The sequence below is a fragment of the Trematomus bernacchii genome, unplaced genomic scaffold, assembly GCF_902827165.1.
Source record: "Trematomus bernacchii unplaced genomic scaffold, fTreBer1.1, whole genome shotgun sequence".
NCBI classification, from domain to species: Eukaryota; Metazoa; Chordata; class Actinopteri; order Perciformes; family Nototheniidae; genus Trematomus; species Trematomus bernacchii.
In genome coordinates, this window is record NW_022987564.1 from 10,863,248 (window position 1) to 10,999,108 (window position 135,861).

General features: G+C 40.1%; 7 protein-coding genes and 1 pseudogene across 9 annotated transcripts; 5 read left to right on the forward strand and 3 right to left on the reverse strand.

Annotated features, from left to right (window-relative positions):
* Window positions 1-9,663: 9,663 nt before the first annotated feature.
* dennd3a (DENN/MADD domain containing 3a) lies at window positions 9,664-30,658 on the forward strand. 2 transcript variants are annotated; one of them, XM_034124870.1, is made up of 30 exons: window positions 9,664-9,829; window positions 12,736-12,824; window positions 13,254-13,409; window positions 13,554-13,689; window positions 14,014-14,129; window positions 14,224-14,354; window positions 14,444-14,555; window positions 14,702-14,821; window positions 15,285-15,383; window positions 15,518-15,637; window positions 16,242-16,357; window positions 16,735-16,890; window positions 17,033-17,129; window positions 17,230-17,333; window positions 17,870-18,075; window positions 18,163-18,322; window positions 18,815-18,971; window positions 19,335-19,557; window positions 21,483-21,562; window positions 21,787-21,966; window positions 22,119-22,289; window positions 23,279-23,408; window positions 23,749-23,856; window positions 25,936-26,033; window positions 27,096-27,250; window positions 27,431-27,497; window positions 27,780-27,852; window positions 28,516-28,634; window positions 28,755-28,892; window positions 29,006-30,658. In XM_034124870.1, exons 2-30 carry the CDS (start codon window positions 12,744-12,746, stop codon window positions 29,198-29,200), a joined length of 3,804 nt encoding a protein of 1,267 aa, XP_033980761.1. In that variant the 5' UTR covers window positions 9,664-9,829; window positions 12,736-12,743; the 3' UTR covers window positions 29,201-30,658. The 2 variants fall into 2 exon arrangements, with proteins under 2 accessions (XP_033980761.1, XP_033980762.1); XM_034124871.1 differs by lacking the exons at window positions 27,096-27,250; window positions 27,431-27,497; window positions 27,780-27,852; ... (1 more) ...; window positions 28,755-28,892; window positions 29,006-30,658 and adding an exon at window positions 26,235-26,341.
* Window positions 30,659-34,158: 3,500 nt separating this feature from the next.
* On the forward strand, window positions 34,159-77,735 carry LOC117477733 (solute carrier family 45 member 4). Its single transcript, XM_034124470.1, has 16 exons — window positions 34,159-34,281; window positions 35,540-35,618; window positions 47,110-48,362; window positions 64,235-64,423; window positions 68,697-68,876; window positions 69,153-69,343; window positions 69,439-69,625; window positions 70,068-70,523; window positions 71,162-71,427; window positions 71,518-71,679; window positions 71,931-72,030; window positions 72,140-72,220; window positions 72,305-72,435; window positions 72,610-72,678; window positions 72,778-72,932; window positions 73,270-77,735. The coding sequence occupies exons 3-16, from the start codon at window positions 48,068-48,070 to the stop codon at window positions 73,445-73,447; spliced, it is 2,640 nt and encodes an 879-aa protein (XP_033980361.1). The 5' UTR covers window positions 34,159-34,281; window positions 35,540-35,618; window positions 47,110-48,067; the 3' UTR covers window positions 73,448-77,735.
* Window positions 77,736-80,950: 3,215 nt separating this feature from the next.
* On the reverse strand, window positions 80,951-85,911 carry LOC117477757 (G-protein coupled receptor 20). Its single transcript, XM_034124500.1, has 5 exons — window positions 85,837-85,911; window positions 83,138-83,349; window positions 82,285-82,541; window positions 82,056-82,188; window positions 80,951-81,544 (listed from the first exon to the last, which is right to left on the reverse strand). The coding sequence occupies exons 2-5, from the start codon at window positions 83,321-83,323 to the stop codon at window positions 80,951-80,953; spliced, it is 1,170 nt and encodes a 389-aa protein (XP_033980391.1). The 5' UTR covers window positions 83,324-83,349; window positions 85,837-85,911.
* A 10,588-nt stretch (window positions 85,912-96,499) lies between these two features.
* LOC117477758 lies at window positions 96,500-103,874 on the forward strand (annotated as a pseudogene).
* Window positions 103,875-104,091: 217 nt separating this feature from the next.
* Window positions 104,092-105,051, reverse strand: LOC117477759 (G-protein coupled receptor 183-like). The gene has a single exon (XM_034124501.1). It carries the CDS (start codon window positions 105,049-105,051, stop codon window positions 104,092-104,094), a length of 960 nt encoding a protein of 319 aa, XP_033980392.1.
* A 16,504-nt stretch (window positions 105,052-121,555) lies between these two features.
* On the forward strand, window positions 121,556-123,765 carry LOC117478171. The gene is made up of 4 exons (XM_034125104.1): window positions 121,556-121,814; window positions 122,959-123,052; window positions 123,140-123,227; window positions 123,320-123,765. Exons 1-4 carry the CDS (start codon window positions 121,556-121,558, stop codon window positions 123,722-123,724), a joined length of 846 nt encoding a protein of 281 aa, XP_033980995.1. The 3' UTR covers window positions 123,725-123,765.
* A 697-nt stretch (window positions 123,766-124,462) lies between these two features.
* Window positions 124,463-128,401, reverse strand: LOC117477591 (putative nuclease HARBI1). 2 transcript variants are annotated; one of them, XM_034124296.1, is made up of 4 exons: window positions 128,177-128,401; window positions 125,368-126,195; window positions 124,986-125,198; window positions 124,463-124,855 (listed from the first exon to the last, which is right to left on the reverse strand). In XM_034124296.1, exons 1-4 carry the CDS (start codon window positions 128,315-128,317, stop codon window positions 124,850-124,852), a joined length of 1,188 nt encoding a protein of 395 aa, XP_033980187.1. In that variant the 5' UTR covers window positions 128,318-128,401; the 3' UTR covers window positions 124,463-124,849. The 2 variants fall into 2 exon arrangements, with proteins under 2 accessions (XP_033980187.1, XP_033980186.1); XM_034124295.1 differs by having other exon boundaries at window positions 124,672-124,783.
* Window positions 128,402-129,085: 684 nt separating this feature from the next.
* Window positions 129,086-133,441, forward strand: cfap20 (cilia and flagella associated protein 20). The gene is made up of 6 exons (XM_034125286.1): window positions 129,086-129,583; window positions 130,452-130,531; window positions 130,644-130,755; window positions 130,851-131,039; window positions 133,029-133,142; window positions 133,266-133,441. The coding sequence occupies exons 1-6, from the start codon at window positions 129,500-129,502 to the stop codon at window positions 133,269-133,271; spliced, it is 585 nt and encodes a 194-aa protein (XP_033981177.1). The 5' UTR covers window positions 129,086-129,499; the 3' UTR covers window positions 133,272-133,441.
* The last annotated feature ends 2,420 nt before the right edge of the window (window positions 133,442-135,861 follow it).

A 135,861-nucleotide genomic window follows, 5' to 3' on the forward strand; every position in this document is an offset into this window, starting at 1 on the left:
CTTTAAGTGCTGGTAGGCAGCTTTTGTTACCTCTGGTTTGCCCATTTCCAAATGTAACGCTAAGCTCAGCAAACAAGCTGCTGGCAGAAGCTTCATATGTAGGGTACAAAGATGACATTTTTAAAATTACTATAGAAATAAGGTGCATTTGGTGAATCATAAGATATCATAACTGGTGGACAACTGAACAAATGGACCGGCCCAATGGGGAGTTAAAGAAACACCCCACCAGGGTTACAGAAGACTGATTGATGTCGAGTAGGAAATGACAGATTTTCTATATGAACGGACACAGAGATTATGTTTTCATGTCCTTAAAAATCTAGGGATAGTACATCTTGGGACCCTTTCTTTATGCCTCATTTCTCTATTTCTGTTTTTCTCTCGCTTTTTCTCCACCCAGCTTTCTCCTCCTCCCACCTCTTTTCTCTCTGTGTCTATATGACAAAGCCCAACAATTACTTCTTTCTGTGTCTCCCTCTGTGACTCACTGCAATGCAATTACACTGCCTGTCCCCTCAAACACCACACACAAACACAAACACACACACACACACACAGAGGGGGAAAATGTATTTACAATATCTGTGGTTGTGATTGTGCTTTTCTAGTCTGCAGTTCAGTCACTTCTTCACTTTGAGAAAACCCAGGGAGCAAGAGAGTGGTCATTAGTCTGGTGAGTCATTTTGGTTAAGTCAAGGATTAAGTCTTCACACACACACACACACACACACAAACACACACACACACATGCAAGCACTCACACATACATCCACACCAAAGGGAATCTCTGTGCTCCAGTTCCATTCATCACTAGTGGACATGCTGCACCAATGACCTGCATGACTGAAGGGAACGCGCTTCGTGTGTGTGTGTGTGGGTATGTGTGTCCTTGTGTGTGCATGCGCCAAGGAGGGACAAGTCATTAACTACGATGTCATTTCCTGCCATTGTAGCACATTTCAGGGTCCACAGTAAGAATCCTGCACTGCAGATTGGTCCATTTACACACACTAAAACAACTGTACTGTATTTGGAGAAGATCCGAAAATCTGCTAATATATATTGTGTTTCGTTGGACTCATGAATGGGTTAACCATGACTGAAGAATAAAGAAAGTAATTTTATATTACACACTAGCCAACTGCTTTAAAAGACTTCCAACAACACACACACACTCCTTCTCAATCATTAACTTACAGGGTACAGTTTCAGGCTTTCACGATGCACTGATCTAGTTTGTTGGTACCAATATAAATCCCAATAGAATGGAATATTTGATAGGAATTTCATCGCTGAAATGGCTTTTTACTCATGTTTGCACAAGCAATAAAGTGAGTTCCTCCAAATGTTTGGAGAAATCCCACCGTAGGGAGTGTGACAGCTGACATGTAGACTAACCAAGGGTGTATCCGATTTGTCATTTTGTACTAAATACTACCAGAACATTTTATTTTGGCCTTTTATAGTTAATCTTTCCTTAAAAAAAAAAATGCATGTATCTGCCCTTATTTTTGTCCATTTAATAGTGTATTTAAATAGGGACAATGCACATTAATGAACACTTAAGACAAATAATGCTTCAAGTGTAAATATGCCGGATTTTAGCTTTGGGCTTATTCCAATCATTGGTATACATTTTTTTATACTGAAGTCCGCTCACAATTCACACAGCAGCCACAACCCGAAACTGCAGGTGGGAGGTGTCCATCAAGGAGTTTTAAATCTGTCTCATTGCTAAATTCCACGTCAATTAGCAAACACAAGATACAACCACAAGAATGCACACAAATATCGCAACACCAAGTTATAATGACCACAGAGATATTTTCAACTGAGAAAACCAAGACACTGTTTATTCATGTTATCTTGGATAAACAGAGTCATTATCACAGTGACACACAAACAAGCATGCACAAACATGCACACACACAGGTACACACAAACACACACATAAACACCCAGAGAGGTCTGAGCAGTGTTGCTGCTGCAGAGAGGAAGAAGGCGTTTTCCGTTCAGCTCCTGAGGGACACAGCATGCTTTAGGATGTACAGTAAGTGCTCTGTGAGTGTGTATGGAGGGGTGTGGGGGCTGCTTCCTGAATGCAACCAATCCAGAAGCTAAGGGAATGGACTTTTGTCTCCAAAAACACACATACTCCTTTTCCTTCACAGCTGAAACCACATACGGGAGGATGCAGGGGAATAAGTTCCAAGGATGACCGAAGCTACATTTAATTTATAAGACTCAGACAATCACATGCCAACACGTGCACCAATTGAAGTTACTGATGCAAAACAAAGAACACCATTTGCTTAATTAATCTGTTCGTTCAGGGTATTTCCTTCCCGAGGTCAGTTTGCAAATATCATTCATTCATTTGTGCAAAATGTGAGAAAACAGCTTAGACCTCCACACAGCTGAAAGTATTACTCAGTAGGTATGAAGTAGCAAATTACTAGGAGAAAAAATGCCAAAAATGTTTGCTAGGAAAACTACTTATTTGAAACAAAAAAAATGCAGACTGAAACTAAAAACTCAAGTAGAGATTTGTTTGTTCCTTCCAGACAAATTATTTCATTTGGTATCATGAATTCCACATGATACACATATTAAGGACACACATACTCTTATTCAGGACATTTACATACCTCTACACACACAGCTTGTGTCTGCAGTGATTGCTATCACTAGTTAGAGTCATTATGACACACCACTGCAACCTACTGACTAGACTGTCGGCTTTGTTACCCCCAGTGTTTCTGTTTCGGTCTGACTAACAAACTTGAGTAGGATATAGAGTAGATGCCTTGAAAGAATAGAACGGACCAAAACATGAACCATGCAGGCAAAAAGGAGGAACCAGACTACAAACAGTTGAGTTCTCATGTCATGAACTGCTCCTGTAAGATCTGGAGTGTAGTCAAGTGTTTCTATAAATACAGGCCTCACGCACTGCTCTGCAATTTACACACAGCCTCTCACACACTCACACACACACACACACACACAGACACAGACCACTGCCACGCCTGTATTGGCCCGCTCTAGACCAACCACAGAAGGAGTCCGGTCAAAAAAAGTGTAGCTAGTTTCACTCACTATTATTACTTTTCAGAAAATAATATTACAAAAGCCTAAATTATTATTTAACGCCAATGGAAAAATATCAAAAATACACAAAAAACGTAAGTAAAGGGTCCATGTGGAGGAATTTCCCAGAGCCACAAATAGAAGCTACCAACATTGTTTTCTGCTTGTTTCTCACACTGAAGGTAATGACATGTTTCTACTCCAGATAAAGGATTACACTGCATTCATTTTGGTCTTATGATGTCAAATTAGTACTGAGGCAAAGTTCATTACATGGTTCAAACGCATGTGAATGGGATGAATTTCAATGTAATCAAATCAGAAAAACTTCAAATCTAACTAACTTAAAAGCTGTGTGCCAACATTTGGTAAAAAGCCACAGTAAGGTGTAACTGTGCATACAAATTCACTCTCACAGATTACTGAAAGAAGTAGTTCTGCGTGTGGTGAACGCACTTTGTCACAGAAACGGAGCTGAAAAAGTGCAGCCGCAGTGGAACTAAATACTCATTAAGTGGATAAGCTGATTAGCAGTGTGAGTCGTGTTTGCTAATTCAGAATGAACATCTCAATCCTGTAGAAAGCTCTTTGAATGGGATTCCAATCCATTATATTTAAATCCATAGCTGAATGAAAATATCTAGTTTTAAAGCTGACAGCGTTACGTGCCATGTGCTTTAAACAAGCTTCATTTGAGACAAACCATTTAATCTGACCTTTTAGGAAGTAGCGTCTGCAGGATGTCACTCAGGACAGACATTTTCCTCATCACAATAGCTGTTATTCAGATGAAAAGAATGTCCCATAGTTTATTGTCACACCATTACAAACAGCAATTATATATTTTTTAAAGAAATGTAAAGATTATAGGCCTTATCAAACAGTAAATAACTGCAACATGACAATGAACATATAGTGTTTGTAGTGTACCTACAACTGTGACTGTAATACACAGGTAAACCAAACCATGACCTTAAATAAACTTTGCATTCCCTTCACCAACAGTCTTGACTTATCACATCAGTAAACAAAACACTGCTTTAGGTGTAGCTTGTCCACAGAATTGCAAATATAAGAGAGCAGAGTGGCACCCCATTAGTATACTGTAGATCTGAAGCCTCAGTGCCCTCAGGATACTGCAATTCATTAGCATGTTCTTGCATCTTGAATATGAATTAGAGGCTCCAGCAGTCTGTCACAGCTGGGGAAATGCAGCAGAAGGTTTTTGAGCTGTTTTACTTGGACATAGTGACATTGAACTTTAAGTGTCTCATAACCATATATCTACTCTACATATATCAATTTCACTATTTTGTCATGTGGGAGAAAATATGTTTTTGAATCAGTGCTTTTGATTAGGGAACCTCAAGGTTTAACAGCATGCAAAATAGCATGCATGAACTGGACCAACAATATAATATAGGTTATGTTAGAATAGGACAATATACATTATCTCCATAGATTGTATTAGTCGAATACTTGTTTGGTCTTTGTGCAAATGTGCAAATGCACAAGTTCTGAGAACCCCTAGAATCTAGGGGTTCAGACCTTTAATTCATCTAGGGCAGGGGTCTCCAACCTTTCTTCATCTGAGAGCTACTTTCAAAAAATGAAAGTGGCCAAGAGCTACTTGCATCACATCGCTTACATTTATTCACATAGCCCTCATCAGTTGAATTAAGCTATACCTTTGTACACGTGTGAAATTGCAATACCTAAAGCTTATCAAAAATAAGGTCCAAGAAAACGAAGATTTCTCACATATTATTATGGCCCACATAATAAGTACATCACTGAACATTCACATAAGTGTCCTTAATCACCACCTTACAAGCATTTCACTCTTTTTTTAGTGAGATGAATGGCACTGCATGCAGTCCACCATAGAGGTGTATGCTGGACCCACTTAGGTTCACTAATAGAGTCATTTAAATGTTCATCAGTCGGTCTTGTTCTGTATTTAGATTTCATTCATGTCAGAAAAAGCTGCTTCACAAAGGTATGTAGAACAGAACCAAATAAAGCAGACATTTTCAGTGCTGCTTGGTGAATGTTCTTATAGTTTTCTGGGTCTACAAGGCTCCAGAAATGTTGTGAGTTTTGCTGAGACTTAAGCTGAACATTATTTTGGAGATCTCCACAGGATTGACACTGAACAGTTGTTCAGCCATCTTTTTCTTCTTCTTCTTCGTCTTGACATTAAATTATAAACCATAATAAATCAATTGTATAGGTCTAGCCTCCGTATATCTGTGTGTGAAAATGGTTCCATTCTCAAAAACAAAAAACTAATACTTCTGCTCTGCAGTCTAGCTGCAGCTTCTAGCTACGGTCTTCTGTTAAAAAAAAGACACTGAATGTCTTGAATGTGGCATCACACACATGACTTGAGTCTGAAAACAGCAGGAGTATTTACAATAGCATTATAAAAACAAAAATAGTGCATGTGGGTGCACACTTACATTATCTGTCTTACTGTTACATAAATCCCATGAATGTATGAGATTAAGTTAGCTTCATCATATCTCAATCAGTGATTAAGTGAATAATAAAGTTTCTATCGGGTCACTATCAGCCTGTCACTCATTATTTTCAGGGAGGGGGCGGGGTTTGGAGGAACGGAGAGGAGACGGTGATCGCGGAAGCTTTCCTCCTGCCTTCACAAACTTTACACAAGTATTTATCAACTGAAAATAGCAAGAGGACATTCATACTCTGCAATCCAAGACTTGATTAAATCCACCAAAAACCTGACATGACGATAACGAGTGTTTTTCAAAAAACACAAATCCCTCCCTGTGTGTCTCTGAGGCGCAGCGACAGGGCCTGATTCAGAGCGGGTCATTCTGCTGTTGGTTCTGGACTGGTGTTGGTGGAGAAAGCAGACTGCTCCGTGTGTGATGTCGCTGTGCTGCTGTCACGTCTGTTCCTTGATCTCTGCGTCACCGACCATTTGATATTCATGTGACAGAAACAATTCTAAAATAAAAAAACGTTATGGTCCAGCCGCGGCCGAAAAATCAATAAGCAACCTTACTACGCTATAATCGATAATCGAGCGGCGAGCTACTGAAAAGCTGCCCGCGAGCTACCGGTAGCTCGCGATCGACGTGTTGGAGAGCCCTGATCTAGGGCCTAGATGAATTAAAGGTCTGTTTTTTGCTAACTTAAAGCACAAAATAACAAAATATATTCAATTAAAACAATGTAAAACTGAGAAAAGCATAAAATCGTACTATATTACTATACGTTATAGTATATTATGTCTAAATAACTGATATGCACCAAATTGGACAATTAATAACAGCCAAATGAAAGGGAGGTTCGGCCGGCAAACCATATTATACACCTAACTAATGAGCACAGGTCTGTAACCATAAACCTAAAAAAAGTCTAAAGAAACAACAAAGTCAAAAAAATGAAACTTTACTGGTCCATTCAAGGTAGAGTACAGTAACGTTAGCCTAGGTTCAGTTGTTTGGCAAGCAAGACAAGGTAGTCTTAATAAAAGCCTTATATGTATGCCACTGGGAACGAAAAAAGTAGTTCAAAGATAGATTAAGAAGCTAAATGTAGCTTAATCCTGTGCCTTTATTTATCGTGCGTTAGATTGGAGTTACTCCACATTCGCTCCATGTGACTGTGGCAAAGAGTTTGGTGGCACTAGGTCACTCTTCCTTCAATTGCTCCAAGTTAGGAAAAGGAAAACTACGACCCAGTTCTGCTGCTGAAAAGATTCACTAACTTTTCAGTTCTTGCTTTTTAACGCCAGCCAGGACGAACGGTAAACCAACCGCATCCCATACTTTCTTTTAGCTCCTGAAATAATCCCCAAAACACAATATCACTCACGTTGACTTGTTCCAGGGGACGTCCCGGGGGTGAGGGTTGACTTTACCGGCGGGAGAAGCTGTGTACAGTCGGGGAATAATCCGTTATTTTAGTTGTTGAGCTTTGGGTAGTTACAGTTAGTGGGTTTTTTCGCTCCTGCCTATCTCCCCCTTCTCCCTCTCCCGTCGCCTGTTCCTGCTTCCTCTCCACATCCAGCATTCCAATATGGCCGCCGCAGAGAGAGAGGGAGAGAGAGCAAACTACTCCCTCTGAGGAAAGCCTTGCCTCAGGCACACAAAACTGCAACCTAAGAATGAATGAATGTGTTCATACTACACATGTAATAATTAATACTATGAATAAATATTTAAACGAAATGTTAATAAGATCCTTTATACTTAAAAGAAAAAAAGTTCAATGGAAAATTAGATACTTTTAGCTTCTTTGATATTAAGTCAATGTTGTTATGAAACCATATAGTAGGCCTACATTTTGGATGGATAACAACAATGAATATACATTATTTTTTACACTACACTACAGTATATTTATATGTATACTGTTGACTGGACTGAAGACTGAATTCAAATAAATAAAGGAACCTGTCAGACCAAATACTGAAATATACCATGACAGGTATATTTTGTTGAGTGTGTTATTTTATCACACTCTTCACTGAATCAGTTGTATCCCCTATTTGATGTTTTGTTGTGCCTCGTTCTTTTGAAGCAATGTTTTTTTTCCAATAAGAAATTGGCTTTGCAATATATTTTTGGTTTGAAGGAAACTGACATTCAGATTATTTCATAATGAAAATATATATATCTTTTAAATTATTATTATCTTGGGACAATATTCATCAAGAAACCCAACAGCTTTGAGTTTTTAAGAATTTAGAATACTTAGTTAGGTAGCCCTATTTTTTTATGCATTTTTAGACAATTTAATATGTGTAGAATTAGTAGCATTATACTATCCACTATTAAAGTTAAACATCAGTAATTAGTAAAAGTTGCTTGAAAGTAAACATTACAAAACGTCATATATTCAAACTTAAAAGTATATATATATAAATTAGAATCAATATAAACTCACAGTACCAAAATAACTCATTATGTGGATGGCCCATTACATAATAATGTTTTTTTAACGTTGGATTATAAGTATTGATGTACTTGTGTGTATAACAATGTGTGACTGTAGCTGGTAAGGCTTGAATGCATTTTAATGACTTGTGAATTCCCCCCAGGGATTAATGAATTATGTATCAGATCTTGGCCCTAGGCCCTAGGTTGATTAGATCTGCTACTATGCTTCTCCCCTTCATGCACAGGTTCAAAGATGCCATCTGGTGGTCACTACTTGTTATTGCAGTATATTTTGGGTTTACATATTGCCCCGAGGGTATGGGTTCAACTTCTACTACACTTTACAATAGCAATATTTCCATTTTTTCCCATGGTGCATAGACTCTGGGTTATATCAGTGCATATTTTCATTCTGTGAACATTTCCAAACGATGCATATAACATTACATTACATGTAACTTACTTTTATCCAAAGCGACTTACATACTCAATACTGTGGGCAATCCCCACAGGAGCAATTTGGGGTGAAGTGTCTTGCCCAGGGACACAACGACATGCTGACTGCAGTGGGGTTTGAACCATAGACTGTATAAGGTTTGAACCTGTGCTCCCCTAATACGAACACCAACGCACTAGTCCACTGCGCCATAGCCTCCTATAAATTATTACTCCTGTCCTGAGGTCACTCAGTGATGGGGAATATCTGACAACACACATGCCCATACAAGCTGTATGCTCGTGTGAACACCACAGAGTATCCTAACTTGGAAAGCAGAACTAATGGAGAATTATCATAACGGTCAAACGGGTCCCCTTGTTTGAATGTCATCTTCATGTTGTTCCTCAGATATTTTCCCATCCTTTTTAGAGCACCATACTCTCAAAACTGAGTGCCGTGACCCGGTTTCGAACCGGGGTTGCTGCGGCCAAAACGCAGAGTAATAAACGGCTGTCCGACTCGTCTGGTGAAAACACACCCGACCCAACATAGAAGTTTGGGGTTCAGTTCAACAACATGTTCTGAGTTACTTGGTAAAGATAATTAATTATTATGCCACATACTTGCAATACATATCGTCATTATGGTTGATCCTATCCAGGTTCTGTTTTTGAACCGGTGCATTAGAAAGAGAGGTGTTGCTGTAATTTAATGTTAATTCAACATCACAGTCTGCATAACCAAGAATCAATGCCTCTCTAAAACTGTTTTAACAAATACTAAACAATGTCATGCAGGTGCTTTAAAAGAGGACTGTTGAATTAGACTATTTGCTTTAACTAGAAAACACATAGTGTACCCAATAAACTGGCAAATGTACAGCAGCATTGGCCTCTCAATCCTAATGGTGATAGAAAAAACAGTAGGCTATTTACACTTTTTTGAATGTTTAATCTTCCTTTGCACAATAAAAACATTTGAAACCATACATTTGTGTAACACAACACATTCAATGTATACGTTTTTTTTATTTATTAAAGCATACTGAAGCAAGAATGTGTGTATTTGTATAGGATTACACTTATACTAAAACAGTAGATGGCGCCGTGGTACTCTTTACCCAGCTCCTGGAAGTACAAGGGAAAAAAAGCTTTTATTTTGAAAGTTGCGTGGCGCTGCCTTTAGTTTGACAGAACAGAGCACACTGTGTGAGCGAGCGAGGGTTGAATCACTGCATACTGTATGAGTTAGACACAGTTTTGAACTCAGTACTGTAGCGTTTAGAAGATTTAAACAGATGAATGACAACGAGCTGGGCTAACTAACATCTCGTCAGTGTGACTTATCGGTGTGCCGGTGGAAATGGTCGTTATTTAAGGTCAGTTTTTGCTGTAAACGTTGCTGTGTTAACATATCTTGCTCGACTGGTCTAAACAAGTCCGTTTCATGTCACTTTAGAGACTTAAAAATAATTGCACCTTAATGTCAGCTGATGGGATAACATGCTAATGTCCTGAGTTTTAACATTACCGCTGAATGCAGAAGTTGTATTTATCTACAATTAACGTAAACACAACTAAATGCGGTACGAAAACAGCTACAAGTTCTCGTTAAAACTGTGTTGCGTTAAAATACCTGAACCGATATCCAATTTATTTATACTTTAAGCCCTTAAATGATTAATCCAGGTGTAGTGTCACGTCTCATCATAACCACATTTTAGTTGCCTACTTTTCCACCCGCCTGCCAAAACAAAAAAATTAGTCACTAATCAATACGAGGGAGATTACATGTTGAGTCAGCATTAATATAAAAGGCAGTTTTTTGCACAGGGACGGATACAAATGTCTGTGTAAGACTTTGCAGTACCTTGCCTGCATTTGTATTTGTATTTGTCTCTGTGTAGTGTGTGCATCAAACACCAAGGCACATTTTTGTTTGTTTTGTCATCTGTTCTGGGTCAAGGATAATAGCTCTAGTTTTCTCAAAAACCTTGTAAATGTTGGCTGGTGCCTATTAAAGGGACATGTCACCCATTTTAAGAGCTCACCCTCTTCATGGGTCCCAGAAGTGCTCAGTAAACTCTTGCAAACTGCTCTGTTTGTGATCTCCCTGGGATGTAAAGTAAGGGGCTGCTTTATTGCACTTTACATTCAGAGGACTTTGCAGCCCTGAGGTGCAACATAGAAAAGTAATAGTGTTGCTTACATTGGCATTGGCAGACCTGTCTTGGGTAACAGGAATCTAAAGTTACTTCCATATTTGTAGGTGTGTCACCTCAACCACTTCCATTTGAAAGCAGCCTTCTTCCATAGGTCTGTTCAGATCTAAAACACCTGCTTACCAGCAACTGCTTGGTGAAATAGTTGGGAGCTACCTGAAAGCATCTTACCCTCGGTATATGAATACAGACTTGTTGGTTAAAGCACCTTGAGAGCCTCTGAATGTCTGCAGGAGACTACATCCTCAAAGATACACTCCCCACCAGTCTCAAAAATATTTAGTTTGGTGTGTTGTTTATTTAGTTATTCAACTCGGTGATGTTCTTCTAATGGAGTTTTTGTAAACGATGTGGAATGAAGAAATGAATCAAGTTTTTATTTTGATTCAGAAACACAATATGAACTTCTAAATTATTGTTGTTTTCCTCTTTCAGTCTCAGTCTCAAATGACATCTGCATTTTATTAAGTGTTGCAAGAGACAGTTCATTGCGGGAGAGGTTATATAATTGCTATAATGGTGGACATCGGTAGAGTTTACGAGAAGTGTTGACGTACACACATTTTCACAAAATTAGGGGTTTTCGGGAAATAAATGACTTTAGTTTGTGTGTGTGTTTCCGTAACACAGCAGGGTAGTTAGTCAGAGGCCGTAATGGCCTGAAGACTAAGAGAAGAAAACAAACCAGTGTGTCAAAGGGTACAAAATTGTAAAACAGACAAGAAGACAAAAAAAGAGAATGAAAGTGTGTGTTTTAAGTACATTAAAGAGGAAAATAGGTGCGATCGGAGGGGGGAAGATAAAAGAGAGAATGAGAGTTTACAGACAGAGAGAGGAAGGATGAGAAAAAGTTTGATTTAAAAGAGATTACTTGGGCTTTGCCTTTAGCTGCAACTAATGCAAGTCAGATGTTTATTCTGGGATCTGCCTGACCCAGATTCATAGATAGGTAGTAGGTATAGGGACTCCAAGCCTTGCTCTGTGTTGATAATGACCAAGGGTTTACCTGGACGTAAGAATCACTAATCATATATATATTCTTCAAATCTGATTTGGTAAAAAAATGATGTGGTGTAATGTAGGTTTTCGGAGGAGAATAAACACAAAGAGCTAATGTGCTTTTTAAATCTCTGAGATCTAAAAGTAATGGATACATGGCTAATCGAACAACTTCTGTCAAGTTGTATGAATGCTAACTCGAACACATCTCTCAGTTATACAATAATATACTAATCAAGACGTGAATGTGTTTGCCAAGTAGAGCAACCTTAGTTTTTTTCCTTTTTGCTTCTTTGCGGTTCATTTCGTTTTAGGAACTTAGTTTTCACATCTGATTCTGATGACATAACTGGTTTACTACACCACTGACCACACTCAAACATCTGTGTGTGTGTCAGTGTGAGCTAGATGTTTATTGTCTATGTGTCTGAGTGTGTGTGTCAGCAATGTTTGGAGGAAGTTGCTGGGAAAGAGACTTGTCTGTGTGAGTGTGTATGTGAGAAGAGTAATGTAAGATTCTGCTGGTTTTTATTAGGCTGATGCTATATTTACTAATAAGATTGCTCAACCTCTTATTCTCTGATTTAGTAAACCTTAATTCCCAAGAGAGCGGCGTCTGGTTTGGGAATATTTTGTGAGTCATGGCTAAAAGTTGAAGTCTTTGAACCATCACTACAGCTCCTCTTGCCATTGTCGTCATTGAGGATTACACATTTTTACAAGTGGTTCTTTGTAATTATAGCGAGGACGGATGAGGAATATAAAATGTCCATTCACAGTATGTGTACTTTGATTGAAATACAGTATTTCAGGATATAGTAAATTAAGTGGAAATACATTTAACAACCACTTTACAAGTCAAACATTTCTTTTTTTATTGTCAATCAAATACCTGAATAAACAAGTAACTCAACTTTATTTCTTAGACTTGTAACATTACCTGCAACCATATAACATCTCCAGAGATTTTCACACAATATCTACCTCAGTATAAATTATATAACTCTTATGTGGTGATGCCGTCTCTCTTCTAAATGCACTTTGTGTTTGTGTGTTTCCGGTAGTGTGTGTGATGGCAGAGCTCCCGTCTGGACTGTTGGAGGCATGTGTAGTGGTTGGTGCACCCAGTGATAAGCTCCGAGACATATACCAGGTACAGTATACACGCCCATACACAAATATAGAAAAGTATGCAAACAAACAGAAGTCAGTGTCGGCAGCATTTACACTTTGTATGCTTTCTATATCAACATAAACAGTGGAGCCTTCTACTATCAGATTACTAATAAATGGACTCTTTGCATCTGGACAGTTAATATCCACAGCAGGAACACTTGTGTTAATGATAGGTGTCATGTTATCCAACACATAACAAACATACCTTGATATTTAATGTGTACAAGATATGAAGGTTTCATTTATACAACAAACACTTGGCTAATTCTATGTTAATTAAAGTATAGTATTGCCACTGTTAATTCTTCACAGCTTCATATTCAAAGAAACTTCAACATTTTATCCAATACTGAATCAAGGGTTAAAGTAGGATAATATTAATAAATATTTCCACTCCGTGTTGCAGCTTCAACAGCAGAGTAATTTGAGCGAGCTTCCCCTGCTGGAAGCTGAGGTCCTGCAGGTCCATGCCCCTCCATTTGTTTCCAAGGATACCAACCCCAGCCAGTTGATTGGACCAGCTTTCAGTCGTGTCCAGAGGAGGAGGAGCTTTATAAAGAAGGTAACATTTGTATTATATTTGAAACTTGAAAATAAAAATGTACTATAATTGTTTGTCAGGCATTTCAGATCCCTCTTAGCATGATTCTTTGTTTATCACTCCAGAAATAAAATCCACATTTGTGGTTTTTCTGTTGGTTTGCAGAAGAAGCGAGACCGTGCTCCAGAGGTGTTGCCTAATGGAGAAACGACCAATCATTCAGAAGCGTCCTCTGGAACAGAAGATATCAGTGTACCTAAAGATCTGGACCTCATCGCCTTGCCGCAGCTCTGTTTCCCTGGTATAGTTTTCTCTCTGACAAACTTAACATAACCATGCTTTAAACTGAGTATAACTGTAAATGCTGTAAATACAAAACAGTTTTTTCCCTGGTCAAGACCAACACGTTTTTACTTTTAGTATGCTTTGCTTATCATTTTGGGTTGTAATCTTGCTATGCTGCCTCAATAGCTACGGTCATGGATCCATATATTGCTAAAAATCCACAATGTAGATTATGTATCAAAACACACTCTGATGTAAACCTTGCTTACTAAGCCCTATCGACCATGACAAACATCGTTGTAGCCTCTTGGGTGTTGACGTCTTGCTTTCCATTGGACAGGTGGTCTTCAGTTAACCAATGAGCCAAGAGAAGACAGTTATCACTTCCTGGTTTTTACTGACCTGTTTGGGAACCGAACCCATGGAGTTGTCGTTCAGTATTATAGAGCTGTACAGGTAAAAACAAACACACACACACATACAAACAATCACAAACATGTTAAATGCAGTGAATTTCTCATTGTCTCTCATTGGCTGTCCACTCTCTCAGTCCTGTCAGGAAGGGTCTGTCCATAATGGCCACCGGTGGAATTCATCAAAGTCCCGCCTCTACACACCCTTTGCCGTGTGTATCATCTCCAAGTCCCCCTACTACAATGCCCTGAAAGACTGCTTGTCATGGTAATAATCTCTTTTGAATACATAGAATTGATGGATAACCTTCTCTTGTTGTGATTTTGTAAAATCCTTCTTTGTCTCCACCCTCTCAGTCTCCTGGTCCAGTTGCGGCCTGCAAGACAAGCTGACTTTGAGGAGACCATTAAGGAATTTTCCGCCAAGCTGTCTCTAGTCCCTTTACCTCCTCCTGGACAGCTCCATGTGGTCAGAAATACTTTTTTCTCTGTCTCTTATAAAAATGTATCTCTGTTTGTCTCGTACCCTCACCTTATCTGTATTTGCCTTACTGTGTGACCAATTTCAATTTCTAGATCTTTACAGTAAAATCTGTGTGCATTTCTGTGTATTAGTCCTTCAGCCTCCGTCCGCTCCATGTGTTTCTTCCATCAAAAGAGGATCAGGACAGCCCTCTTATCGACATCGACCTGCATCTTCCTTTGCTCTGTTTCACGCACACAACACTACTCCAGGTAATGCACAGAGACTGCTCTTTCATAACATATTAACCCAAGATGAAATCATATAATGAAGTATGTGTATTGATTTATATATTGTTCGACTGTTTATGCTGTTTATGATATTTTAAGCCCAGGTGCAATGCCTAATTAACATGGTGCTGTAACATAACAATGTACACATTTGGAATCAATAAGAGTATATTTAATCTATTCTAATTGATTCATACAAAGGTACATTACTTTGTTTATGTGACGTTTTTTGAGGCGGAGTTTTGGTCAATTTGCTTCAATTTGCTTCAATTTGCTTCTTGTTAAAACTAGTGTCAATTTGATTAACGAAAAAACTAAGCAAAATTGTGATGAGAAAATGAACACTATTTGGAGGTAATGTGAAGCATGTAATCCTATACATACATCCTAAATATACAAAATAAGATATTATTCAGTTAACCCTATAAGGCCTGTCTCTCTCTAGGTGCTGTCCTACCTCCTCCAGGAGCAGAGGCTGGTCTTCTTCTCTGCTGACTGGGCCAGACTCACTCTGTTCGCAGAGAGCTTGCTGCTTTACCTGCAGGTCAGTGGAGGAGGAACATTGCGTCATACAATCTGAGTCATTTGTGTTTGCTTAGATAGACATTCTAAAACTTCCTGCAGCATCCCCTTACAGTATCCTTCTTCTCCATCTGTCTTCTCTGACCTCTCTCTCAGCCTCTGTCCTGGCAGCAGCCCTATGTTCCCGTTTTGGCAGGAGGAATGCTGGACTTCCTCATGGCTCCTACAGCCTTCCTGATGGGCTGTCACATCAGTCATTTTGAAGAGGTCGCTGCAGTGAGTACAACCATTCTCTGAATACAGACCTTTCTTTTAAATCAAGGATAACAGTCTTGGCTTTTGCGGTTTAAAACAAGTCATCTCGGGAAATCTGGCAAATCAGACTTTTCTTTCCCAAGATGACACGAGCCGTGTTGGCTGTTCAGTGATTTTGGCCAACGTTAATGTCAAATTATTATTCAAACCGTTATTATTCCCTATATCAGGGAAGACATATTGGGATTTTAATTTAGGCTTGTGTTCTTTAATTAAATGTACATTTGTACATGTTATAGAACTAGGGGAACCATCCATAACAAAATAAATAATCAAGCCTGATCCTATCTTCACCATATACCAGAGATTGCAAGGCTCTTGGTAATAAATAATGATTCATATTTTAAATCAAATTACCAAAGATCTGCAATTGTTTAGTTTGAGCTCAGATACACTATTTAACAACAACCTCTCCACTGCATTCATCTTCATTCAGTGTCTTACAGAGGCTCAGTTCACATTTAACAGTAGCTTTCTGTTAGTCTGCCATAGCAAGGAACAGTTAGTCTATTGTAATGAATTGTACCCATTGTACCTATGTGTGTGTGTTTATGTTTGTGTATAGGAGACAGAAGAGCTAATTCTGGTGAATGTCGATGATGGCATCATTCAGTCGTCATGGGCTGAAAACATTGACCTACCAGCTATCCCTCTAGCTGCAGCTGAGAGCTTTATGGCAAGGTAACACACACACACACACACGCACACGCACACGCACACGCACACGCACACGCACACGCACACACACACAAACACCTTATCTAATGTACTTACCCTAACCCTATTTGTTACCTTCCTAATTGTGTCCCTGAACTTCAATCAAGTCTTTACCGTTAAATGTAATGATTCAATGTTTCTTCTTCCATTCCACTTTTGGCAATGGAACCAGCAGAGCCACGGCTAGTATCAAAGCTAGAACAGATTTAGAACAATAATCAAATCTGCCTAAATACCTGCTAAATCAAATTACAAAAGGTAACAGAGTTTAAATGACTGAATAAAACAAATGTCCGTTAATGAGCATCTAATCTTTGAATACTTGGTGTCTGTGTGTTCAGGGCAGAGTGTCTCCAGCTTCACTACGATTTGGAGCTGTGTCACCTTGGAGCGGGCACTGATGTCAACGCTCTGAGATCCCAACGCAGAGAATGGCAGACTCGCCTCAACACACAGATACAAAACATTGCTCTGGAACTAGTGGTCAACATCTTCAGGTAACGCTTGTGTGTGTGATTCCTTTAACAAATAATTGTGATTCTAGGGAATGAAGTGGCCAATAGTAAATATAGGTTTACAGTAATTTGAGTTGTTATAAACAATTTCTCCCCTTTGTATGTTTTTGTCCTACTTTGTTAGAGACGTCCAGGACTTTCTAAACCATGAGCACAGAGTTTTTAACAGTGAAGAGTTTCTGAGGACGAGGGAGCCAGCAGACCTGATTTTTTACAAGAAGGTACACCTGCACACTTATACACACATGTATACACACTAGCACACACAAACACATACTCTGACAATCTGTGCTGAGTGTGTGTCTTTATTGCTGTCCCCAGGTTTTAGAAACTCATATCTTCCACACATTCCTGCGAGACAGGCTGAACAGGAAACCAGACACCTTCAGCCGCATGGAGCAGAACACGCGTAACCGATCAGCCAGGTATGATGCTGGTGTGATGTCATTACTAAGGGACTGATAACCATGCAACACAGAGGAGCCCAATTGTTCCAGGCCTTTCCCTCAATGTTTTCCCAATTAAAATTGTTTTTTTAATCTGGGTTAAGCGAATAAAGAACATTTTGATCGTGCATTGACAGTAGCCCGAAAGGGGATATTTTCTCGGAAAAGTCAGTGGCCTGCAGTGTTTTTAACTCGTCTGGTATAGCTAGCGTGGAACTTTTACAGAGGTGGTAACAAACAAAGTGCCGGGTGCTATCCATATTTTGTGCAATAGGAAGACCAAGATACGAAACGAGATGAGTAAAGCCACGCTGTACCATGAAATCTAAGACAGTGATGTAGCGATTAATTTAAATAGATAATGTAAAAATATAAAATACATTTTATTTAGTTTATTGGACACAACCCATACATTACAATTATATACCCTCTATGTAATGATATTGAAACTGCCTTTAGCTATGTGATGTCTCGATCACAATCTCAACCCCAACATCTGTGTCCTCTTTCTTCAGGAATCGTGCGATGACAGAGTCTCCTCGGCGTCCTCTCATGTCCGATCTGTCGAGGACGGGCTACAGCAGCTACGCCAGCCCTAGTGACCGACTGAGCAAGAGGCTGGGGGCCAGCCTGCCTAACCTGCAGCAACCTGCCAACGACACGGGGACCTCCATCAGCTCCACCAGACCAGCCTCCCTCAGGAAGATGTCTCCTGATGTTGGTCAGTACTGATGGAAGAGAGGGATTCATTGAGAGTGGAAATCAATTAAGAGTCAACTTATTTCACATTTTCTTTGTCTCCTTTCAGGTTTGAAGTCTCCTCAGAAAGTGGTGAAGGTTTTCCGCCTTCCCGAGTTCCCCCCTCCGCTGGCCTATCATTACGTCCAGAACTATTATTCTGACATGGTGTCCTCCCTGGGGAAGGCTATTAACGCTACACTGCCTGAGGAGGCTGCTCTGCTGGCAAGGTACTGAGAGGAGACAAAACTCATAGAGAGTAAAGAAAGGGTTTTTGCTCATTTTATTTTGAAGCTGTACAAATATTTAATATCTGTATGATCTTTAGCCTTTAAAGTGTTTCTTTCACTGGGAAATGCTGACTTGGTCTATTAGTATGTCTGGCACCACATCTGTGTGTGACACGCAATTTTAAGTATTACTTCCTGAATAATGAATAGAAGGCATTGACTAAACACAATCTTTTACATTTTAAACAAGAAAATAAAAATGCTGTAAAATTATTTTACAGGCTCTCTTGGATAACAAATAGTATGTTAGTTATCTTCACCACAAGTTATGACACTTTTTGAAAACATTCATACCCTGAGGAGTAGTGGTTCCATTTTGTGTGAAGGACTGAGAGTTGCACAGGGCAACATTAAAATGCTTTTTTGAGTAATCAACCCAGATCAAGTAAATGACTGACTTCTAGACAAGTTAATAATTTCTCTGTCTTTTAGGTACCACTACCTGCGGGGTTTGGTAAACACGGTGTCCAACAGACGTCTGGATGCACTGGAGGACTTTCAGAGTCTGTATAAGACAGACTCAGATATCTTCCCTTCTCAGATGGTGAAGTCAGTGGTTGACTCGCTCCCAGAAGCTGAACGGCTACAGGTCAGTCTGTCATGAATGAAGACAGTGTTGTAGTCTCCTTGCTGTAAATACTGTTATCTGGATTCACGTCAGTTAACTGCATCAAGAGCACCTGATTTATATTCTGTATGGTAGTCACGTTGAATTTAAGCAATCATGAGATCTATGAGATTTTTGAATGAAGTTTTAAATGTAATTTATCGAGCTGTTAGATTGCTCTTAGACCACCCCTTTAATACAGGTGCATGCTTTCATTTGTGTGCAGCAAAAAGAGTTTGTAGACTGCAGTGAAAATGTTAGTAAGGCTAAATGCTACCACATATGGATTGAAGCGGAATATTCAACATTTTGTGGATAAAAAAAAATGGACTAATCTCTCCGCAGGCGGACAGACGACCAGAGCTGAAACGGCTCATCAGTCGGCTCAAGAGGGACCAGGAGAGGGAACGTGCGTTCAACGGCAACGGTCAAGAGCACGATTCCATAAAGCGTTTCCAGCTGCCGAAAAAATACATGCATCTGGAGGAGTTTGTTAAATGTGTCCAGGAGTCTGGTATTGTAAAAGACCAAGGAACCATACATAGACTCTTTGACGCTCTAACTGTAGGTGAGTCGTGTGCATAGGCATACATGCATCTGTCAGTTTATATAGTCAATACAGTAAAATCTATATCATATACTGTAAATGTACATATGTTAGAGCAGCTCAGGCCGTTTTCTGTTCATTTGGTCAAACAGGCCGTCTTGAAGAATTGTTTTCACAACCTCCGAGATGGTGCCTGAGCACGCACACGCACACGCACACACGCACACGCACACACACACATACTGAAGCACAAAGATATCCCACTATCTCCTTCTCCCTTTTCCAGGCAAACATTTATTCCTCAGGTTAATCATTACCTCACCCCTTCTTGAGGTTAGACAGTTTGTCTTGCAGGGCTTGTTTGGTGGTCACTTAATTTTACTTTGCTTCACAAAGCTGTGGGCTATCAGCAATTTTTACTTAGTTAGCGAGCACACCTGAACACCACAGTTTGTATATTATAAGCATTACGAGCAGCCAGTAACAACTAGTGCCAGCCAGCGTGAGAGCCGCTGTGACCTGAAAACATTCCTGTGATCTGAGATTGGTCACCATGTAAACGAAAAGGCAAGATATTTGAGTCATAAGAGCTGTGGTCTCAGTACTTAGTTTTCAATTTAAGGTAAAAGCCAGAGTAGGAATAGTGTTTGGAAATGGACACATCAAAAAAGTCGAGGTTACAGCCAAATCAAATTATTGTTAAGGAAGAAAAGTTATTGTGGGGGCTTATCTTGCCTTCCACATTATGTTATTGGAAAAATGTATGACAGGACGTTGGGTTTAATTAGCAAACATCGAGTTTTCCTTTCCTCTTCTGACCTGCACTGGAGGAAGAGATACAGAGTGTGTGTGTTGGATGCCAAGTTAGCAGCAACATCCAACTGCAGACTACTTGACTCAACACAGCACTTAATTAGAGTTACTCATTGTGGTGGAATATTTAGATAGAGATAAGAAGTAGAAGTAGTAGTTGGTCATTGTCCTGCTGTGATTATGAAACTGAATTTTGAGCTTAACATTTTGCAATTTGCTAAACTTTACTATTGCTCAGTGGGCTGCACTGTGTGGGACGTTGGTTGTGTGCTATGGAGTGCAAAGACTGTATGTAGTCATTGTTTTCATACAGTCAGCACGGCAACCCCCAACTTCTTACTGTGCAGGAATGCTGGAAGATAAGATTGCAAGGAGAAAGAGTTGTTCAACTACCAGATGTCTGTGTGGAGAGACTATAAACCAGAGCACTTCTTTTGTTAAAACTTTAATATTAATTTAATTTATGCTGGCCTACAGCCAGAATGTGGTAGATGTATTATCACTTGTTTACAATCAGAAATGTATGGTTACAAGTGTTACAAGAATGGCATATACATATCCAGGATCTTACATTTTATATATACTGTATGTTATTCTATATGTGCAGTATTTCCCACTGTTCAAAATTATCCATATATTCACTTACAGAAACAAATGTTTTGTCACTCTAAGCTGAAAAGTAATTTTTTCGGTAATTAGAATTTATCTTATAATTTCTTCAATTAATCTTGAATAGGGAATGAAATGTTGTACCAATTTCTTATTAGGGATTTCTCACCTGTGACCAATATTATCATGGTTCAATATCTATTTGTATAAGTGATAATCATTTATATTTCCAAGGTACATATTATGCATTTCTTGGGTATTGCATATCTAGGAATACCTTTTAATTGTAACATGCATACTTTCCCAAAATGAATATATGTTATTCACCAAAAATAGTTGTGGTTTGCCTCTTTATTCCTTTTATTCGTGTGCAAAGGTATACTCTTATTTTAAGGTGTTACATTTTTTCTACCCACACTTCCTCCCTGAAGCTGAGCTGTCTATAAATGCTCAGTCAACTATTTCAGGGTACATTTCTTATTATATTTTTTAATTATTGTCATCTGTGTGTTAATTTGTTCCAGGTCATCAGAAGCAGGTTGGGCCAGAGTTGTTCAGAGTCTTCTACACCATCTGGAAGGAGACGGAGGCAGAAGCACAGGAGGTCTGTATGTAGGATTTACCTGGAACATATAACAAAAAAACCCACATTTTAAATATGCTGCATGTGTGTGTCAGCTGAAACTTTGAGTTTATTTTACCATAAAACAGTAAGCTGCACATTTTTGCGAACAAAGTCCACTAATTATATCCAAAGTGGTCTCTGGTGTTCCACATTGCAATATGTTAGCTGAACTGTAAATCAGCTCTTTTTATGTGATATTTCAGGTGTGTTTGCCAGCGTCAGTTTCTGAGCACATCGAGCCCAGCGAGTGTGTTTTCAAGCTTTCCTCCTCTGTGAAGACGAGCCGCGGGGTGGGAAAGATTGCCATGACTCAGAGACGGCTTTTCCTGCTGACCGACGGACGACCAGGATACGTGGAGGTGGCACAGTACCGGGATTTAGAGGTGAGACAAAATGAAGGACAAAGGTCAATCTGAGTGAATTATTTACATATGAGATTAAAATGAGCAGGACATAGACAGTAAAAACAAGGGCTTTCCTTAATGAATGTGGGACACTTCATATTTTTACTCTGTCTTCCTCTCTTCTCCTACAGGAGGTGAAAGTGTCCTCGGCTCCCTTCCTGCTCCTGCGTATCCCCAGCCTGAAGCTGCGAGTTCAGGGCAGGAAGGAGACATTTGAGGCTAATTTGAAAACGGAGACAGAGCTGTGGAACCTGATGGTCAAAGAGATGTGGGCCGGACGCAACATGGCTGACCAACACAAGGTTAGGCTTGAAATGAAGGATGTGTGAGAGTTTAAGTGTGCCAGCCAGTATGAGGGTATACTGTTCATGGGGGAAAAGGGATCAGATGAGGGAGTCACAAATTAATGAATAATAATTTGGTGAGTTATCATGTGCCATTATTACCCATACCTTATCTCGGTGTGTGAATGTGTGTGTACTGTATGTGGTTGTGCATGCCAGTAATTGTGAGCTTCAGTGACCTGGTAGGTGTGGTTAGAATTCCCTGAGGCGTTCATGAACATAAATACTCACAGTTGAACAAATAGGGTTTCCTTCATGAAACCAGATGATGTAACTGTAACATCTTCGTCTCTCACCCCTCTCCTTTCGCTCTCAAGTTTACTCTCGTAAATCACTTTTAGATTTCCTGTTCTGCTATATATTATGAATGTGAACTGACATCCGGCTTGTCTGACAGGGCGGATTGGCAGTAGTATTGTCAAGACATCTGGCACTATTGCACCAAGCTTTATTATTCATCTTATCAAGGTGTGTTTTATTAGACCCATACCACTATTCAGGCCTTTGAGTCCATTCGTCTGGACTTGCTTGAGGTTGTAATGTTTTTTTAAATACATTTGATTATTTCATAGAGGCCACATATCTTTTTTAACTATCACTTATTCCTTCTTTTTTTTTAATCCAAGATGCTACATGTCAAGTGCAAATCTAATTTGTATCTAGTACATTGTACCTTTATAGTCAGACTTAAATTGACATCATATGATAAATGAGAGAGAATGTATTGTGGTTAATATTATTTTATCACATCAAACCGGTTGCTCTTTATCTCCTTTTTCCTTTTTCTTCTTATCAGGGAAAAGCTTATCATGTTCAATTATAAGTGATAAGCTCAATACTATGTGAATCTACTTGCAGTAATACTGATAGTAAGTAACGTAATTTATGTGAACTGAATGCTTTTCTGAAATAAAGATATGTATTTCTTAATGTATGTTTGTCTCCAGGACCCCCAGTACATGCAGCAGGCTCTGACCAACGCCCTGCTGATGGACGCCGTGGTGGGCAGCCTTCAGAGCAGTAAGGCCATCTACGCTGCTTCCAAGCTGGCTCACTTCGACCGCATCAAGACGGAAGGTGGGGGTGATTATTGATTTAATTCCTGTCCCGTTTGCCTTTCTTTAACAACCCTTTTTGTCAACATGAAAGGCATTATACATTCAGTTTGCTTTGATTTACTCTGGTTGCTTATCGGAAACCACATTTGGTCAATGTTTGCTGTGGTTCATGATTTGGTTTTGGTTGCAATTTGCATACCGAAACTGTTCAAACTGGTTTGTGATTAATTAATGTGTTGCTTGGTACGTAATGACTCATCAGTTTCATTGCTGTGTGTTTCCTTTAAAGAATGTTTGTGCCTTTACCACCTGTGAACGGTTTGTTACCTCTCTTTAACAATGGTTTGTGTTTTTTTTAGTGCCGATGATGGTTCCCAAGACAACGGCAGAGACGCTGAAACATAAGATTAACCCCTCGCTGGAGCTCGCTGCACCTCAGGCTGTAGATGTACTTCTATACACACCAGGTACAAACTGTAACAATGAGACCAATCCCGCCATTATTCTTATACGTCCTATCACAGCGATGACTGTTGTCAGGTTTCTCTCTGGGGAGCTCCATCATCCAGAGTTTTCACTTAGACAACAACAGACGTTCTGACATATACACACAGACTGCAATCACACACACATGACCTTTGCTTTGCCAATCGCCTCTCTCTCTCGCTCGCTCGCTCTCTCTCTCTCTCTCTCTCTCTCACTCTCACTCACACACTCACTCACTCACTCTGTTTCACTCCAACAAAGAAACACCGACAGTCATAAAGCTGCACACAAAGTTTCTTAACCACACTTCCTCCTCAGGACTTCTTTACAGGAAAATAAAAGAGGAAGTCAGCCAGAAATGTGTCTTTTAAAAGGAGAGAAGCTGCTTTTAGAACATGTCAACATCAGATTGTATGCTGTTCCTGTATGGGCAAAACAGTTTTTAATACATGATAACTTTTGTCCGTTAGCTCGAGACGTTCTTGACTTTGCTTAGCAAGAAGAAGCTCACCTAGACTGTATTCATGAGAGCAACAGTGGGTATATGAGATGTTGAGTTCAATTTCATTGTATTGTTTCCGTGAATGAGAACCAATGGACTGATCTTCTGATTGTCACTCACTGCCCATGTATTCACAAATTACATGACACACACACACACTTGCTGAAATCAAAGCATTCTTGACTTCCTTCGCTTCTACAGGACTCACTTTTAAGAGGAGTGTTTGTTACTCGTCTCTTTCAAGTTGTGCGGTTTGATTACCTTGTTTCTGTAATCATGTCTTAAAGAGTACTCTTTTCATGTTAGCCTTTTAGAATTGTAGTTTAATTTTAAGTAATTAAAAAAATGCATGTTTTAGACTTAGAGCAACATTTAGCCTGCATTTTGTAAGGATCTAATTAACAGTAAAATAATCCCTACGTGCAAAAGAAGTGTTCAAAAAGTGGAGTTGATTCAGGGACCTAAATGGCTTACGGTTCTTATTGTTACTGATATTAAATATATAGACCAGTGGTAAATAAAGGCAAAACCTGAATAAATCAATGTAGAAACACCCAACTAAGAGACAAATGGCCAGATTTAAATGCATTTGAACACCTATGGAAGATTTTGTAATGATTATTTGTCAGATATTGCTCTCCATGACATAGTTTGACAAAAAATGTATTTATCTCTGCAGTAAAGTTAAAAAAAAAACTAGACGCTGACAGGAAAGCATTGAAGCTGTTCTGGCAGCTTCTTCTACTGTAGCTTACAATTTCACTTTGTTTTTTTCTTTTTAAATCTGTCACCCATTAGGACATCCAAGCCATCAAGCTTCACCTTAAAGCAAAGGAATGGTTCCCTGTTGTTTACCCTTTGCATACAGTCCTTTGACTTTATTATGCTGAAGCAGACAGGATGGCGCATTACGTGGCAGGAAAACAGCTAAATAAGAACTACAAAGCCCATGCCTTCAGTGGAGCGACCATCTGGGGCCACTTATCTGCCGGCTGGTGGCAGACTGACCCCCAGCGCTACCACACTCGTGCACACTCATACTCAGCAATGTTCACATATACAGACTCTGTTCAGTTCTCCTAATGCAGTCAGCTCTCTGATTTCTGTTGGTAAAGGAGAACACATCTGGCTATTCAGATCCTCCCTCTCTGCCTCTCTCAGCCTCTCTGGTTTGAATATAGGTCACTGAATTGAATTCCTGGAATATTGCCAGTTCACTCCCACTTCTCTTCTCCCACCCTCCCTCTTTTTCACTCTCCTTCCCCTCTATGTCCCACTGTCCCTATGTGTCACTCTTTCTATGAAATGCAGGGTGTAACCTTTCTTTTCCTTCCACCAGTGGTGCTTTTTTAAATAGTGCTGAATCCGTTGGGAGAAATTGGACCGTTAGGTGAAGGAGTCAGGCAGCAGAAAAATAGTTTTGTACATGAAGTATTTCCATTCAAACTGTTGGCTGATGTTCACAGCTCCTTCTTGGCCTTCTGATTGAGTAAATACTCTGCAGCTGTAAGTCACAAGTGTGAGATAAGGTATTAAGAAATAACTGCATGTGTTTCAGGTCAGTTATGGGTGTCTGTGAGCGTGGGAAAGGTGATGGTGTTTGATGCCTCCAGCTGGTCCCTCACACATACCTGCCACGTTGGGAATGCAAGACTGGTAAAAACACAAAACACACACACACTGACATGACATTTTGCCCAGGAATTATGGCAATATTTTTTAGACTGTCTTAGATTAAGACAAGGTTTTTGTACCTGAAACAATGATCTTTGGCATTGTTCAAGTGGAAAACATTAATACAGATTTTATTTATAAGTTAAGCTAATTCTTGATGTTGTGAACTTGTCTTTTCGCTAGCTCTCCTATCACTAAGTGTCAGCACTTGGTGAAACTTTTGACTTCGAATCTCAGGACGGAATCAGCAGAACATGCGTGCCACTGGCTGTTTTGACTCCTGCATGCTTTACTTCAAACAGCTTCGGTATTATCTTCAGGCAAGCAAAGGTTCAGGGAGTGTGTTTTGAATAGTTTTCATTCCCCCCAAGCCCACAACATCTTCAGTGCAAACTGCGACTTTCAAAACAAAACGCAAACAAGTAAATGTTTGCTGGAGGTCCTTAAAGCTCTTACAGTAGGTGAATGTTCGTGGTAAATTAAGTTAAGGATGAGTGTAAAGTTTTAAGGCTCTGTCCTAATCACTGACCTCAAGCATGCAGGTCACAGTCACATGAAATACGTTAGCCTATGTTAACCAGTGTGCGTGTGTGTTTGTTTGTGTTTGTCTTTATGTTCGCTGGCAACACAAATATCTGCTCACAGTTACTTAAATTCAAAATTTGATCCATAGCTAAATTTGTAGAAACAGACAATTATGCAAGATGTACAGTAATAGTATTGGCAGTGTGCTCAGTGTTGTTTGTTAGACAATGCTACCACCTAGTGGAGGAATTAGGTATTGCACAATGCATTTCTTTGCCTAACCCAAGTCCAAAATAATGCCTATTGCAATGTATATCTTAATTTACTTACTGTTCTAGATACCTGCTACACTTACCTGTTAGGAAAAGCCAACTTTCCTTACATAAGGCAACTTTTAGTCACCTATCGTTTCCATATTTAGTCTTAAAACCTCTAATTCTGTTGACACCAAGTTATTTATATCTCTGTAGCTGTGTTACTCCAGATAACTGACATGTCTATCTGTCTCATTTTTTTCAGAACTGCATGCTGGGAGTGGATAAGGACCAGGTCTGGGTGGGTTCTGAGGACTCTGTTATCTACATCATCAGCATGGTGGCCATGGTCTGTAACAGACAGCTGACTGATCACAGGTCGGAGGTCACTGGACTGGCGCTCGACAGGGACAAACAAAGGTAACACACACAGACACCCATACTGACAGTGTTTGGAATATTGTGTCGGACTTGAAAAAAAATGGTGGTGAATGAAATTCTATTTAACTGAGATTAAGAGAGACACTGCTTCAGTCCCTGCAACACATGCATTAATCAATTTAGCTTCGAAATGACATAAAGTGTTGTAATGTTCTTCAGCCAGAAGGTGGCGTACTCCTGCAGCGCAGAGGGAAGCGTCATGGTGTGGGACGTCTCAACACTACAGGTCTGTTTTAAACCAGCACTTGGTTATGTTGTTCAATTTACAAATCCTTAATAAAACGGCATGCTTTTTACTTTAACAAAAGGTTAGAATGATATAAAAGAATCCTAAATTGACACTTTAGAAGGTATTTTAAGGATTACATTTTTCCTTTAACCCTGTCAGATGAACACAATGGTCAGAGCAACTTCTGTGGTCTTCTCCTTCCTTCTACCACTTATTTTCCTGTTTCAATCACATATTTTTCAATTCATACTAGTGATATTTGTCTCACCAACCCCTCAGGTTAAGAGGCATTTTCGCCTCTCCTGCGACCGCCTGCTGTCCGTCTACAGCTGTAATGGGACGCTGTGGTGCTGTAAGTTTCACACTCTTTAGCTTGAGCATTGTTACCGGATAACTGTTTTGTGATCATTTTGTGGATTTATTACACATTGGTTTCATAACATGTACGTTATTCTCAAACCAGCATTTACGACCCACACAGTGAGTACAAAAATGACACATTAAAACCCACACTCAAAAAGAAAGACGGAAGAATGGCATTTGTAAGCCCAGCTAATATCACTCACTCTCTGATCAGTGCCAAGGCCAGTTTTGACAGGTCATTTAAAACAAGTAACTGCAACTGAGGCACCCCAATCTCAAACATATCAAAGAAGTTTGAGGCAACCTATTCCCAGAATCTGACAACTACAGAAAATTCCCAAAACATATGAAAATAAGAGCCAGCAATCATTCAACATGTACACTTCGATGTATGAAACTTGAGAGTTTATTACATTACATTTAATTTAGCTGACGCTTTTATCCAAAGCGACTTACAGGGACATTCTCCCTGGAGTAACTAAGGACTAAGTGCCTTACTCAAGGGCACACTAGTGGTGGTGTTCCTGGCGGGATTAGAACTCACAACCTTCCGATCTTCAGCCCACCTCACTATCCATTAGACCACTACTGTCCCCTTATGATGGGAAATTGAACCATCTCGCTCTTCATTACTGTCCATCTTTCTCTTCAGGCTCCAGGGACAATATAATGGAGGTGTGGAGGAACGGCTCATTAAAACATCGTCTGAATCTACCAGAGCAGCAAAAAGGATCCACAGCTACATTTAGCTCTATACTGCTGTTACCTGAGGTACCACGCACGCACGCACGCACGCATAGTTCTCTATACACAGAGTTTTCTCTGAATTTCTTTTTTTAAATATTTTTTGAGTGAGACCTTTTTTCCTCATTTTGTGTGTGTGTATATTAGAAGGAGGAGCTGTGGAGTGTGTGTATGGACTCAGGGGAAGTGTGTATTTGGCACATTAAGGACACCACCAAACCGTATCACCGTGTGGCTCTACAGGACTGCACCGGATGTTACTGCATTATCAAAGTTAAAAACCAGGTCAATATTCAATACTGCACACACAAAAAAATGTTTGAAATCACCATGAATGCATTAAAGTCTTGGCAGTGGCATGAAATACAACCACATTATCTGCTCAATTTTCTCTCCAGGTGTGGATCGGTGGTGTTGGCCGCAGCTCAACCAAAGGGAAGATTTACATCCTGGAAACGGAACGTCACCAGGTCATGAAAGAGCTTCACGGCCACAACGACAAGGTGACAGCGCTCTGCTCTGCGGAGGATCGATACGTCCTCAGTGGAGCCGGCAAAATCGACGGAAAGATCGCCATCTGGAAGGTGGAGTAAAGCAGTCTGGAAATGGACTCATATTCTACTTGGAGCTTGAGATCGTTAAGGAAAACTTCACCCACAAAATAAGGGTTTTTATATCAATCACTCACCCTGTTTTACCTCGAATCTTTGAAGAAAAGTGAAACATTCTTCACATGTTTTCACTGCTTTCCAAACATTTTCAGTGAAACTTCCACATTAACAGCACTCCCATGGACGGATAGCATGTTTGCAAAGGTGTGATATCGTTTATTCGTTTTTTTTCTCTCCACAAATTCAAGGTAAAATGGGGTAAATATTTGATAAACAAATCATCACTTTGGGTATGAAGTATTCCTTGAATGCCATCGCTCTGATAAAACTACACTCGAACTTCCTGCGAACAAAGATTTTGAATTTGCAAGGAAAGGAATGAAGATTTGGAAAGACGATCCAATTCCCAGCCTCGCCTTGCCTTTTGCATCTCGGAGATATGAAGGAATCACATGGCATGTCATGTGAAGCAACATGTTTACATAAAGACTCACCAGCTGAGCAGCTTCTCCCGCCTGCTATGAAGTGGTGATATGCAGTTTGAAATACTAACCGTACTAACACTTAATTATTTCGGGAACATGAAGGACAAATGAAGAATGAAAAATGAAAAATGTGATATTTTTTTGAATTCAGAATGCTTCACTTTACTCAAGGCATTTATTATATTTTCATACCATGCATTATTTAATGTTGTACATTGGTTTAAGGGAGTTTAATCACACTAGTATTATGTGGGAACATTGTGTGACTGAGCCTCACCTCCCTCTGTGTTTCTGAGGTGTGCTTCTACAGTTCAAAGGAGTCAAACTACCCTGAAAACAACACTTTGAGATCTCCCTATCACGTGGGAAAGAAAATGTTTATTTTTATGGATGTTATGCTTTAACGGACAATGTACAGCAGAGAGTGATGGGAAACACGATGAAAGATGAACCAAACTTGGGAGCTGGACTCAAACTCTGACATGTGATACAGCACCGTGCGTTTAAGAGACGCACCAGAGAAACTTGTTTAGTCCTGCAACAACTGGAATCTGATAAAAACACACAGAATGAGGAACAACTCCACAGTATTTTGCCCTCGTTGTAACACTTACCTCATTGTTAGACTAGGTTTCACATTCTTCTCTATTTATTTTCCTACAAGATTAGTTTTACCTGCATCACGTTGGTCCTAATGAGTAAAGGAAATGTTTTTTTATATACAGATTGACAGAAGATACAAAGGTCAATTCAAAATTCCCGGCTTTAAAAAATATGCTATTATTAATAATAATAATAGTTTTAATCATTTTAAGTGAAAAGTCCGGGGTACAAATGTCTACTCAAATGTTAAAATGTATATTTGTAGAAATGTATTCTCTGTGCATTTTTCATGGTTTCCTAAGTAGTAATAATTACACTCGTTTTCTGTGTAGTAAAACTAAGTGAAACAGAACAGACTGAAGTTTTCTTATTTGTACTATTTCTATCCATCTAGCCTTTTTTTCTCCTTATATTTTGGGACTCTTAAACATCAGTGTAAGGAAGTTGGCACACATCTGTGTTTTTTCCTGTTCATCAACTTTTTTTTACATGTATGATAATCTTCAGTAAGTATCACCTGAAGTTCATTTAAAGGGTTTAACTTTTACATTACATTGCATTTAGCTGACGCTTTTATCCAAAGCGACTTACAATAAGTGCATTCGACCAAGAAGATACAAACTTGAAGAAAACAGAATCATATATGTACATCAGGTTTCAAGAGCCAAAACATTTCAAGTGCTACTCAACTGGCTTTAGATAAGCCAGTCCTTTATTAGTATATAAGTGCTTTGTTAGTAATTTTATTGCTCGAAGTGGAGTCGAAATTGATTAGTTTTTAGTCTGCGCCGGAAGATGTGTAAGCTTTCTGCTGTCCTGATGTCAATGGGGAGCTCATTCCACCATTTTGGAGCCAGGATAGCAAACCGACGTGTGTTTACTTCTCTTAATGTATTCATACACTACTGTATATAACTGGCAATGTCAATATAAGACTAAACAATGTGACATTGCAAACTCAACCATTGATGTATGAATATTGTCTTACCTGACTTTTTACAAGACTTCATATGAAACTGTATACAACTGTTAACAAGATGTTCTTATATTCAATCCACAGTGAACAAAGTTAAATACACATTTTATAAAATCAGTGTTCAGTTTGTCTTTATTACAACCAGAGGAAGTCTCGCTTTTGGGGTTTTACTAAGTAGGGAGTTACTTAAAGACTTTTGCTCTGGAAAAGTCTACCATGTTGAAATGTTTTTCTATAAAACTGGGGGAACAAACACTAGAAAAGGTATAATGTAACATATGGTCACGGCTTATCATGAGAACTTGGGTACCACCCAACCTATGCCGATATTTACAATCCAACAAAGTAATCTCAACATTTTCTGAAAAGCTGTTCATATTGTTCCCATCACAGTGCACAATTCTCCAGTTTAATTGTTTTGTGTTAAACTGAACCCCATCCCCATTTCCTGCACTTTCCAGAGTCAACCAGAAGATGGTGCTGTTAGATGACAAGTTAAGGTTGGAGCAAGATTTCCCTACAGGAGGTCATCGAAGTTCACTTTCAAAGACTTTAACCCAGATTATCAATATAACAGAAGTAGTTTTTTTTATTTAATTTTAATTTCTGGGGCAGTGGTGGCACATGCCATAATGACATGTCTTGGGAATTTGAGGGTTGATCGTTTAACATCACAACTTGTGGCTGGAATTGCAGATTAAAAAAACTACAGGAGAGATAAATACCTTTTTCAAATTATGCTTCCCCATTTTGTGTTTTTATGAAGTTATGGAGAGCACAATATGACATATTTTCATTTCAGAATCTCCCTTTGGTGGTTTAAATGCATTTAAATCTGAGAATTTGTGTTTTAGTTGGGTGTTTGTACATTGATGGCAGTAGCTAGTTGCAGGTCTCCCTTGTAAAAGAGATCGTTGATCTCAATGGGATTTTTTAAACCTGGATAAATAAAGGCTACAAACAAACAAACAAGCTACCCAGCTGTGTGTGACAGGTTTTTGGCAGTGTGGATCTGAGATGCCAACACGTCTCTGGGAACAGCATTGTCCCTGAGTAATAACCGCACCTGTTCTGACACACCAGTATCACCAGACTGATTGTTACTTTGTTGGGCTGTATTCCAATGTAATAAACAACATGTGTTAATCATGCACTCTTTTAAGGGGACTGTGAATGTTTAGAGAAATATGTGAAGATTGTGCCTTATTATGTAATAAAAGAGGTCAAGGAGATATTTTGTAATGTATTCACATTTCATTGACATATGACAGAGAAGAGCAGAAAATCAAACAAGATATTGATACTTTTTGTTCGAAAAATGACAAACAATTCAATTACCCGTTAAATGTTGGTTAGTGGCTTATTTCAGACTCATGCTTCCTGTTGTGCTTCACCACGGCAGAGTGATAGGAAGAGCAAACATAATGCTAGAACAGACTGCTCAGCTGTCACTGGGCAAAACACTGAATCCTTACAGGGCTGTTACTCTGTAAATGACCTCTGTTCCCCCTTTTAAGAACGGTCAAGGTGTTTTAAAATCCAAACTAAAACTTCCTTCCAGGCCCTCAAATACTATGAGTGTGCATGTGCATTTTTATTCATGTAAATCTTTATGTTGATGTGTATGCTGAACATTGTTGTGTTACATAAAGCCATAAGCAGCTGTTAATCTCTCAATATGCAGGTCCAGTCATGCCTCGGCTGCTATCGAAGATAAGTTGCAGCTACCAATCTGTTTTGGTAGCACTTTCTCTTCAGTTCATTTTCACTGTAGTGCAGGTCTCTCTACTTCTCCCCCCCGGGGCTCCCTAGAGAGGGTTAATCCGGCCAAGACTTGTTTTTATCTAATGAAGTGATTAATTCAAAGGCTTAAATAAACAAAGCTATACAAATAATCTATAATTGGGATTTACTGTATGCATGAGACTTTGTTGATTTTATCTGAAAAAATAGACATGGATATGTTGCAGTACACTGAAGTGTTTTATTTACATAAATAGCCATTATTCAGTAAAATCAAGACTTCATTAAACCTCAATATTTATGTTGGGTTCTGTTTAGCCCTGGGTCACCTTTAACAACATTTTCTCTGCAACATTACCCCTACCAAATATACTAAATAACTCAATTTGAACTTCTATTCTTCTAGATTCTAAAGCGAGGGTTGCCATTTCTATACATTTGTGTTTTCAAAAAGATCTCTGAACAGGACAAAAACTGAAGGTGTTATTATTTTTGCATATGCAGCATGTAGGGACTGTCAGACCCCACATATGTGAGGTAGTACATACCAACAAAACAAAAAGTAAAAGAAAGAAAATGGTCTGGCTTAATTCTCCATTCACCATTCTCGTTATCTTGCGCCTGTGTTGTTTGTTAGTGTCTTTGAATATCTATCCGTCTGAAATGTAATACTATCTATCTTAAAAATAAACATTAAATGACTCTAACTTTTATTTTTAATCTATTTTTTACACTTTATATGTTTTGCTATTGTACCTTTCATATTGCGTTTGTAATGTGTGAACAATCTCTGACAAAAGAATTTCCTTTAGGTAAGGTTTATTTTATCCATTTATTTATTTGATTTAACCAGTAAAATAATAATTAGGGATATAGCAGATTTGATCTAAGTAGCTCACAATGGAAATACTAAAACAATTAACGTAGGCTACTTAAAAACTGTAGATAAACGTATTTGTAGTCTTTCTGTGACTGAATATTTTTGATGGTATTGTATTCACCTTTAACATCTCAGGCTCTCCGCTCCACCGCTGCAGCCTCGCCCCTTTTATGCAAATTAGCCGTGTCGTCGACGGAAGCCATCGCTACGTCTCTCCTTCCGACAGATATTCCTTTAAAGGCGTATTTAAAGCTCTGGCGTCAGTTGCAGGAGAGTAGCGGGCAACCTATGCAACAAAAGCTGCCGCAGAGCCGAGCGACAGCCCGACGCTCAGCGGACATTAACACGGAGCCACCGGCTGACACTACCCGGAGAGGTGAGCTCGCTGTCCGGTCAGAACAGGCGCGAGGGGACGGGTAATACACATTTTGTAGCCGAGGTTGGTAAAATCAGGCAGGCGGAATACACAGCATCTCAGGTTGCTGCTGCTGCAGAGAGCAGGAGGAGGAGGAGGAGGAGGAGGCATTACAGTAGTGAGGCCTGTGTTAAAAACAAAAAGAGAGCTGGAGGTTCAGAGAGGCAGGCACAGGTCAGGTCGCATAATTAGGTTGCTTGGATTATAAAGTGTTTATAATTGGCATTTCTAAATGGTGTTTGCAGGTTGAAAAAACAGAAGGCTCAGGGGTTGCAGTTTGGACAGTAGATTAAGGTTCATTTAATTCACTGCATCTTTTGAAATTAACCAGGAAGGAGCACACCTTTGACTGTGTGTGATGAAAACAAAAGAGATACCGGTTTGTTTGGGTTCTGGGCTTGTCATTTAACAATAAAGACCATATGAAAAGTTCCTGTATTGTTAATCAACTAATCATTGGTGTTCTTATTGTCAGTGGCTGTTGGTGCATTTATATGTCAACAGCTTTGGGTGTTTTATTTATGAAGCAAATTAGGGCTGTAATGATTAGTTGAGAAAATAAGACTGAACAAATCTACTAATCATTAAAGTAGATTCTTAATCAAGAGTACTAAAACATTTTCTGATTCTAGCTTCTATATTGTCAAATTTGCTGCTTTTCTTATTTTGTTTTGTGATTGCAAATGGAATCACTTTTGTGTTGTAGGAAGTTTCAGGGAACACATGTCACCTTTTATTGTAAGCAAGAGGTTAATTGGTGTATACATAAAATAACGATAATGTAATAAACCGCTGTTGCAGTGATTTCAGTGGCAGTGTTAGATCCACAACAGAGTTCTTCTGCCTTTTTGCTCTAAGATAACATTTAAAAGCCATGTTTATTTTCCTAAGGGGAGATGCACATCCATTTGATACTATCAGATATGTTTATAGGGTTTTACCTACATTTTTGTGATCCAGAGTACAATTACATTTAAATATATCTGTCTTAGACAGCTGCAGCTCCTTCACATTTCTCGTAGGCAGAGCAATGATCGGGACAGTTTTCCTTGAGCTGTTTTGTGGGGATTCTGGTTTATTGACAGCTACTGATTTATTGTTATGCTTGTGTGCACGAGAGAGTGTATTTGCTGTATTGATCTTATGTACAGTAGAACCTGACTTACTGTGTTTTAGTGTGGATTTGCTGGGTCTTAACTCTTTGTGTTTGTGTGTTAAGGTACGACAGCAAGGATTACAATTGCAGCCTGGACCAAAACGTCTCTCACCGACATTAATGAAGCTTTTAAGGCCTTTTGGTGAGTCTTGCATGCACCCCTTTCTTTATTTCACTCCAAACACAGCACTTTAAAAGCCATGTGTCATTATTTTTGTGTTTGTTTGAGTAAATCTGCACAAACACTGGTCCCAAAGAGAGATCTAAATGGCCAGCATATGTTTTTGCTCTACTTTAGTTTTGTTTCTGTTCTGCTGAAAAACCACAGCCGGAGTGCACAATGCGGTGATGCGATTTGCATTCTTGGTTTCGATTGATCTGAGAGGATTTGCACACACAAACACATTCATACTGTTCTTCCTTAAAAATCCACCTCTCTATGTCAGCCTCTTCCTTACGACATGCTGTGATGCAATCTGAGTTCAGGTTGCACGCCTGAGACTGGCAGGTTCAGCTGAAGTGAAAGCAGCCGACTTCCTCTCGGTGAAATGTTTGCTGACTATTGAATGGCGCTGAGTCGGCATCATTTTAAAACCAACAACGCAATGTAGCCAGACACATCTGGTCACGAGCAAACAGTCACATGAACACACATGAACTTAAACATACATTTGCACAGATGTTGTGCAAACAGAGCACACATACACATATGCAGACACTCTCAGAGAAAGGCTGTTCATTATTTGCCCATCTACAAATATTTGAGACTTTGCATTCAGAACTGGATTTTATTTCCCTAAACAACATGTAAATAATGTCTGATTATGCTTACTGTTTTCATCCCAGTTATGTAATGCTCACACCTTTCTAACAGAGATACTTCCTAGTCTCTTGGTCGAGACATGCCAAACACACCCTTCCTATTATGACCTGATTGAGGTTTGCAACAAAAACGTAAACAATTTTTAGCGAGAACTGTAGTTTGAAATGTTTTTATTGTGACTCAACAAACAAAATGCATCACATATTCCAAATTGACTTTGGCATGTTGAATACTAACATAAGTTTACTCAATGTGACTCCAGATGTGTTTGTTCAATAGTTTCCACGCCACACAGTAAAGCTTGAGAGCCTCAGCTGACACAATTGGCAGATTCTGCTGTAAAGAAAGTATACGCTTATCATGCAACCTGCACGTCCCTGGTTTGAGTTTTCTCTTATTCTCTACTGGCAGGACTGTTCAGTAAAGGCTTCAAAGTGTACAACATTCTCCAAAACAAACAAAGATTGATAGTAATATACTATTTCATAAATTTGATAGGCTAATACTGCTCCTCGCTGGATTATGTCATGTTGTGCTGCAGAAAAGCTGAGCCAGGCAATTATTTTATGCCAGAATTTAAATTAAAGTAAAACAAAAACCCGAAATTGTATTTAAGTCATACTCTCCACCTCACATTGTCCCTTTTTATGGTGTCTTACAATCTTTTATTTTCTCTGTACAAACAAACACACACACAGCTGATATAGCTTTGTATCCTGACACACACACACACACACACACACACACACACACACACACACACACACACACACACACACACACACACACACACACACACACACACACACACACACACACAAAAGCACTTGTCGCAGCTTTAAATGCGGCTGTAATGAGACACATCATTCGACAGCTGAGGGTAAAAGACAACAGGTTGCTTCCACAATTTATAACTCTTAGCTTTGGAAAGTTATCTTCTCTGAACTCCCTTAATAAACAGTGGACTAACTTTGATGTCTAAGAAAAACAGAAAAGTAGGTGTTACAGTTGGATGTAGCGGTTGTCAAATAAGTGTGGTTGGGAATCCTCACTGGTTGGGTTTGTTTGTGTGGAGATCATCAGCAACACTTCATGCATGGCTGCTTGGTTTGCTAGTGGTGAAGGACGGTTATTAACGTCAATATCAGATGGCTGTACTGTATTTAGCCCTGGCTTTGAGATAGAGGACACAAACCCAGACACACACCCCGATGCTCTCGGTAGCCAAAGAGATTATCAACAACACAAAACGTCTTCTAAGAATAGAGACTTTCCACTTTGTTGGTTTGCTCTCCTGTCAGCTCTCCTCCACTCTTTTTAGTCTAACTTAACTCTTCTTTTTCCTCCGGTCTAACTTGTTTCCCCGGTTGGCTTGAGCTCCACTAATGCAAAGCAGCAGTAGTTTGTTTGTCCATGTGTTATGAAATCTCTTTTATGCTGTGTACTGTATGTACAAAGATGTGCAGGATGTCAACAATTTCAGAATGGCTTTATTTCTTTGAAATAGCAGGTGACTTTTTTCCCCCCGGAAATTCATATTAAGGAGCTCTTCAGCACAAGTTTTCAAGGTCAATAATGAGGGAGTCCCCAGAAATTGCTTTAAAAAGGTTGCTGTTTAACTTTATGATAACTGGAATAGGAATGCATTTACACGGGAAAAACCTGCATTGAACTTTAAAAAATAATGTATTAATACCTACTTTTGAAAGAGCAGGACATTTGACTGCGTTGCTCAAGGTCACCACATGCATTTTACCTGCTATTCAGAGATTGCACAAAACCTTGTCATTAGATCTAACATTTTATCAAAAGCATTGGCTAGGTCAGAAGAGCTCAGAAAGCGTGAACATCTTGTACAAATGTGCCCTTCCCACACTTTTGAACGATTAGCCTGTGGTTCATTTTAATATCCCACCAGTGCTGTTTTGAGATGTCTGCACTTTGAGACAAATGTTTCACTCATTCAAGTTTTCCAAAGTCACCTTATCCTGTGGTAGAAACGTCAGTCTAAATCAAATGATGAAACTTCCCTCTTAAGGCATCTCTTTGGGTTTTGTCCAATCACTGTTCCCATCTTCACTGACTCTCCCTGGCCCAGGACAAACTGATGTCCCGCTTTCCAAAGAAATTACCAGAAATCAGACTGGATGCCACCAATGATAAAGTGTCTTTGGTTACTTTCATTTCTAACCACACTTATCACTCACTCTTCTTTTGCTTTGTTAAAGTTAAAGTGGGCCCTTTTTGAAAATTGGTATATAGAATCAGCATTATAAAACCAACATGGCATGATGACAAGTAACATTGCGTAGACGTTATTGTCTTCTGAAAGGTGGAGTATGGAGCCTTTTACATTTTGACAATATATGAACTTCTCTTGGATATAGATAGTTGGTCTACACACACACACACACACACACACACACACACACACACACACACACACACACACACACACAACATTTGCCGATGGTTGTCAAATATTTATAGTGTACCATACACTACAGTGAATGGGTGATATTTTGATTTCAATGCCTTGGTTGTGAAATCAGTTGACATTTGTGATGATGTTGCATATTTACACATACAATGATTCTCATTTGTACAATAGTTATTTAAGTTTGATCTCATTTATGTTTGATCACACTATTGACACCATGTGAGGCTTGATAAAACATGTATAATACATTTATTTAATTGAGCTAGATTTCATGCCCTATAGAATTATGGCACTCATCCACTGACATGTTGCCAATTGTTCAAGGAGCTGTGTGCAGCTCATAGGCGATGTTTGCAGTGTGAAGCTGCATTTTTGTTGAGACTTTTGGACACAGTCAACTTTATATCATAACCGATGCCAGTCCTTATTCCTGTCCTGTTCAAACAACAAGTGAGGAGAGGAACACACTGAACCTGACTCATTGAGAAGAGCCACAGGCAAAACTTAAAAAATATATTTGTATTGTTATTGTTGGGAGGGTTTGATTTAACTTGCCTGACAACATGAAACTTGAACAAAATATGTTTATGTGGTGAAAGCCATGCCAAGCTTGAGCAATGTTGCACTAAAAAGTTAATTTAAAAGTTAACCGCAACAAAATTATGAAGATTTCTGAATCATATCATCACTGCTGCAGGGGAAATAAGTAAAAAAAAAAAAACTTGGTTTGAGAGACTGATTAAGTTAAGTGATATATAAAAGCACTAATCTCGCTTTTCTGTGACATGTGAATGTGACATGGCAGAAAGGCATACTCTTCTGGCAATGAGAAAGAAGTGACTGTTTTAAGTGGGGTTTAAAAAAAAGTTTGCAAAAGGTTTGCAGTTTAATGCTGTTGTCAGTTGGCCTTTCTTAGTATCACGTGTGTGTGTGTAAACTGTACTGTGGAATATTCCCTTTTCGGACGTGGGTTAAACTCACCACCCTGAGGTCTTGTGCAGTCTTGAACAGGTCTGTGCAGGCAGTTATACTTCTCTTGGATAGTTGTCAAAGATGCTGGTGTGAAAGAATAGTGTTTGTAACAACAAAAAAACACCATTATTTTCCCGGTACATTAGCTGCTATTGTTTTTTTTTTAAATTTGTGAGCGCAGGGGGGTTACTGTATATTTGTTGTTTTTCAATGAGTTTTGAGCTTACTTGGAGGCAGGTTTAGGGTTTTTTTTTACATTTTTTTTAATCGGAGAAAGGACATTTAAAAGTGTGACAGAGTATGCATGGTCACACTGATGGCTGAAAACAACCAACAAATCTTAACATCAAGTAGATCATATCGTCTCACACGCTTTAGTTTTTTTCCATCTCTTGTTTGGCTTGCTACCCCCTTATAGCATAAAGCGTCAGAGGCTGTAGGAGGGAGGGTTGCCACATACACACACACACACATGTAAATGAACACACACACATATACACAGTCCCTCTAAAACGGAGCAGGCCCCCTGGGTCAGAGAGACAGGATGCAGTAGGGGGGGGGTGCAGTAATGTGATGTTGGGTAGGGGGTACCATAGTCAGAGGGGGCAAAGATGAGGTTGGAGGTGGTGAGTTGCAGTCCTGTGTGTGTGTGTGTGTGTGTGTGTGTCTGTGGTTATGTGGTGAGGGGGACATACAGCCAGTAACGTGACTCCGGTGTAGAAGTAGGCCAAGGCTGCTGTCAGCAGCTTGTCAAAACCTCACTGAATCTAGCCTGAAAATACTCAGATCTGCTGGAGTTAACACAGCATTTCTACATCAGGAGTTTGTTAGCATTATCTGTTAGCATGCTAGCTGTGAAAAGAGTACACACATATTCTGGGTTAGCATATTACATAAAAAAGATGCTACATTTATGAGATATTTGATGCTACATTGACATCAACTGTCTAGACGGGCTCAGATCAGCAGCCAGTGGATTAGAATAACAGTGTGTGTGTGTGTGTGTGCCTCCACAGACCGGTTAGTCAGCTGTTGCTTACAAACTAATATGTTCTTTTTGTATAAAGGTCTGGACACCTTCAACCTGCCTTGAAAGGGGCTTTGAGTGCTAACTAGCTAACCTATCAGCCAGGGTTAAAAATAAACACTAGGATGACTGGGCTATTGCTGGATGCAAAGCTAGCTGACACGACACAACACACAGCACACACTGTCCTCATCTCACATCTTCCCTTTAACTGTTGCGAGTGTTAGGTGTTAGGCTAGTGTTAGGCCAGCATATTTTTTCAACCCTGCTTTGACCAAATTGTTACACTTTCATAAACTAAAAAAGATAGCAATCAAACTGGACAACACTTATCAATCCCAAGGTAGCCCCGTCTTAAAGAATACACTGCCTTACTGGCTATTTTTGTTCCACAGAATGAACACTGTGCTTTGTTAAAGAAGAGACCATAAATACATAACAAAAATGCAAACTAAGGATCATTTTCTCATAGACTTATATACAATATCTGTATTTACAGCCCTCAGAGTTGCCCCCTGAGACTCAAGACAATGTGCATGTTAAGGCACTTTTGTATTGGCTTCATTTTCTTAGACAAAGAGTTTGCACCTTGGTAGCACCACAAAAATAGACCCAAGCCACATTTCTGGTCCCTTGATTCTCAGAAGGCTATGAGTGACATAAGCACACCAAAGTTAATCAAGATAAACACACTAAGTAACTCCTTTCTAGGTAACTCATTACTTAAAGTTAGGTTTTGGATTGGCATTTAATTAAATAGGCCAGTGTTGGTCTCCGTTTAGCAAATTATTTTAAGATATTGTAACTGAAAAACTACCAGATATATAGGAGGTTGACATGACGGTTTTGTTTTTCCACACAGCTGTTTGTTGTTATGGTCTCAATAATAGGAAGTGAAAGTAACTTGCCTGCCAATTGACTTGATTGGGTTTAGCAGTTTAGTGTAAATTCACTAGAGCCACCTTTTTTTAGATATAAAATGACATACTGATATCGAATAATAAAAAAATAAAAAAAACATCTGTTCTTGTTTCTCGTTTTTTTACAAGATAATTCGGAATTTACTGTGCTAGTCTTACAAAGAAGGGTGCAGACCAGATTAACTGGACACATTTGCGCTGAAATTGTCTAAAGTATACTGTTTGTTTACATACTATCCTCAAAGCCCCTACAGTATTAATGGCTGATGCTGACTCATTACTCAACCTGTCTGTATAGTGACTGTTTGACCTTAACTGCCTTCAGGGATTTTTATTAAAACAAATAAACAATGAATGCAATTGTGCTTTTTTGCCATATTATTAGCCGTGGTGGCCAAAGTGAGCGAAGACATTTGACTTCTATTTCGAGCGGAGGCAGCTGAGAGGTTTAGGTGAGGTAGAGATTGGAGATTAATTTAGAGCCGTCAGTGAGTGGTACTCAGAAATGTGTTGATGTACACAGGCGTGTGTGTGTGAGAGAGTGTGCACGTATGTGAACAGCAGGTATATTGCGTCATATTCATAACAGCCAGTATAGAAAAATAAGCCCTGTGTTAATGGAGTTAGGGATTTGTCATTGACGCTAGTGCACATTGATACACATGTGCCCCCCCCCCCGTACCCTCTGCACTGCAGCAGCACTGCACCATAATGCACACATCATAGTCCCCCCCCCTCTCTCTCTGTCTCTCTCTCTCTGTACTACTTATCCTTGCCATCTGCCTCCCAAAGCTGGGAGTATTGTTATTCATCATGGGAATATCACCACCACCATGGGAATGTTGGAAGGGTTTCTGTGCTAGCATTGTTGTTAGCTTCCTGTGTGTTTACATGTTTCTTTGTGGTTGTCCAGGAACGTTTCTACTGTGCTGTGTGTGTGTGTGTATTTTCTTCTAATTTCTTCTTTCTGTGACAGAGGTGCACACACACACAATGCCAGAATCAAAGCTAATGATTGATTTTGAGAGTAAAAACTCAATCATGAGCGAATTAAAGCAGCTTCTCTAAACCGTTTTCTCATGTGAACTCGGACAATATCCAGAGCATCAGGTGTGAACCTTATCTTGGGTGTCTCTTTCACACATGTAGCACTACTACATGTAAGTGGTTGTGCGTGTCAGAAGTGCACACAAAACATCCATAGGCCGCAGCAGTGTGAACTTGATCCTAAGATCTTCAGGCTGGTAATGCATATTACTTCTATATGAGTCAGTGCTAGGAATGTTTTGCAATATGTTTGTTTAGTGTTCATGTACTACTTTTCTGGTGTGTTGACATTATCGCTCAAAACAACTATTAAAATATGATTGACTGATTTCTTAGTTGACTTATCTGCCCCCTTGAAGGCAAACAAAAAAACGTTTCTGAAATGTTAACAGATCAGTCACTCAATGTCCTCTTCCGCATATTGAGTTTAGTCAGATGCAAACATGTATTTCTAGAGTTGGGTCTGTATTATAAGACCCTCAGATGTATGGGTTGGAGAGCTCCAGGGCTTAAGAATTTATAACAACTCTCTAGTTTCCTATTATTTAACGTCTTCTGGCGTGTTATGTTATTGTGGGACTACTTTCAGGCTAAACTGATACATCAGTCAGTTGGCATCAACAAGAAAAACGCCATGTCAGCAGATAAACCTTGTTATTCTCCAGCAAGATCCACTTGCTCTGCAGGAACGGGTTTACAGGGTTACACAAGATCACGGAAAACATGCAAAGCATTTTATAATGCAAGTCACCGCCTTTTTACAGATTGACACTATGTCCTGTACATGATCAGGATTGCAGACATTTCTATTTTATCATGTTATCTGTTACATGTAAGAGAAACAGAGAGTAGGCTCAAGAAGAAGCAGGGAAATGGAGAAGCTATATGAAGTGAGAAAAGAGCAAGCTGCCCTGATTTCATTCCTGTGTTGCATGGAATCTGGTCTGTCGCACCAGAATAAACGCTCACCAAAATAGACCTGGGTTACGTGTGCTTAGCGTGTGATTCAAAAAGCTTGTTAGTTGTTTCCCGTGTTTTGCATTTATACACACAGACTCAACTTACATTTTCCCCAACGTTGTACTAAACAGGCATCTACTTTCATGCTTGTTTTTCATTTTGTCTTCTGTATGTGTCTCTTTGTTGGCCCATCTAAGGAAGAAATATGACAGATTTAACTTTATAAGACTATTTTATTGCTCTTTCTTATGTTATCATGCTTCCCCGAATCTCCCTCTCAGTTCTCTTCATCTCACCTTTTCATCCTATAACCCTCAAACTGCACATTCTTTTTATTTTGGCCCTGAAAAAAACTGATGTTCACTAGAAGCTGAGCTTATATCACGGACACACACACATGCTCAAACACACAAACACAATAGGAACACTGAGCATTAATGTTTTATGTGTGTGTTTTTGTAGGACTAAAAATGAGTTGCAGGACAGACAATACTGTCACAGAGAAATATTTATATCTGCACCTTAATTTGTTCTTTTCTGTTGTCTTGCTTGTTTGACATTTTATTTTCATTGTCACACAACAAATCACACAGGTTTGGTTGTATAACCACAGATCCACCAACATCACTTGCATAACACACCTTTACATCCAGAACAATAGCGCCAAAGTACTCAAACTTATTGGGTTGGATTTCCAAATAATTTGTCTTTTTATAGTTGGCAAGCACAAGTTTCCACACCTCAATTACATTTAATTTCACAATGATCAGCCACATCCAGTATGTTAGAAAACCACACTGTTGCTTCACATATTTTAGCCCATTGGTTCCCATAACATCAGTTGCAGAGACATGTAACTTTGTGGGGATCACAGTGAATCTCAATATCATTATCTATATAATCTCTGTTACGGCTGTTTTCACTGTGCGAAAATCAGTTGTGGGAACAGATTGTATGACTATAATATAACAAAAAGTTATTTAATCAACTATTGGAATGACAGAAATTACAGCATTTTGAGGAGATTTTCTTTGTCTAATACTGTAGATGACGGTTGACAGAATATCTTTTGTTGGTGTCAAATCTTTATCATCTGAAAGTTATAGATGATCACTTTTCGAAATTGAGACTTCCCTCTGCATATTGTTTGTCAAACACTGATGTGCATACTATTCGACGAGCTGACAAGTGGCACACGGCTCTTAAAAGTGAGGCTTACTGAGAAATGCATTAAACCTGCAAAAAAAGAAATAATTAAGGTGTTGAGTCTACTGGATTGCAAAAAGAGGCCAGATTGTATAAAAGTCTATAAGCAAATGACCATACTACTCTGCATGATTGTTTACCTAAAGTTCATGGTTTGTTTTGTAAATTATAATCCCATTTAGAGTCAATTACACAAAAAAAACATGTTATAAATGAAAACGTCCAATGCCAAAATGACAAACTTGAGGTTTCAACGTGGTAGTCCACAAACCAAACAGTGACGTTGAGGTTGTTACGTGCACTTCTTTTATAAGTCTGTGACTAACCAAGACTATAATTCTAGCATCCCAACCCTTACTGGATGTTCCCATCATTCCCAACACTCCCATCAGACTGGAATATTTTGAGACTGCTGGTTAACCAGATCTGGTTTTCAGTGTAGGAGCTTGTGCACATCTCCCTGAAAGTTAATAGAGGTTGTGGCTTTTCTTCTGTGGTCGTCCTCTAATTTGGACATAATTGAGATGTTTAATTAGTGCGTATTTGTTTGTGTTTATGTGTCTGTAAAGAGGAGAGGGGCTAGTTATGCAATCTGCTGCAGTGTGTGTGAGGTCAGGGATGTATGTGAGAATCCAATATTCATGAGCATCTTGAGTGCATCATGAATGTTAATAGGGACATGTGAGAGGACTGAAAATGGAGAGGAGAGAGGAACCAGAGAAAGTAAGAAAAGGGGCTGAGGGACAAATATTTTCTACCTCTTCTGTGTCACTGTCCGTCTGCCTCATTTCGCTCTTCATCCTTCCTTCTCTTCCTCTGCCTGAACACACTCCCTGCATCTCTTGATCCTCCCACCTTCCACCTGTTCAAACCACCCTTACTTCTTTTCCTCATCTCTTTCCCTCTTTTCTGTCTCAATCTCCTCCTATAATGAGGGCCTTAGCACTGTTATATGATGTGTGTATGAGTTGTTCACGTGGCAGGCATTAGTGTGTGTTGGGTGTGATGAAACATGCAGTCTCCCCGGGTTTAATCCAGTGCCCCGCTGGACACAAAAACACACACTTTGGAATTTAACTCTGTAGGAAACTGTATTGAACATACATGCAGTCTCTTTTTCTCTTTCTCCCTATGAGGCGTGTTATGAGCTTATGGCCTTCTCGCCTTATTCTCCTCGCTTTCTCTTTTTTCTCTGTCCAAATATCTCTCATTTCTTCTCACTGAACACACACAAGCCCTCTGTTTGAAACAGAGTAGCTCAATTTGAAAACGTTCAGCACATAAAACGCATGCTTTCATCCTCCCCGTCCAGTTTGAAAGACTGCCCGAGTGTCTGCCAGGATGAATCATGTGCTCAAACCAATTACACTCTTTTAAAAATGGACCCTTTTCATAGGAGAGTGTGTGTCTCTTGAGTTGTGATATCAGCATGTTGGTATTCTCCAAAAAAAAGGAAATTGATCCTAATTGGGTTTGTTTTGGTCAAATAACACAAACGTAAATGTTCTCTCATAGTGTTTTGTAACCAAATAGCTTTGGCTTAAACAGGTTTTAAATTACTTGTCTCCGTCGATTCTGCCTCCAGGCCAATACAATAATAATGTGTGTGCTTCTCATAGCCTTTACTTTCATCAAGCCTATCCTGTAATACAAGAAACGGTACTGTTGAGTTTTTGGTTTTAGTGTTGGTTGTAAAAAGAATGCGAGCTTTTAATGGTTAAATATGTGAATAACTACAAAATACAGCTTAATAAACAAAAAAAGGGCTTGGGCATGCTACTATTCAGGATTTCATCATGTTTTGAGATATGTTGCTCAGGCAGTATTGATAAAGAAATGAAGGGTTAAGAACATTAAATAAAAGTGTATGTTTGTCATGATTTGACGTGCTTAACTCCTAAACCAGTAGTGGCTTCTGTACCTTTACCTCTTCTTCTTTCTTATAGTTTCAGTTGACATAGTGCTCTGCTTTTGACTATTATTAGTTTGACACACCTGAGAAAATTACAGTACTTATTTTTCTTTTGATGCTGAAAAGCTCACATGCTCTTGTCAATGCATGTTGTAAAAGTTAAACTGCTGTCACTAACTGATGTTTTTTTTGTTTTTGTCTTCTTCCCCTCTCCTCTCTACTCATCACTGGCCATCTCTCCTCCTGACCAATGGGACGCCTGCGTTGTGGCTATTCTCTTCTCTTCTCCACCTGCTGGTTGTGGTCCTGATGGTGTTTTCCAATAGATTGATCGGCCAATCGATGGGGATTTTCAGAGGAGCTCCGACTGCCTTCGCTGCCTGCCCTCCTCCTCCCCCCTCCCCCCGCAGCCTCTTCCTCGCCCCCACAAACTCCGTCATCCAGACCTCCATTCAGCCCTCTATACACAAAATGACACTAGACCTGACTGAATGGTCTTCTATATGGATTTTTACATCTAGTAATAGACAATAAGAGAAAGAGGGAGAAACCTCAATGACAAAAAAGCCATAAACGCACACCACACACACACACACATACACACACACATATACACACTCACGCATACACACACAAACACACCTGACAAACAAAGAAAATAAATCAAACGCCCACTCTTGGAATGTACCGCACACTCTTCCTGTGAAAATTCAATTGCTTCCTTTTATTTTTCTGGATCTTTGAAAGCTGATTTTGTTATATCTTTCCACGATTGGACAATACAAGAAGCTGAGCGGAGGATTACCACGTGTTGAATTTGAAGCTGCAGTGTTTTGGGAGGACAACTTGTTAAGAGGACAACTGATTGCTGAAAAAGTGTTTTGTTTATTTGACATTACCTTGCCAGATCTATAGATACTAGATCGATTTTTTCCTTTATTTACATAGTATCCAAAGCCTTTTTCAGTTTTGGCTCGACCCAAGATTTACATTTTATCACCTTGCATACTGGGACACTATCTGTTACAGGTTTTTTTGTTTTTATTCCAGTGTTTAAAGCAGTGATAGATGTAACTACCAGGCCAATATAACCAGCAAGTTACGAGCACATGCTGCAGTTTGTAGCTTGTAAAGATTGTAATTAAGTCACTGCTAGCTTTAAAGTATCAAGTGACTTGAAATTCCTAGTTTGAGGAAACAGTATTGTTTTTTGGTAGCTATAGGTAATTGTTCTCAGATTTGTCAACGCGTTACAGCGGGTGCACGTCTTCCCTTGTTGCGTGCATGCCCTCCACCATGCCTCCCCAGAACACAGAGGCTGACGCTACGCAGGTCGAATCTCTGGTGGGCGGTGCAAATGCCAAAAGCTCCAAGGCATCAGGTGCGGACGAGGAGAAAGGAGGAACAGGAGGCGAGACGGATGGATCGGGAGGTCGAGGAGGGGAGGAGTCAGCGAGCGAGACATCGGTCCCACGCATACCCTTAAAGAGATGGGTGATGCACGGTGCTGTGATGTTCGGCCGGGAGTTCTGCTACGCTATGGAGACGGCACTGGTGACGCCTGTCCTGCTGCAAATAGGTGAGTCCATACGCACAGATTCACAATAAACACTCTGTATTTACATAAAAACACAGGTGCACCACATTCAAAACACAGTAAAGCAGTAAATGCCAGAAGAAAGATCTCTCTGGTCACCTGCTACTGTTCTCGCTTTTTATCCTGTTATCCACCTTACCTCTGACTACCCAAAACAAAGCAGAGCATTTCATTCTTACTTAGCAGCAGGCTTGGGCGGTATGTACACAGTCTATGGTATTTTCTCATACCTTTATTACTTCCTGACATTCCACCAGGATTAAAAAAAAAAAAAAAAAGCAATACTCTCTTCCCTTATTGCTAAAATGAGAATTGCCGAATAAGCCCGTTTATATGAGCCTGAGCTGTAGTTGTTGAAGATTTTGGTGTTAACGTTCCAAAAATAGTGACAAATGCCTGTCACAATTTCCTTATGTCCAAGGGACATCTTTACATTTCTTGTTTTGTCAGACAAACGGTCAAAAAGCTGGGTATTTTGTAAATATTATTATTTAAAAAAGGATCCTCGCAGTGGAGAAGCCGCTACCAGTAACTGCTGGAGAAGGCACAACCAAAGTACATTTCTATCATTCCATCCCTGTAAATAGTGCCTGTAGTTTTTATCATAGTTTGTGAGCGGGAACAAGGAGTCACGTTGTCCTGACGACGTTGTCCTGGCATTTAAGAGGACACCTTGGCAGCTCGATGTTACCCACCTCCTGTTCACTTTGTTCAGATGGACTTCAACTGGATCTGCCTGGAGATTAGCTAGAATGCGCACACACACACACACACACACACACACACACACACACACACACACACACACACACACACTCTCTTAGACAGTCCTCCAGTCACAGTGTGCGTACTGTCATTTGCACCTTGCCAAGTCCAATTTCGTCTGGAGTACACTGAAGGCCTTAGGGGAGACGGAGAGGGTGTGAAAAGGAGCAGAGGAGGGAGAGAAGAAGGGGAAGAACATGAGAGTGAGAAGGGAGAGAGAGAGAGAGAGAGAGAGAGAGAGAGAGAGAGAGAGAGAGAGAGCGAGCGATAAAAGGCTGAAACAGCCGTAACCTTGTTTATAATTCAAAGTCACTTCCCATGCATTCCCCCTCTCTCTTTCTTTTCCTTTCTCTCCAAATCTCTTCTCCCCCCTCAGTGGCGTATTGAGATCTCCTCGTTTACATAACCACGGCGACATGAGTGGCAGGACGCTCTGTGACCACCGTGAGTCACGACTGGCTCACCCAGGATGAGCCGTCACAGGGAGAAAGGCTTTTAAATTCAAATGTTCTGTTGCAATTTCAGTTTTAGATAAAAAAAGCGACAGTATGATCTGTGTGTTAAAGAAACATCCAAAATACTACAGCAACAAAAGTCTCAATGGGCCTAAAAGAGATACTGGTGTTATTCATAAAAACAATCCCATAAAAGAAAATCAAGGTACACTTACTTTTCATCAGGCTTGTCTCCTGTTGTGGTGTCAGACCTTTTGTTGAATGTTTTTGTTCTATTTTTAGCGCCGATTAAGCTGCCCTCATCTACTTTTTTTTAGATCATCTTGTGTCTGAGCCCGTCTTAGTAGATTTCAGAGTCACTGAGAGGTACAAATGCTACAGATTAGTCTACTAAAATAAATAAACAGAGCAGTGAATTTGGTGTCTTGATGAGATTTACGCTGATGTGGAGAGTTTATCCAATGATGCAGTCTTTTAGGGTCCGGTTAATTGACTGCTAATCAATCTGACCTTAACATTCGGAGAGAGGATTGAAGAGAGGAGAGGAGTGATGAATTAATAAGTAGATTGCACACAGTAAAGCCGAGTGCAACATCTTTGAATTTCATAGCAATTTGTTGTATATTAGCAGATGTTATGTTCAGGTAACAGCCATTGTTGAGCATTAATATCACAACACTAACAGGTCAGCATCTATTATGGGAACGGACCTATAAGCAATATTTCAACAAGACAACAATGACATTTCATCACCTATTATGTTGATTTGTCAAACTTTTTAGCAGACAGTTTCTTATTTGCACATTCAGCAGACATGTCAAAGGCGTGTTGAATGGAAACAAGGCTGTGAGAGCTGTAAATGTGAACAAAACAGTAACATTTAAGAGGTGTGAAAAATTCCACCGCTGATGGAACTGCCGAGTCAGGGGATGGACTTTGTTCCAAGTTGCATTTTGGATTTTTCTTTTTTGTATTACTTTGCGCCAATTTCCAGTTCTATTGATACATCTATTGTCATCTCAATAGGTTTCATTTTGTGACATTTCTGTCCATCAAAACGTTATATATCTTCATGCATGATCTGCAGAATGATTCATGTTTTTAGCCAGCCAGAAAACAAATCTCCCTCCAACTCTGTGGGCAGGAGTCCAAGTTTTGGGATAACACATATCGACCCCCCCCCCCTCCATGTGGTTAATGCTCCATGCACGCTGGAGACTGACTGTAGCTACTGGAATTAGCTGGAGAGCTGGTTGGCTCGACCTGACTAGAACCATTGTGTGTGTGTGTAACCCCATAACACTGAGGTCAGGGAGAGGGAGAGAGAGTGTGTGTGTGAGTGCGTGTGTGAGCAGATGACATAGTTTGGTGAAGGAGCCCATATTTACACAACCTAGAGAGAGGATAAAAAACTTCTACCTTACAAGGTCTTGTGTTGAGAGCATGCAGAGCTGCTTTCTCTTTAGTCTCTGAGCTCCTGGCAGCAGTCACTCATTCCTTAAATGTTCTTGTTGAGTTGGTTGAGTTGTTGCGTTTTGTTCTCTTGTGTACTTTCGTTCAGTGCTATGTATTTTTAAAGGCACATATCCTTTAAAAATATGTAAAGGATATAACATGCTGTGATGCTTGGCATTCGTTTTCATGTCAATCCCTATACAAATAAACATTTAATAAATAATACTAGGGCATACATTTGAAATAATTAACCAATCATATCACACATCACCTTTAACAACTTACTCTGGTGTTCTTCAAACCAGTGAAAAAGGCACATTAAAAAAAGTGTGACATTTAAATTAACTTTACCCAATCTAGCTTTGCAAGAAAGAAAATAGCATCTCCTTGTATCCCTCATAATTAGAAGCTAATTGAGAAAGAGCAACGAGTTCACATAATGTTCCTCAGTATGCAGTTTCAATTCTCTAGGTGTATTTGACTGCAGGCCCCTCACAAGTTGTCTGGACTAAGAGCATCACCTATTGACTGTGCAGCTGACAGTGAGGTAAGAGGAGAGAGATTAGGGAGATGATGATAAAGGGATTAAGAGAGGGAGTGGAACAAGGAGGAGGCAATGAGCACAGTCTGCGTGTTTTGGTTAGGAGGATGATGTGTTGCATAACCACAAGCTTTCTGAGCTTTAAGTGTACACGGAGGAAGCTGTTAAAGCATAATGACACTTGTTGAAAACATACCAGAAGGAAGGACTGTCAATAAACTAATACAAATATATTTATTTTCATCTGATGCTTTCATTTTCAGTTGCACAGGCTCCTGAAAAGCTGGTATTTTGAACAACAAGGTTACAGTTTAGGACGATAATTAGTCTCAGATTAGGGATGATATAACAGACAAAAGCCGTGTAAATTAAATACCTGATACCAAGCTCAGGAGAAAATAAATGTACACGGGTACATTTAATTTAATTTACAATAGTAGAAACAGTTGTTTGGTAATAAATACAACTCTGATATTAGTGTACATTTCTTAGTTCTAGTTAAGCAACTGATGTTATTCCGATTCTCATTCTACCGAATTCTAAGAAAGAAACTGGTTTAAATTATTTTATGGTACATGTAACGTATTTCAGGGATCAAGTTTTAGTCAGAAATGAATAGGCATTGTATGGGAAGGTCATTATAAGAGCAACCCCTGCTTGAGTGCAAATGTCTCTCAGTTTCTTTTCTCTTCTAACCACATCAGTCTCGTCGGGCCACAGGACAGCAGGGTCTGAGAGGAAAAGCGCTTTTCCATAGTCGTGTTAATCTTTATTTGTGTTTATTTACTTGTTTGACTATAGCTGTGCATGCAACACTAGCTGTGCCACCAATATGGTTTGGAAAACAGTCCAGGCTGGCAGCTCTGCAGCATTGTTATCCTTCTTTGGAGGCCTTCTTGGCTTTACTAAAGGAGATTAGTGCAATCCAACAGGAAAATGAATTCTATTCATTCAGTTTATGTAGCTGAAAGCCTCAGCTCACTGTTACAGTGACTCTCTTACTCTACTCAGTTTCCTCCAATAAACTTTCCAATGTTAGATATAACAGTTTTGTTTGTATGCTTACAATAAAAGATCATCCAGCTCCTGATGCATCTCGCTATCAATTTAGTTTTTCGATGATCATTTTCAAGCCTACCGATTAAAATACATGGCATTCGAAAACAGCAGTTTACCTATTTTCCCCTGAATGCAAAAGCTTAATTCTTAAAGTGTATTGTAAAGGTGTCCTGGGTCGTAAAATACAAAAGGAAACCCTAAAAGTTAACACAAGTTCCGAATCTACTGTGATTTGACATGTAACATGGTAACTAGATGGTAGCATGTTAGCATGCAGCACAGTCGACCAGTGGCATTTCAAAATAAAAGCTCTGTATGCTTAATTTGTTACAATGCAATCTGCTATTTGTCATCTGTCAAGTCATTCGCACAATTCTACCGTTGTTTTCTCCATGAGCAAGTAACTAGTGTTAGCTTCCTAAATCAGAGTTTTGATTTTGCAGAAATCAACCAAAATGTCAAATCAGCTTGATCGTGCGATGTCTCTGCTAGCATCCCAAGTAACCTAATCCACTGAGTGATCCTATCATGTTCGCTGGTCTAATCTAGCAGATGACCTTGCAGAAAGAGTTATACGGGGTTATATAAATGACTGGCTTGATGTTACACAGTGACTAATCACCATAATCTGACCCAGTCATTTGAGGGACAGAGTAGATGGAGGGCAGAGTAGGTGAATAGACAGATTAAATGTTGCGTGTCTGAGGTAGCTACAGGTGCAATAATTAATCTTCTGGCACATGAAATATTGCATGAAGGAAAGAGAAAAACTTCACTATAGAAATAATTAGAAAAAGTGGAAGAAAAGGTGCCCCTGGGTCAAATTGCATTCCTGCTAGCCCGCAAGGCCTTTACACCACAATCATCAGTCCTTGGTGTGTTTCTCTGCAGAGCGTGAGAGAGAGGGAGTGAGAGACAAAAACACCACACCAGTCACTTATTTTAAGTCGCCCTAATTATAGATCGTTATATCATCCCTGCTCATTTATTAATGTTATCTCTGTAGACACGCAGAGACACAAAACGGTTTCGCCATGAGTTATTTACCAACCTTGCCAACGTTTCAGGGCGGGGTTCTTGGTGTCTTACTGATGCAATGTGCAAAGCCATGTTATGTGTTTTTATATGGGTGTGAATGTTTTTCCATGCAACAGGCGACAAGTCAGGTATGTGTGAGCTGTTAATGTGAGGTGTGTGTGTGTGTGTGTGTGTGTGTGTGTGTGTGTGTGTAAGTGTATTTGTTTGTCAGCACATTGCTCCCAGCCCCCACCCTCCAGGGAGGTGAAGTCATCAAAAACAAACCACCACAGAGCTCTCAGGTGATGACGGTGGACAAAGAAACATCAGGAATAGCAATTGCTTAAAACTGGGGCTGGCAAAAAACAATTATCAGCAGAGTAGTTTTTTTAAATTAACTATTGTTTTGATTATTCAATAGTTTAAATGGGGTTTTAAGCTGGCTTGCATTACGAAGTGACTGATTGTATGCACCTAATGCAGAGGATATTTTTGTTTTAATTGAAGGTATTGGTGTTTCCCTTTTAAGTTGCTTGGTCAACTTCAGTCAATCTTTTACTTAATTGCCCAGAATCCTTTTGTTTGTGGTTTTCCTCTATGCAACACAACAAGTTATATCATATAAAGGCTTCTGGCTTCTTTTTGCTTAGCATATAAACAGGAAGTTACATAAAAAGCTACTGATTGTGGAGCCTGTTCCCCCATGAATGGCACTATTCTCTAATTAACAAAAAATTATATACTGTACATTTTAGCAATTTTAAAATAAAATTGTGATCTTATATGAGATATATGTGATCTCGTAAATTGACTTATAACGTCCTTATTTCACCTCACATCAGGTGGAGTTTCCTTGTGTTGTTGTAAAGAGTCAGACTCAGAGTCAGACAACAGAGTCAGACAACACGGCTTCTGATTTGAGCACGTCACAGATGTTCTGTTTATAAAGATTCACATGACAGAAGAACAGCAACAGTACATTAACACTTCACCTACAGCGCGTTCAGAACATCACAGCCTGTAACCTCGCAGCGCTAAAGTTATCTCAGTGCAAGACTAATGGGACATTAAGCTGCATAAAATATCTCCTCATCCAGAGTGTTTGAATCTCTCACAACCAGTCTTTCACATTATGAAACGATAACTCCGAACCACACCCTGATGTCTCAGGCTGTCAAATGAGGGCATGGACATTTCCATCAAAAATAAAAAGCTTATATAATATTATCTAATAACAAAATACATATTACATTAGAAAATATGAGTTCAATAATCTTAATTATAGGCTAAAAATTGTGCCCATATGGATTGTATGGTCTATGGAATATACACATTTCCTATAAATCGTTTCCATGTCGTTTTTCCACTTGACATCAGTTTACTTTTCATAAAATACAGTTGGACTGAAGTATAGTAGTCATACGGCCTATCAAATCTATAAAACCTAAAGACACACACACACACACACACACACACACACACACACACACACACACACACACACACACACACACACACACACACACACACACACACACACACACACACACACACACACACAACCCTAATAGCAGTGAGTGAGCGACACAGTAATGGCTGGCCTCGGGGTAATTTTAATGTGTGTGTATTTAAGAAGCGAGTAGAAAAACATCTGCTCTCTCTCACCCTACTCTTTGACAGTTTATAGCTAAAAGGATGGATGAATACTTACAGATTAATCTTGTGAAGTCATATATCTGGCTTAAATGAGCAATAAAAGCACAACATATTTATTTGCTTTGAGTAAAGCAGTGGGCTGTTGTAAGATTTTCTCACCATTGCTGCATGTTGGCTTGCTCACTGTCGGCCATATGTTTATTTTCTGTAGCAGAGTATTAAAGGCAACAGTGCTTTGCCCCAAAGCATTAATCATCACCGTCTGTATTTGCTTGTGTAATCTGAAAACATACAAACTATAAGACCATATACATTTTTCTTTTTTACATTACTTCTAACAACACAGTAACTGCCCATTAGGTACATTTGTGCGTTAAACAAATTATAACCAATGTCAGATTTGTCTTTTTGGTAAACTCTGATGTCGTGACGACATAAAACAACAATTACCTAACAATATAGTTGTTGACTGTTATGAAAGCACCATCTGGTTACTTAACTACATGTTGCCATACTTCTCTTAATAGAATAAACAAACAAATAGACATGAGTGTAAATGTTAGGATTAGCTGCACTTTGCATTTTCACTTTTTGCTGGCACCTGAACGCACCACCATAACAAGACTCGTTTCTGACCTACTTTACTTATGGTTACACAAGATTATTTACTGATTGGATTGATTGATTGATTGCTGCTTTGGTAGTGAAAGGGCAGTCAGTTTGGAGCTGCCTGTGTGTGATAGGTCAGGCTCAGTCTGAGGGCCCGCCTCCCTGCTCTCTGTCACATATGCTGGTATATTAATGTGATTGGCAGAGGCACTAAAATAGAGCTGGATAAACACCATTAGACATTTGTACGCCGGCATTCTCTAGATCAGATTTCCCGCTTTAAATTTATTTTACTCCGGTCTGCTTCTCTCGGCAGGAGGTAGCCAGTTTACTGCAGTGGTGTTACATAACTCTGCTGACTACAAGCAGCTGTGTATGTGTGTGTGTGTTGTGTGTGAGTGTATGTATATATGCAGGCTTCATGCAATTTTAATACAACCCTTTTACATAGAGAGGACGGTTGGTGTTTTTTTAAACCCTTATGCACACACACACACACACGCACGCACGCACGCACGCGCACACACACACACACACACACCTCTACTCTCCTTCCTGCATAGATTGAACTGCCGTTTGTTGTCATCAGCTGAGTCACACAGTCAAACATCGTTCAGTATTACACTCTGCTCGGCACTTTGTTAATGATGACCTTGCCTGTGTAGCTAGTGAGTGTGTGTGTGTATGGGTGTGATTGATGGATTACTGCAGTCCAATGACTCACTCCTGTCTCCCCTAGTGTCCCTCTCTCTCTTTCTCCTTCTCTCTCTCTCTCTGCCGGTCCTTTGCTCTCTACAATCCATGAGCATGAATATGAGGTGAAGTTTGCCGATAGAACGAGCGCGTACCTTTTTTATTCGCTTTTATCTCAACCGTATTTGGGTCTCTAGGATCCACAAGTATCTGCAGGATGTTCTGTGTTAAAGCTGTTAGCACAACATTTACAGTGCCTATAAAATGAAATCAAACTGATCTTTTATTGTTTTATGACTTTTAATTGGAGTCAAAGTGGAGGCACAGATCGTCCGAAATAAATGTACAAGTTGGTTTAAATGAGGCACAACAAATGAAAGAAGGTTGTTCAACACAAATGGCCTGCAGCCCTCAGCTAGTGCTGGCATAAAACTGTCAACCAGATGCTTATCAATATTAGAATATTGATGTTAATATTTAAAGTCTGCTCCCAAAGTCAATCTGTGGCATTTCCCTGCTTTCTTTCCTCCTCTCAGAATGCTACACCTGCCTCAGTTCACATGTTTTGTTTAATCCAAAACACCTGCTTCCTCCCTTCCTTTCCTTTTTTCTTTCCTTTCCTTTCCTCCTGCTCTCTGTCCTTCACACTCTCGCTCTCACCCTCTTTCCTTCCTGCCCACTTTCTCCCTTTTGTGACCTCTGTCCCACTCTCACTTTCACACCATTTTTCGGGCTCTTTTCAGGACGCTTGTCATTTTTCTTGTAGTTTTCTCACGCCAGTGCAGGATATGAAAGGATTGTTTTGTGTTTTATGGGAGAATGGGAAAGGAGGAATGGGAACAGAAAGAGAGGAGAGCTAAAGGAAAAGGAGTGGAGAAGGAGGTTGATGTTTGTTGGCTATGAGGAATAGTCAGATTGTTTGATTTCAGTTTGGGGTTTATAGGAGCTGGAAGGAGATTTGGTTTGGAGGAGTGATAGGATAGGAGAGGGGAGGTAGGAGTGAGGGAGGTAGACATGAGGATAGACAGATAGCGGCTTTTCTTTCACAACATAGGAAACAAAACAGTATTATCTTCATGAGAAGTAGTAAACCAGAAAGAAATGGAGGGGAAAAACACAACCTTACGTTTGATGATTACAGCTTTTAAAAAGGGCATTTGTACTCACTGTGTAATTAAAATGACCCAAAATAAAGACAGTGCTTTTAGATGTTTGTCGTTAAAAGAATAATATCAAGAAGAAAATGGATTAAAGCATAGGGAATGTGTAAATCATTAAATGCAGCTCACTGATCAGTCATTTTCTCCAAAAGCTTGGCATTGTAGTTTTTAGCAAACATTACACAATTAAATTAAAGTTTTTGATTAATAAGCAGTGCAAAAGTAAGTATTAGGAGCAGCAGGACTCTGCCAGAATACCTAAAAATGGTGCCTGTGTTTATAAATGAGCATGTCTACAGCGTGAGTCATAGACGTGTGTTTTTAAAAGCTTTATAGTCTCAGTATACACAGACAGTGGCTTTTCTTTGGATTTGTTCACAGTGGGGGAAAAAAATAATACTGCCAACCTTAATCTTTACAGCTTGCAGTCTTTGATATAAAATGTAAACATTAAATGCACGTTGCATTAATTAGTCAAATAAAATACATTTAAGATCACATCATAACAAGTTAACAGCAGGTCCTAATTTATTGTTTGTAAAAAGCTAAATCTGATGTAGCTGGACATACAGTTATCAATTATCTGGCGTTTAATAAGCCTTTTTATTTTATAGATTAAAGTTGGCAATTATATTAAAAGTATCATGTCAAAAAATGTGTCAAACTTTATTTTTGTTGCACCTTTCATACAGATCATTGCAGCTTCACAGAAAAATAAGTGAAACAACTGAAAAAAAATTCAACATCAACAATATGACATGACAATATGAGATTCATTTATGCAACAGAATAAAATGATAGAAATGTTGTAATTTAACTAATAAATATGATAATATTTTACAACTAGTACAAATTAGTAGATTAAATGTCTATAAATTATATATATTGATCAAAGGCCTGTCTGAATGTGTAGGTTTAAAGTTGACGTGCTCATGCAGACTTCTGTAAAGGCTCTGGGAATAAAAAGGAATAAAGCTGACTCACCAAAGGTTTTAGTCCTGCGCTCAGGAACAACTAACATATTTGTGCCGGAGCAACTGAAGGGCCATACACTGTAGTCATGTGAGACATCCATTCTGGCTAAAGACCTTGAAGTTAATGAAAAAACTGAACTTTAGTAGTAGACCTGATTGGGGAGTATTACAGAAGTCCAGCAGGCTCCATATTAAACTGTGCATTAGAGTCTCAGTGTCACTCAGAGAGACAGCTCAATGGACATCAATATTTATGTGAGATTTACAAAAAGTTATAGACACATTTTTTATTTGATGTGCTAAATAATTTGCAGATAAACAGAATACAGAGGGCACTTTCTACAACTTTTTTCTCTCTCATGCTTCAGGGAAATGATTTCAAATCAAATCGTAGTGCAAAGGGCAAAAAAACTGAAATACAGTAATCCTTGTTCCAGACTTCCTGAAAACAAGGGGGGACTGTTGTGAATATTTGCAGCTTTGTTAGAAGAACTCATAGTAGTTGTATCATCTGATGTCAGACTTATTTTCAAAGAAGGAGACTGTGGGCATCATTTGTTTGAAATATTTAAAAGATTTAGGTCTGCAGTTTATACTGTAATAAAGCTCAAGTGATGTTGGAGTTAAAGGAATCATAATTATATTTGTTTGATTTCAATGTCCAGTTCTTGGTCTTATCTGAGAGATTAATTTGTTCACACATTGCGATTTAAAAAAAGACTCCCCTGAATTCAAACAGGCAATGTGGAATCTAAAATGCTATGTTTAGAAAACAATTACAACCACTGAGTTGTATTTTGTTGGTTTATTGGTGTATGTACAGTATAGTGCAGACACTACATTGAGAAATGCACATAAAGTTGGTGCAAAAGATGTGATGAATAGGCAGTCTGTAGTTCCAACAGTCACACATTGAACTCCATATGTAGTGTGTGCGTGTGTGGGTGGGTGTGTAAGTGTGTGTATCAAGGAAGTGTGTTTAGTACAATTTGCGCTTTGATGATAGATGGAGCAGATTGTAAATGTTTCTTTCCCACGATCAATCAACCACACTCACAGCGGTGAATAGGAACTTTTTCTAGGTCTGTCTCTCCATCCTTCCGGTTTTTTCCCTTCTCTGTCCTCCCAAGTTTCCACCCTCCCTCCCTCACCTCGTCCTCTCCCTTTTTTAATTTCCTTCATCTTTATCATTTCTCACACTCCCCCTCTCTCTATTTCCTCCTGTGTCTTTACTCCATTCATTTATTTTTCTCTGAAATACTTCCTGCCTCTTGATTCTCTCAGTATTGGTGTGCGTGTGTGTGTGTGTGTGTGTGTGTGTGTGTGTGTGTGTGTGTGTGTGTGTGTGTGTGTGTGTGTGTGTGTGTGTGTGTGTGTGTGTGTGTGTGTGTGTGTGTGTGTGTGTGTGTGTGTGTGTGTGTGTTGTGTGTGTGTGTGTGTGTGTGTGTGTGTGTGTGTGTGTGTGTGTGTGTGTGGTGTGTGTGTGTGTGTGTGTGTGTGTGTGTGTGTGTGTGTGTGTGTGTGTGTGTGTGTGTGTGTGTGTGTGTGTGTGTGTGTGTGTGTGTGTGTGTGTGTGTGTGTGTGTGTGTGTGTGTGTGTGTGTGTGTGTGTGTGTGTGGTGTGTGTGTGTGTGTGTGTGTGTGTGTGTGTGTGTGTGTGTGTGTGTGTGTGTGTGTGTGTGTGGGGTGAGGAACTGTTATAATAGAAACTGTTTTGATGTTGACAAACCTACAGACAGACAGATCCCTATCTGCTACCCTGTCGCCTTCTTTATGGCTGTGCCACCGTCTGGCTTTTAAAAGGGATTGTGTGTGTGCATTTTGTATATATCGGAAGTCTGGGTGCATACTAGTGTCTTTATTTTTCCTGGGTATGTATAGCTTGTGTGTGTGTGTTTGTGTTTGTTTGTGTGTCTGTCTGTCGATGCGTCTGCGTTTGAGACAGAAAAGGGGGGGGAATAAAAATAAATGTGGGAATAAAGGGAGAGAAACAAAGCTTTCCTTAGTTTGAACAAACCTCACAACAGGAAGCCTGGTGTGAATGACACAGCGTTATTAGGAGCCAGGAAGTGAAGGTGATGGAGTCTCCGTAGTGACAGGGTTCCCAAGACCTGGTCACCACGGCGACAGGGGTCAAGCCTTGTTTATGGCCCGCTCGTGAAAAACTCAGAGGTCGACAGTTGTGCAGGACCTGAGAAGTGAGGGCAGAGACGGCGCCAACGTGACACAATGCTACTGATGTACATCATGTACCTTTATGTGTTTGCCTCCGGGTTTCTTGTCCTTTGCCTACTCTCAACCAACAATTAAAGGCGATAATCATAATTATTAAAACAGTTTTTTTTAAAGTAAAAAATTATCTGAGGCCCAAAGTTGTGTCCTTGTAATATCTATATGAAACGGTTTTCAGTTATATTTCTGATATAATGTAGACAAGCACTAAACATCCCAACACCGCAAACTCTAAACTGTATCATGGCAAAAATGTTTGGTGATAAATAGTTATGCTGTAAAACATACTATTTCAAACAGCATGTCTCTGTACATTTTTAACCATTTCCCACATGTTTTTTTAATCTATAACGCTCTTATTAATGCTGAACTTTTGCAAAATGTTCAAAAAATCCTCCAAATACCAAAAATAAATCGTAATTGTAATTTTTTCGATCAGAGGCTTGCTGAAAAAATGTAAAGGAAACAAAAAATTCTACACCAAAAAAAATCAATGCTTTGGTTTCATAGGGTGTTAAGTGCTTCTCCTCCTCAATGCTATACACGAAGGCCTTAAACTTGTCAGACAGTGTTTTGTCTAGTGTAGTTCGCATTAGTGACAATTTTTGTGTAGTGGACTTTCAAACATGATTTATAGGGACAGGAAAATACTTATCTAAATCACAACGTTACAGAGTTGTTATTTTATCATTAGAAATCATGTTGTTGACCTTCTGACTCAGGGTCACAGACTGTGAGAGGTCTACAGACCATACTCCTGGCTGTAGGGAAACATGTGATTTGTCAACAGCGGTGAAAATGACCATGATTGCAGCAGGGAGATTTTCACATGACAGCAAAACAATTTTTTTAACTCCTTCTCTCCGAAAATATCAGCTGACAACAGCTCTGAAAACATCACACCCAGAGACACTGACTGAGTTGAGTCATGTACGCTTTTCCTGAATTGACCAACCAAATGAGCTTTGTGTCTCCTCACTTAGTCAGCTGATCTCACCTCAGACTCTGTGTTAAGTAACTTTACTGATCCAAAGGTCTCCTAATGGATCTGTGCTTAAAGTGGGGACATTTCACAAATGCTCTTGATAATTAGATATTATGGCACTCAGTTATTGATGTTCGTGTCACATCAGAGGTCTGTTTGAGAAATATGAAAATGCGTTAAACAAGCCTAATGTGGTCTCAATCAAATTAGCTGCCATATACTGGCTTTCCCTTTACTTCCATCCATCTTTCCAGCTCCTTACTTTACTGAGGAATGACATATCAGTGGCATCTTCCTCGTATTGATCTGCAGTAATAAGTAGCCCTTTCTCTCCTCCATTAGCATTATAGAAGTTTTAATAAAAAGTGTGCGTATGTGTGCTTAAACATATACCTGAGGTAAATCTATTGATCATTATTATTGTATATATTGCATTGATTCTCAGATCAGTGGAGCTGGGGAACTCCATTCAATACTGTTGTGTCCTTGGGCAAGACACAACAGACTCAATTGCTCCTGTGGGTATTGTCCACAGTATTGATGTATAACATATCCAATATACGGTATGTAATATAATGCAATGTTACCGCTTTCAAATAAATGCTATGAATTATTATTGTTATTATATGAGGCAACTAAGGTTGGAGGCATTATCAAGAGTGAGACTCCAGGTTTTTTTGTAATGGTCTGTCTCTTAAAGGTAGTGATAGTGTGGCGGCCAAAAGGCATTTCATGTTATTGTCTTCTTTTTTTATTGAGCTGAATTAAGCGACAGGTTGACAGCCAGACAAATAACGTCCTGATTTAATTAACTGAGATTCAGCTGACTTCACTCAGCTTAAAGACTCTCTGCCTCCGCTTCGTTCTCTGGGCTTGTAATGGCTGATTTCATTACTTGTTTAGTTCTTTTTATTAATGTGGAAATGCACATTAGATCAGTCTCTCACGAGTAGCAATAGAAATAGCAAGAACATTATTACCAGTATGAAGAATGTTTTGGAATCATTTAAGAGACAAAAAACAAACTAGGAATTATCTTGTAAAGTTATCATACCATACAATGAGTGTACAATTTCATAACATCGGTTTTAAGATATCTTTAAGGTAAGATAAATAATGATGGACCACAAAGGTAATGGTCTTTGGGGTGTTAAAAAGTGATTGTGAACATGTGATTGTGCTTTTTTAAGTGACAGCTAAATGAATTGCGTGTGAGTGTGTGTGTGTGTGTGTGTGAGTGTCTTCAAAGGTGTGTCCTGCCCGGATGGGGAATTGTCTGAGGTTATATAAGGACTTAATTAAGAACTGGCTTTGTTGTTGAAAGATTTGCAGTTCAAGGTGTTGTCTGATGTTATTCAAACTATTGACAGCATGTGTACTGAACAGTGTTTTCCATTGTTGCATCTTGTTTGTATGCGTGTGTGTGTTTTTCTAAAGATACATGGTTATTTCCATTTATGCTTCCTAATTTGAGATCCTGTCATGCGACGTGTTTGTATTCCTCACCTGGCTTCCGGCTGTGGAAAGATGAGGCTCAAAGTAATACAATATTTGCTCAGTAAAAAAGGTCACATCAACAGTGTAGTTCAAGGTCGATGTATTCAATATAGGATGTGGATACCTTTTTTACATTATAATACTTAACAAATGCTTTGTAATAATCCAGAGCAAATGTTCACACAGACACTCATTGAACCTGCAAAGGGTTGCCATTGCTTGTCTCCTTTTTCCTTTAGGTGCATTTTCTCACATTTCTCAAACTCAAAAACAACAGTTTATTTATGTTGCTTTGTACTTAACCCTGTACTGCAACTACATCCTAATGTAATGAGGTCATGTTTGGTTCAGTTTGTTCACTTTACTTTATCACTTTATTTGACAGGGACAATGCATTATTACTGTAATAACATTTCTGAAATACACCAGAGTTTGCCAGAAAGGCGATTTCCAATCTGTTGTCCCTTGGCCAGCAATAGTTAAAAACACAGACAATGAAATCAAACGATAAAAAGATAAATACGTTGACGGATGTAAGCAATGAAAAAATATCCAAATACACACAAGACACAAGAACATAAAATAAAAAAATTATCCACCTCACTCATACATTAGGATGTTACTTGCACCCCCTAGTGGATGACAGAGCAAATCCATTGTGAAATCACTGGTCATCTTATGGCATCTTTCTAAATGAAGTTCACAGTTCTCTCTACATCTCCGTCGTTAACTCGTATCCGTGTGTGTGTCTGTGCAGGTCTTCCAGAGCAGTACTACAGTCTGACGTGGTTCCTCAGCCCGGTCCTCGGCCTCATTTTCACGCCGCTGATCGGCTCTGCCAGCGACCGCTGCACTCTGCGATGGGGCCGCCGGAGACCCTTCATCCTGGTCCTCTGCATCGGGACGCTGTTAGGAGTGGCACTCTTTCTGAATGGATCGCTGATAGGTGAGTGTGTTGACTCAGTTTTTTATTCCGTGTTTAATGGGAACTTAAATAAAAAGTGTGTGTATCAGGGACGGAGTGAAAACGATGCAAGCTTTATTCATTTGACATGACACACAACTGTCAGTGCATCCCAAAATGAATGTTTTTGAGCCTAACCGTGTTACAATCAGCAATGACCACAACTTGTAGCCTAGGTGCGCTTCAGTTTCAAGCAACTCTTTGAAAACACTCATAATTTCACTCTTACACCATAAGGCTATTAAAGCTGATCTTGGGGAATTAAACTGTTTTTGCAATGAGGGTCATTTGCATAGAAAAGTGCCAATTCTGCAGCAAGTGTATGCATAATACCTCATTCAAACACTTGTAAACAGCACAGGAGTACTTGGAGATGCAGCAGTTAGAGGTGCATGTTGCTCTTTGCTGGTCTTTCGATACACGTTTTTTTTTTCCATCTAATTTGAACAGCAGCAGGGAAATCTTGCTTTTGTGAATTTGTCTGTTATGAGTTTAATCCTCGTAAAAAGATGGCTGATACCCTCAGTCTGTCCCTCAGCTTGTAACGTCATCAAAGTAATTTCAAGGACACATTCAGCCGATCCAATCAATCAAATTGACCAGTTGTCAATCATGCCACACAGATATTGATCCCTAGGTCAGCTACATCAGCATAGTTCCCGTTGTAATGTCATTACCATATCTTTGTAAACACACGTAAACATACACACACATACACACAGCGACTACAGAAGTGTGAGGTGTGTGTCATCAGCGTGCAGTGAATTTATTGATGCTGCAACACGTTTTAGCTGATTGGTGTTGAAGCTATTTTTATACCTCATGTTTTTATTATCTCACCAAAGCTGATGTAATTCTAATTCAAGCCTATGTAGGTAGTTTGGATGCATTCTCTGCTGGTAGTATGGCAACAAATATCTTGTTACTGAACTCAAGCAAAAGAAAGTCAACCATGTGACACAATGTAGTATAAATTATAATTGATTAATTGGTGTTCAGTACTCTTTAGCTCAATTATCACAGCCCACGTGGTCTGAATTGTAGGGATGCACAATTGATTTATCTGTGGTTGATATAGTGAATAGAATTATAACAGTTAGATTTGAGGTAATAATTACGTCTTTTAATGAGGAGCCCTTACATAGCACAATACATAGCAGAATTAATGTACATGGAAAATATGATCATAGCTGCATGCTATCAAAATGTCTAAAGTCCAAAATATTGTTCAAATTGTTTATTCCAGTTGTTCAAAGTTCATGGCACTATCTTTAAATGTATTTTTTGTCAGTCCAAAAACCTAAGGGAATTCAGTTAAAAAAAGATATAAAACTGAGAAAATCTGTAAAATCTCCATAATTGAGTTACAAATCTGAATACAGTATTTTCTGCTATTTTTTAATGAGAAATTACTTTAACAATTCGTCAAGTTTACATGTTTCATATTCCAATAAGGTCTACATAGATAAAAATGTCCAGTGCAACAATAGCAGATTTTTTTTTTTCTCTAAATAGAAATGATTAAAAACAGAAACAAAAACTGAAATATCAAAGGAGAAATTAGTTTGAATGTTTTCTGTCAGAAGATTGTATACACTTCAATTCTTCTGCACAGTGTTTGGCACTCAGGTCGTTTTAGGGCACCAGTGTTTGTTTGTGCGCATTTTTGAGCACCTTGCCAGCAGGGTTAACAATACCAGTGAACTGTATTTGTGTGGGAGAAGTGAGAGAATAAGCAAAAGTCTACCTTTTCATGGTTGTATTTATATGAATGTGTGTGAACAACACATGGTTGACATGGGAAAACTGTAGTAACCTGTGTTTGTGTGTGTGTGATGACATGGGAACACAGGGGCAGGCAGTTCACAGGGAAATGCTTCCTGTTTGCTTCCCCCTTTCCACCAATCACAATTCACTTCCTGTCTGTCTGGCTAGTGAGTAGTGCCCCCCCATTGTCCCCCCCCCCCCCCCCCCCCACACACACACACACACACACACACACACACACACACACACACACACACACACACACACACACACACACACACACACACACACACACTCTTCTGTTCTTTCTAAGAACATTTGTTTCCCTGACGTTAATTGATATCAGTTTGTAAAGTCATGCTGCGTCACACCGCTCTCTTTCTTTCAATGTAACACAGACACACACGTGCACACACACACACACACACATACACACACACACACACACACACACACACACACACACACACACACACACACACACACACACACACACACACACACACACACACACACACACACACACACACACACACACACACCTTTATACATAGGGTAGTTTGCTGACAACACGACCATGATCAGCCTGATCACCGACGGCGACGAGACAGCGTACAGAGAGGAGGTCAGAACCCTGACATCTTGGTGCCAGGATAACAACCTCCATCTCAACGTCAGCAAAACCAAGGAGCTGATTGTGGATTACAGGAAGCAGCAGAGAGAGGGACACGCCCCCATCGCCATCAATGGGACTACGGTGGAGAGCATCCTGACCTTCTACAGGTGCACCATAGAGAGCATCCTGACCTTCTACAGGTGCACCATAGAGAAGATCCTGACCTACAGGTGCACCATAGAGAAGATCCTGACCTACAGGTGCACCATAGAGAGGATCCTGACCCTCTACAGGTGCACCGTAGAGAGCATCCTGACCTTCTACAGGTGCACCATAGAGAGCATCCTGACCTTCTACAGGTGCACCATAGAGAAGATCCTGACCTACAGCTGCACCATAGAGAAGATCCTGACCTACAGGTGCACCATAGAGAGTATCCTGATCTTCTACAGGTGCACTATAGAGAGGATCCTGACTGGCTGCATCACGGCCTGGTATGGCAGTTGCTCCGCCCTCAACCGTAAGACTTTACAGAGGGTGGTGAAAACTGCACAGCACATCACCAGGACGGAGCTGCCATCCATGGAGGACCCCCATCACCCCAGCAACAAACTGTTCTGTCTGCTGCCATCTGGCAGGCGGTATCGCAGCAACAGGACAAAAACTACCATTACATTACATGTCACTTGTTAGGCGCTTTTATCCAAAGCGACTTACATACATTCAGTACTGTGGGCAATCCCCACAGGAGCAATTTGGGGATAAATGTCTTGCCTAGGGACACAACGACATGCTGACTGCAGTGGGGATTGAACCAGTGCTCCACTGATCAGAAGATCAGCGCACTATTCTACTGTGCCACAGACTCCCCGGCTACAACTACCAGACTCAGGGACAGTTTCATCACACAGACCATAAGACTATTAAACACCTGAGCTTGCACTATTTTTATTTTTTTTCGTATGTCTTGTAAATTGCACTGGTGCATACATTACATAATTACACCATAGATTTCTAAATGTCTTGACAATAACGCTTTTGAATCTTGAATCTTTGTATCTAACTAACCATTCCCATGTCAAACATTCATACAATTTCACACCGAGGCCCCCGAGCAGCGTGAGGCCAGGACCGGGTCACAGATGTAATGAGACACACAAGGTCACACACATCGTGCAAAGCAGTATGGGAAATGTGCAGTGATCCATTTGTGTATGGCTTTGTGTTTTGGTTGTGTACTGCTGTGTGTCTGTTGTAACTCACTAATCAACTATTGATCACATGTGCAGCTCTGACCAGGGTCACATCGGTGTAGCAACTACACATGTTTGTGTGTGGATGAAGAGTGATGATGATTATATTTCCTTCATAAATATACATTTTTTTAATTAAAATTACATGTATTTCTTCTATGGCTTTTATTCAGATTATATTGAAGTTAATTGTCTGTTATATGTTCAAATCATGGTGTCATCAAATCACAAAGATTGTACATTAGAACATTTACAGCACAGATTCACCTCTTTAAGTATAGAATATTATTATTAAACACCATGTTTTCTCAGCTATCCCTCCTACTGGTGATGGAAATATTAAAATCTGGACAAACAAAAATTTATATTTATGTTATGTTATGTTTAGTCATAAATATGTGTTTATTTGTCAATATCTAAAAAGCATGTTGCAAGAACTATCTTTTTTAATACAGAATAAATTGGCAATTCTCCAATAAATAAACATCAAATTTATAAAATATAAATTACATTTTGTCTGTCATCAAAATGTTTCCTTGTCAGTTTGTTCATAACAAGCACACATTTTGTAATATGTTATAATAACAAATCTTTGTCCATACCTGTCTTTCTCTGTTAGGTTTGTCGATGGGTGACGAGCAGGGGAGACAACCAATAGGAATTGTTCTCACCGTGTTGGGGGTGGTGGTGTTGGACTTCAGTGCGGACGCATCAGAGGGACCAATCAGAGCGTACCTGCTAGATGTGGCGGACTCCGACGAACAAGACATGGCACTAAACATCCATGCTGCCTCAGCAGGTACTGCTAACACATAAATACATTTAGAGGATTAAAATAATGCACGTCAAAGTCTTTTGTAATATAATTTGTTGTCCTGGCAATAAACAACATTAAGATATAATATTGAAAATGTTTGAACTGATATATCATATATTTTGTTGCAGTTGTGCATTGTAATCAATGTAACGGTGCATTTAATTTGTTCTCGGGGGGAAAGAAATTGAGATTAGACGCAATCCTTGACTGCTAATGTATCTTTTGTGCTTCTATTATAACTTCTGTTCATGTGTGCAGGTCTTGGGGGTGCGGTGGGATACGCTCTCGGAGGTTGTGACTGGACGCACACTTTCCTTGGCGCAGCCTTCAAGTCTCAGGAGCAGATCCTGTTCTTCTTCGCTGCCATATTCTTCTTCATCTCTGTGATGTTACATCTGTTCAGCATCGAGGAGCAGCAGTACTCGCCCCAACAAGACAGGATGGACCAGGTACAGCGTGTGTGTGTGTTTGTCTGTGCACTTTAACAATCAAATGTATAAAGTGAATCCAACCCAAAGACTTTGGTTTTCTGTCCTCTCACCAGGAGAGTGTAGATCGCACCAAACCGCTCCCTTTGACCAATGGCAGGAATGGACTTCTCGCCCCCAAGCTGGATTTAATTGGAGAAAATGAAACGATAGACAGCTACGACCTCTATGACCCCTACGGAGACAACCTATCAGAGCATGGAGATATGGACATGGACTTCCTAGAGATGGAGCTTGTGCGAAGTAAGTTCACACACTCTTGCCTCCTTTCCCATTCATATTTCCCAGGGATGTGAATATGATTGTTCCTGTGCTTTGAGATATTTTGCACACTGAATTACACACTGAATTAACTCTCCCATTTTAAAAGAATCCCACACATACAGATAAAGTGTTGGGAAAATAACCCAAAAAGCAGTGGCAAACAAAAGAAGACGAGCCATAAAGACAACATATCTGTCAAAGAAAAACAAATATGCCATGGTCCCTGTCCACCAATGTCTGTAATAAGGTTCTCATCACTTCCACATTGCATTGTGTGACATTTAGACCCTCAACCAGACTATTTAGATTCAGTTTATGCACTGGAACTAGGATTGGGGTTTGTCCCATTCTCCCATAGATTTCCCGCACAGCCATTTTCATTACATCTAAACTAATCGACCCTCTCCTCGTCTGTCTCCAGGTAAAAGTGACAGTGTCCTGGCCATGGCAGACGCCACTCTCGACCACCTGGACTACGATGCGTTGTTCCTGTGCCACTTAGAGCCCTCCATCTTTGCCGACCGCCTCTCCCCCCACCACGGCTCGCCCCTTACCGCTGGTAACTTCTTCAACTACAATCGCAGCACTCCACCGCCCCGCCTCGGCCACATCAGACGCAGCAGCAGCGCAGGAAGTCAGGATCTTGTCCAAGCCAACAAACACCAAACACACTCCAACACCCCAAGGATTTCCCGCCTCTCGGCTTTCTTGCAGGAAATGGAAAATGACGATGGTCAGGAGGCGTTGCTCAACAACCAGCTGAACGAGCAGCGGACACTGAACGGGCGGCTGTTAGCCAGCGTCAATGATCCTGATAGAGCTAGCACCAACCAGCTGAGCTCTAAAGGACAGGCACATCGCGCTGGAATGGTCAAAGGTTGGTTTTTCACCATTATTTATTATAGATTTTTATTTATTTTTAAGAAATTATTTTATATATTATGCAATATCTCATGTATTGGTTTTTTGACTGCTATTATGGAACTGTTTAGGCTATTCACTCTGCTTTTTTGTCTTTATATTGTCGTTATCATTCTCATTGCAGAAGCAGATTTTAAATATTTAAAGGAATAGTTACACATTTAGAAAATAATCCTATTTGCATTCTTGAGGTTAATTACGTCTAGATAAGACGACTGAATGAGAACATTATATGACTCTAAAATATAATAGTGGTTTAAATCTTCTTATCTACATATTGGCTAGAAAGAAAGATAATTTATTTCTGGAAATATCCAACTTTAACTTTAAAACATTTTGTTTTGAGGGAAATACTTAGAAACTGAGAGACATTTGGAATAACTTCACTCTGGAAATAAAAATCCAAAATCCAAAATTAAAAGTGATGAGAGAAGAGGTAATTAAAAGTAAAAAATACATTTGAGTATTAACCGCCACTACAGAAGTGTGCTTCTGTTCCTATAAGGAACAGGAGAGATCTTCCCCTATCCTCAGTATTTGTACGTATGATAAACATAAACCCTCCCCTAATGTTAATAATGTTTCTTATCCCAGCTGCCAGTACTGGAGCCCCCATGCGGCAGTCCTGTAACCGTCACATCTTCTACCGCCAGCCGTCATGCACCTTCTCCTACTACGGTCGAGTGGGGAGCCAACGCTACCGCCGGGCCAACGGCGCTTATCTCATCAAGCCGTCCCGCAGCATGAACGACCTGTACGAGGTGGAGGCCAGACACAGGAGGAGGCACCGGCAGAGGAGGAAGCACCCCAGCGGAAACACCAACTCCTCCAGCGGGGACACAGAGAGCGAAGAGGGAGAGGTGAGGAGGAAATGTAATCACTTGTATCTGCCTTATTTCTTAGTGTTTTGTTTTGGGTGGATATTGTATGATCGTGTCTCCTGTGGTCAGGTTGAGACCACCGTGCGGCTGCTCTGGATGTCCATGCTGAAGATGCCTCCGGAGCTGCTGCGTCTGTGCGTCTGTCACCTGCTCACCTGGTTCTCCATCATCGCTGAGGCCGTCTTCTTCACTGACTTCATGGGTCAAGTCATCTACCATGGAGATCCTACCGTAAGTGAATTCATTGAGCAGAATACATGTTCTCTGCAGCATTATTTAATCTTTTTTATCCAAAGTTATTGACAACAGCTCCAAATTTAGTAAGCAAATGAATTAATGAAATCACATTGTGTCTGTTTTTTCCTCTCTCTCCTTTTCTCCACTTTGTCGTCATTGTGTTCAGTACGTCTGAAAAGTCTGTCTCTGCCTTAGTTAATCCACAGCTCAGTAATAAAAATGAAGCCTTTGTTTCTCTCTGTCAGGCTCCTGTTAATTCTACTCTGTTGGAGAACTATAACAAAGGAGTTCAGATGGGATGCTGGGGACTGGTTATTTATGCCATGACTGCTGCTACATGTTCAGGTAAAAAGCAAGCACATATTTGTATAGACCTTCAGATTCGGTGCTTACTCTCTGGATGTAAAATGTACTAAACTATGTATTAACCATTCAATTAATCTCCCTTTTCCAGCTATCCTTCAGAAGTACCTCGACAACTTTGACCTGAGCATTAAAGTCATCTACATCATGGGAACGCTTGCATTTTCCATAGGTATAAACGCCTATGTATCAATACATTTGGGCAAAATCAATAAGAGCGATACAAATTTAAAATGTATCTATTTTCCCTCCACAGGAACTGCTGTCATGTCAATCTTCCCTAATGTGTATGTTTCCATGGTGATGATAAGCACCATGGGTATCATCTCCATGAGTATCTCCTACTGTCCGTATGCTCTTCTAGGACAGTATCACGAAATGAAAGAGGTACAGACAAATTCCACTTGAAATTCCTTTTTTGTTTGTATAATGTTAACATGGCCAGGGACTGCATACTGAATGAATAGATGGATGTATAGAAGGTCTCATATTGAATTACTGTTTGTGAAATGTTTTCAATATGTAGCTTTCATTAACTGTTACTGTCTCTGCCTCTTGCAGTACATCAGGCACAGTCCTGGGAACTCCCGGAGAGGCTTTGGCATCGACTGTGCTATCTTATCCTGCCAGGTGAGTCTTCACTTAATGAAATCATTGTTTTATAGTTATATATAAATATGTTCATCTGAAAAGACTATGCTGTGAATGTAATCATTTGTCACATTTCAGGTGTACATCAGTCAGATCCTGGTGGCCTCAGCTCTGGGTGCTGTCGTAGAGGCGGTTGGCAGCGTCCGTGTAATTCCCATGGTGGCCTCTGGGGGCTCCCTCCTCGGTTTCTTCACCGCCCTCTTCCTGGTCATTTACCCAGCTCCAAACCATGGGTGAGAAAACCACCTGTTCTTGGCTTTTGTTGTCATCAAAGGACAGAAGTTTGACATTTCAGAAGACGATACAACTCATGTCTTTATGGTTAATATGAAGCTATCATATCATACGTTAGCTTAGCAAAAAGACTGGAAACAGAGGTAATGAGGTGTCCAAAACTAACAATTTCCAGATACCAGCACCTCTAAAGCTCAGTTATTGTGAATGTTTCCAGAATGTAAGGCTAAATTAAGCTAACCTTTGGTTGGCAAGAAAGCGAAAAAGCATATTTTTCAAACTATTCCTCTATGCTTAAAACACAGTCCTAACCATGATATACATTATGATTGACAGGAATGGGGATTCAGCCAAAGCTTTGAAACGGTCCTTGGCAAAGCCGGAAAATCCCAACAGTGACGAACTGGCTGTTGCCGTTGTGACAGAGAAACCCAGCTTCCTAAAACTCAACAAGAAGGGCAAGGCCACCACCACCACTACTTCCTGTCACACGGAGAATGAGTCTGCTCTGTGATTGGTAGGCTCAAGTCGACGATGCTGCAGAAACAACTAAATTCACTTCACAAATAATCATGGACGGCGGCTGGTGTGCATTCGGTCCACTCTTGCTTTTCAGCTTTGACTGGCTTTTTTTTCGATTCGGTGTTTCTTTCGTGAAAAAAACTCAATCTGACGTAGAGACCAACTCTCCCAACAAAAAAAACATTTGGTCCCAGCGCTGTTTCAGCCAACGCAGAAATTACTTCCACTGACATTTGAGTGATCCGTCAGGGTCATCAAGAAATGACTTGTCAATTGGTCATGCTTTTAAGGAGAGGTTGTCTCTGTTTCTCAGGGCCTCTAGGAGGTGCTACTGAGCAGCCGCCTGGACAGGAAACTTCAGGGGATTCGCACACACACACACGCACATACACCTCTTCATCTGGGGTCAACACAATCGAATGAAGGATGAACCCTGTTGATGAACATTACTCCTCGAGTCATTCAAAAATGCTGAAAATTGTTCTTCCTCGCTGTCGAATCTGCTTGATCGGATCTTTGCTAAGAAGATGCCGACGAGATCAACAAGTGTGTCTGCTGACGAATTCACCAAATTCAATTACACACTTTACAGCACTCTGCGATAGTAGCTTTAAGACTAAAGACTTTTGGAAGTGGCATTTCTGAAACTAAGAGCCGGAAAGCCTGGTTCTTGGGGAACATTTTGATCTGGATCAAGTCTAAGGCTACACTCCAGGGCAAAGTTGACAAAAGGCTCTGATCAGAAGTTGTCACTATATTGAAGGTCAAGAATACAGATGTGTATTGAGTGAAATTCCACGAAAGAAAGAGCGCAAATGCAATATGTGCAGTATACAGGGCATTACAATCCCAAATATTATTTTCCTGGTTTATTGAGGGCCCAGAATGCTGCTTCTGTTTTTTGTTTTGTTTTTTGTAATCTACACTAGCCTACATGCTGCATGTTAGAAAATAAGAGACACACTAAACACCATAGAAGAAGACAGATGTTGGGTTGTCCTCTCTCTTTCTTTCTCTACCTTCTTGCATATTATTTTAGAAAATGCAGTTGGCACAATGTTTGTCACTAACTGCACATTATGAGCCATTGTTTTGAAGAGTGTTAAACAGCACTCAGTTAGAAAAGCCTTGATTTGAAATCCTCTTGGTGTGATGGATTCAGTGGTCTGGGGACATGGTTGTTGTCAGGAATGGGACGAAAGACTATGGAATGGATCCTGGATATATTGAAAGAAAATGATATAAAATGTAGAAAAAAATTAAATAAAGCCCCTAGGGTTGAGAACTAGTAGCCTATATTAACAGGTTTAGGCTTGTTAAGTGAGCCTCGGTGGAGGACTTACAGTTCGCCTTACTCCTGATTTAGTTGTCTTGGTTCCATTGTACTGGGCTAAATAAAGGTATAATATAGTATTTTTTATGCTTAGTACATGTGTGCTGTATGCTAATTGCATATTGAGAAGACGATAGAGGAATGAAAGAAGGACTGTTTTCACTTTAACAAATATTTGAAAATATATAGTATACCAGAGTGGTATTGACCATGTCCCACAATGCCAATCTACTCTTTAAAATCTTTGAACCTAAGAGAAATTTGAATTGTTACAAATTTGGAAATACAAAATTAGTCGATGGAGGCAGATTTTTCAGAAGATACAACTTTGCCTCCTAAACAAAAATAACAAGAATATTTGACCAAATTACCAAATAAAAACGTTCCCACTGAAATCCAGAGATCCCCTAAGTAGAATATAAAATGTCTTGAACCAAATGTCTAAAAAAAATTCTTTAAAGTGTCTTAGGAGAGTGCTTCATTCTGCCTCAGATGTTGATAGTAGGTGAGGTATTAAAACAGTTGTAATGCTCTTAACATTTAGACACAGTGATGAGACTAATATGCTTAACATAAAAAATGAATACACAAGTTGTATAGGTTAAAACTAAACTTGTATTAATACTGAATGATAACGAGTGTTAACCAATACGGTTATATAATCTTGGAATGTTTTAATAGCCTGCAATAGAGGACTTTGATAAGTTTAAGTAAGAAATACTTAGTGTGAGATTTAAGATTTGATTGTTTATGTTTTCTGACAAATCTGATTTTTTGTTGCAATAACAGCCTCTGTTAATCAGCTGGGGAGAGGACTGTGTGTGAGGGGGGCCGCAGGCGGAGAGGGGTTGTTATGGTGGTCAAATCTGGGTGTTTTTACCCCTGTTAAGGTCAAAGGTTGTGGATTTGGGTCAGTTTTCCTTTCAGCTAAATCAGCGTAAACATACAAATGTAAAGAAATTGAAATGTTAATTGCAGTGAGTTCATTTTCTGATTGAAGGAAGATTATTTTTGGGTGTAATACAGCATTTAATGGAAAATCTTATTTTTCACTAAGGTTTTAGAAGAAGATTCACTCACTTATAATGTGGTTGTTATTTTTTCACTTGGATGGGTGTTGGGCGCAAAGTTTTAACAGAATAGATTCCTTCCATAATTTCAGGTACATTCAGTCAGTCCCGTAGTGGAGCAGAGAGATGACCACCTCTTTGGTGCTGGGACGAAAAACGCAGGGATAACAAAAGACAAGGAGGAGGTACAGAAGCATTTTGGCTTCTGACATAGGGCAATAACATATTCTGGTAAACTAATGGACACACTACTTCAGTTTAATGACAAACATGAATATAAAGATTTGGGTTTAGGAGGTTTGCATGTGATAACAGCAATATGCATGTGTAGGACACCAAAGTATGACTCTGTAAAAATCACTCGAGCTCTTGTCTTTATTGTCCTAATAGGCCAGGGATGTATTTACTAATGCATGGCTGGATGTTTGTGTCTTTTAGTTTGAACTTAAACGTGTAAAGACCAACATGTACTCTTAAAGCTGAAGAATTGTGCTCGGTCTGGGTCAGTACACGCTCAACAAGCATGTGACTTCCTAAAGTTTTTGCACATTTATGGGTGAAGTTTCAGGCGTCACGTGTCGTCAGGGGCAACACTCCTTGTTAAAAGTGTAAGTGAGAGACTCCAGGCCTCAAATACTTGAAGTGCAACTTGAGTGTCTCTTTTCCAATGCAGTGGGAAGTCTCTGATGTTAGTTCTTTGGTTCTTATTATCCCAAGCCTTTTATTTACCGCAGACTCTGGAATGTTCAGACAGCAGCATGGCCTGCTGGGAGATTGAGTTCTTACCTTTGATTCCATCTTGTGACTTAAATGTTAAAAAACAAAGTCAATGAATGTCAAGTGATTTCAGCTGAAATAATTTTTGTTTTGATGTTCAACAAGCCTGACATTGCACAGAACTTGCACATAATAGGTTAAAAAAAAAGTGTTGCAAAAGGAAGAAAACAAATAACTGTTGATATTTATTTTTTTGAGCTTTCTTGTCTATAAAGGACACTTTACACTTAGTTTCCAAAATACTAAATTGTTCTATATTCTGTTACAGGTGTGAGTGTGTGCGTGTGTGAGCGTGTGTGAGAGAGAGAGAGAGAGTAGTCGTCTCATAGCTGTTCACATGTAAAGCTAGAGCGTGTTAAAATGTCATCTCAGTGTTTGTTTTGGGTTCTTGTTCTCAGTACTTTGCAATCACCTGGTTTACACTTAACTCTGGAATCGATGGCTGCATCACCGAAAGGTTATTTACGAGTCTTTACTGTCTCTGTTCTGGTGTTTTAACTCAATTAGAAAATGTCATTGTTTTGTCTCTGTTAGAATTTGAAGGCAGAGCCACACATGAGAGTTTGGCCTTTGCACTTTTTTTCAGTGGCAGCCATGTTGGCTCCACCGTCCGGATCACTGAATGAATGTGGAGACGTGGTGACGCTGTCAGTGGCAGCAGCGTGGCGGCCGAACAGTTAGTCCAACCTGGCCAGACTCAGTGTGTGTGTGTGTGTGTGTGTGTGGTTCTGCCTCCGGTGAACTGTGTGTTAAGGACAGAGGAGACAGATGCCTATATACGTTGATCCTCACAGAGATTAAATCAAGAAGAATACTTAAAGAATGGGAAAGTATGCGCAGTGTACTACAGTATATATAATATGCCTTGTTATTTTAAAAAAAAGATGTAAATATACATATTTCTCTTTTAGGTTCTTCTTTTTTTGCTGCTATAAAAAAGATGATTATTTTTGTTAGTAGTTTTGTTTTCTATATAAAGACTGTATATATCTCTATGTTCTGTAAATATGCTTGAGCCTTCATAAGTAGGACTCTGGATGAACACTGTATGGAACGCACCTTTAAAATCTGTTCTGAATTAAACCAACAATGGCTCCTTTCATTATTTTACATTTCTGACCATGTGAGAATAACAAGGGATTTATTAACAAAGAACTCTTGGGCAAAATGAATGCCCCCTCCTGTTTATTTAAACATTTTCTGCTGGTGGGGGGCTGAGCAGGGTTTTTCTCTGCTTTGTCAGACTCGCCTGCCAACTCCAAGAAACAAAGTGTTATGGTATTAGAAACCCAAATCATGTGATGGCAAGCTTCAAAAACAACATTCTGCAGTAAATCTAAATCGTAATCACACAACGCCATTTTTGGTCTCTGCAAAGTTGCAGTAAATATAAAGTTAAACACAGAAGCTTCCATGTTAGATGAAATTAAGAACTCAAATAGGGAGGCACAAATTAAATGTACATGAATTGGTAATGTCCCCTTCATCAGAGACACATTTTGTTTGATTTTACCCATTGCTCTAAACAAGGTGTCAATTTCACACGAGTAGTATTGAATGTAAGCGGATCCGGAGCTGTTCCTTTAAATAACATCCTATTGGTAATTGGTGTCATAAAAGTAAACGTCCATAGGCAAATACAGTATACAATTTAAATTAAAAGCCTGGAATAAACCTCTCACGGTTCACATAAAAAATGTGTTAAACTGAAAGACTGAATATCCATGAAGATTTGGTGTGTTTTTATATGTCATTTCTCATGTGACTGCTGGTGAAGTAGACTGCCGGTCAGCAGTTTAAGGAAAGGCTTCAACATTCGGCTTGTTTTTTAGGGGAAAAAAGCATCCTAGCTCAGCATCTTCAGAGCTTACCCATAATGCAGTGTGGTGGCCAGACCGCTGAGAGAGGAGAGGAAGATCAGAAAACTTTGTTCCTGCAGAGCCAGGTTCCTCTCTCAGTCTCAGGGTCACAGGGAAACCAGAGAAGGAACCTGAAACTGCAGTGCGTGTGTGTCGGTGTGTGTGTCCATGTTCGGGTCCTATCCAAGACCAATCATGTGACTGCAGGACTGTGTGTGTGTGTGTGTGTGTGTGTGTGTGTGTGTGTGTGTGTGTGTGTGTGTGTGTGTGTGTGTGTGTGTGTGTGTGTGTGTGTGTGTGTGTGTGTGTGTGTGTGTGTGTGTGTGTGTGTGTGTGTGTGTGTGTGGTGTGTGTGTGTGTGTGTGTGTGTGTGTGTGTGTGTGTGTGTGTGTGTGTGTGTGTGTGTGTGTGTGTGTGTGTGTGTGTGTGTGTGTGTGTGTGTGTGTGTGTGTGTGTGTGTGTGTTCAGAACATTACGCTATATTACATTAAGTGAACTGTAATAACCTGCTGTCCCGCTGGAGGGTTTCAACGGAAATAACGCTCAATTTAATTGTTCAGTTTCCTGCGAGAACTGACACATTATTTGATTTATGTGAAAATGAACAGCTATTCTCTAATATGTAATCAATAAAATACAGTCAACCCTGTTTTACATCTTAGTCTAGTTGAATACAGCTGAAGTCCATGGAGCAATTTTGACGAAATTTGTTTTGACAGTCTATTTTAATTTCATGTACCGTTGCAGAATATGCAGGTGAGACACTGCAGTGAGTGGAGTGATACTGTCCTCTGGTGGAGCAAATCAGAAAAGCTCTGCCTCTGTACATCTCATTAAAGATGACTTTGACTTTATTTGCATTCAAAATTGGAATCAAATAGCGTAGATATTAAACCTGCAGTAACACTTCTACTTTAAACAGAACAAAATCAAATGTCTTTATTTAAACAGGATTCAAAACAAAAACAAAGCTAGAGTCAGGAACAAGCTATTATTTCAGTTCTTTTTAAGAAAACACAGAATGTCTACATTGAGAACATACTGTATATTCCTGCAAACCTCACCTGACCCCGTGTATTATGACTCACATCAATGATCACATCCTCCACAATGTCTCTTAAACAATTAAATAAAGCATTTGTTCACTCAATTAGGGGTTTGTTTTTCACAAGTCAGTGTTTCAGAGATGTCCGTTTTCTGTTGGACGCTGACGACACTACTCCATTTAGGCACTTAAAATGATAAACAAGGAGAGCCTCACTGTGTATTCGAGAAACTAACTGTTACAAGTGTTTATACTTTTGCAGAGGGCTTTGCTTCTAGCATATTTAATCTGTTGACTCAACACTCCTCTGGTTTGGCTCTCTAACCCTAACTCTCATTCTATTATTCTGCATTACAGTCTCCTTGATGTACATGTTTCTTACATAATCACAGAAATTCCAGAAAGCACTACCTCTTAGATATCTTACAAGTTAATTTTGGTATGTTAGCCTTTTTTGGACAGTTACCAGAATATGCAGTAGACAGGTCTCTGTTGGATTTGTGTATGGAAACAAGGTGTTGGTTTAATAATGTATATGAAAATCATAGAAAAAAAAAGTTTTACTTTACAACATCACATGAGGCTAAACCTGGTACTTTAGCATTCAACACTTCTAACAACAACTTTCCAGACAATAATTCTTTATGATTACGATACAATCAAATGCAATCACAGCACTGCCACGTGAATAGTTTTTACAAACATGACTATGGCTTGATTTTGTTCACCATATGGTTGCTAAGGTTGTTTTGTACTAGACTGCATTATATTGTATTGTGTTGCTGTTATTCGTACCCCCACATGTTTGTAATTAGCCCAAATATTACAAACACATTTCTAAAGATGTGAGTTCAGTTTCACATCACTGCTTAACTATAATAATTTACTCTTTGAAAGTATCAAAACTGAACATCATTATCTTTGTAGAGGTGGGATTTACAGCTGAGCTGCAATTGCATTGGATTTCAAAGTGTTTATAGCCAAACATCAACTGAATGTTATGAAGTTGTGTAACTCCACATGTGTTGGCAGACTGAACTGTTATCCAAGATCTTTAAATGCTTTTGAACCATGTCATCAAGACATTTGTTTCTTTTTTTCCACATAACATTCAAGACTAGTAAAGCACATGATCCCTCCAAAAGTAAAAGCTCATCAGTTTTAAATCAAAACGATCCCATGTGTGGTCCAGCAAACTAAGAGGAGAGAAAGTACAAGGACATATGGAGATAAGGAAATGGATAAAGGGAAGGCAGCCAATGCAGTGATGTTACTGTCTATGCAAGTTGTTTGATGTGTTAATCCTAAATAGCAATGTACAGCCTAGAGGTGGGCTAACCTGTGCAGGTATGGTGAGACACCTTCCTCTCTGGATTGTTCCACTCACAGGGCTCGACGGAGTCACCTGTCTTTAAGTGGACTGTTCCATGTTGGCAGCAGAGAGGGGGGAGCTGGTGAAGGTGAGTGTGACCACGCTGTGAGCTAAAGCCAGAGCCGTACCTGGACATTTACTCACTGAATTCCTCTCCCCTTCTCCCCCACTGGTGTGCCCTGCCTCCCCGTCCCTCTCCCTCTCCCTCGCTCCTCTCCTCCTCTTCCCCCACACTCTCTTGAAGCTGTCAGTCACAAAGCAGTAAACCACTGGATCCAGGCAGCTGTTCAGGCTGCTCAGGGTCACTGTGATGTGATAGGCAAGCACATGCCCCGGCCCCTGATCAAGCCCCTCCCCTCCGACCTTCACCCTGAAGTAAACCAGCACCTGGCGGACGTGGAACGGCGTGAAGCAGATAGTGAAGACCACCAGGACGGTGGCCAGAAGCCTAACAGCGCGGGCCCTCCTCGCCCTGCTCTGCTGGGGCACCAGGCCGTGGCTGCAGGAGAGGAAACAGGCGACCCGCAGAGTGAAGCCCGCCACGGCCAACAGGGGGAGCAGGAACTCCAGGATGGTGAGGTAGAAGAGGGCAGGAAGGAGCACACAGGAGGAGCTGAACTCCAATGCTGTGGTCTGTTCAGAATGAGAGAGATCCAAACTGTCTTATAGAGCTCTTTCTTCTTTAAAGTGAAGTTACTCAACATTTTCAAAAGTGATCAGGCTTTGCTGAACAACAAGCTACCAAATGTTTCACCTCACTAATAGGTCTCGGGGACACATTTATACTGGAACTGCCATTGTTGCAGTTAAGAGTCAGCCAATGATACCACACTACACTTTCCTTGAAAGAAACTCTGCATTTCTAGTGACACCAACACTGTATTGTGTTGATATTTAACAGATCAATGAGATGTTTGAGTAGAAAGAATGTGTCTTCATCAGAATGTGGTCTGCATGGCAAAATGGAAGAAGAGGGGAACATGAGGGACTTAAATGCTTCTATTTTCCTTTTTATCAACATTTGACAAAGGTGGAAATAGAGGAGGGGGATGCAGTGGAAGCAGTCCATCCATTCTTTTAGATTAATTCCTCTATTGTAGGAGACTTTTTGTTTGTATAGTGTTTGTTATGCATGTGTCTTCACCTGGAAAGAGTAGGTGACCACAACTGCAGTGAACCAAACTGTGGCGCTGACACACCTGGCAGTTCCCGGGGTCCTGCATCGATGGAGAGTGCTGGATGCATGTACGACAGCCAGGTACCGATCTACGCAGATACTTAAGGAAGGGGTGGAAGGAAAGTCTTAGATTAGAGGTTTCTGCTGATAATATGTATGCATTTTAAATGTTGTATGAATGGGTCAAACCACATACCTTGTCAGAAATAGGATACTGCAGTACATGTTGACAAAGTAGCTGAAGGTGTGAATGTAGGAGCAGGCCAAGCAGCTCCCTCCACTGTGGTACAGAGCGATGCGAGCGGGCAGCGACAGCGCCACCAGCAGGTCAGCTACAGCCAGGTTTATGGTGTAAACCACAGAGGCAGAGGAGTTGGTGGAGGCTCCACAGAAGACATAGAGAGCCAGACAGTTGAGGACCACACCGACCACCAGCATCAGGCAGTTACACACCTGCAGGGTTAGGGTTAGGTTAGGGAAGAGCGTAGGGCTCCAGGGGAGCCCTGTGTGGTGCGCTGGCTCTCGGTAGGGTTAGGGTCAGCCCTTTATACCACTGTGGATGTTTCATAATGGTTGTAAAGTCATACACAGTGAGGTGTAGTAGTAGTCGTTGCTTTGCTCCAAACTTATATTAAAAAGTCTAATAACAAATTCCTTAATTTGAGTATAATTTTTTACCAAATTCTGGTTCGATACGTGACTTTAAGTGTATTTTCACTATGTAAAAATACAGAAACAGAACATATGACAAAATAGAGTGGACTACTCAGAAAACCCACTGGGCTTATTTGAAGCATTTATCTAAAAATGTTATAAATAACATAATATTGATGTCAAAATATGTTTTTTTAAAGATTTACATATAATAACAATAACAATAGTAAAACCAATGAAACATATTAAAAAGGCTATAAATAAGATTGGGTATATTTGTGAGTGTGTGTGTGTGTGTGTGCGTGTGTGTGAGTCAGCATTTCATCTTTAACAGTGGTCCTAATCACTCAATCAAGGCTTATTTGGTGACATTTTTCAACAGTATCTGGTCTTACCATGAGAGTGACCCACACAAAGTAGAAGTCTTGGTAGAGCTGCATGTCAAGGTGGGCTAACCTGTGCAGGTATGGTGCCCCCCACCGCTGGTCCCAGGCGCTGCAGTTGGTTGGGTCGGGGTTCCAAAGGGGCAAGAGGGGCTCAGTGGTGGAGGTGGAGCTGTTGTTATTGAGAAGGCTCTCCATTGGTTGGCAGGGTGGTGTCTGATTGGCTGGAGACGTGTTGAAGTAACAAGACAAAAAAACAAAGTTGTGTGCATAACAACATGACATCAAAACAGCTACCTGTAGAATTGGAAACACAAGGTTGCATGTGGTGGCCATTATAAATGTGCCATTCTTTAAATATCCAACAACAAGTTATTAGTAGCATTCGGAGCTTTTAAGTTATTATTTAAACTAGTAGTAAGAAATAGAATGTTAGCTAGGCTTGAGTTTTTCAATCTAGTTCTGGAAAAAAGGCTTTAAAGTATTTCCAACGTTTAGGCAAAGATGCCATGAGGAATCCTAACGTAGTTTTCGAGTAATGAATTTACATGGTAACAAACCAGCACTGTTCACATAAGTATAGAGAAGCATATGTGAAAAATACTTTCTGATTTCATCTAAGAGGAAGTGGCTTTTGACAGAGAAACAATGTCGGGAGAGTTTTTCAGATTAATTAAACATAATCTGCATACAGAGAAATGTTGCAATGTCTTTCCTAAATTGAATAACTTTGATGTAGCTTTTTTTATTCACAATTATACAAGTCATTAAACAATCATATAATATTATTGCAAAGCTAGTGTTTTGTTATGGTGAAAATAAATCTGATTTTTGTTCCAGACCCATTTGTTTGTAGTGTAAAGACTAAAAGCATATCAGGATTGTTTCCAAACTTGTGCTGTTGCTGTCTACTTTTAAATCATCTTCGAGCAGGGATTTGAACTAATGGCAGGAACTCCCATAATGTTTGATGGAGACAGATGGCTTAACCGTAGATGCTTTATAACAGACTCAAACAGCTCTAGTCTAAAGTGATGCAGTGTGTTAAAACAACGCAACATATTCCAGCTAAGTGAGCAGACACACTCCTTCTAATAACTAAAAGAACGAGTAATGACCCCGAGGGATGAAAAGTGGTCAACATCAGCAGAAGTTTATCCAGAGAGAGAGACTTTAGAAATCCTCATCCTATAAACAACGTTGTCTCGTACTGTAAAGATGACTAAATCCATCTTCATATGCGCTCTAAAAGGATGTGACATTTTCAACAAAGTAAAGAGTGTGACCTCGTGTGTTACTTTAAACGCAGAGTACAGTATTCACATGAACCATGTCTGTGTGCTGCTTTTCATACACTTCTGACACATGTTATTTTGAACATGAGAATCAGTTTGTCTTGAACGCAAGTCACATCAATTTGATGAATGTGACACATCCTGTTTACGGGAGCGAAGGCTTTAAAATCATCCACAGGCCAATGCTGTTCACTTTCAAGAGGGTTAAGGTGAACTGTAACTGTACATTAAGCTAAAAATAGACCAAGAATTTTAAAGGAAGTCTGGTTGAGATGAGAGGATGTGATGACAGATAGAATTGAGGAAAATAAGGCTTACATCTGAAGTGGAAAGCCACTAATAAAGACATGTATATTACCATGTGCTGGTAAATTTGTAACCTTTCTACTTACTACTTTCAAGATTCAATGCCTAAATAAATTGCACCGTAGTATGACTAAGCTTTCACAACTCAAGAACCTTATCCCTGGGCTTACATGTTCTTCATCAGCTGTTGCAGTTTGCTCAGTTGTCATCTGTTGACATTTCTCATATAAATAGTGATTTCATTGTTTTGTAAAACTATATTTTCTAAGGCCAAGAACCAACTTTGATACTTACACAGTATTATGATTAAATGAACAAATCGCGTTGGTGTTCTATCCTTATGATAGCTGCAAAACATTTCTGACTAAAGTGTGTTCAGCTCTCAAGAAATGAAGAGAGTGATATCATTCACCAAACACGCAGTACACAGTATTATTAAATATTCACATAAAAGGCAACTGTCTCATGAAAATGCTGACATGTTTTAGATAATTTATTCAAATGAATCAATATTAGCAAACCCTTCATGTAAATGATGGAAAATGTATGTTTAAATACATCAAATGAAAACGGCTTTTTCTCAAGTATACATTGTAATATGATATTTCAACAAATTAGTTTAAATGAAGATATTTCACCATTCTGACATCTGAGTGAACGTTTTTCCATTTTCAATCCAGACTTGATTCCTTCTTTCTTAACCCAAAACAAATGGATTACCCTGTTAAAAATGTTATTTGACAGACCTCCAAAATGTCTTTCCTTTCCTTATATTAACCAGAGATGGATGAGCTTGAATCTGTTAACACGTCCTGTCGGGGAAGGTCTTTCCACTCTTCATCATCACAGAGACACTCGCATAAAACATGGCAGAGGACATGGATTGAAAGACAGAAATAAAGCTGCATTCGGCCATCTGGTTCCTGATTTGGCAATTTCTTGAACATTTCATGTCCATATGTAATACAAGTTTTGTGCAAATTATTATAATTAAGCAAATGATAAAGATTAAATATTAGAACAAATTGAACAGCTTACTTTAACCTGGATTCAGTCAATCCATTACAGTCATATTTACTAACCAAGGAAAAACTTGTTTCTGAAACCTACCTTGTTAAGGCAGATGAAGAGTAAAAATATCCTTGTGCATAAAATCCACACACAGAGTTGCTGTCTTCACGTGTCCTCTGTTGTCGGTTTGAAGACCAAAGAGAGTGAGTTGGGATGTGAACACCGCTGGGTTGGACGATTCCTCAGGCGGCCGGACCTCCTCCTCATCTCTTTCTCTAGTCGTCCCCCTATCCCTATGTGCAACGCAGGAATAGCACAAAATACAGAAGGGTCTTCCCCTCCATCTTCGTCTCTTTTTGAATTTTAGAATTTGTGATTTAAATGATATGGAAGACAAGTAAATATAAAGTAGTGAACTGGCTGAGTAAAACAAGATTTCGACCAAAAAGCAAGACTCAGAGACAAGAAAGATACATTAAAAGCAACGTTTATTTTGGTTGTTGAGACAAGGAAAGGTTGCCAAAAGGTATATCGGACAAAACAGGCAACAAGGGGACACAAGATAGTTAGAGTCCAAAAAGGGAGAATGGGAAAAACCTTACAAATCCAGGTGTGCAAAGCAGAGACTTAACGAAGAACACTTAAAGTATAGTAATTGCTGTCAATTGTATACTTTCAAAATGATCTACATCACAATAAAGGTGCAACAAATAAAGGCAACTGCTGGTTGGATCGTGAAAAGCAGCATCTGCAATAACATTTAATTATGTGACTAAACAAAAAGTAGAGAAAAAGCGCAAAAATCAAGACACAGAAACACTTTCTTTTCTTTGTGAGACAAAGCGATGAGAGACTGAAATTGACTTTTTAATTCATGTGTGTCTTCAGTAAAGTTATTTAAAGCTGACTCTGGGGTGGTCCTACACTGGAAGGTTCTGAGGAATATAAAAGTGTGTGTATATCCCTGACTACTAGAGAAGAGAGAGGGGAAATAATAGTGAAGAAGCTGTTTCTGTAGATAGTTTTAAAAGTTGCCAGCCTATGAAGTAATTTAATTAAAATTACACACACACAGAACTGTGGATAGAGATGGGAAGAGGAGGACTTTTGACATTTATTTAAAAAAAGATATACTATTTGGAGTGAACCAGCACCTCATAAACCACAGTGACATAAACAACTATAAAGAATGGCCACCACTCAAGACAGTGTGTTTGTGTGTGTTTTTATCTATGTCCAGGTGCATGTGAATCCAGCTGTGTACAGTACATTTCAAACTGTCAAACAAACTGCTGTAGCACAGACCCATGGGCACATTTTAATACAAAGGGCCCCTGCACATTGCAAAGACATGCAAAAAGCCCCACCCCATCTGCAGCAGGACACACATACTTTTTGTGGTCATTTGTGTCTCTTTGCAGCTGTTTTGCACCTTTCTATTTGTTGTTACATCTGTTTGTAGTCATTGTGTGGGTTTTTTGGGTTCATTTTGAGTTCCAGTGGCTACAACGTGTCTCTTTAAGTGACATTTTATATGAGAACTAGAACCAGGGACCCCTTGATACGCTGGGTTGCTGGGCCTGTGCCTGCTGGGAACATTAAATAATCAATCCATGCAAAGACCTGCTCTGAATACCACTGAATTAATTAATCTTCCCTTTATATAAAAATACGTTTGATTTATGTTGCATTGCTGGTGATGTCATTTTGCAAAAGTCCTGGCTTATGTTTGATTGACTGTTTCTTGGCTTGTTCAAATATTTAAAACCTTTGAAACATCTATTCCAGCCCGGCTTGTTTAAAGTGCTGGAGACTGAGAGGAAGGATGTCCCACTTGACACTTTATGGGATTATAGAGGAGCCTTCCTCGACATTGAGAAACACCCCCGGGTTGCGATCGAATAGTCCAAAAATCAGCTCCTAACGTCTAGATAGATAGATAGATAGATAGTACTTTATTGATCCCAAATTGGGAAATTGTTTTTGTTACAGCAGCATAATAGACAAGGCATTTTACAATAAAACAAAACTACAAAATAAACAAGAATAGAAAGTAAAATAAAATAGAAAATATACATGTTGAAATAGAAAATATACATGCAGATATTATACAAATATATATATATATTCAAAATATATGACATATGGAATATGGAGTATTAAATATTGAACAGATTATGTATGAGTAAAATGTACAACGTGGTTTTATTTCTAGAGAAACTATGGAGCAGAGAGTTGTCTTCCAGCCAGAGGTGATTTGTTGTACAGTATTATTGCAGTGGGCAGGAATGTTTTCCAGTATCTGTCCTGGTGACAGGGGAGCTGCAGCAGTCTGTTGGAGAAGGAGCTCCGTTGACTGTCCAGCTGCAGGTGGAGAGGATGGGTGGGGTTATCCATGATGGACAACAGCCTGTTCAGTGTCCTCCTCTCCACCACAGCTTCAAAAGGGTCCAGCTTGATGCCGATGACTGACCCAGCTTTGCTGATCAGTTTATTGATCCTGCTGGTGTCACCGTCTCTTATGCTGCCCCCCCAGCAGACCGCAGCAAAGAAGAGTGCACTAGCCACCACAGACTGATAGAAGATCTCCAGCATCTTACTGCATACGTTGAAGGATCTCAGCTTCCTCAGAAAATAGAGTCGGCTCATCCCCTTCTTGTACACAGCGTCAGTGTTGATCCTCCAGTTCAGCCCATTGTCTAGTGCACTCCCAGGTACTTGTAGTCCTCCACAACAGCTACATCCTCTCCTAGACGACTACCGCCCAGTAGCACTCACCTCCACCATAATGAAGTGCTTTGAGCGGTTAGTCAAATCATTCATCACCTCCTCCCTCCCTGAATCTCTGGACCCCCTGCATTGTGCCTACAGAGCAAACCGGTCCACAGACGACGCCATAGCCCTCACCCTCCACACTGCCCTCTCACACCTGAACCCGAAGAACAGGAACACATATGTGAGAATGCTGTTCATTGACTACAGTTCAGCATTCAATACCATTGTGCCCTCCAAGCTGGCCATCAAGCTCAGAGACCTCGGGCTCAACAGCGCCCTCTGTGACTGGATCCTGAACTTCTTGACGGGCAGACCCCAGGCAGTGCGGGTGGGGAACATCACATCCTCCACCCTGATTCTCAACACCGGTGCCCCTCAAGGCTGCGTGCTCAGCCCTCTCCTCTACTCCCTGTTCACCCACGACTGCGTGGCCACACACAGCTCCAACACCATCGTGAAGTTTGCTGATGACACGACCGTCATCGGCCAGATCACAGACGATGACGAGACGGCGTACAGAGAGGAGGTCGAAAACCTGACATCTTGGTGCCAGGATAACAACCTCCATCTCAACATCAGCAAAACAAAGGAGCTGATTGTGGATTACAGGAAGCAGCAGGGAGAGGGACACGCCCCCATCGCCATCAATGGGACTACGGTGGAGAGAGTCAAAAGCTTCAGGTTCCTTGGGGTCCACATCACTGAGGACCTGACATGGTCTCTTCACACCACCACCATCACCAAGAAAGCTCGACAGCGGCTCTTCTTCCTCCGCAGGTTGAGGAGGTTCAAAATGGATTCCAGGATACTCTGCAACTTCTACAGGTGCACGATAGAGAGTATCCTGACTGGCAGCATGACGGCCTGGTACGGCAGCTGCACCGACCTCGATCGTAAGGCTTTACAGAGGGTGGTGAAAACTGCACAGCACATCACCAGGACGGAGCTGCCATCCATGGAGGACCTTTACTCCCAGCGGCTCAGGAAGAAAACACTACGGATTATCAAAGACCCCCATCACCCCAGCCACAAACTGTTCTTTCTGTTGCCGTCTGGCAGACGTTACCGCAGCATCCTGGCAAGGACAAGAAGATTCGGAGACAGTTTCTTCCCGCGGGCAGTGAGACTGTTAAAAAATTGAACTGTTGAAACAACTTCAAAACATTCATCTGCTACTCAGTATTATGTATCTAATACCTAATATATATATATATCATTCCAATAACTTGTATATAGACTTGTACTGCACTATTCCACATCATCACTTTATTTTATACTATTTTTCTTTTTGTATTGCTCTTGCTCTTATTGTTATTATGTTATTATGTTGCATTGTTGGAGAAGCCTGTGACATAAGATTTTCAACTACATAATTACTCTGTAGCTATGTCAGATTGACAATAAAGAACCTTGAAACTTGAACCTTGAACCTGTCCTGTGCTCACAGTGAAGCGGGGGGGGGGGCTTGATGGGATGGGGGGGGGGGGTCTGAGGCAAGATGAGCAGAGGGGGGGGGGACAGCGGCAATGTGAGCAGAGGGGGGGTGCAGAAGCCAGGCTGGGTGGTGGAGGAGAGGTGTGAAGTGGAGGTGGTGAGCAGAGGGGGGATGCTGACGCCAGGCTGAGAGGAGGAGGTGAGGTGAGAAGTGGAGGTGGAGGAGACAGCAGCGGGCGGAGAGCTAAACCTATTAGCCGCGTTCACACCAAGTACTTTCCTGTACTTAGTTCCGGCACTCAGAGCCCCGGCGCTTTTTACCCCAGGGCACTTAATACAGATCGCGTTCACACCGGAGTACTTTTCCCTGAGGGAAGATTACGCAAATGAGCCGCTGACGTCACTTCTTCTTCTGCTTTGGCTTTACTGGCAGGCCACAAACCACTTCACGGCGAGTACAGTAGGTGGCGGTATGCACCTTAAAGTTGTTTGCAATCCGCTACAAAACAAGAGAAGAAGAAGAAAAACTTCCCGCGTATACTGCGACGCCCACCCACTCGCTGTACATTAGGCGTCTGTTGTTTACCTTCCGACCTCAGACATGATGGAGATGGAGTCGACTGAAGTTGTGCTGTTTGTGCTCATGTTATACAGCTTTGTAACTGAGTTAATGCAGCCTGAGCAACTTGCGTACAATAACAAAACAAGCCGAGCACGAGTGGTGGTGGAGAACGCTTTTGGCAGACTGAAGGGCAGGTGGCGGTGCTTGATGAAAAGAAACGACTGCAAGATGGACAAGATCAAAATCCAGGTGGCAGCATGTTGCATATTACATAACCTTTGTGAAAGTAATGATGAGTACAGGGACGAATGGACTGCCTTACCGGCGACCCAGCTTGATGGGCCAGCCATTGCCGAGGCTGGGGTCAAGACACGCGCACAGCCCTTATGAGGCATCTGAACAGCGTGTAAATTGTACATTGTAAACATTTTGACAATAAAGCTGATCTTTTGTACAGTGCTTTTGTTTCTCTCTTTTATTTTCCAGTCAAGACAGGCAACATTACAATAGTGTACAGTGTGGCAATATAATAACAATAAACTGTGCCAGGTGTGTTGTATGCACAGTAAATAGGCTCAGCAGCAAACCCACCTTTATTATTTATTATATATCTTCCTGAGACCCACTGCATCCGTCTGCCATAAACACTATGGAAACCTACATGTTAGTTTCGGCCCATAGTGGACTCCATTTTGTGTTGTGTAAAATGGGGGGGGGAATTAAAAGTTTGCAAATCCCCATGTCCTCCTCAGAGGATAATCATAAAAACATTTAGTTTTAGGTCAAATAATATTTAAAATTATATAAATTATCATATTTGTGTATGTGCCCCTGCCATTCCTCCACAAGGTTGCAACATTGATGATAAATAAATGACAAATAAAGCTTCGCCAGTTTATAACCGATGAAACATGATGGTATCAGAATAATCACTTACATGTGATGTATAGGATGCTACACAGGTCACTAAAGATAAAGTGTCAGGAGAAATAAGCAAGATACAGGATCTGTTTAATCGCCATGTAGGTTCTCTTTATTGCACTCTCAAGACATAACAGTAAATAGAAGTTCACATTTTTAATGTAAATAAAATAGAAGTTGTACATGTAAATTAACATTATCAATATAAAATAAAGTGTCAGTTGTATCAAGACTATATAATAACAGTAATAACAATAATGTAAAATAAACTGTCCCAGGTGTAGGGATAGGCTCAGCAGCATACACACCTTAGTGCAAAGTTGTGTGTCAGTATTAATAAAAACAATACAAAATGAACTGTCCCAGGTGTAGGGATAGGCTCAGCAGCAGACATTGTTAACAGTGGCAACTATAGGGAGGAAGACCTGTTGGCTTTCACTAGCTGGGAAAGCACTTCCAGAAACCCATTCTGAAAAGTGGTTTGTCGCTCATCCTGCACCGACACTTCATCCTGGTGCTCCATCTGGTGAGCATATTGTCCTCCGTTTCCTGGGCCTTGGTGAACAGCACCATCTGATCCCCGTGCATCGACTCTTTCACCACGGCACGCCAGTCCTCCAACGCCTGGACGGTGTCAAAGAAATTCGCATCCCGTGTCCGCTTTCCTAAGAGGGGAAAATAAGCAAGATACAAGAGCTGTTTAGTCGCCATGTAGTTTTACAACATACTAGGAATGTGTTTACTAGTCAACATTGGACAGGGTGCAGGCCGGGACAAGACAGTGTACACAATGGAGGTGTATAGTAGAAGATAATATAGGATCAAATAGCATAAAATATATATATATAGTAGAAGATAATATAGGATCAAATAGCATAAAATATATATATATATATATATATACACACACACTGAGTGTACACAATGGAGGTGTATAGTAGAAGATAATATAGGATCAAATAGCATAAAATATATATATATATATATATATATATACACACACACTGAGTGTACACAATGGAGGTGTATAGTAGAAGATAATATAGGAGCAAATACACACACTGAGTGTGTGTGTGTGTGTGTAGCTGCCGCTCAAAGTGCCCTTCTTTATTGTTTTGTATTTTTGAAGAGTGCTTCATGTATGCTTGAACTTTGTTTAATGTTGTTGAGGCAAGTTTTCTTACCGGAAGTCATGTGACCTCTAGCCCGGATGTTTACAATGTTTGTGAGAGAGTAAAAAGGTGCGAACATTTGTAAATGCCGGTCTAGGCGAATACGTTTTCACGCTGTTTCATAATTGTACCAAGAAGGAAATAAACATGATTGTGAACATCAGTTCGATGCGTAACGTTCTTTCAAGACAAAGTTACAGTGTGTGTACCTTTGCGTTTGGTTGCTGGTAAGGGGGACGACCAAGCGCTGTGATCTAGAAGGCAAAGCTCGCTTGTTTCCAATCCCGAGAGTTGTCCATCCTCGCCTGAAACACACGATTAGTGCCATGAGTTAGTGAAGCAAATTACAGAAACACTGCACAGTTATTCACAAGTCAAAACGTTTTCATAGCGGCCGAGAATGTCTAGCTAGCTAGATGTTATTAGCTAGCTCGGGGCCGGTGTTAGCCAGTTCAGCCTAGCATGGCTAGCTTGATCTACTGAGCAAATAAAAGTACATCTGAGACCATTAATGTGCAGATTAAAACCCCAGTGCATGTAGTTGATTTTACCTTCGTCGTGGTCGTCATCGTTGGCCACTGAATCCGCCGTTTGAGCGGCCTCCCACACCATTGTGCCCGAATCGAAGGTCGATGCTGTCCGGGAGAAAAGGTCTGTGGCCTAGCAGAGCATCCAAGCGCTCGTACCATTTACTGGTCTTCCGGTCGTTACCACTCTTGTTATAATAGTCTTTAATTTGTTTGTAGTCCTGCCTGAGTTTCTTTATTTTTAGCCGGTATGCCGTGGCGCTGTGCACGATTCCCAGGTCGAGTGAAAGCTACTGAACTGGCTTCAGTAGCATTCTCTGGGTCGCGTCGTCGGCGTAGATCTCCAGAAGCGCCGACATCTCCTCATCACTCCACCGCTCCGATGATTTCTTGATGCTTGCCATAACTGCTTTCAAAAACAAACTACTCTCCGTCGGTGCGCTGGGTTTTTGTAGCGAGGAAAAACAATGGCGGCTCTACACAACATTTCACAGTTGTACGGGGCGTGGTTTGCAATTCGCCCAGCCAATCAGCACTGGGGCACTTTTTTCCCACAGGAAAGTACGATCTCTCAGCGGGCACTAAAAATGTGGGTAAAAGTTCCCGAGATTAAGTACTCTTTTTGGTGTGAACGCGACATAAGGGGTACTAATGGAACTAAACGCGAAAAGTACGGTGAAAAGTACTCTGTCTGTCTCTCCCTTTGAAGCCAGTGATAGCCTTCATCCCAGCCCAGACATCCCTGCTATTGTTCTGCTGGAGCTTAGGCCCAGGCCCCACAGGAACGAAAACGGGTTGTATCCGCATATTTCTCTTGCATATAGCCCTTTTTGCCACACGACGCCGTAACGGAACGATAGAAACGGACCCTGCAAACGACAACGGGTCCAAAGGTGGATAGATCTGGGAACGGAGCGCTCTGGGGGGTCCAACAACTCCGTGTGGTAGCCTATACGGTCATCATTTTCTGATAATGACGACGCAATAGCCCCGCCTCTCCCCACCTCTGCTGCTCACCCCCGCAAAAGTACACTGCACACTGAATTCAGATTATTTATCTTTATCTCGATATGGACATAAACGCGAGTGAAGTCTAATCTGACAGGACGGAGACACGCAGCTTCTCCCGCTGTGATGCAGCGGGAGCAAAACACGCACTTCAAGTCAGATCATCACCCTTAGCTATTTTAATTACCTCTCAAACTACCTAAACTAGTTATAAATATGTTTATTTTTACTGTCGAGTCTCTCATTACTGGATCAGCTGCTGCATGAGACAGACACTGACGCTGTCAGAAGAGAGGAAAAAGAGACAGGCTCTGTGTATTTTATTATTATATATCATTATATAGAGTCGTTATTCATTTGTTTTAAAGCTCAATAAATAACAAAGAAGACCTTTGACCGGCACTTTTATAATTTTGTCCGGAAGATTTAAACTTTAACACACGTTGACCGGCGAAAAACTCTGCCCGGTTCCCTCGGCCCCCACCGCGGAGAATAAACAGAAGTGAAGCCATGACAACCATTCTTCTTCGCTGCTTTTGTGGAGGAAGTTGCTGCTTTTGTGGAGGAAGTTACAGCGCCACGTACAGGCTCGGCATATGTACTTCAGCTTTTCCAGCGGTTGGATCTAAACGGAGCTGTCTCGTGTGGCAAGACACTATCCTGTGTATATTGTGTGTGGGCGGAAGCTTTTTGGCGATTGCGTTTGCGTTAATCCTATGCGTTTTGCCGTATGCGTTCCCGTGGGGCCGGGGCCTAAGTTCACTGGTGTATAGGAAATGACTTGTTTGTTTTGACCATAGACTGTATATATAAATGGACGTAGGGTCCGTGACGTCACCCATAGGATTCTGCAGAGTTGCCGAGAAGCCCTTAGTAGGCGGAGTCGGCCACTAACGGCTCGACAGTGGCGTCAGAGTTCCACTCCCGCCTGCTCCAGCCTGCTCCAAATAAGGAGTAGCATGAAGCTGCAGCGTCGGAGACTGCACTATCAGGACCGCACTCCCAGGACCCTATTTTTTCGTGACACTGCCACCTAGCGAGCAGGAGACCTGAATAGGAATGACAACGCAGAGAGTCTGAGTAATGTGAAGTGCTTTTAAAGTTTTATTTGTTTAACATTAATAACAATTCCGGTGTCTTGAAATGAATTGTGATTAGCTAACATTAACTATGATAGTCTTAAGGCAATACAAACAAACATCTGTTAGCTTATGATAGCTTCTAACAGTATTAAAGGCACTAAAAACAATTATTCGTTAGCTATAGCTTTCGGCAAAAGCATTATTAGCAAAAGCATTAGTTTCGTTAGCATATTTGATTATTTGTTTAATGAAACTGTAGCGTGATTTTGGCAAGCCCAACTAGGTGTCCTACATTAATTGTTGATTTAATCACTAATTACAGTAAGAGTGTGAGTAATGTGAATCATGTTGTTTGTTTAAAGTTAACAACTATTCTGGTGTATTCAATTGGACAGCAATACAAGCAACACGTGCTAAATGTCATCTGTTAGCCTATGATGACTCGCTGCAAAACCAACTGTTAGCCTTTTTGTTTATTTGTTTAATGAAACCGTATGTTATGGTTATGTTATTTAGCAGAGGCTTTTATCCAAAGTGACTCACTAAAAACATAAAATAACCATAATTAACATTAGAATATCAATACAAATAGTTACATAGTCAGTTACATTACTTATTACATTTTTAACAGGGTAATTAGTCATCTGTAACCTACTACATTTAAAAAAAGTAAACTTCCCAACTCTGATCATTAATTATAGTCAGCTAATTAATTAAACTTCAAAGGATGACAAAAGCATGTCAATATGATCTGTCTGTCCGCTACATTAAATCAGCAGTAGCCTAAGTTCTGTCTTCAGTGTAAATGCTTCTTTAATAGTCATTGTATTACTATTTGAATTCATTGTAAATAATCTTAACTGTGCTGAGTCTGACTGCCTGTTTACTGTTTATCAGACAGTCTCATAATTCTGACATGTTTTGCAATATTGCATGAGGTGTTTTAGTCCGTTATTATTATTCTCATGGAGCGTTTTGAAATACAAGGGTATGAAAGCCCTTAACAATATGTGTGTTTTAATTTCAGTAACACTTTATTTTGAGGGTCACTTGTAGATTATCTACAATCTCTCAACAAACTCAGTAGCATGTCAATAGAACATCTGTTAGTTATATTAGGTTAACCATCTACAGATCAGTAGACCATCAGTAACAAGAGCTGTAAGACTCTGGATGGCAATATCTGTTGAGATTATTAATGCATATCAATTGTGCACCAATGCCTTAGCCTTTCCCTATGCAATACTTTAGATTACATCTTGTTCTTATTGTTTCAAAGGCATGGCCAAAGGTTTGCCTTCTGGAATCTGGAGGCCAGAAGCTTGCTCGAGGGAACCCTTCAGCCAGTGTTCAGAGTGCCAGAATGGATATCTCCCAGGAGAAGGTGGTCAACAACAGATTGAAGAATCCACAGTGTGGAAATTGTGCCCAATAAATGTATTCTGCACTGAAATGCCTCTCGGTCAAATTGCATGTTTATCTTTTGCAGCCTGGTGCATAAATACACTAACAGTTGTTTTTCAGTAATCTAGCACCTCTTCAAAGACATATTTGATTTGATTTATTTTGAACGTGTAATACAATAAAATAATATATATAATAAATGTATGTCTACATACAATATACATTTACAATTATAAATAGATGATATCATTATTACTACAATATATATATATATTTACGTTGTATGTCAAATTTGATAAGACAAATATAAAAGACTATCTTTTTACATCTGACATACAAAATACATTTGATATTAACAACAAATTGTTGTTGTAAAAAATAAATAAAATAAACAATAATAAATATAATAATAATAATAAAAACATATTTTCATGCATGTAAATGTCTACTTTTGCGATTTTCATGCATTTTTAGATGGTTAATAACAAGCATTACAATGTCTACTTTTGCGGTCATCCAATCCGCTAGGTGGCGATGTTGCAAAACTACAAGGGTCCTGGGAGTGCGGTCCTGAGAGTGCAGCCTCCGACGCTGCAGCTTCATATTACGTATTTTTCATAGGCCGTGTCTCAATTCAGGGGTTTCATCCTTCGAAGGGTGCATTCGTAGACCGCATACGTCACTTCCGCCGAAAGAAGGCTGTCCCAATTTAAAAAAAAGACGAGACTCCTTCGAATGCGGCCCACAAATGCAGCCTACTTTTCCCCAATTTGAAGGATACATCTGATGTACACTCCGCGGCCTACCATATCCCAGGGTGCAATGCACGCAGGGAAGAGTGAGTTTTTTTCAAATGAAATGGCTTCTGGTCTCCCCAGCAGAGTGGATTTAAAAGCAACAGCAAGCGGAGGAATCACTAATAAATGTGAGTATTGGGTTTTAACTTACTTTAAATTAACTAACGTCACACACGTCAAACCCAAGGGGCATTAAAACGTACATTTTCGTTAAATAATACGGATAAATATGTGACGCTAACTATCTAGCTGGACGTACTGCACTGTTGTTTACACTTATTTTTAATTCAATTCAGAAGTTTACTAAAGTCATACAGAGATCTTGGCTCTGTTATAGATAAGTTATACTTTATATTACATAAATAGACCAAAGTGACATTTAGACCGGTATAGCCTACAGTACGGTGGGATTTATAAAAGGCTACCCTGACGTGTAGCTGCTGTTTGCTTTATTTATTTCTCTGACATGTAGCAATGTTTTACTGTTTATTAAACTTTGGGACAACATTACAACCTTTGTGTTCAGCTCATGCTGCTTTGAGGTAGGGCTAAAAGAAAAGCCTATTTTAAATATTTCCACCAGATTTGATCATCTTTTATAAGGTTAAAGTTTATTTAATTTATCCTAATCCCATAATAATAAGACAATCAAAAATAGACAGCAGCCTTTTGCTTGATGTTAGTTTGTGCCGTGCTGTCAAAGGGATGCACGTGTGACTGTCTTCATCTCTTTAGTTTTTTAAAAACCAGAATAGTACATAATTTTAAATGATCCTTTAGGGATTGTTTGTCTGAAATGCTTAGAGTTACATTTTGCAATAATACTTCTACAACCCTGTGTTTAATATGATTAATTCACTTTTTTATTTTTCTCTTGTTTTTCTCTGTAATTAGTAAAATTCTGGAGAAATGGATCTGCTGGAGAAGGACCCCTGATCTGAAAAGTGCACAGCGGATCATCAGGACAGAGCTGCCATCCACCTGGACCCCGTGGTGCTGGAGAAGGACCCCTAACCCCAGCGGATCATCAGGACAGAGCTGCCATCCACCTGGACCCCCCGTGGTGCTGAAGAAAGCAAAACGGCGATCAGGAACATCCTCCACCCAGACCTCTGCTTACTGCCGTCCTACAGACTTGTGTCTTAGTTTCAGAATATGATTTTGCATGTGTCCTTTCTTTTAATAGATATGTAACGATTATAGCTTGAGTCTGTCTGATTCCCCAAACAACTGCTTCTATATACTTGCTGCACATATAATACAAATAAACAACTGCATAAACACACTTTTGCTGATATTTGTTTTACTGCTGATGTTAAATAACATGATTGATTTCCTCTGTCTCAATGATGAAAGTTATAATAATAGAAGACATGAAGCTGCAGAGAGAGGATGGATATATTCTTACCTCTACTTTGTGATAAGATGAAAATACAATATTAAATTGTAATTGTTAAACACATTGTTTATTTCATTTACTGAGGTTTTAACCATTATTTCCAACATGTACACATAAGCAGTGGAATAATAGGATATCTCTAGGTCATTAAACTGTCTTCAGTTTAATTTTATTAATACAAAAAAAAGGTCATAGAAAATGTTTAATTGTGTATTTCAGCAGAGCGGGGGGGGTCACGGTGCTGCTGGACCTGGAGGTGCTGACCTGGGGTCAGTGGGACATCATCTGGGCAGGTTTAGGGGAAGAAGGAGAATATAAACTGTTATGATCACAGCTATTAAGATTAGAAGACTAATATTGTTAAGAATCAATCTATACAACATGCTTTTGTTCATTTAAAAAACATATTGTTTTATTAGTACAGAAAAATTAAGACTTATTTTAAATATGAAATAATATGATTAAATTACATCAGCTATATATAATTTACTTGTTAACTTACTAATGTAACATTACTGGGGGCTAAAGGAACAGCTTCATCTTATTTACCTGGCCATGGTCCTCTTTAATTCATCGCCGACGGTGATCTCCAAAAAATGTAAAAGTAGTAAAGTTTCTGGATCCTTTTCAGCTGAGTTAGCTTGTAAGCTAATTTGCTAGCAGGCTGCTGGAGCAACGCAACCGAACAGCGCGTATCACGTGACATAAATACGAAGCGCTCCGTAGGCTAGACCGTCTCATTTCGTAGGCCGCTCGGTCCAGCCTACCCGGTCTACGTGGGCTGGGTCCTCCGTGGACCGCGTAGGCTGCGTACTCCGAAGGGTGCAGCCCCTGAATTGAGACACGGCCATAGTCTTATATTTCAACAGTTTTAGAGTGACGCCCACCTACTTCCGGGTAATGGCACCTTATTTCGGAAAAATTATGCATTGAAGTCAATGGGGAGAGAAAACTTATCTTTCGATCCCGTTTGAATTGTGCCATGAATTACACATATGATGTTTGTCAATCTTAAAAAATAATTTCCATGTCAAAAAAGTCACAGTTTGTCGTAAAACTGTTGAAATATAAGACTATGAAAAATACGTAACTAGAAAGACTACAAATCCCAGAGTCGCGTAAGTGATGTCACAATTGTTTTCCTCCACCATTCAGATACCTAAGATCAGCGCAATATAGATATACTCTATCTATATGGCGCTGGCTAAGATAAGATAACTTTAACAAGATGCCTGTGTGCTTAGTACCAGGTTGTTATTATACCAGCAATGGGTCTTGCTCGTTCTTTTGCTTCCCGTCTGATGAAAGGACCAGGAGTGGCTTGATCAAGTTAGCTACCTAGCTAGTAGCTAGCACGTTAGTTAGCATTACAGCCTTGTCATTTTTATTAGCCTTAACATGAAGTAACATTAAGTAACCCAAAATGTTAAACAGTAAGAGTAGTAGTCATATTTCGTGAACCCTTTGAATAGTACTGTCACCGGTGTGATCATTCTATAATACACCATTTAAGCCCGGGGGAGAAATGCTAACGCTAACGTTAGCATCGGCGATCTTCTCTACTTCATGCTATCTGCACAAATGGTTGACATTAAACATTAAAACGACCAGGCAGTTCAGAGAGAATCAAAGGAAGGCAGGCAGGCAGCTTTGCATGACATTCTTCAGGACGTGTTTCATTGTGGTGATAGTGAGGATAGTCAATCGTTTTGTTGACAAGACAGTAGTGACGGCCATCTTGGTGACGTGTGTTGTTGACCAGAGATGTAGTTCATTGAGCGTTTCACACAAACAAATGTGTTACTTCACAGTTTTACGACACTTTTTTTTTTTTTTTGACTTGCAAAATTATCTTTTAAATTGACAAACATCATATGTGTAATTCGTGGCACAATTCAAACGGGATCGAAAGATAATCTTTCTCTCTCCATTGACTTCAATACATCATTTTTCCGAAATAAGGTCCCATGGAGGTCCACCGGAAGGGGAGGGACCTCGCCACTCTATAGGGTTTCATTTCCTGTTTCCCAGCTTGGTGCTGCATGATTTGAGTTACTCCCACAAAAATCATGCACAGGAAAACCAAGAGCCTGTGCTACTTCATGTCAAGAACAATAGATAGGCTGTCAGTGTGCTCTGAGGCTAGAGAGACAAGTTTAACGAGGCGCACAAAATTATTATGCTACTGCCAGAGGAACCATTATAAGTACATGAGGACTTAAACCGGAGGATTTGTGCTGTTTTGAACTGTGGATTAACTGCATTGTACGTGACAAGCTACTGATCATGTCTCTCCCAGAGTGATATCACATGTCCAATCTGCTGTGACATCTTTACCGACCCCGTGTTGCTGCCATGTAGCCACAGCTTCTGCAGGAGCTGTGTGAAGCACTGTTGGGAAACAGGCGTACGTGACTGTCCAGTATGCAGGAAAAGAGCCTCTAAGGCCAGTCCTCACACCAATTTGGCTCTGAGAAACGTCTGTGAAGCCCTTTTGCAGGCCAGGAAGAATTCAATGTTGGTGGAAGAAACTTTGAATTGTATTCTGCACAGGGAGAAGTTAAAACTTTTCTGTCTGGTTGACAAACAACCCATCTGTGTGGTGTGTCAGTCTTCCAAACTGCACAAGGGTCACGACTGCTCGCCTATAGAAGAGGCAGTGCTGGACTGCAAGGTAAGGGGGGAAAAAATCAATGTGTTTCCAGACTTCATCGTAAAAGCAACCTTTTAAATGGACTCTGTTGTTTTTGTACACCTGGTGTATTCAAGGTAACACCCAAGGGTAGAATGCTGCCCAGCAAGTCTGTCCAGATTGTGAAAAAACTCCTGGGCCAAGATATTCAAAGCACTCATAATTCTGATACATCCTTATATAAAATTAATTGATCTCTGCTGACTCTCACCTGCTTGTCTTTCAGGATGAACTTGCTTTATCACTCAAGAACTTACAAGATAAAATGGACGGCCTCCAAAGGATTCAGACATGTTCAAGTTTATCAAGGTAAATGTGATGAGATGTCAGATGTGTGGTTTTGAATGAAAAATAATCTGGTCAAATAAACCAGAATTTGCCTAATCTTCCTCAGAATCAAGCACAAGAAACCCAGACATTGATCGAGAGCCAGTTCAAGCAACTCTTGAGGAAGAGTCAGCCAGAATAGCTGCAGTTAAAAAAGAAGAAGAAGAAAAGATTGCAGGATAAGATTAAAGAACTGTCAGCAGAAGTGCTATCGCTCGCAGAGACCATCTCAATCATACAGGAGCAGCTGCAAGAAGAAGATATGATCTTGTTGAAGGTCTGTACAGTCAGGTATAAATCAACCTTTTAATATTGTTCCCCAAAACCTCCCACCTTGACTGTGACTCTTTCTGTTTTCCAGAATTTCAAGGCCACTCAGGACAGGTAGGTCAGCACAGTTATGGGTTTACACTCTTTGAGTTGACAATGCCATATTCTCAGTCCAAAATATGTGTTTCTATCACAGAGAAAGAAGCATACCTCTTGGTTCAGACAACTTGTCGGGGTTACTAATTGATGTGACAAAGCATCTCTGCAACCTCAAATATAAAGTATGGGAGAAAATGCTGGACAAAATTGACTATAGTGAGTACATGTCATAGCTATAAGGCTTCAAGGCCTAGAGAGTAAAATTGTAAAACCCAGACCGTGTTTCCTCATCAATCTTTCTGCTAATATCCTGTCTTTTAGCCCCTGTTATTTTGGACCCAAACACAGCACACCCCTGCCTCATCCTGTCAGACGACCTCACTTCCCTCCACTACTCAAAGCAGCACACCGGTTGCCCTGACAACCCAGAGCGCTTCCACATGAGTGTAGAAGTGGTTGGCATGGACGCATTGGGCTCAGGAAGCCACCACTGGATCGTGGAAACAGGAAGTAATCAGGACTGGCTCCTGGGTGTGGCCTCTTTGTCTGTACCTAGAAACTCTGAGGTCTGCGCTCGGCCTGAAAACGGCTTCTGGACTTTGTGTTTACGGGACGGAGAGTTCAGGGCAATGACCTCCCCCCCGACCCCTCTGACACTTACAAGAGTGCCAAAACAGGTCAAAATTCAACTGGATTACAACAAAGGGACAATGTCTTTCTTTGACCCTGCTGATGACACACTCATTTATGCATTCACACACACGTTCACAGAAACTTTACTTCCATATTTCTATACACAAAACAGTCATCCATTGAGAATAATGCCAGAGAAAGTACTCATCACAATGTTCCGCCAATAAGCGGATGAAGGACAGGGATATTTGTATTTTGGGATTTACTGGCTGAAATGTTAATGTTCTTTGGAAACATTTTCTGTTTTATTTGTTGTAATTTTAATTAGGCTACATTCAAACAGCAACCAATATATCAAAGCTTTAACAAAAAAAAAGTAAATCATTTTTTATTAGTGGCTGTCGTCACTCATTTATATAGGCCTGAAACTTGACATCTTTCACTCTAGATTGTACAACTTTGGGAGTGGATGCTATAGCAACTGCCATTGGAAAAGTTGTCAAAATTGGCTTAGGTTATTCTCTGGTAGGTCAAGCAGCCAATATGGCTCTTCCAATCACAATTGCTGTCATACATCCTAAAATGCTGGATGAATAAAAGCTCGAACCTTTAAAATAAGCTGTTGAGTTAAGTTTGGGAACCATTCAGCTATAGTTCACTTCCCAAACAAAATGAAGAAGAATAAATATGAAGTTTGAGTTCATCCATAAGTGGGTTATGGTTTGTAGCATGCAATTTCCTTATGTTTAATCATTTTGAATGGCCTTATGTCTGATTGTATAATACTGCTGCACATGTTTTCTATGATTGTTCTATTGGTAATTATTTTAATTTTATGTTGGTTTTGAATGAAGGATAAGTGTCTAACCCTTTTAGCACAATACACTTTAAGAAAAACACACAAACTCACACAAATCACATTCTTCACACAAGGAAGGATTAGACTTTACAGTTGAGTTTATTGGTCACTTTTGTACACATGATGGCGCCAAAACCAAAGTAATAAAGGTTTTCATTACAGTGTGTAGACTGTATCACACATAAATCGTAAATAAATGTATCTTAAACATGATTAGTTTATGAAAACATTATATTAAAATGTTGATTTGCCAATTGTTGACTCATTATTTATGAGGTTCATCTTTTTTCAGGATTATATATTTTCAATCTACATAAAATAAATCTAATCAGTGAAACACATTTATCAAATAATCAAACCAAGGGTGCCAAACCAATATGTGTATTACTTCTTCTAAGCAGGTGGGATTTGTGCAGCTGGGGTTTTGTTGTTCTTTGCATTAACACAGATACAGCACTTTTTCAGGCAGGTGTCTGAGAAGAAAGGCACCTTGTCCAGACGACATAGATAGATAAGCGGCTGGATGGTGCTGCTGATGTTAAGGAAAGCGTAGCCCACAGGCTGCACGTAGCAGCGGAACACATCAGGGGAGTAGACGTCTTCAAAAGGAAACAGTGCTACAGGTGGCAGGTAGTTAAACACAATGATACAAAGGATGGACAGCACTGTCTTGAAGGCCTTCTTCTTCATGGGGTGCATCTCATCTTTCCCTCCTGCCCTGCTGGACTTCTTCAGGGCCCACAGTATGCTCACATTACACAAGACCATCCAAGTAAATGCTGCCAGCATTTCACCAGTGAACACCTTTTCAAAGTTGGGGAGGCCTCCCACAGTCTTGGCAGCAGAGTAGGCAAAGGTAAGGCAGAATACCAGCAATGAGAGGCTTAACCTATAAATGATGGGTTTAAACTGCCCAAACCTTACTGGAAAGATCACAGCTACAAAGCGATCTAGGCAGATACAGGATAGAAACAATGGCCCACTAGTGTCTTTTACACCATAAGAAAACTTGGCGGCTAACCAAACGTCTTTGCTCTGCCAGTAGTACAGGTTAAGGAAGGTGAGAGGGGTCATGGCACTAAAATAGACATCCATGAAAGCCAGGCAGCCCAAGAATATGTCTGAAGTTGTGGGTTCTTTGCGATTTCGGATGAGGATTGCAATGACAAGTAAGTTGGCTGGGATTCCCACGATAACGTTGATGCTCTGGAAGGTCAGATCAAAGAGAATACCCTCTGCCTGATGGTCGCATCCGTAAAACACACTGAAGGGTTCTGCTGTGGCATTGGTGCCAGCAGTGGTGTTAAGAGGGAGTAGAGTCTGGACAGTGGTTGAAGAAACATTTCTCTCCATGATTTTGTCACTGTAAAAGGACCCTGGTGGAAAAAGGAAAATAAATATTGGTTAGGGTTTACCATTTTCTAGACATCATTCACTCACTCACAATACAATTTCCCATTAACACCAGGTGTTTATCATGGAGACTTGTATTTCATCTTGTGTTCTTGCTCTGAAGCACATTAAGAAGCCTTGTTTCTAGTTTGCTGAGAAGTTAATTCTCAATAGAGTTCAACTCGCCGCAGAGTAAATGAGACAGTTCCCAGAGAGCAACAAAAACATGTTACAAACAGCGTCAGGGCTTCTCCTCAGGCTGTTATCTTGTTATTGTGTCTGTGTGGACCTTCCTCTGGGAAGCTTGACTCCCCGTATATAGGGACATCTAACTCACTTAAGGGACTCATACTAAAAGCCCCACCCTTTTACTGCAGAATAAAAGGGCAGCTATACCCAAATTAAAATGGCAGAGTTCATATGTTGCACGTAGACAATTGTTTAAGATTCTTAAGAGCAGTAATTTCTTGGAGCTCTTAAAAGCCTGTTTCTGACATTTAGCTATTCCTAAAGCTAATTTCTGACCAGAAAAGGATGGTAACACGAAAGATTAATGCAATAATGGCTGGATTGATGGAATAATAACAGGAGTCAGATATGAAGGATACCATTAAAAGGTGTACTGGGCCTTGAGCTCAGTGTCTCTGTCTTTGGCCCCTACAGGAACATCACATATCTGGGGAGCTTTTTTAATCCCCTAAATGTCAGGTTTTGTTCTAGGCTCCGGGACTTTGTGCAGCTGCTCTGAGTCAGGCTGATTTGCATTAGTCTTTTGCACATGCAGTACACCTGAGCTCCTTCCACTGAATGGACTATTGGAGACAGAGGCTGTCATTGTTCTTTGTACAGCCATCAAGGGGCCTATTCTGGTTTAATGTGGGCCTTTTGTGCCCTCCTTCTCTCAGTGGACAGGGCTTCTCACCTCCCCGTGCTGCCGGCTCCACCTCAGGCCACACACACTCCTGTGGGGCTAATCACTCTGACGGAGGAGGGAGTAGTTCTTTGCCAAGATAATCGTCCCTGGAGATAGCAGACTTAATCAATTGTGTTTTTCTTCAGGCATATCTAATGAAAACGAAATAAACAAAACAGAATTATTTTAATGTTTTTTGGAGGATTTAATTAGATGCTATATTATCAACTGTTTTACGTGCACTCCTTAAGGAGTTTTTTATTTGGTAAAAGTAACTTGTTTTTTATATTTGTTACAGTTTTAACTTCTAAATCCAATTTAGTGACAGTAAAATATACATATACATGTATCACTTTTGCCTATTGTAAGTACAAACTAATGCCAGACAGCAACAATAGGAAAAAACTATGAGAATACATTCAGTGTAACTATCTTTGCAGATTTCAGAAAATATTCAAATGATCGCATTTTCCAACTCAAGATTTAAAATGGCAAACATTTCAACAGTTAGAGTATCATTACAAAAACTAGGATGCTATTGAGTTTAGTATTCCATGCATATTGATCTATGATCATGAATAAGTCTCAAATATTTCCAGTCCATATATTTTGAAGTAGCAAGAGCATAATGAAAGGGGAAAACCCACTTAAACTTAATTGATCTACATTGTTTAATCCAAAATCACATGCAAAATGGAGATAACCATTTTTCTAGGTAGTAATTAACACATTCAAATATATATATATTGTATTAATTCAACAATTAGAAAGTCTTGCCTCTTTTAATGCCATGCCATATTGATTAAAGATCCTCGATTAGACTAAAACTTTGTGACCAAAAGGACCCGTGGAGGTTTTTAAAAGTTCAAATAGTTTTTTACTCACCAGTGTGGAATATTCTTCTGTTCTGTAAGTAGGATGACGTGTGTGTGTTTCAAGGGTTCATTTATAAGTTATCCGAAGTGTCATGACTTTGACGCTGACCAGGAGGGAAGGATCTCCTGGAGTTTTTTATTTCATGAGGGAATAATGACTCTCCCAGTTCTAACTGTTTATAAAGATGCCTTACATGAGGTGCCAAGTGTTGTCAGCGGCCATTTACAGTAAACCTACAGCGCTGAGGACCTGATCCAGAAGAACTGGTATTTTACTTTGAGTCACTTGTACTTGATTATTTCAATTTTTATAATTCCACTTCATTTGAGTGTAATTTGAACTCTTCCAAGGTGAAAGACTTGAGAAAACAAATCAACAAAAAAACACAATATACCATTCTTACCTTTATAATCATCAAACGACCTAAATATGTATTTCTTTGATTTTTAGAATGTTATATACTGACATGGGCTTATTGATGTTTGCCACTCTCTTATTCCCTGGTGTGGGGGGGGGACTTTACTGGCATTGATCCGGACCAGTGACCTTGTATAAAGTTCACAACTGGACCTTTAATAAAAAAGTTTGAGTACCCCTGCTCTAGTTGTTAAATGGTGGACACTTCAGCAGGAGTCTTTGATAGCTTTGATCGTTTTTAAAATTGTTGAAAAAAGGATGACGTGCTCTGTGAGGATTTAAACCCTCAGCAGCACCAGATCGGTCCCATAATGCTCCCTCAATACATGTATCAAGCCTAGTTCGAGAAGCCAGGACACCAGAGAAACGAAACTGAAATTAAGAAGCAGTTTCTTGGCGCTCTATGCATGGGGCCCCCTTGAGGGGGTTTCCCGACATGTCGTTGCAGTAAATTAAATGGTGTTTCATGTTGTCGTTGCTGTGGACCTTCTTAATCTACCTTCTTTGGGGGCCCCCTTCTGGTCCAAGCACTTGCCTGCCTTGCCTGTCGGTAAACGGCGCCCCTGTATACACACACACACATTCAATACATACATACAGTATGTCAAGGTAAACTTGCGGTTAACTTGCGGTCTGCTATGTGTGTCACGCTCGCGCACACAAGTAAATATATATGCACGTTCATTCTCACAACGCGTCAGACACAAGACGCGCGTACATGATGATGTACATTAATTTATCAGAATCAGAATTTTTTTAATTTTATTTTTTTAATTTTTTTTTTATAATGGGACACAGGGATTGATTTGCAGTTCGGTCCGGATCCGGACCTTGGTCCGGAGTTTGAGAAGCCCTGAACTAGAGGAAGGAAAGGACACAGTAAGTGTATAAAGTGTATAAAGTGTGTGAGTATGTGTCAGGGTGTATTGGGTAGTTTCCTGGGTGGTGATTGCATTTGAGTCTCTGCTTTGGTGAATGGAACCCAATGTTCTGTTCCCTTATGGGAATACAATGACAAACCCACATTGATCTATTGTCAAATCAATGTCTGAACTAACAGATAGAAAGAGAATCTCAGAGAACATGCTGTCATTGGTTGCTTTACCGCTTTTTGGACTGATTGATTGATTGATTGAAAAGTTTATTAACAGCTTGTATAGTACAGTACAGCTCAAAACATACAAGGGGGCAGTAGAGCTCCTCGATTTTTCAATGCGAAGAGCAGGATTTAACCAACATAACTTTTGAAGACATGACATGATTTTAACATAATATTACATTTTCTGAGATCTGTCATGTTTACTTCCTCTCAATTTTCAATGCTCAACTGTGGGACTCTTGCCGCCTGCAGTGTTATGTATTCTACGCTCTTTTCTAATTTAATCTAGTATAAATCTAGTATGAACTTCAATTTGATATGTTTAGAATGTATTCAAATACAATCTATTTATATCAAAATGCACGGGAACAGGATATATGCTTCAGTAGTTCATATAATTGTTGAGAAGTATTTGATTCACGTATTACATAAACACATTGGAAAGTCATGTTAGAAAACATCTTTCTCTTATTTCTGTCTTAGATGTATTAATGTTAGCAGGAGGCAGTACAATATTTGGTATCAGTCATGAGCAAGAATTTGAATATATTTCACTGCAGACTGTAAATATGCCAAAACCAAAATTAAAGCCTGTGTTTTGTGGGTCAATGTTCAAACTTTAGTCAATTTAAAAAAGGACTGCACTTTATGCATGCTAACACTACTAAAACTAAGGTGGCAAACATGTCTGCATTAGCATATTAGCATGCATATGCAGCTACATAGCACCTATCATGCATACTCTAATTTTGATTGTATTGTTTTACATGTACAATCACCATAATTGTACATGTTATTTTACATTTCTTTGGTAGAAAATCTGGGTTTAATAGTTTTCATCAGAAAAATTGTAGCAGTAAAAGCAGCTTGAAAAAATGTAAGAGAATATTGCTAATGTATGGGGCTTATCTATGGAGCGTCCAGTGTTTATTAATATCACACCTCAGAAAGTTACAATAAATCCAAGAACTAAAAGGTGAAAGATAAATGATGTTTTATGGTTAGATATAAATATGCAACCATTTTACACTCTCTAGTACTTTTTGAGCCCCTTTTCTGCCATTCTCTATAATGGTTGCAAAACATTAAATTGGCTGTAACAAAAACCTACGTGCGTCATGGCAGCCCGGAGAAAGAGAGCTGGAATTAGAAACAGGACTGAAGGTTTTCTGTGAAAGCACACACCCTGGAGAACCTGTCATTAATCAAAACCCTACTGTCACAGAACCCCAGCAGAGAGAGAGAATGCGGAAAAAAGAAGGCAAAATACTTATTTTTATATAATACATGTTAATTAAGGTCTAAAGTTGTAGTTATTATTTTTCATCATTGTATATTTACACCAGATTGTCTATAAATCAGTGCAGCTGTCATTTTACTTTCTATACTGCTATGAACATGATCATTAAAATGTGTCGAGCTCCAGAAAATGAATGAGCATTTGTTTGGGGATAGCAGCCAAACCGACTCCTTTGAATGGGATTTCACTTTCTACATACTGTGGAATTAATGGCCTGTAGCCAACATAGGAAGAATGGGCATCCACCCAGCTTTCGACCAATTATTACAATTATGGTACTCTAAATGTGTGGTTATCACCATAATTATGGCCCTTTAGTCTTGTCACAACCAATTAACAAAAAAAAAAAAAAAGATACGAACAAACAAACAAACAATAGTTTAATGCATCTCCTCTTAATAGAAGTTAAGGGATGTGAATAAGCATTTTCAAGTCTATCCAATCCATTAAAAGCTAAAATACATAATATGCTAATTTGATTCAGTGTGTTATAATAACAGGATTTTATTCAAACGTATCCCAGTCATTTAATTTATGTCAGAAGAATAAAGGCATGCATAATTTTGTATAAAAAGTAGGCCACCATTTTCAGAACTAAGAAAAGCACTTATCTAATCGATCTGTTGTTTTGTCTGTCTGACTTTTATTTTGTTATGTTTGTTTTTGCCCTATTACTTGTAAAGCGACCTTGGGTCCCTTGAAAGGCGCTATATAAATCCAAGCTATTATTATTATTATTACTTAGACAGACATATACAAGATGATTTACAGTTTAGTGAAGAATTCAGACCACAACAAGTGTTATTGATGAAACATAAAAGTATGTGGCTTCAAACAGCAGTCTGTTTTGGTATTTCTTAACATGTTAACATTGTTAACCGGTAAATTATGCAACATTTTTTATTCATTTTTAATCTGTATGTTGCTGTCATTTTGTCATATTTCCAAATTAACCAAACCAAGGTTTTGCTTGATAGTAATTCTAATAATAATTGCTTAAATGTATACAGCGCCTTTCATAAACCCACCCTTTAACAGAGGGAACACAAAACACACTCTGTTGCTAGATACTTGAATAAATCCATCATGGGAGCTTGTGATTTGTAGATGGAATTTAGAAAAAATATTTTGTTGCCGAAATAAGTACTAAGTGAACTAAGTAGCCATCATTTTTGGGGAATAAATTAAGGAAGAAAATGTGGCTTTCTTGTGTTTTATATTTATTTAGACCAATAAACCACTTAACCTCCATTCAGATATTTCACTTTTTTTGTCATTGAAACCTGCCATCAAAGCGACAGTTGGTACTTTAAGGTTAAGCATTAAGGAGGAACAAGGGGGAGTAAAAGATAGGAAAAGTGAGATAAAGCCATATGCTAAATGGCTATTTTTACACTCCGGGACATGGTCCAACTCTGTGACAGGAGCCGCTGGGCTCTATTGTACCTCCATAGTCCACAGGAACACACACCTGCTGCTGTTCTCAGAATAATTATACACACTGTTTGAGCTGCCCTCTCAGAGCTCCCTATCCAGGAGAGAAGCCACATTTCTTTAGTGACCAGGTCCCTAGATAAGATAAGAATGTCATTCTTAGAAGAGATGCTCTGCAATGCAGTCTCCAGCTTCTTCCTGTAGGAATCTCTGCCCCTCCTCAACTTGTCTCTCAGCTCATGCTGGATACTCTTCAGCAGTGATTTGTCCCCATACTTAAAAGCTTAATTTTTCTTATTTAAAAGAGTGTTCAGGTCACTAGTAATCCAGGGTTTATTGTTGGGGAAACAGTTGACAGTTTTAGCCGGTAATATTGTTTGCTCACAGAAGTTGATGCATTCTGTGATGCAGTCAGTCATGTTGTTGATGTCCTCTCCATGTGGCACACAAAGCACTATCCCTACTATAAGTCTATCCCTTGACCTTAGTGAAACGTCACGGGGTTAAGGGATAGTGGATAGGAGAATTCAAAAGGACTTAGGAGAAGAGACTGCGGTACTTTAGAGAATCCGACAGCACTTTCACTATCCGACGTGTTTATGATGCGCCAGCGGACGTCATAAATGTGTGTCTGCTGCTGTGGGGAAACTATGGAAACTACAGTTTTCTATACAGCGGACTACAACATGAATGTATAATAAGAACGACGGACTACTGTAAACTCATCTAGAGACTCCGCACCATGCTCTGATGCTGTTGTTTTATGCTTTATGAACGTGGTCAACAGAGAAACATATTCTTCATGACCAAAGTTGGAATTGAAATAAAAAAGGAAAGTGAAACTTATGCTCGTCACCCTCTTCCTCCGGTCCACATTAATACAAATGATCCCAATACGTATGAATGTATGAACTATGAAAAGATCTTAAAATCAATACAAATGTATTTATTATAAACGTTAGTCCTTAACACAGCTTATTGTGTATATCACCAATCAAACGTCTTTTAAAAGTTTAACAAACCCCACACAGCTCAGTAAAGACTGTGAAATGTTGACTTTATTTGATCATTTCAGTAAAAACTAACGTTCATATTTCTCTTTTTGATTATAATACTGATGAACGTTCAAAACAAAGCACTTTGGCAACTTACCACATACGTTTTAAAATGCTTAATAAGCACCGTACATTTCATGATATCATTTCTCGGTCATAATCGGTTGTTTCCGTGAACGGCCGACTGTTGTGTGACGGCAAATGCTGCGGCTGCAAGGCATTGTGGGGCAGCATTTTCTCCTTTTCTTTCGTAAAGGAAGGCCCAGTGGTTCCTAAGCTAAAGGAGGTTATAAAGGAAGTTTGAAACCTCCTTTCTTATCATCTAGAGAATTCGAACGGCACTTATCATGGCTGCCACTGAGGTACTTCTGGGTCATTTCACTCCGTTAGGAAGGTTCCTAAGCTAAATTGACTATTTGACTGCAACCCCAGTTTAGCTTAGAAACCTTCCTAACGGAGTGAAATGACCCGGCCGGAAGTACTTCAGTGACAGCCATGATAAGAGCCGTTCGAATTCTCTAGACTAGACAGAGGGTGTTTCTCAATGTCAAGGAAGGATGCTTTAGAGCAGGGGTTTTCAAAGTGTGGGAAGGTGAGCCTCCCCTCAGAGAACATAAGAACAGCCGCGCCCCCCCTCCCAATTATTATTGCTATTATTATTATTATTGTTGTTGTTGCTATAATGCAGGGGTATTCAATTGCATTTCAAAGAGGTCCAGTAAGATAAAATGAAGACTGTTTCTCTCCTCTTGTCTCGTCTCTGTGTGTGTGTTTGAATCATAGACTGTATAGGTTTGAATCTATCGTGCTGACTCACTGACTGCACCGATGTGATTGGCTGAGTAGCGTCACCTTAAAACAGTAAACAATAACTTTTTTAAACCTTTTTATCTTTATGTTTTAAACATATTGTATACACCTCCCCCACTACTTGGACTATTCCTTGCACCCCTCTAGAATAAGCCCGAATGGTCTCAACCATATTGCATCAGTAACGTGCACTTGTTGTTATAACAAGATCGCAAGGACAGTGGTAGCGATCGGACAATTGAGTGTTGTTCAGTTTGTGTGTTGTGGAACCTATGTGTGGAACATGCGTGTGCGTGCATGAAAATATACCACACACCCAATTACAATAGCATGTTCAATTCACTACCCTGGAAGTTAATAAAGTTGTTAAAGTTGGAACAGCCTGTGGACAGCCGTTCTTCCTCGCACGTCAGTCGCCGACACCTTCTTACAGAGGACAGGCAAATCTAGCTGCAGCACGACCCGTATATTTTCGCACGCCGTGTTCTCAACAGATATCTTTTAAACATTTTTTACATTTTCAACATCGTGGATACATCCTTATATGCTCCCGGCAACACACTGAACGTCAACTTTGCCTCCTTATTACACTCACCCCTACTTTAGTGGGAACAATGAGTCTGCGTCTTTGATGCACACAGGAATAAACGCAGATCATACTCTGGCCGCAGCCTTGACCGGCACTCGCTTTTGATCAAAGTCAATGCGGAAAACCCGCACTCACACAGGTAGGTGGAGGTGAAGGGAATGAGCACTTTTACAGCCTTTTTGGCGAGGTGGGGGAACTCGGTCTCCACAGACAGCCAAAAGTGTGCAAGTGTCACTTTACTCGTCTTTTTCTCGTTGTTTTTTTTCTCACGCTGCGCCTCCCCTGAAGCTCTCTGGCGCCCCCCAGGGGAGGCGCGCCTCACACTTTGAAAACCGCTGCTTTAGAGCCACTATTTCAAGGATGCTACGTCATCGAGTCCCGCCGAAGGACTGTTCCAATGTCCAGGCTCCTTGGAATTCTACCGAGTCCGGCGTCCTTCGTAGCGAGAAATTTCAAGGCTGCACATGTGTATCCTCCGCGGTCTTGAAATCCCCACAATGCTTTGCGCACGGACCAATTTCCCAAAATCTGTGGCGGAAAATTTAAGGCGGGGCCTCTCATATGATGCACACCTGCACACTTGCTCGCCTGTTCCACTCTTCGTTTTCCGAATGCCAGGAAGGATTCTTGCCTAGCTTCTGAAGGAAGTGACTCGGAAGACATGTCCTACCAAGGAAGCGTCCTCGACATTGAGAAACACCCAGAGTCTACTCTAGATGATAGGAAAGGAGGTTTGAAACTTCCTTTATAACCTCCTTTAGCTTAGAAAACACTGGACTTTCCTTTACGAAAGGAAAGGAGAAAACGGAAACAACCGATTATAACAGAGAAATTAGTATCATGAAAGTTACGGTACTTATTAAGCATTTTACAACTTATGTGGTAACTTGCTGGGAGAACTTAAAGTGCATTATTTTAAACGTTCAACACTATAATAATAAAAAGGCGAAATATTAACGTTATTTTACTGAAATGATCAAATAAAGTCAACATTTCATAGTGTTTACTCAGCTCGTGTGGGGTTTCTTAAACTTTTAAAATATATTTTAATGGTGATATACACAGTGATAGATGTTAAGGACTAACACGTTTATAATAAATACATTTGTATTTCTCTTAAGATCTGTTCATACAATAATACGTATTGGGATCATTTGTATTAATGTGGACCGGAGGGAGAGGGTGACAAGCATAAGTTTCACTTTCCTTTATTATTTAAATTCCAACCTCGTTCATGAAGATTATGTTTCTCTGTTGTCCCTGTTCATAAAGCATAAAACAACACCATCAGAGCTCGGTGCAAAGTCTCTTGATGCGTTTACAGTAGTCCGCCGTTCTTATTATACATCCATGTAGTCCGCTGTATAGAAAACTGTAGTTTCCCCACAGCAGACGCACATGACGTCCGCTGGCGCATCATGCAGTCGGATTCTCAAAGCACTGCAGTCTCTTCTCCTAAATACTTTTGAATTCTCCTATCCACTATTCCTTAACCCCCGTGACGTTTCACACAGAGGTCAAGGAATAGACCTTGACCAAAAAAGTCACAGTTTGTCGTAAAACTGTTGAAATATAAGACTATGAAAAATACGCAACTAGAAAGACTACAAATCCTAGAATCCCGGACCCGCATGCTGGCTCTTACGGAACCGACTAACTCCCCTTGTGTGTATGTACAGCTCTCAACATGCCCAGACTTGTAGTGATTTTCAACTCTTTTAATACTTTCCGCCTCATTCTGAAAGAAAGAGGTGAAAATGTGCCAACGTGACGGCCGTCTTGGTGTGTGGTGCGAGACGGGAGATGTAGTTCATTGAGCGGTTTCACACAAAGAAAAGTGTTACTTCACAGTTTTACATCACATTTTTATTTTTTTTACTTGCAAAATTATCTTTTAAATTGACAAACATCATATGTGTAATTCGTGGCTCAATTCAAACGGGATTGAAAGATAATCTTTCTCTCCCCATTGACTTCAATACATACTTTTTCCGAAATAAGAGGCTTGTTGACAAGCGATTGATTGATTGATTGATTGAAAAGTTTATTAACAGCTTGTATATTGGGTACAGTACAGTACAGCTCAAAACATACAATTGTTAAGGGGATGCAGACCAGAGAAAGACTTTCGTCTTGTTTACATCAGGGTCCCCCATTTCCAATTCATCATATCATTTAAGACATATAAGACATATTTGACATACAGATGGCTTATTTACAATTTACATACAGGTGGTTTTTTACATACAGATGGCTTATTTACAATTTTCATTTTAGATTTCGTTCTAATACATCCTAACCGGACATTTAAGACATACCAAGTCTACAGATATACAGTTAGTAACAGAGTCTAAAATGCGAGTATATACATAGATGGGGGGGGGAAGCTGTCCATTGTACGACAGGTTGAGATTTGTACCATTACCGGGGCCAGTTTTGCAATGCTTTCCCCCGAAGGTGCTCTTTAAGAGAGGTTTTGAAGGTAAGTATAGTTTTACTTTCCTTTACAGTTGTGGGAAGAGCGTTCCACCTTGATGTGGCATAATTGCGAAACGTGTATTCCCCTTTTTTTGTCCCAAATCTGGGTTTTACATGATTTGTGGAGCTCCCTCTGGTGTTATGATCATGGTATTCCTTGACCTTTGGGAAGAATTTTGACATGTACATGGGTACCATAGAGGTGTAGTGGATCTTGTAGACCAGGCCCATTGCAAGTAGCTGTACTCTGTCGTCTACTCTAAGCCATCCTAGGTTGTCAAAGTGGGCAGAGGTGAGGTGGGTTCTAGATGAAAGGTCAAGCAGTAGTCTGACCAGTTTATTTTGCGATGTTTGAAGTTTTATTTTTAGCGCCTTGGAGGTGCTATGGTACCATGACGTGCAAGCATAGTCATAGTACCCTTGAATGAGTGCTCCTGCCAGAGTTTTCAGGGTGTTTTTGTTTACCAGAGAGGAGATCCGGTATAGGAATCTAGTTCTTTGATTGACTTTTTTTATTACATTGGATGCCATTTTGTCACAGGAGAGGTTTGCCTCAAGAATAGATCCTAGGTATGTAATTTCCTTCTTACTTGTGACAATAATGTCACCCACTGCAACTGAGAAGTCGTCGGATTTGCTGAGATTATGTTTCGAACCGAAGAGAATGGACTCTGTTTTACCCAGGTGTAATGATAATTTATTATCGGCGAGCCAGGTGCAGATTCTGCCGAGCTCGGAGCTGAGGGTTTTTTCAACCTGCAATCTGCTCCTGTCAGAGACCAGCAGGGCTGAGTCGTCCGCGAACAGGAACAAGTTGCAGTCACATGCTGATGACATGTCATTTGCATAAATTAGGAACAGTAACGGACCTAATATGCTTCCTTGTGGAACACCACAGCTCACTGGGAGGGGGGGGGACAGAGTACCGTTTACCTCCACCATCTGTTTCTCTCCCCTCCAGGTAGGATTGCATCCAGCTCACCGATAGTTTATCAAAACCAATTGCTTTTAGCTTGTCAATCAGAATGGGGTGATTGACAGTGTCGAAAGCCTTTTGTAGGTCCAGCATCACCATGCCGCAGTATTTACCCTCGTCCACCTCTTGTTTGATGTGGTCGTTCAAATAAAGAAGGCATGTGTCAGTGGAGTGGGATGTTCTAAAGCCAGATTGAAATTCATAGATTAGTTTCTTTTCTGCGAGGTACTTTTCGACCTGTTCATATACTATTTTTTCCATGACTTTCGAGATGGAGGTAAGTATAGAAACAGGGCGGTAGTTGCCTGGGTCCAATTTGCTGCCCTTTTTGTGCAGGGGGGTTACTCTTGCAATTTTGAAGTCTTTGGGTACTTTTCCCTGTTTTATGGAGAGGTTAATTATGTGAGCTATGACTGGTGAGATGACGGTTGCTGTGTCTCTGAGGAATTTGGAGGGGATATTGTCGTGGCCAGTGGCCTTGTTAGGTTTGAGGGCGCTCAGTTTAATGAGTACCTCTGCTGTTGTTACCCTTGCTAGACTGAAATCATCTTTGCGTACCCCTAGGTTTTTGTAGTAGGTCATGATGTGATCTACTCCAAAAAGCCCTGAGTGGGAGGGTAATTTATTTACAAGAGTTGTGGCTATGTTTGTGAAAAAAATGTTCAAGTACTTGGCCACATCCAGTTTGTCTGTGATGAGCCTGTTATCTGTCTTTATGTTTAAGTTTGAAAATCTCGTTTTGAGTTTTTTACTGCAGCCAAGCTGGTTATTGAGTAATTTCCAAAGTTCACAGGGTTTATTTTTGTTTTCCTCAGTTTTGTCATTGATGAAATTCTTTTTGGCAGTTTTGATCATGGAGCTTACGTCATTTCTTAGTCTGTTTCTTTCAATTTTTAGTTCAGTCACGTGGGCCTGGAGTTCACTGCTCGTGCTTTTGGAAAGCATTGACTGACTTTTATGAAACTCAGAGCATTTTTTGTCTCTGGTTTTCATGGCGGTCAGTATGCCGGAGTGCATCCACGGCTCAGCGCGATTTTTTACCCTGGTTGTTCTTAGGGGGGCCAAATCATTGAGTATTGCAGAGAATTTGTTTTTGAAACCAAGCCATGTTTCTTCAACTTGTGTACCACTGAGCTCATCTGACCAGTCCAGGCTCTCCAGTTCTAGGTTAAAGGCCTCGCTAGAGTAGTTTTTGAGGTCTCTAGATATGACTGTTTTGTGACAGCCGGCCTTTTGTTTTAGCTTTTTGCGGGTACAGAATATCATATAATGATCACTTAAACCGCATGCTATAACCCCTTTACTGGAGATCCTGGACCTGTCAGAGGTCAGAATGAGATCAATGGTAGTTTGTGTTGTTTCACATACCCGGGTGGGTTGGGTGATTAGCTGGCTGAAGCCGTGCAGATCACAAATCCTACTGAAGGACTTGAAGACGGACGTGTCTTTACGTTGCATATCCGTGTTCCAGTCTCCAATAATAATTGTCTCTACATCCCCCACATCAGCCAAACACCCATCTAATGTATCATAAAAGTCACTCTGTTCCGGTGGTCTATAGATTGTCCCGACTATTACAGATTTAGCATTGTCAAAAAGAATTTCAACCCACACAGATTCAATATTTTCATGATGCAGGTCAGTACGGTTTTTGAAATTGGTGTCTTTATGTATGTACATGCAGACACCACCTCCATTCACGTTCCTGTCCCTTCTCACTACAAGATAATCTTCAATTTCAATCTCTGAATCTGTAATGGAATTGTCCAATTTGGTCTCAGAAAAGCATAATATGCTTGCCTTACCGTTCATGAACAGTTGCCTGAGTTCAGCCAGTTTGTGTCTCAGGCTGTTAGTGTTCAGATGAAAAATATGTAGTCAATTTTTGTTGTTTAAATGCATAATGTCGTCAGCTTGAAGATATTTGTCTTTGTCCGTTACAGCAAACGGCTTGCGGCCTGCCGTGGTGCTTGGAGCGGTGGGGTGGTGGGGGGAGGGAGGCTCCGTTGTAGCTTTAGCCGTCGATATGCTAGCAGGGTGGCTAACAACATGGTGGATATTTGTTCCCTCGGATCTCGGTTCTCTTCCTCTCGTCACTGCCTCATGCGTGTCTGTCTGCCGAGGCGTCCCCGGGGGAATGTCGAAGTCTCCGTTGATTCCTCGGTCTCCGCTGTCTCCATGGTCTCTGTTGTCGTCGCGTAGTTGTTGCTGTAGCGGAAGAGATGCTAGTTGTGATGCTAGTTGTGATGCTAGCTCCTCGAGCCTGCAGGAATGGCTTCTTGTCTGCACCGGGCCCGGATTCAGATGGATGTCTCCCGCTAACAATAAGACCAAGACGATCATACTTCTTCGGTCTAGTTTCCCATCTTCGGTCTGCGAGACCTGCGCAGACCTGCGCAATTGCGATCAACGTCTTGCTAGTGCGTTGCATGATGGTTAGTCATTTTGTCCGACTTGCTCTGGAGGCTCGCCTACATGAGACGTTGAAATCTCGCGGGACAAAGACGCCCGCAGACTTGAGAGCGAGGCGCGGCGAGGCGGCGCAGTTTCTCTCCACGGGCTGCGGAAGCGAAATGCTTGATGGGAAACGACTCGCTGGTATCTCGAGCTGAGCGCTCATTGGTGGGTTTTACCCCGTGCTGGTGATGAAACTCTCCATTGGCTCGGCAAAAGTTTGTTGTTGTTTTGTGTCAGTTTTACGTCGCCACTTCCATTCACATTTTTCATCATTGTTCCACCATGTTTATCATCATGAAATTAATATCTATATATTTCATACTATACTTGCACTGCTTACCGTTTTCATACTTTATATATCTTAGCATATTCATATCCCTCACTGTGTATTCATCATTCAATTCATTCTATATTTTATTCTGTAGATTGTGGACATTACTTTTCACTTTACTGCTTTTTGCACTCCTGGTTAGAAGCTAAACTGCATTTCGTTGTCTCAGTACCTGTAATCTGTGCAATAACAATAAAATTGAATCTAATCTTGAGCAGGAACAAATGTATTTACTTAGTACATATCTGACATTAACGATTAAACACATTTGTGCATGAAGAGAGAAACTTGCTCTGTCATAGGCCTACTGGGTCAGGCTACAAGGAAGTGGAGAGGAAAATATCACAAACAGAATACTACAGGATTGCTGGGAATATACAAAGTTCCAGGGGCGTGGGTTTGGCTGGACGAGTAAGGAGAGAACGAGGGCATATGGAGTGGAGACCATAAAGTTTGCCAAAGCAAGCCCATTTAGCAGTGTTCCCCCATGGCTTTCCCCAGAAGCTAACATAGATGTGAGTTTCATAGAAAGGAAAAAACAGTGGCAAATAAATGAAGTGGGAATTAAAAGGAGTATGTACCTGAACGAAAAGTATTACAATTACCTCAAAATGTATACAGATGGATCTAAGAAGCAAGAATGCGTGGGGATAGGCGTGTATATACCAGAATTCAAAATATCAATCTCAAAACGAGTGTCACTTAACTTATCAGTTCATACAGCAGAAATACTCGCAGCTGTTATTGGGTTACAATGGGTTGAAGAAGTCAGATAGGGTGGTGATATGCACAGACTCACTATCTGCTTTGGAAAGCATACAGTCGACAATAACTGTTAGAGAAGATTTCATTATTGAACTTAACCACTGCTTACTGAGACTTCAGAGGAGGGGAATAGATGTGTTATGCTGGGTGCCTGCACATGAGGGGGTTCAAGGGAATGAGCATGCTGATAAATTAGCAAAAGATGCGTTACAGAAGGAAATAGCAATACCAGTTTCACTTGGAAAAGGAGAAGGAAAAGCAATAATTAAGAAGGTATGGAAATATGGCAGAAAAGGTGGGAGGAAGATCAGAAAGGGAGGAGATACCACAAGTTACAGAAATCAGTCATAACAAAGATCTATACAGAAAGGAACAGACGGGAGGAGATCATCATCACTAGACTCAGATTGGATCATACAGGATTAAACGGCACAATGTTTATAATGGTAAAAAGCGAAGTTGAAGAATGCAGGGGGTGTGGAGTGAAAGAAAATGTGGAACACATCGTATTACACTGCAACATGTACAAAACAGAGAGGGAAAACCTAAGAGACAGGGTCAGAGAGGCAGAAAGGGAGTGGAGCCTGATGGGGACACTGGGGACAGAAGGTGAGGGGGTAAGAGCTACCAGGAAGGCCATTCTTAAATATTTGAATGAAACAGGATTGATTGGAAGAATTTAAAACAACGTAAATACATGGTATAATTCCACAAGTGGTGATAGGATCATATGGTGATACACACTCTTGTACAGTAGGTGGCGGTATGCACCTTAAAGTTGATTGCAATCCGCCAAAAACCGAGAGAAGAAGAAGCAGCCGACTCCGAGCTGTCCGACTTCAGGCGAGCTTTTTGAGACCTCCCCCGGCTGCAATCGGCTATTCTCGTCTACTTTCGAGGCGAGCCGCAGCTCGTCTCAAACAAGCCTAAGGTCTCATGCTTTATACAGTCTATGGTCCCATGCCATGGAGCTCCCCCGGAAAGGGAGGGACTTCGCCTCTCGACTGCAGCCGGATGCTACGTCATCGAATCCCGTCGAAGGACTGTTCCGATGTACAGGATCCTTGGAATTCTACCGAGGGCTGAATACTTCGTTGCACGAAATTTCGAGGCTGCTCATGTGTATCCTCGGCGGCTTTAAAGGACCCACAATTCTTTGCGCACGGACCAATTTCCAAAATCTTTGGCGGGAAATGGCTGAATCCAAGCAGTATACATTTAAATGTAAGTATGTTCAGTGGCGTAGAACATGTGTAGTGTTGGTATGTGTTACTTTGTTAAATTTGTTATCACCATAAATGTGTTCCGTGAAAGTAAAGCAAGTTGATAATTAGCTAGGTACATCGTGAGGTAGGCTAATTATGTCAGTATTCACTTAAGTTCGCTAGCTCATCGATATAAAACCTATGAGAAGTAACTGCGGTCAAGCCAGCCCCCACGTTGTATTGCGTTGCGCGAATATCCTATGCATTACGGTAGAGGCCTGTAAAAACTGCCTTCAAAATAAAAGCGCTGACTCGGTCAATAACAAATATACCTAAAAAATCATACCAAACATATTCATATATACTGGAGCTTAAATCAAGAAATATGTACTATATAATGTGATCAATAATAATTTAAAACAAACTACGTATAACTACCACATTATAACTGAGTGAATGTAAAACGTAAGGATACAGTTATGAAGACATATCTGACCATTACATTCATTATTAAAATGTCCATTTCCACTGGGTGACTAATTTCAATTGATGTTGACACCATCTCACAACACTCCAAAAATAACATGACTTTCTGAAGCACAATTTAAAATGTATGCTGTTTAAAATCTCAAATTAGATCTATTGTCCATCTATATTTTGATTATCATTTAATGGAAACTGTCCATAATCAAAGAGTCATTCGAAGTCAATCAAAGACTAATCACTCCAGGGTGATAGCAGGACACCCCATCTAGTCACTCAGAGAAAATCAGGATAATCTGATGTACAGTTTCAAAATAAAATACTTTTGAAATCTCATATGAGCTATCGTCCTTCTGTTTTTAGATAAGAATAAATCAAAAACTCCAGTATCAAAGACTAATATCACCCCATCTAGTCACTCAGAGAATATAAGGACAATCAGATGTACAGTTTCAAAAATAAAAGACCTTTGAAATCTCATTTATGAGCTATCATCCCTCTGTTTTTAGATGAGTGTTATAGCAGGACACCCCATCTAGTCACTCAGACAGAATTCATGTCTGTTGCCGGACTGCAGTTAAGCTCAGTTTCTGTAATAAACTGGCAACAGAGTGTTTGGCCTGGTATTCATTAATTACATGCGGCATTATACATACTTTTGTTTCTTGTGTTTGCTTAAGGGAATAAGGAACAGACCGAGGCATTTATACGCCACCGCGTTGAGCACCGGCACCTTTTCACGGGCGGTAGGGACACCGCCGCCAATGGTTATCGGTAAGAAGCAAGTGAGATTGTTTAGGTAGTAAATATTGTTCAAGATGTAATTTAATCGCTGCTTTCTCCTTCTTATCATTTAAATAGGACAATTTTGGCAAAAATGGGGGTTATGGGCAAGGTAACCCACACCCAAGCCAAAAAGAAATGGGACAATCTGAAAACCAAGTACAAGGTGGGAGAGGTTATATAGACATGATTATATGTATTATGTTTTTATATATTAATGTGTGTATGTAATGTATGTATTTGGTCTTCACTGTTCAGGAATGCAAGTGTCCCACCTCAGGACAGGGCACTGACGACGGGAAACCGACGGCAGCGACATGGCACTGGTTTGTCCTAATGGATGAGGCATTAGGGCAGTCTGCGGCGGGCATGCCCCCCGGCCTGATTGCCTCCATCCAAGAGGACAAACCAGGGCCAAGCACTGCCCAGGAAGGTCAGAGAGGGCGAGGGGATGAGGATGAGGAGGAAAAATACAAGGAGGACACGGAGAGACAGAGAGGAGGAGGCGGAGGAACGAAAAAGAGGGAGAGAGAGGATCCCTTCCTTAATCTCTTGAGGGAAGACCTCCTCTATCAGAGAGAGGCAGAAGAGAGGAGAGCAGCAGAGGCCCGAGAAAGATTTGAAAGGTTCTTTGCTCTCTTAGAGCGTTTTGCACCAAAATAAATAATTGAATTATAATGTAATTAAAATGAACCTCGTTTTGACTTTGCTTCTTTTGTTGATATTTGTGGTTTATGCTACAATGTGCACCAATATGTGTAAAAAAGGTTTGCAGACATCAAGTATGATATATGAATACAAATTGTATTATTCAGAATCAGAAACTGATTTATTGCCAGGTAGGTTCACACGTACGAGGAATTTGACTTGATGTCATGATGCATACAGTACATCAAATATAAAACAAAAAATGTAAAAAAAAGTACACAGATAGCGAACTATATTAAGAACACTAAAAAAATATAGATCGCAATAAAATAAAGTAAAGCAGTCATTTGCAGTGAATTATAGAATATGAAATGTGTGCAGTAAGCAATATTTGAACATTGTGTGCATTAATGTAATGCATATAGAGTCTGCGTTATGGCTGAGGTAAAGTCTCGGTGGGGGGGCCGGGCCTTGTTTAAGAGGCCGGTAGCGGAGGGGAAGATCTGTTCAGGTGGCGAGAGGTTTTGGTCCTGATGGAGCGCAGCCTCCTGCCAGAGGGGCGGGGGGTGAACAGTTTGTGTCCAGGGTGAGAGGGGTCGGCCACTATCTTCCCGCCTCAGGGTCCTGGAGGCGTGCAGGTCGTGGAGGGATGGCAGATTACAGCCGATCACCTTCTCTGCAGAGCGGATGACACGCTGCAGCCTGCCCTTATCCTTGGCTGTGGCGTACCAGATGGTGATGGAGGAGGTGAGGATGGACTCCATGATGGAGGTGTAGAAGTTCGCCATCATTGTCTTTCGCAGGTTGAATTTCTTCAGCTGCCTCAGGAAGAACATCCTCTGCTGGGCTTTTTTGATGAGGGAGCAGATGTTCTGCTCCAATTTGAGGTCCTAGGCGATGATGGTGCCCAGGAAGCGGAAAGACTCCACAGCAGTTACTGGGGAGTCACACAGAGTGATGGGGGCGGGTGGGGCTGCGTTCTTCCTAAAGTCCACAACCATCTCCACTGTCTTGAGAGTGTTGAGCTCCAGGTGGTTGTCCCTGCACCAGGTCACCAGGTGGTCCATCTCCCACCTGTAGGCAGAATTGGTGATGGTGATTTTATGATTTTCTTATGGCTGCTTATCCTCCAGGACTTTTTCAAGGCTGCAAACAGAAGGAGAAAGTTTTATGTTAGTTTAGTGGTTCTGTCCTAGAGAGATGATGATTTTTACCAAATACAGTTACTCAAGTACATAAGCAGATTGTGACATGGGATTTGAGCCATGTTTTTCACCTGTGCAAAATAGTCATAGTCCAGTGGAGCAACAGCAAGTGCGGACACCTCGTTGACAAGGGCCGTACGCCATGCTGCTCCCCTCTCACTCTCCCCACCACCTTCATGCGCAGCAGGTGGCTGGTTGTCCTCCTTCAGGGCGGCATCTTCTGGAGGTAGGTCATCCCCAACCCCGACACATATATTGTGTAAAATTACACAGGCTGTCACAACCTGTGCACAAGGCAGAGCAAAAAAAGGACAAAACAAAGTGTGATGCATAGTATCTATCGTATGTGACTATGCAATTGTTAGGCATTAAGACAGTCTTAGTATAGCAGGATAAGGATATTAGGATTTCAATTAACTAATTTGCTACAGAAACATTAGAATGATTCATTACCTTGGGGACAAACTTAGGATGTACTTCAAGTGCTTCTAAAAAGATGCTCCTGAAGCGGGTTTTCAGCACCCAAAAGGCCCGCTCAATGATTGAGTGACCCCTGGAGTGATGGTAATTAAACCGTTGTTCTGCCATGCCTCTCACTGGCCTCTTATATGGTGTGATAAGGGCCAGGGGTTCCTGTAGACATGGGGAGCCACCATCAGCTAGGATGAAATACCCTGGTGGAGGGTAAGTCCCCCTAGTGTAGATGGGGCTGTTCTTAAGAATCCCTGCATCATGCACGGATCCTGGGTAACCCACAAAAATGTCAATAAAGCGTGCCTGATGGTCACAGACGGCCTGCAACACAACTGAAGGGAACAGCTTCCTGTTGCAGTAGTCTTGACCATCAGGGCCACCTGGGCATTTCATTCGGATGTGGCAGTCGTCAATTGCCCCAGCTGCCTTGCTAAAGGCTTGGTGGTGAGCCAACCGGGCAAAACCCTCACCAACCACCTGCAAGTCCTCAACGCGTGGGAGACGGACAAACTGGGGCAAGACGGCCACCACCTCATCCACCATCCTGTGGACAATGCGGTGAACGGACGGCAGAGGCACATCAAACACACTGGAGACCACTCTGTAAGCGGAGCCACTGGCAATCCAAAACAAAAAAACCAGGGTCTCCAGAGTTGACCCCCATCCATGATGCCTCTCTGTCTTCAGCGCCACTAGGAGCTGCTGGATGGCCTCCCTGCCCAGCCGAAAGTCAGGGCGGGTGTCCTCGTCTGCAAAATACCTCTGGAGGACTGGCACGGTGGCATTAATTATGCAGTAATGATGGGCCTGCGTAACATAAAGAATAGAGGGCATTTTAAGTTTACTTGACATTTGTTAATGGTTATTTTTTTCAAATCTGCTATTTGCTTGTGTGTGTTTACATTATTAAAAACACAATTGCAATGTGATTACACATTTTCTCCGCATCGATAAGTGTTAGAACGACTAAAAACATGCACAAACAATATGCAACATTGACACGGGAGAAAAGTTTTGCTTGCTTATTGTGCAGGTGTTCCGGATTAACTGGTTTACAGAGGTGGCCTTCGACTGAAATACACATTTCGATCGCTTCTTCTGTCGTTTACATAAATATTTTGGTATATTTGGCTCGGTAGGAAGACTTTGATGCACATTCAGTACCAGTGTGTGAGGTTGTGGTTATGATGGCGATATCCGGACGCGAACAGCGAGGACTACAACAAGAAAAACGAGTTGACTGGGGATGTCTGTTCAAAACATTGCGAGCTCCAATAAATCATTTAAACCAGCTATTGTTGCCAGACTTATTACTGAATATCGTTCCTAATGTGATACCAAGTCCATCTGAGACCTGTGTACACCTTCAGACAGCCTCCAAGTGAAGCACACGGTGTTTACTCACAGTTTGAAAGCAGCGTGGAGAAGTCTTCATCTGTGTTAAACTGTGACCCGCTGTGGTAAACGGCGATCCGCCCAGGTTAAACTGTGACCACCCAGGTTAAACTCTGTTAAGACTTCTGTGGCTATCTACCAGCGATCATGTTTAATATGAAAGACTACACTACACACACATGTATCCCTTATAAAAACGGTATTCTGCAGCACTCATCCAGATAAGATGTGATTGTTAACTCGTTTTGCAAAGATAGCAGCAGAAATGTCAATATTGCTGCATGTGCAGGGATATTTAGACTTTAAAATGCTGCTTGGTCATGAATGTTGGTCTCGGCAAACAATATTAGGAATCCTCTATTCAAACATAATATTCAGTGTGCATCGACATGAAAATAACAAAAAAGTTCATGCTGGACTCAAACCCGAGTCCCAACAGTAAAAATCACTAAACGCTAACTTTCTAAATAGGCCCTTTTGCTATGTCTGCGAATGCAGTAGCTGATACAGTAGGATGGGTCCCAGTTCCCTGGGCGGATCGCCGTTTACCACAGCGGGTCACAGTTTAACACAGATGAAGACTTCTCCACGCTGCTTTCAAACTGTGAGTAAACACCGTGTGCTTCACTTGGAGGCTGTCTGAAGGTGTACACAGGTCTCAGATGGACTTAGTATCACATTAGGAACGATATTCAGTGATAAATCGGGCAACAATAGCTGGTTTAAATGATTTATTGGAGCTCGCAATGTTTTGAACAGACATCCCCAGTCAACTCGTTTTTCTTGTTGTAGTCCTCGCTGTTCGCGTCCGGATATCGCCATCGTAACCACAACCTCACACACTGGTACTGAATGTGCATCAAAGTCTTCCTACCGAGCCAAATATACCAAAAGATTTATGTAAACGACAGAAGAAGCGATCGAAATGTGTATTTCAGTCAAAGGCCACCTCTGTAAACCAGTTGATCGGGAAACCAGTTAATCGGGACACCAGTTAATCCGGAACACGTGTTGCATGCAAGAGGGAATATAAAGGGGGATTCAAACCATCATGACAACTCACAAACTAACTATCTTAAACTGCACTGTAACTTTTAACTTTTATCCATGTATTTTTTCTTTTAATGTTTATTTTATTATCTTTTCTTTTTAATGACTGATTTTAAATGCCATTTTCATAATGTCTTCCATTTTTGTAAAGCACTTTGAATTGCCTTGTGTTGAAAGGTGCTATATAAATAAACTTGCCTTGCCTTGCCTATGGAGTTATTATGGATGCTTCATTTACTTGATTCACATTAGAGAATACAACTCGTAAGGAAGGCAAGCGGCAAGACTTATTTAACTAGCTTACCCATTCTCCCAACTTTGAATAAAACATTATTTCTCCTACCCGAGCAGGTCGTCCTCTGCAAAGGCGCCGACAGAACATCCTCCTCCTCCGAGCAGACAGATGCCGACGATACTCCCGCTCTATCTCGTCCTCCATCTCAAAAAATTGGTGGATAAAAGATAACAACAAAACCGTATCCATCTTCGATCTTCGCAAATCACTAATCAGTTATGAGTCTTCTTCTTCTTCTTCTTCTTCTTCTTCTTCTTCTTCTTCTTCTTCTTCTTCTTCGGTGTTTATTGACGGTTGGCAAACCAACTTGTAGGTGCATTACCGCCACCAACTGGACTGGAGTGTGGACAAGAGACAAATAATAAACAAAAAGAAAGAGAAGAAAAGAGAAATAAAACTCTTATTTTAAATGTATCAATTTATCTTAGAAACTTAATAATCTCACAATATATATTGCCTGATGTTTTCCCTAACAGCCCTGAAAGCGAAAAGTCATGGTATTTTGCTTTCTTCAGTGTCTGGAAAAGCACATTCCTCTGAGTAATATATTTCCTGCAATGCAGTAAAACATGTTCGACAGTTTCTTCTGGATTGAGAGACCTGTATGACCTATTCTCATCCGAGAAATGACATGTTCTTCCCTTCTTTTAAACCCCCCCCCCCTTCCTTCCACCCCCCACCATACATTTGAATGTTATAAAGATGTCTTCCTGTATCATTAATGTCCCAATGTTCTTGCCATGTTGTTTGTGCATATTTCTGTATGAATGTTTTAACCTCCGCTTTGCTAAGTGGAACTTCTATGTCTGTGTTCGTAATTCTTAGTGTGTGTTTGGACAAAAATATCCAGTTATGAGTCTTCTCTTCAAACAAATCCTGCTCAATTTAAGGCGGGGCCTTGCATATGACGCACTATTCTTGCCTAGCCTCTGAAGGACCTGAGTCGGAAGGACATGTCATACCAAGGAAGCGTCCTCGACTTCTATCGGCGCTCGCCTGCTGGGCTAGGTTAGCTTTTCGTTGCCACAGCTACCGAGTTGCGTCACCATTTAAAAAGAGCCGACCTGAACAACGCCAAGAGCTTCTGTTCCTTAGCAACACCAACATAACAAGGAGGTGAACATTAGCCTTCTTTACTTTAACATGTCCCAGGGAGGACGTGTGGGGATATCACAAAACAAGACAAGTCTGAGTTAACCAAAACGTTTTAACTTCTGACAGCGGAACGGGTTATTTTGTACCGCACGGAACCAGTTGCGTTGGGGACGGAAACTACATCTGTAAACAAACGTAAACCTATTAGCAAGCAACAGTTTTAGTTAGTAGACGTAAACACATGTGCAAAGACACTGTGGTCTAAGCTCAAACAAGATGTTTAAAAACACGTTTCAAAGCGGATTCTTGTCTATTTTATACAGCATCGGCAGCAAACCACTTCAGATATGGGATAAAAAGGTGAGCAGAGTTACTTATTATTATAACTAGCTTCCTTAGCTAACGTTAGCCGCGCTAGAGCTAACTAGCGTTAGCGTATGTGTCTCTGTTGGAGCTTTAGCTTGTTTTTAGTCTACGCCAGAAGCTTACATTGTTTTATTCGATAAGTGGATTCAATCGGATCTAGTAAAGTGGTGTCGTTATGATAAAATCATTGATTTATTTAGCTAACCCCATTTTTCAAGAACGCTGGCAACCCCAGTTGATATTTCCTGTTGTTGACAGTCTGAATCTAAACAGGTTACAGTAATGATTCAAAGCATAAACATTGATCTGAAAGTAAAGTATGGGTCTTGTGTTGCTCATAAAATATCGAACATTTGACAACCACTAGTTCTCAGTCATTGTTAAATAACTAATGCAGGATACAAGGTGGACCAAAAGGCGCTGTTGCCATGTAACAATTAATAACAGAAAAGAAAAGAAAAACACTTTGTTTAAGATTCTGAGGTTAACTCACTTTCAACACCTTGATATGTTATTTATTGTGCCTGTTGTAAGATTAAGTTAAAACTCACAATGTTATATACAGATTGTTTTACCAAGAAACTGAGATAAAATGTTAGCCTTGTTTTTGTATCCAATAGATTCATAACAAATGTATATTCATGTCGGTTTGAAATATTTGGGAGCTTGCTTTACTTCATGCAGTTTACATTCCTATTTAAATGCCTCCTTACCTTTTAAACAGTATGTCACAGTTTATGTAGAAGAAGAATTATCTAGAAATATTAAGTGAAATTATGGTGACAGCCATCCTAAACCAATGTGACATCGCTTGATTTCTTTATGTACATTTTAAGAAAATACCATTTCTGTGCTTTCACAGGTTAGAAATGGTCATATCAAGAGGATCACAGACAATGACATCCACTCACTGGTGTTGGAGGTTGAGGGAACAAACGTCAGGTGAGTTTGTGACTGTTTTAACCGATTTTTTAGCTCAGCTTGACTCATTATTAAAGCTCTAGTCACTCATTTACCACCCTTTTATTTTAATTTTAATTTCTTCTCTCTGCAGCACCACATATATAACATGTCCTGCAGACCCTAAGAAGACGTTGGGCATCAAGCTTCCTTTTCTCGTTATGATCATCAAAAATCTCAAGAAGTATTTCACCTTTGAAGTCCAGGTGATGTTAACATTCTTGCAGATACAAAACACTTCCATGTCTTGGTGGCAGAAACAAACAACTCAAGCTTTCTTTTCATCTTTTCCATATTGCAGGTGTTGGATGATAAAAACGTTCGGCGGCGCTTTCGGGCGAGTAACTATCAAAGCACGACACGAGTGAAGCCGTTTATCTGCACGATGCCCATGAGGCTGGATGACGGCTGGAACCAGATTCAGTTTAACCTGTCGGACTTCACCAGGAGGGCTTATGGAACCAATTACATCGAGACGCTGCGTGTACAGGTGAGTGGACAGGAAACGGGCGAACTGTCTCCAGATGCTACTTGCACTTTCACTAGTGTGACATAATAATAATAAAGCTTTATGCAGACCCGGCGCCATGCAGAGGGCCAGGCCCTCCCATTTGACATTTCTGCCCTCCCCCAATAAACACTTAAAAAAAAAATAAATAACCTGTGATCTTTAATGCTACGATGTATTTGATGTCAGATAGTAACTACAAAAAAAGATCGTAGGCTACGTCAAATCAATTAATGTGTCTTTTGTGATTTGTGATTCGTCCACATTTAGACCAATCACAGCGTCACACTACAGCGTCACACTACTGGGATGAAACTTATACCAATAGAATCTGTGGACTCTCAGCTTTTCATATAATAAAGTTTGTGCAGATAGCATGAAGTATAAAATATCGCTACCAGTGCTGATTTAAACGCTTGGTGTTAGACTTGTGTTTTGTTTAGGTACAAATCTCTCTATCTCTCTCTCTATCTATCTATAACTATCTATCTGTCTATCTCTCTCTCTCTAACTATCTATCTATCTATCCATCTATCTCTCTCTCTATCTCTATCTATAAGGAACCGCAGTAGACAAAAGGCGTTACTATAGCAACACGTCATGTTTACGCTGCATTTTCTTTGAGGTAAATATTACCCGCTGGCGGATATAGGTATAAATGGCATTTTTTTTTTGGTACTACATAACATACTTTCAGGAAAAGTCACGGACTGGGAGACTTGAATATTTTATTGAAAAAAAGTTACATACAATCAAAAAAACAGCTGCGGGTAAAATTGACCCATTGGCGGTTCTAGTGTTAAATTACAAAATGGACATCAGAAATTGGCTTAAAACCACGAGTAGGTCTAAGGATTTATTACAAATAAATCGCGATGAAAGAACTACAGCCGATGGTGCTGCTGGCGACCCTGCACCTGCCGTTGCAGCAGCACGCCTTAATGTTACTAGCTTGACCTCGGCAAACCCCGGGGCTGAGTTAGCGAGCCCAATCCTTCAATCCATTCCATTCTTCAGGCAAAGCTGTTGCTGTTATGTTTTTATTTCAAATGTGTGCCTTGCTCATGAGTTACCAGTGTTTGTTACCCTTTATTTGTGTATTTATTTGCGATAGGTGTGCGTCTTTACGCAATGCTGTTGGCCACTGTTGTTTGATTGGATCTATATTGTGTCGCGGCACATGACGGTTTTGTGTGCCCTCCCATGAAAATCATATGCCCTCTCTGTAGATTTGTTCTGGCTCCGGGTCTGGCTTTATGTATATAGCATTTTTCATACAGCACGTGCAGCTCAAAGTGCTTGACAAAATGGCACACATCACAAGTCAAAAATATAAATAAACAACAATAAATTCCCCTCAGATCATAATAAAGAACTTTACAGATACATGCAGCATAGCAACAAAATATAACATGTTAACAGGTTAAGAAACACAAGGAGGTAAAAGGTATGATAATACAAATAAAATAAATAACGATTCCTCTCTGGGAAAAAAATGACCCACGACTAAGTGAATCGATGCAACAATATGAAACCCTACAAAAATAAAATAAACATAGGTACAACAAAAATTTAAATTAAAAGATTAATATTTCTAATAAAGGGTCAACGATTAAAATATTAAAAGACCAACGTAAAAGGAAATATTGCTATTAAAACTGTTCAATATATAATAAAAGATAAAACCCTTTAAGACCTATAAGATAAATAAAACAATATAAAAGTAGGTAAATAATAAAGACTAAAAGACCATTTAAAAGGGGTGGGGGGTAGCTAATAAAAAGCTAATCTAAAAAGATTTGTCTTTAGCGGTCATTTAAAAATGTCCACTGAGTTGGCCTCTCTGATATTTCCTGGTAGGGTGTTCCACAGTTTGGGAGCGTAGTGGATAAAAGCGACCTGACCCATTTTATTTTGACATTTGTAAGATTGTACTATTTTTTTAATGAATAAAGCTATGTTTCGTTTCAGATCCACGCTAACTGTCGAATAAGGAGAGTGTATTTCTCAGACAGACTGTACTCTGAGGACGAGCTCCCTGCAGAGTTCAAACTCTACCTGCCCGTCCAGAACCAAAAGGCCAAGGTAAAAAACACACACACACCACCTAAAACCAGATCTTTATGTTTGCACGTTTACAGTTTGTTTAAAAAGATGATAGATATTTAGCTGTTGATCTGACACTTTGTTTGTGTTTGTTTCTTGCAGCAGTAAGGATTCTCCCCTGCACCGTTCCCCCTGAGCTGATGTGGAGTTTAGCTGTAAGATATAACTGTGTGTAAACATGTGTTGAACTTTAAAACTTTGCAATATTGTAATTTTTGAACTTTGAGTTTTGATTGCCGTGTTGCTTTCTGCACAATAAAGTATTTTATGTACTCATCTGTCATCACAGTTTTGCACACTGCACAGTTTTAAATATAATATAATCTATAGCATTAGTTAATCGTACAATAAATCTTACAATTGCCAAAATAGTTGAAAAGAAATCCATTCTTAAAGCAGCCATGTGCTGGCAAATAACTGGGAAACAGGATAGGAGGCTTCGCTGTTCCCTGCTAATGGAATTAAGGCTCAGTTAGAGCTGTATTAAATACAAATATAATAATATAATAAGGCGATCCATGTGAATGTCTGTCAAATACCAACCATAAACAAACTGCAACGAACAAAAAGAGACGAGTCCTTTCTTCAAATATAATTAATCTTTATCAAATTACACACATCATTTCAAGTGAAAGGCTAGGAAAATGATTTGCATTCCCAAAAAACATATAATCTTTGTTTCACTTTGGATTTCTGTGAACAGTATGAACAGAATAGTATTGCATTTATTTCACAACTAAAGTCAGTTTAGCTTAAAGCTGCATCTTCAGCATTTCAACTCATATTGCAAGGACAGACGCAGTACAGTAATGTTGTGAAAACAGGAAGAATTAGGTGAATAAAGCACACAAAAGAAGGCGGAGCCATGAGATGCAACATATCCTATCTAAAGCTGTGGTTAGGACTCAGGACTGCACCCTGTGACTTTATATTTTACGTTTCAAGAAATCTCATAAATATAAATATAATTTGGCAGGAAAACAAGTAAGCTTGTAAACAAAACATTTTTCACAGAAGAAAACAAGTTTCTCATCCTATAAATTAGAAAAAGCATAATTTCTTTACATTTCTATTTATCATTTTACATCGTGAGTTCATCTGTACCATTGGATTTCGCCAGTGGTTACTGATACCGACGACTTGTCATTTTATTTAGTATTCTAGTTCCCCCACCCATGAAAACATGCATATTGCATTTTGGGAAGATGCTGCCGAAGCAGTTTTTTGCAGTGAATTGTCAATGAGTACACATTTAAAAAAATCATGCAATCTGCTGCTCACTGATTCAAAAGTCCAAACAGATTTTAAACTGGGTCATATTTTTTTTAATCAGGTAAGACCAACTGATAATATGGCTCTCCAAAAAAACATCTTCTTTTCATCAATGCATACAAAATATCGCTTAAAGTGATAAGCTGTCGCATTTAAATAGGTATTTAGAATATGTGCAGGAGGTCTTCAATTTCCAAATTTTTCACAACATTAAATATAAATCTATTGCTGACACAAATTAAGGTAAGGGTGTATTTGGCCTCTGTTTTTTTTACGTAAAACAATTGGTCGATAGAATTCTTTAGACCTAGTTTCAACGTGGTTTTACAGCAGGCACATTTTAATAAGGAATGCCAACACTCAGTAGTTTTGATAACTGGTAGTAGAATTTAACAAATGAAGCTCAGCGCAAGTTCAACCAGGAAGACCTTCTTTACTCATTCATTTACTATGCTATGTTACTACTCTCTCTCCTCTCAATAAGTGATTGGGGGCGTCACTCCCCAGCTTAACCAATCACTTCGCTCTATTCTCACAAGCCTATCATAGCGCTCCGCTAACCCTTTTAAATCTGCTCTTCCCCCTCTGACAGCTGTCATTTCATGTGACTCTTTATATATACAGTCTATAGACTCAACCAATAGACTGTATAACGGTATAAACGCAACCCTCCTCCACCCCTTTTTCACCTCCTGTCCCTCTGAATCCAGGGTCAAGCTAAGCCACTCCCCTTCAGACCGAACCCAACTATCCATTCACCACCACCAGTGTCTAGACCCCGGGGGGTTTCATCGGATCGGTTTTCCCCTCCCGAATGATACTCCTGCACAACTGGGCGTAATCGCCAAAACTCCATTACATTCCTTTTTGTATACCTGCAATAAATATGTATTCTTCTTACATCGAAACCGTCTCTCCTGATTGAACAGTGTTCTCCCTGAAATTCGCTCTAAACTAATTTAAATACAACTTTGGAGATTATTTGTCATGATGAGTCAACTTTCACTGTGTACTTGGAAAGCAGATTAAAACAAATGTAAAATAACAGAGCATCTAACTCTTGTATGGATATATCCATATATGTATTGGCATCTTTTTTTTAAACCAAGACAATCATTTTCTTTAGAATTTGAACACTGAAAAACCTATGGCATGAAAAGGCTCTCATTATTTCCACTGCAGCTGCTGTGGAACCGAAATTAAGCCCACCTTATAGGACAACAAAAATATCAACAAGCAAATTACCAAACATACAAATTATTTAAACAAAACATATTTTCCTTGCATGATTGATATATCTTAAAGAATACATTCGAAAAATATATTGCTTTAGTCAACGGCATGCATACGGGGCCCCTAAAGGGACTTTTTTTTTTTTTTAGAAAGTTACCGGTGCACTAAGGAGGAAGTGGAGCACACAGGAGAC

Bases quoted from the DNA above. Each gene is read 5' to 3' on its own strand.
- dennd3a (XM_034124870.1), top strand. From the start codon at position 12,744: ATGGCAGAGCTCCCGTCTGGACTGTTGGAGGCATGTGTAGTGGTTGGT. The intron at 16,891-17,032 runs GTAACGCTTGTG...CTACTTTGTTAG, and splicing joins CTAGTGGTCAACATCTTCAG to AGACGTCCAGGACTTTCTAA. The intron at 27,498-27,779 runs GTCTGTTTTAAA...CCAACCCCTCAG, and splicing joins GGGACGTCTCAACACTACAG to GTTAAGAGGCATTTTCGCCT.
- LOC117477733 (XM_034124470.1), top strand. From the start codon at position 48,068: ATGCCCTCCACCATGCCTCCCCAGAACACAGAGGCTGACGCTACGCAG. The intron at 72,436-72,609 runs GTACAGACAAAT...TGCCTCTTGCAG, and splicing joins AGTATCACGAAATGAAAGAG to TACATCAGGCACAGTCCTGG. The intron at 72,933-73,269 runs GTGAGAAAACCA...TATGATTGACAG, and splicing joins TACCCAGCTCCAAACCATGG to GAATGGGGATTCAGCCAAAG.
- LOC117477757 (XM_034124500.1), bottom strand. From the start codon at position 83,323: ATGGAGAGCCTTCTCAATAACAACAGCTCCACCTCCACCACTGAGCCC. The intron at 82,542-83,137 runs GTAAGACCAGAT...CTAACCCTGCAG, and splicing joins TTGTGTGGGTCACTCTCATG to GTGTGTAACTGCCTGATGCT. The intron at 81,545-82,055 runs GTGAAGACACAT...CATTCTGAACAG, and splicing joins TGGTCACCTACTCTTTCCAG to ACCACAGCATTGGAGTTCAG.
- LOC117477759 (XM_034124501.1), bottom strand. From the start codon at position 105,051: ATGGAGAGAAATGTTTCTTCAACCACTGTCCAGACTCTACTCCCTCTT.
- LOC117478171 (XM_034125104.1), top strand. From the start codon at position 121,556: ATGGAGCTCCCCCGGAAAGGGAGGGACTTCGCCTCTCGACTGCAGCCG. The intron at 123,053-123,139 runs GTAAGAAGCAAG...TCATTTAAATAG, and splicing joins ACCGCCGCCAATGGTTATCG to GACAATTTTGGCAAAAATGG. The intron at 123,228-123,319 runs GTGGGAGAGGTT...TTCACTGTTCAG, and splicing joins ATCTGAAAACCAAGTACAAG to GAATGCAAGTGTCCCACCTC.
- LOC117477591 (XM_034124295.1), bottom strand. From the start codon at position 128,317: ATGGATACGGTTTTGTTGTTATCTTTTATCCACCAATTTTTTGAGATG. The intron at 125,199-125,367 runs GTAATGAATCAT...CCTTGTGCACAG, and splicing joins ATCCTAAGTTTGTCCCCAAG to GTTGTGACAGCCTGTGTAAT. The intron at 124,784-124,985 runs GTGAAAAACATG...TTCTGCCTACAG, and splicing joins ACTATGACTATTTTGCACAG to GTGGGAGATGGACCACCTGG.
- cfap20 (XM_034125286.1), top strand. From the start codon at position 129,500: ATGTTTAAAAACACGTTTCAAAGCGGATTCTTGTCTATTTTATACAGC. The intron at 129,584-130,451 runs GTGAGCAGAGTT...GTGCTTTCACAG, and splicing joins TTCAGATATGGGATAAAAAG to GTTAGAAATGGTCATATCAA. The intron at 130,532-130,643 runs GTGAGTTTGTGA...TTCTCTCTGCAG, and splicing joins GTTGAGGGAACAAACGTCAG to CACCACATATATAACATGTC.